The 144,179-nt window shown below is 39.3% G+C and overlaps 4 protein-coding genes across 5 annotated transcripts; 3 read left to right on the top strand and 1 right to left on the bottom strand.

Moving 5' to 3' along the window:
* Window positions 1–70,383: 70,383 nt before the first annotated feature.
* Window positions 70,384–78,196, top strand: LOC306773918 (ligand-dependent nuclear receptor corepressor-like protein; the record flags this gene model as incomplete). The annotated part of the gene is made up of 7 exons (XM_079263862.1): window positions 70,384–70,489; window positions 71,486–71,551; window positions 74,651–74,739; window positions 74,865–74,991; window positions 75,234–75,455; window positions 75,573–75,657; window positions 77,131–78,196. The coding sequence occupies exons 1-7, from the start codon at window positions 70,396–70,398 to the stop codon at window positions 78,194–78,196; spliced, it is 1,749 nt and encodes a 582-aa protein (XP_079119988.1). The 5' UTR covers window positions 70,384–70,395.
* A 5,090-nt stretch (window positions 78,197–83,286) lies between these two features.
* On the top strand, window positions 83,287–88,819 carry LOC306774441 (uncharacterized protein). Of its 2 annotated transcripts, none has more exons than XM_079264473.1 (2): window positions 83,287–87,972; window positions 88,079–88,819. In XM_079264473.1, coding segments are annotated over exons 1-2 (4,587 nt in total). In that variant the 5' UTR covers window positions 83,287–83,386; the 3' UTR covers window positions 88,080–88,819. The 2 variants fall into 2 exon arrangements, with proteins under 2 accessions (XP_079120599.1, XP_079120598.1); XM_079264472.1 differs by having other exon boundaries at window positions 83,287–87,989.
* A 2,350-nt stretch (window positions 88,820–91,169) lies between these two features.
* On the bottom strand, window positions 91,170–103,343 carry ncapg (non-SMC condensin I complex, subunit G; the record flags this gene model as incomplete). Its single annotated transcript, XM_079265031.1, has 22 exons — window positions 91,170–91,296; window positions 91,372–91,441; window positions 91,555–91,602; window positions 91,836–91,959; window positions 92,224–92,391; window positions 92,580–92,745; window positions 92,826–93,007; window positions 93,098–93,334; window positions 93,949–94,068; window positions 95,225–95,335; window positions 95,430–95,618; window positions 96,602–96,691; window positions 96,876–96,999; window positions 97,258–97,398; window positions 97,926–97,967; window positions 99,489–99,638; window positions 99,753–99,945; window positions 100,170–100,254; window positions 100,380–100,525; window positions 100,760–100,988; window positions 101,413–101,652; window positions 103,236–103,343. 22 exons carry the CDS (start codon window positions 103,341–103,343, stop codon window positions 91,170–91,172), a joined length of 3,090 nt encoding a protein of 1,029 aa, XP_079121157.1.
* Window positions 103,344–111,782: 8,439 nt separating this feature from the next.
* Window positions 111,783–142,663, top strand: fam184b (family with sequence similarity 184 member B). Its single transcript, XM_079261620.1, has 18 exons — window positions 111,783–111,938; window positions 119,008–119,196; window positions 121,336–122,007; window positions 122,560–122,695; window positions 124,585–124,736; window positions 124,860–125,405; window positions 128,919–129,026; window positions 129,141–129,439; window positions 131,488–131,632; window positions 131,828–131,947; window positions 132,194–132,326; window positions 132,642–132,772; window positions 133,127–133,242; window positions 134,871–135,230; window positions 135,356–135,470; window positions 138,591–138,698; window positions 141,559–141,956; window positions 142,055–142,663. The coding sequence occupies exons 1-18, from the start codon at window positions 111,789–111,791 to the stop codon at window positions 142,125–142,127; spliced, it is 3,951 nt and encodes a 1,316-aa protein (XP_079117746.1). The 5' UTR covers window positions 111,783–111,788; the 3' UTR covers window positions 142,128–142,663.
* Window positions 142,664–144,179: the final 1,516 nt, after the last annotated feature.

The following is a 144,179-nucleotide window of genomic DNA, read 5'->3' as shown; positions in this document are numbered from 1 at the left end:
GTTGTTGGATGACTTTGTGGGTAAAACATAAAGCATTTTGAAGTGACTATAGCCTTCAGCATGTGTTCAATCACTCAGTCATGTCAGACCTATATTTCCAGGTCAGGTCAGGTTGGGTCAGGAGCTGACTTGGAGGTATTTGCAGGTAAAGGGTCAACTTATGTATTATACAATGTGTTTGGCAGTCGTTGCAGATTAGCTCACCAATAGTCTCTCAAGACACCGGTAAGGAAGGTTTTGTTTTTGTTTTTTTTTAACAGCATATGGTTTATAAATAATGATTAAAAAACTCATCTAAAAATTAGTATAAACCTTAAATCAGCAATATCATGTGACATATTAAAATAGCTTCTTTTTTTCTGCCAAAAACTAAGTCTAATAGTGTGAGAAACAAAACGAAAGCTTCAACAGCAGCGTCTGCAGTCTGCCAATCTGCAGCACTGTGCAAACAAACAAAGCCAAAGAGGAAAAAACTGATTTTATTCAACAAACAACTGTTGCTGTCCGCTAATCAATTAAAAAGGTTATAAGGTCATGTGCAACAAAGCTGGAATCCAACATTCCACAGTGAGAAAGCTCCTGCAAAGCGGAAAACATTCAAAAGTTGCCAGTCTTTCAAGTTGTGGATATTTCAGCAAGTTCACCCCAAAGTCAGACCTTGTAATGGTCATAGAAATTAACGAGCACTACGTCTGAGACTGTACAGATCTCAGTTAGCATGTTGAGTTTTACATTTTATTACAGAGACTGAAGAAATCCTGGCTTATTGTTTGAAACCATTTTTCCATTAATTCTAATGGGAAAGTGTGTCCAAACTGTATATGTAAAAAAAAAAAAAAAAAAAAAAAGGATGATGTAGAAAGTTATATCCAGCTTTACCACTGACCATTTCACCTTTTCATAGAAAATATTAACTGTAACTTTCTCTATAAATTATTTTGTTACAACTGTGTGCATTTTATTTGTGTTATGTGTTGTTTAGTTTTGTTTAAGTATATTTATGTAACCATAAACCCCATGCCTTTCACTGCCAACCAGGGTTTGCGTGTGTCTATGAACTCATTAATGAAAGAAGAGTTGGCAAGAGACCGTCTCTTTAGCCTGAAAAGAGCAGCCGTGTCATTTCAGTACACAAAGATGCCTCTGAAAAAACAATGCAAGACCTCGAGAACAATTTCCTTTATGCAGAAGAGATATTTTGCGATTGAAGATGTTTGGTTATGATGTGCTGTACCACATTTGGTAAAAACCAAAACACAGGAGATTGGTACAAGTATCTCATATCAGGCACAACAGTGGAGGGATGATGATTGGGCTGTATTTTGCAGGCTGAGGACCTGGACACCTTGCAGACTTTGGACCAATCATGAACTTCCAGAAGGTCAAATGTGGAGCCATCCTCTGCAAGCCTAAGCCTGGAAGAATTTGAGTTGTGCGATGGGACAATGTTCCTAAACACAGCAACAATCCACAACAGAATTACTGGGACAGGACAGAATTGAGGCGTTGCCCAGACTTCAGCCTGATTCTAATGCTGTGGAGGAATCTTAAAGGTGGAGTTTGTAAGATTTTCAATATTTTCAAAATAAATTAACTAATAAAAAACTACAAACATAATTAGAAAGATTTTTGAACATGTAGGTTCAGTCTGTCCATATTTGATGCTTTATTAAATTACAAGTTTAATTAATGACAAATGACAAAAAGCACTTTTTTTTACTGGTAGGCAAACTAAGAAACTAAGAGCATACACAGAAAAACTACTTCAAGTTACTACAACTAATGTGGTTTTACAAGCTACTCAAAGATGGGATGTGCTTAATTTTTTAAGTATACTACTTCTGCTCTTACTTACCTTTTAGTAAATATACAACTACATTCTTTAGAATGTCATGTGTTACTAGGAGTATTTATGTTTCTGTATGTAACTTTAGGATCTGTCCAGGACCAGGCGAGTTCTCATCATTTCCTGACACATAAAACCTTGGCGTTTAAAGAAGGTTGTGTTCTTTATCTTCTGATTTTACAAGTTAAGGCCAGACATGAGCAGAGCTAAAACTTCATATCAGCTCATCAACTCCGGTCTTTGAGGGCCGACGTCCTGCAGGTATTGGATGTTTCCCTGCAGCACCACAGCTGATTCAAATGAATGGGTCATTTATAGACTCGTGCAGAACTTAAGTTACTGGACACATGTTTTATCTGAAACAGGTGTGCTGCAGTAGAGAAACATTCAATACGTCAACATTTTGTTTTGTATTACTAGCACAGGGGTAGGCAACTCCGGTCCTCCAGTGCCATAGTCATGCAAATGTTAGTTTTCCTGCTGCAACACACCGGATTCAAATCAATGGCTAATTAGCAGACTTGTGCAGAGTTTGATGTCAAGCTCCACACAAGTCTGCTGATTAGGTCTGATGTGTGCCAGGTGGGTTGCAGCAGAAAAACTTCTGATATTTGCAGGACTGTGGCACTGCAGGACCGGAGTTGCCTACCTCTGTACTAGCAGAAACAGTTTAAATGGAGCATCTTTCCCTTATCCTCCTGACTACCAGGAAAAAAAATGTGTAACTACAAATGTCGACTACGGAGGACATTGCTTAAACTTTTAAATATTGTGGTAAAATATAGTTATATTTATCTAAGAAACAATTTAATGTGTTTATAAGATATTTAATGAAAATTACAAAATACAAAATTTCAAGTATCAGCACAAAGAAAAGTATTATGCACTTTTGCTCCTCCCAAAAAACATGTTTGTTGCAATGGAGGCCATTTCTCTTAGAAAAAAAGAAAGTTCACAAAGCCCCACCCCCACAAATGAGGTACCACTTAAATGCACTAAATGTCCCCTTTAAAGACCAAAAGCTGTTAGTTCAGTAGCATTCAGGGAGATGAAAATATTTAGGTTTACAAAGGTCCTCCACAGAGGACAAATTGAACTACTGGTAGTCAGGAGGATATAAAACCTTAGTCCACTTAATGATGACACTAAACTATGTGATGTGACAACACCTTTAACCTGTAGGGAAAAAAGAAAATTAAAAAAGCACAAAGTAGGTTTTCACAAGGCTATTTTATTTTATTTTGATTTATGTAATAAAAGTGTAGAAAAATACACTTTACATGTTTATAACAGAGCTACCAGTATTTATTCAAATGTGACATTTCCCAAGGAAATGAGTGATATTTTGTGTATTATCAGGGGAAAAAAATCCTCTCCCTGCATTCTGCGCTACTTTGCCAAGAGATATTGTTAACCTCTGAAATGGAGCCAGGGCAAGTGATATCCAATCCACTCATTTTTCTCAGGCTGCTCATCTCGCTTTAGTTTTGCTTCCCGTCAGTCCTTATTTTCTAAAGCTCTATTCATTAAAGCTGTTAAAGAGCCTGTTTAACAGTGACCTAATTAATTTGCTAAACAATTAAGGGGTGTGGTGTGTGTGTGTGTGTGTGTTTATGCATGATTAATGACTTTATCAGTATGTCTATTTGTTTTCACATGTATGAGTGTCATGTGTCTGTTCTTAAAGCCTGTGTTTTATTTATAAATGCGTTTTTAACTTTATGAACCTGTTGTGATGTTGATGTGACCGAAACAAAGAAAAAGCCCTTACATTAGTCACAAACAATGATGACATAATATGTGGTGTGACACATCTTAGAAATCATTATTTTTCAGCAGCACCATGTAAATGACCAGTTTTGGCATCCTTTGAACATGAATAAAGGCATGTCAAGTATCAAGTCAAGCACTTCAGCCTGAGTTCTGATTGGAAAGTTTCAAAAGGGGCAAAAAGCAGAACGGTTATACATCAGAAAGGCTGACTGATCAGTTTGGAGCTCAAATAACCCATGAAAATCTAGACTAGCATTATAAATAAATAGGCAGAGGACAACAGTCTTTCATTTGTCCCTAGCTTTAGTGCTTTAATTAGACACACACACACACACACACACACACACACACACACACATATACGCATACCACCTTTGCTAGGTTATTTTACAAGGATTACGCTGGCAATTACATGGGGTACATTTACTGGCTGTTCCCACATTCCAGTGTCTCTTTTTCTTTTTTCGGTTACTCTTTCTTCTTGGTGCTTTCATTCTTTTACGAACTCTTTTGTCCTCGTACCTTTCATTGTCAGAAAGAGAAATTTATCTGAGTGGAGAATATGGGACTGCAGCTTTTCCTCCTATATTAACATTTCAATCACGCTTTTAGATCAGAGAAGGAAAATAAACTCAAGTGTGTTTGTGCCTTTTGCCCCCCCTGCACTGTATGCTGCATCTCTCCTTTCTCTCCCCCTCTCTCCAACTATTTCAGACCCATAAGAGCCGATTCAGTAAGTGAATGATAATCCCTGTAGGAGCAGGGAGCAGTCGCTTGGAGGGTCTTTGTAGTTTGGAAGGTAGATTAGCACGGTGGCTGTAGAGAGAACGGAGTTCTTTGTCTCACTAAAAGCCTGGGACTGGCCTATGAACTTCGGGGAACATTGCGTGTGCTTGTGTTTGCAAATGTTTATGTGAGCCTGTGAGGGAATCTAGGTATAGCAACTTGTAAATGCATCAACTTTAACTTAATAAGGGTAACAAAGGCTGGAACAGTAACTGGTTAAAATTAGCAAAACAACAACAGCAAAACAGGTTGGATAACTAGGCATGTAAACAATCAAGACTGGGTCAAAGGAGCATTTAGGCGATGCAGAGCATCTCAGGTGTAAAGCTGAGCAGAGGGTCATCAATCTGCCATAAAATGAGGTTGTGTATCTATCTAGTCAACCATCTATCTATCTTCAGTGCACTTCCCATAATGAGCCATAACATGAACATTTCCATTCCCACCTAACATCAAATGTCTTAACTCCCGTCAGGTCAGTTTTCAGACTCCAAGGAGTCTTCAGTTGCACAGCTATTGTCAATGATCTCTACAATAGTAAGAGATGTGTTTGCAGCGTGCCACCGAACTGAAATCATACCTCGGTACAAGCTGTTGTCAGTTGCCAGTCTTAATGTCTGGGATGGAAAGTGTTCAGTGGAGACATCTTGATCATTTTACAAGCAGCAACGTTTCAACAGCTGATCTGGAAAAACTGAAGAAGCTGAAAATGGTGAAATAGAGATCTTTAAGTAATTTACTCAAGTTTAAATACATTTGTTTCTAGATGAAGGTGAGGCTGTCAGAAGTGGTGTGAGAGAAAGTATGGCTGTGTTCGAACGTCCACATTATTTCCTAACCCCTCTACATGGAGAGGGGTTAGGAATGGAGCCGCATTATATCGCAGCCTATGTAGTGCAGTCATTCTGTTTGCAATTTAGACATGAAGCTGGTTATTTTTTCCTTGCCGCACATGTCATGACAACCAGTCACCAAAGCAACCACGGCATGTGTGAAGATGTCATTCCAAATCTAATCCAAACTTGTGTGAAAATATTTTGTTTCCTTATGTTGTATTTTATTCTTTGTTGCATATCTAATGGTCCATAGTTTTCTTTCAACTTGACTGATTGTTCATGTCCCCTGCACCACTGTGAGCTCCTGCCTATGATGCAGTGTGGTTTGGCTTGAACCGTCTAGCGACCATTGATATTTACTACTTTTCAAGATGCATTGAAGGTAATTTTGACTGGACTACTTTTTTCTCTCTGGAAGTTCACACACCCCCATACAGGGAACTATGTAGGGAATTGTGTAGCCATTTGGACACAACTTACGTCTGTAAAGTGTGTTATGTGTGCTTGAGTAGATACGTGTGTGTGTTAAGTCATTCAACATAGGGTGAGTGGATAATGAGTATAATTATGGTGCTGTAGGTCTGTTCTTTAGTGGTAAATAGCTGCTTATGGGATCAATAAAAACATGATTAATATCGCAAGATGGCACATTTTACAAAAAATGGTAAAACAAACAAAAAAAAAATGCTATTAATATCTGATAAATCACAAATGAACTGAAGATACTCTTCCAATAATCATAATTAAATATTTTGAATGACCGGTAGCTTATTAAAAAACAATTAATAAGTCATGTAATGAGTTGTTGAGCAGAACCTCATTGGCATTTGGATCTATTTAACTTGAGTCAGATGTGTTGGGGTTGGGAGGTCTGGATTTGATCTTGCATATGGTAATTCAGTTTCTGATGGCATGCACAGCCAACTCCCCAAAAGAATGAAGGGAACCCACAAGAAACATGCCATAGCCATAATAAATAGCTGAACAATATAAATATAAATAAAAATATAAATATTTTAACACCTAACCTCAAACACCGGGGCTAAAAGCCGGTGTTTGGTCCAGAATGGATTCATGTGAGCTTAAACATTTCAGTGTGATGTCCGATAACACAAGCTGTAAGTATCCAGGACTGAACATCAGCATCAGTGGCTGTCATGGCAACAAGTTACTGTCACTTTCACATAATGGAGTTGTCTCGATAAATATGCTGTTGTGTTTTTAGTCATTTGTTTACTTGTTTTGCATTTAATACTAAATACGCAGCAAACCAAGTGTCTGGGGACAACAGAATAAGTTTTGTTACCACTTTAACTCTATGGGAAAGGCAAATAGACCTGGTTGACGAGGAGAAGAGAGAGCGAGAAGTGGAAGCAGTGAATGTGAAAACACAGTATGAATATCATCCCTAAAAGTTCCTGTAAACCAAGACATGTTCAAATAAATACACTGCATATGACTTGACATGACATGAAGTAGTCTATGATGACTCTCATTCATCACACAGTCACACACACACACACACACACACACACACACACACACACACACACACACACACACACACACAGTTCCATTCCACCCTTTCCGTCAACAAACACAGATCCAGATTTAGAACCACAGAAAAATGCCAGCAATGAAACAATGTTATGAGAACAACCACCGCTGCCAAGTGACTTACTGCACTTCTCTAACTGCGCATGTGTGTGTGTGTGTGTGTTTGCCCCGGTGTATGAGATTACATGTGTGCATGTGAATCAGCGGTCATGCACACTTTCTCCATCAACTACAGAAAACATGTTCAGCCTCAAACGCGAGAGCAATAAGTCAACCAGAAGGAGCCTGCTCTGTGTACATTTTCTCACCACTCACATTTACAGACCGCTAAATAATTTGAAGACGCTCCTGGGAGTTGCCCATTAAAAATGAAGTGACCGTCAGGGTTCAAGTGCAGCTTTATTTTCACGGCCTGTTTGTCTGGTAAGTTGAGATGCAATTTGAGGTGAACTGAGACTGAGGAAGAAGTCATTACCTTTGCATATAGTTTAGATTTAGCTGTTGTTGGGAAATCAGCCTTTTCCTTGCCTCCAATCTGCTGTTATTCAAATTACTATTGAATTTATGAATCTGAAATGCAATTTTCCTGTGGTTTTAAGGCTATTGGCACCTTCAACCACTTGGACAGTTACATAGGGTGGAAAAAGTATGCATGGGAGTGTGTGAGAGAGAAAGGTATAGTACACAGGGGTATCGTTATATGAAGCTATCATCTGCTGCCACTTTAACACACACACACAGAAAACAGCTGTCTTTACAATAATGTGAGGAAATGAGTACAACTTATTCTGAGAAGCAAAAAGTATTATTTTCAGGGAAGTAGAGCATGAAACTATATTCTGTTATTTATGGAAAAAACTTTAACCTTTCAGTAAATTAAGCTCGCTTTGAAAACCTCAGCATGGGTATTGTTTCATTACACTGTGTTGCTTACATGGGAATACATTTCCAAAATTACAAGCTTGGCTTACTTTTGCTTTAACCACAGATTTAGGAACATACTTGCATTCTTGTGGCATTACATGATTAAGTTTATTTGTCAGAACTTTATGTTGATGTGTTGCTCCATAAAATGTGAAATCATACTGATCTATGGCATGTTGCAACATGTTAGAAATAACAAAACCTGACTGAGATACTGGTGCAAATAATTGTCTGTGAACTAAGATTTATGTTTTGTGTAACTTGAACAAATGAATTGGAAAATGGTTGTTTTGAGAGCGGGCCAGAAGATCATTCCCTCTCTGACTGGGTGACACGGTTAATGGCGTAATGTGGTTATATCATAAGCAGTAACAACGAAGCATATTGGCGGCTTACTAAAATAGTAATGTGAAAGCGAACACAAACATGTCATCAGCAAAAAGCAGAAACATCCATAGCAACATGCAAAACAACATGCTAACCCTACAGCCAGGATGGTCTTCTCACATGAAACAACAAACATTTGTTATATTCTAGGAACTTTTTACTAATGTAAATGCAGAATCAATGTTTTTTAGTAACAATGTGACTTTACTGCTCCACCAGTATCCTGGTTGTAAGTAAAGAGGAAGAAAAGGGCTTTTTCATTGCTCTCCTGCTTAAAGATGCCTGATTCAAATAAAGCAGATCTCCTCAAGTAGTAGTTTTCAGGTTCTGCACAAGACTTTTAAAGATGCATTATGTAACTTTCCTACCTTAAAACCAGTGATGGCATTGTTACTTGAAAAAAAAAATTAGTTACTCCTTACTATATTTGAAAAGCAGCATTACTACTTATTCCTTCATTGATCCATTTCTTAATTTGCCGTGTAGACACATGGAGCGTACAGCGTGCAGACACGAGCTGTCTGCAGGAAAATATACGTTTCAGTGTGAAATCCACAAACAGGAAAACAGCAGCTGTGATGAAGTCATGCAGTGCTTCTACAAGCTACTAAAAGCTACAAGAATTTTTGCAAGGCTTATCAACTACGTGTTCTTGTGTAAATTAGATGTTTTAACGCTTTCCTGGAAAAACTGCACCCTCTTCAGATCTAACTTCCAGCTCAGGTTTCTCTTGTGGGTTTTTACTGAGTGCACTGAAGTAAATCACAGTTGTTATAAAATATCATCTTTACGCCACTGGTATTTTCAGGTCTCTGATAGCAGAATCGATCAGACTGATCAGCTGATATAACAGAGAAAGGACTTTGTCCTTCCACTGATCTGTAAAGTCAGATAAAATAATTTCAATTTAAAATATTTCCACTCGACTGAGTTATAAGATGTCTTTTTTTTTTACTCTATAAAGTATAGAAATGGAGACACGGGCAGGTACCTCACGCAAATCAAGCTGTAGGGCAGCATTTCCAAGCAAGGACACACACACACACACACACACACACACACACACACACACACACACACACACACACACACACACACACAGCCAACACATGCAGGCTGCACTCAAACAGATCAGAATGTCACACACAGGGCAAACACAGCATGGGGAACACAGGAAAGCACATTCCTGCAGATAATAAAGTCACTTTGGTATTGAGATTTAATGTGTAATGCTTTACTTTGTTACACAAAAATAGTAATAGCTTACCTGTTACCCTCAACAGTACTTGAAACTCCAGACTTGTTTGATGTTACACCGTCATCTTTTATGTGCATTTCTGGAGCCTTGGCTGTCCAGCAGCATCCTGAGGATGAGAAGGATGACATTTAACATTTTATGAACAGCATCACACGCTAACTGATGGATATAAACGAACCTGTCAGAATGAGGTAGGGGAGTGGACCCAAATGCAAACACAGAGATGAGCAGAAGTAGAGTAGGTTCCTCAGATTTATTACTAAACAGGCAGTGAGGCTCAACTCAGGCTTAAACACAACTAAATGGAACAGCAAAGTAAAAACCAACCTTGAGGGGTGTAAATGCACAGAACCGAAACGAGACACAGGAGACACTGATGAAGTAAATTAACCCAGATGAACCTATGAATATGGAACGAAGCAAAACAGGAAAAACCCCAAAATAAAAGAGGAAACCAGAACTAAGGACACAGGAAAACAAAACCTCATGACAAAACGTCCATCTGGTTAGAGGACTGAATTAGAGGAAGAGAGAAAGACATAAGATCAGAGTCAAGACAAGACTGTCTTATACTGACTGGAGAGACCTTACAGTACAGGTAGGATTCAAGATGAATTAGCCATTGACAGGTGGCGTATCGCTGAGAAGATCTGCACAGTTCTGTAGTGCATCTTTAATCCTAGAACACGAAGGTTGGGTGATTTTCACTCATGCTACATTGATTTTCACAATGCTTTAGTGTTCTGGGGTTAGTGCGCCATGAATTTGGGAGAGGTGAGTGGGAACAGGGAAACTTCTAAAACCTCAAGGACTGGAACTGAAGAAGCCTGGATTAGAGGGTCAAAGCTGCTGTGGCTTTGATACATGTCTGAGTTGTAAGATGAGGCGGTCGCAGATCCCAACTGTCATGTGTTTGTGGTATGTATGAAACCAGCCAGTGGAGCACCGCGCTCAACGACCCAATCAGCTGATTTTTGAGATGTGTGTGAGAACACACATGCAGGCTCTTCTTACGAATGCTACAGAAGCAAAAGGGGTGGCAGCAAGAAGAATCACAAGCAAAGCAGGGTGACATTGCTGCTGGTGCGTTCAGGTTCAACTTTTCTTCGAGTTGTGGCTCAATACATTGTGTCAAATCAGTTATTAGTCAGTGAATAAACAATAAAAATCTGAAGGTTGAGTTGCTTATGCCTCTCAGCATCTGCTGTGCTTATAATAAAAAGATTCAGGGAATCTGGGGAAACCACTGTTTGATGTGCGTGACCTTTGAGCCCTCAGCCAGAACTGCACAAGGAAATGTTGAGAAAGCATGATCAATACAGCTGCACGGACTCTGAAATACTTTGGAAAACCATTTAGACTCAGCTGAGTCTTCTGATGCATCCAGACATGTAACCCAGAACTGTGTCATAAAAAAGATGAGCCATACTTCAACTCTCTGGAGAAAAACTGCAGAGCTCTGTGTGTACAAGTTCATCTCAGATGAAAAGAAAGACAGCAGAGATCTGATGAGTCCACACATCAGTTTCCTGTTGGAAATAAAACTGATGCCAGGTAATCAGATATTCACTCAATTATTCCAACAATTTAAGGAGTATTAAAGATAAAAAAAAAAAAAAGATAAAACTTCAAAAATTCAGAATAAATCTCCTAAAACTAAAGATTTATTTGGTTTATTTCAGAAAAATTTAACCAATCCAAACTGGATACATCTGTAAAAAGAAACTTAAACAAACCACATAGCATGTGTCTAAACTTACAATACTGTTCGACACGGGTGGAATACAATCATATGGTTGGCTGAAAGAAAAAGAAAAGAAGAATTAACAATAATTGAATTGTTAGACTGTTGAATATAACAATAAATATAACAATAAAAAACATTGACAATGGTATTTATTATCCTGCAACCTGAATTGGAATAAGCAATATAGAATAAGTATAGAATGAATGCATGTGTGTGTTTTATTTAGAATTATTCATTATTATTTTTATTATTACTATAACTGTCACTTTTAAAATATAGTTAATAATGTAAACTTGCATTGTACCGAATGTCAGACAATTTCCAGCAGTCAACATCTGTCTGCATCGTGTACCGCCTCAGTGCATTTCTAAATGACTGACCTCCCTACAAAGCTGCACTTGCGTACATCTTTTCTGTTTCTCTGACCAGGCAGCACAATGAGTCAGAAATAAATGAAATCGTCACAGCTAAGACTGCAATTTTACCAACAGGGACTAATTTACAAATGTCATCAGATTACAAGCATTTGGACAAAATCATTAAGTTTGCAGCAATGAGAAGTTTAAAGCAGTCGAGAGGTTCAGTGCAGCTTGTTGCTAATAAATACAGAGCGAAACATGATGGTGGGGAAATTTACTAATGACTAAATGTGGGAAACAGATATATCAGATCATATCAGTACAGAAGGTAGTGTTAGATTTGATATTATTTGAAAAATGCAGCTACTTAGTAAAAGTTAGATAGACATCGTCCAAATAAGTGCTTGTTATTTAGAGTCCATCTGAACCAGCAATAATTATCATTTACATTAAAATACTAACTTAATAAGTTACTTTGTGTTGGATCTTGGCTGCTTTCTGCTGCTGAGATTAATGATATAATCTCTGGTTGAGCTAATTCAGTTTACGATGAATGTTTTTTTGAATTGTGCTGCGATATAAAACCTGCTACACATGTACAGCAACTGTTGTAGGACAGAAATTACTTTCCATTGTAAATGATACTGAGCAGAAGCTGTGCAGATGTGTGGATCAACAAAAGGTTGTATTTTTTCTTTTCAATTATGTTAAACCTACTGACAAAACTATATATGTTCTGGAAAGGTCCGGAGTTGTCAGAGCAAGACATTTCCAGATTACATGTAATCAGATTAACCGTTGTTAAACTTCACAGAAACCAGAAACTTCAGTGAAGCAGATAATCTCTGTAAACGCTGTAAACTGGCAACAACATGAACTTAGTCTTTAGAGTTGATGAAATTATACTAAGTAAAAGTTTGAAATGAAATCTGACTCTTTCCTGCTTTTTACATCAACATATCCCTTTTTTCATGTCATAATTTACTTCCCCTCTTTGTCTTTCAGCCAACCGTATGATTGTCTCCACCCATGTTGCTCTTCTTTCTTTGTCTGTCCTTTGTCGGTGCTTCTTTTCATGCAGCCTGTTAAACCACCTGTTATTTACTCGCAAATCTTCTCTTAACTCTGCTATTTCCTGTTCACAGAGCTTTTGTTGCTGCTATGGATTTACCTCAATCTTCTGCATGGACATTAACTACTTTCCATTTATTTACTTTCCCACTCCTCTTTACTGTAGATTTTACTTAAACAGCTTTTGTATACTTATTTTACCTGTCGACCAGGGAGGGGGGGGGGTCCTTCTTTGAACCCTTTGTTGGATCTTGTCTGAACCACAGCCAGACATTTCATGTCTTTAAAAATTTGACTGTGTCCTTGTCCCTTTTCAAAGGTAATATTAATAATGGAGTGACTTTTAAATGAGCCTCTTGTTTATTTTTGACATTCCAACAACATGGTTCTGCTTGGTTTTATCCGAATCAAATTATGAAAAAATAAAGAATTTTAGTAGGTTTTTTTGTCCATTCATCATAATATAGTAATAGCACATGTCAAGCAGCTGCCAGGTATGTGGACCCTGGGGAAGAATATATAAATAGCTCATTATTCTAGGAAAATAAAAACAACATTTATTTTGTTACGATAATTTATTTTCGATGAGAGTAAAAAAAAACAAAAAACAAAAAGTACCGCACAGTTTTTATTACATTAAACATTTCTGTAACTGACCTTTGATTTTGTTACATGCTTCACCTTGAAATACAACTTTAGTTATTTATAATATCAGGCTAATTGTATTTATATTAACCTAACCAACACATTTTGTTGTCTGGCAATAAACTTATATACAAAGAAACTATGTTAATCTGTCATTCTCTGTCCAGGTTTCATGTTTTATCTTTTGTTTCTTTCTTTGTTTTGTGAATATGCATTCAATAAGAACCAAAAGGGTCTTTAAAAATATCAGTAGAGTAAATTTTTTGATGATTCTTCTGAGAAGGATGAGCTCAAAATATAGGTTTATAAGCAAAACCTTGCTTTGACCAATGAATGCATCTGTGCATTTTCTTTGGCAAAACACAGAATTATGAGGTGGATATATTAGCTGAACATTTAAATTTACTACATAATGCTGTAAAAGCTAAAATGTGGTGGTAGATCTTCACTGGGTAGTGTACAGTAGGCATGAGCGTTAAAAAAAACTTGGAATGCTCCTTTAAGTAGAAGTTTAATCATGAACAGTATTGGAAGCATGTTTAATTTAAAACATATCCATTTACTTCCATCATAAATCACTCCCTGTTTGAACAGCTTTGGAAAGCTGCTATTGTATGAATGACTTTAATAGCCTTACAACACATAATGATATTAATTCCTCCCTCGTGTAACATTCCCTCTGAAAAGTTGTTAAAACAGGCCAGTCTGTCCTCTTGACTTATAATTATTCACACAGGCAGGTGCTATTTGAATGAGAATGTAAATGGAGGAGTCATAAATCTAAAAGGAAAAAAAAATCTGAGCACATAGACGTTGACATGAAGCAAACATTCCCTGGTCTAAATTTCAGGTGGAAAGAACAAACCTCTGCGGCCTCAAAGGTTTCTTTGTCCTGCAAAGTTGTCTTTATTGTTTTAAGTTCTACATTTCCACGTCTGCATCAGCGGTAGAATGAACAGTTGTCCTTAGAAAGGCAGAAAGGATGTGACGCTCGGCTCTTTTGGTCAAGAATGGCGTCACTGAGGAATTTTGGGGATTCGTAGCAAAGAGCTTCTGCACACTCACACTCATACACATATAAAATCCAAGTGAGAAATTTCATTAGTGAAGATCTTGATAACTGAGTTCTGCAGGTATAATTTTACCTGAAGCAAAAGCTCAACTCCAACCAAAACCACAACCACAACTATTTCAAACATAACTACAAGCTTTGTGGCTTAAAGAGTTAACAGATGAGCCGATATTCAGACTTTGGAAGCATGTCTAACTGGAAGAACATCAGAGGCCTTGCACTTCTGTCTACAGTTTACACACAGGAGACCACCGCTGTTATCACAGATGGCCCTCAGACCTGTAAATTCTAACTTTGTGTGTGTTTGACAGCATGTGTGTTTCACATTTTAATGTATCTGAGAATATCAGGCTTTTTATGCCAGTTTCAGGTGTGTGTTCTGCTGGCATGTTTTTTAGAACTCCACACATTCATCCATGCATTTCTTAGCGATGAATTAAACACTGGGAGTAAGGTTTCCACCGTGCAGTACGAGCCAGAGATGGTAATCAGGGAACATGACGGGGATCTGCTCAGTGTCTGATCTGGACCAATCTGCTGTGTTTACACAGAGTTTTATGCTACAGCCCAGAGAAAGAAGAAGCAAAGAAAAAAATCTTTATCACATTCATCATATTCCTGCCAGATTCCTGCAGGACATGGGGTGATAGAGAAAACAGATCCAGAGAGGAGAGAAGTGCAGGCTGAGACGGATTTAAAAGGTTCAGAAATGAATAAACAAAAAAGAAGCTTGTGTTTATCTTGCATTTTCTTTTTTGCCTGATTGCCAGAACACCAAACTTGATGGATTTACAGAATAATCTTGCTTTCATCAAACTTCAATGTATTCAGCGGGTTTTTTTACATCCTCACATTCTCTAAGGTTTCATTTCAATAGTAAAACTCTGCAGCAAATGTAAATTTGCAAGTAGGGGTGTTCTTGGCTTTACATGAGTTAAAGTACAGATATAACATTAGAAAAAAATATTTTGTGGTAGAAGTCCTGTAAGATTTCGGCCAAAAGCCAGCTGGGATAGGCTCCAGCTTCCCCGCGAATCTGAACTGGATTAAGCGGTTTAGAAAATGAATGAATGAATGAAGTCCTGTTAGAAAGAAAGAATATTGCCAACATAATGAGGACTTTGTCAATTTTACTGTATATTTTATACACTATGTAATGATTGTTTTACAACAATAAAATTTAATTACAAAAAAATCTTGTTTATATTAAAAAATAACATTCTAGCCGTCCTTCCTGATTAGCCTATGCTCTGCATACATTTTCCTATCTTTTAATTTTGCCCACCAAAGTCAGAATTTTAAGAGTATCAGGCATCGTAATTTTTCAAATAGGAGAATTGATAAATAAAAGTGCTAAGTTTTCCTCTTAAAGCAATACTACATATGTTTCTGATTATACATCTTTATACTGACATAGTGAAAATAGGTGGCTGAAATGAGTTTCTTCTGCAGGGTAGCCAGGATCTCCCTTAGAAATAGGCTGAGAAGCTCAGTCATCTGGGAGGGGATCAGAATAGAGGTGCTGCTCCTCCGCATCGAGAGGAGCCACTTGAGGTGGCTAGGGCATCTGGATAGGATGCCTCCTGGACATCTCCCTGGTGAGATGTTCCGGGCACATGCCTGTGGAAGGAGATTATATGGTGGGATTATATCTTTCAGCTGGCCTGGGAACACCTCGGGATCCCCCTGGATGGATGGATGGATGGATGGGTGGATGGATGGATGGATATACTGCTAAACTTTCCTGGAGCTGCCTGTGCCCTGCAGCATCCTGAGGCTGAGAAACTGCACTTAGCTACTTTATGTTTCAGCCCAAAGCATCATGTGACAGCTGAATTTTGACTTTACAGCACAGAGTCACACAGCAGCAACTGGATATCAACACAGCTGTTTCAGACACGATTACTGTAGTAAAATTATTTGAATGTAGTACTCAGGAAAATGTTACCAGTTCAATCTCATCTGAAGGTATGTTCATTTATTTCCCTCATTACTCTCTCCGAAAGTCAAAGTTGAAAAGACTTATTAACAAAAAAAACTACCCCTCTTCCCTCCCTCCATGCACACACACCAGCTTTTCCAGTATTCACAATTTTCTGCTTCATGCTCCGTTTCAAACAGCAGCTGCGACTGTGTCCTGACAGATGCCTTCAGTACTCATTATTACATTATCCAGATGCTGAAAACATCAGCCATACTGTCACACAGGGTAAAAAATCCTTTTTCAAAGGGCCACACTGAAACCCCTTCAAACAGAGTGATGATGAATTGTACAAATAGAGATGACAGGGTATGCTTGTATGAAGTAGTTGTGTGTCAAACTTCAGCTCTTGTACAGTAATCTGTGATTAATATAACAACACAAAACCTGTTATCTCACCAACTCCAGTTGTTTTTTTTTTCCTTTTTACCCTTGCTCTTATTTTTTTGTGCAACACTCCAGAAGGAGAGGAGGAACTCCCTTTTGGCTGTTTAACATTATAAGCCTGATTCTTTCTGTCAGTTTATAACTTACAAGTTTGCCCTTTAAAGACACATTACAGACCTTTTGCAATTTTCCCCATCACACGCCTTCCACTGACAGCTAATTCGGCATCCATCTTATATCCTACCTGACTTGTTAGCTCTCTCCAGCCAGCAAATGACAATCTTACGATGACTCTTGTTTTGTCTCTTGTTCGCTTCTTGCGTTTCTTTGCTGAATTAGCAACGATGCGTTCAAAACTGCCAGTTTCTTATAATACAGTGAAGCGAAACTCTCCTGCACCGTCACACAGCGTCCCAGATGTAAAAGTTGTATAATGCCGTTTCTCAGCCTCGAGATGCTGCTGAGCAGCATCAGCTCTAGATATGCACATGATAAATGTCACTGTGTCATCAAACAAGTCCGTGACACAGAAATTTAAGGTCAGAAAGTTACGAAATGTGTCTTTAATATTGGAGTGATGGCTCTAAGTACATTTTAAAACACTGACACAGGTATGTCTCAGTCAACATATGGCCAGTTCATGTGAACTAGATTATTATATTTATACATAAAAACAAAAGTGCACATAACTGCAGACTATTTAACATTTGAACCATGTCACCCCCGTTATCAAGTACACTGTATTTGTGTTAAAGTGAGAACAAGTACAGTGTAAGAGTAACTGAAACTCAGAGTTGATGGAAACTGACAGGGAATATTAACATTTTTTGTAGAATGGAGAAAGTTTTAAGTAGAGGCGAGCTAACAATCCCCTTTCAACCTTGGCCTGAGGCAGAGTGTTCAGAACTTTGACAGGTACTACGTTTTTTTTGTGTGTGAAAATTTCATTAAACGTGAGACAGCTGGAAGATTAATAACCAAGCACAGTTGTTTTTTTTTTTTGTTTTTTTCTTAACTTGTTTGTGTGTGTTGCTCAAGCCACAGGTGTTCCTACTGGGCTGAAATAAACACAAAGTCATCCATCTTACACCAACCCTCCCACTCCTCTTCAAACCTTTTTTTTTTCCCATACTTAAGCTTGTGTTAGACTCTCCCCTCCCTTCATACCTGCGTCGGTGCTGTCCACCTTTTTCTGCCTCTTCTTCCTCTGCCTTCCTCCCCTCAAAGACCTGCGATCTTTGGAACATCTCTGACTTTAATCATCTGGTTTCCCCAACGTTGAATTTGACCTCAAGATACCCTTAGGAGGAGCTGAGAATATGCGTAGGCGTACAACCTCACAGCAGGCCGCTTCAGTTTTCACTGTAATGTCTTGCATACAGCAAGGTGAGGGAGTACACACACAAACACACACACACACACATACGCACAGACTTACATTCCAATGATCAAACACACTCTGCTACGTACAAGCATCCCAACAGGCGGTTAAAGAACCCTGCCAATGCCAGCAAACATGTCACGAAGCAGCTCCAGATGCAAACGACTGGATGTTACGGCTGTTACTGAGCTGCTGTCACTGAGGCGCAGGTTTTTATGAGGATAAATGATGGATGAATAAAACTACAATCCTTTGTCTAATAACCGTGATACACCTGATGAATTCAACTCTTGGCAGATGTTGATCCTTTGTTCATATTACAGCAGCAGGCCTCCAATAAGAAAGAGTCCAGTTTCCTAACTGGACTCTTCGTATTGGTTTGCCTGCAGTTCATGTGATCCATCATAAAAAATCAGAGGCTCCATGAACAGAAAATGGAACAAAGGAGGTTTTGACAAATCAGTTTTAAAAATGGAAGCAAAAAACATGTTTTTATTTTGTTGTTTGTTTTAGGGAAGGACTGACTTTATAGACTGGCAAGCCAAACACTGTACCAGCATAGAGTCTTGGGACCCACTTGCATCCATGGATTTCTAGAGTGGGACAAACAAGCATGGAGTAAACCAATCAGAAAAATGGCAAATGTGACGTCAGCAAAGCGGTAGCCTACAATGTCCAGAAGTATTCAGTAGAGTGAACGCAACAGAAGAAAATAAACACGGCGTGCAGTACAGAAGACATAAATGACCTGTGTTGTTTTTGCTGTAAAAACCTGAGACTACATGGCGTTATTGGCAACTCAGTGTAGCTATTTTAACCCAATCGTAAGTCAGAAACTAATATTTTGCAACGACTTGCAAAAAGAAACGAACTCCCGCACTTCCGTGGGCCATCTTGAATGTTTTGAAGACATGAGGCAAGAGGCAAGAGTCTCCTCAGATTTAAGACCAATGAAAATCACTGTGAAGGGGAGGGACTCCAGACTGAGTCGCTCTGTATTGAAGGACTCAGTCTGGCATGCTAGGCTACTGGCTTCATTAACTTGAAGTTAATTATCAAGTTACATAGAAAATACATACATAGTTACTTAGAAAATGTATTGATCAGATAGAAGATTATTGTGGCTACAAAGAAGATTTCTAAGGAAGGAGCTACATTCCTTCTTATTATTAGTAATTGGAAATCAGCTCTGCATTTAATCCCTCTTTGGATTACCTACGGAGCAGTGGACTACCATATTCTGGGAGAGATTAAGGGACGTGGTCACTGGTCCACAGTTGTCCACCACTGTTGGCACACCAGGCACTCAAACCCCAGATCTACAGAACCAAGCTGACATCTGTAACCACTAGACTACCACGTGTACATGAAATCAAATCAAATCAAACTTTATTTATAAAGCAACACCATGCTTTACATGATAAAATAAACTTATGTATATTGAAATAAAACAAGACACAACAAAGTCAACAACATAGGAATGTAAATAACAGAATCATTATCATCATCTCCCTCACATGCAGTCACACATCCATCTACAGACATGCTATCAGGACTGTTTCCTTCTATCAGCTGCATCCACTTGTCTTTTATTATTTCCTTTTCTAAAGATTTGCATCGGTGCCTTTCTATCTTTATCTGTTTCTATCTATCTATCTATCTATCTATCTATCTATCTATCTATCTATCTATCTATCTATCTATCTATCTATCTATCTATATATATATATATATAGATAGATATAAATATAGATAGATTTCTTTCACAGAAGGTTAAATTTTATGATTTTTAAAATCCCCACGGGCCAATATTCCCTCCTGACCTTATTTTCTAACCAGAGTTTAACAAAATTACACTTTTTCCCTACTCTTTCTATGATGATCCATAAATAAAAATAATACGTTCTTAGACAGAAGCTGTGGACCATACAAAATCTGACCCAGTGCTGTCGTTGACCCCCAGGCTTGAGACACATCTTCTATTCAGCAAGGATACCTGTGCTTTTCAGCTGGTGCACAGATGTGGCAAAGGAAGTCGGTATCCAGCATTAGGTAAATCACGCTGACACAAGTGGAGATGTGTAAACAAGAAAACCAGACAGGTAGTTCAGACAGTTTAAGATTTGGATAGTGAAAAAGAGGCTGCAACTCGATATTAGGGCACTTTCAGGAGCCGGCTGCAGGGTGAAACTGTGCTCCAACGGCTGCTAAAATAACGGTAAACTTAAAACTCTCCTGTGACAGTCAGCCAGGAGTTGAGAAGCCCCTAGGGAGATGTTTTATGGAGTTTGTGGGTTGTTGCTTTGTGGACCACAGACAGGCATGAATCTTCTGTCTGCTGTTATCGAGTAGACTGCAGTTATGTTGGGATCACTGAGAGGGTTGATTGAGATCTTAAGTTATAGCTGTGAAGAAACTGTTCTCCTGCAGGCACAGCTTTATGGGGTAACCAACTGAGCACAACATACCTGGACACACACTCACACACACACACACACACAAAGATGTATCTAACCTGAAGGCTTGTGGGGCTCCCTCAGTGATTCGATCCAGGTCATTAACAGGCTAATTATCGTTCTCGTTTTCCCCACTAAGACACATACAGTCACAAAAACACGCTATCACCCTTTGTTTGACCCTCCCAGTTCGGTTAGCAAATTTTTTCCTTCTTTTTACTCACTCAGCTCCTCTACATACCCACACACATGCACCTCTCCTGCCCTTCTGTCCAAATCCTACATTCCTCCGCAAAGTAACTAATTAGCTTGTTTAAAATCAGAGAAAGAGCCACACAGCTCACTTTAGTCTGTGGCACCAGTAGCGCCTTAGATTCAGATAACTGGAGTAGTGTGCTTTAAAAAAAGAGGATGTTTGAGAGATTATGATGACTATTGGCAAGAGTGGTCAGCACTGGATGACACTTCTTCATAGTGACATGGAAAAACAATGCTGTAGGGTTTAGCCGCAACACAACTGCTGTCAACTAAGCTCAGAAAAAGACCGGGAAAATGATGCGAAAAAGAAAGAAAAACGGGGAGAAAGTTTGAGACTGGGTCAACTTTGCACACCCTTGTCAGATGTCATTAGTGTACCAGTTTTCCCACTGTAGCCTCGTCGCCACAAACAGCTTGTCTGACACACAGAACAATGTACACGGGGCTTATTCGTCCTTGGGCACATCAGAAGGCATGTCAAACAGAAAGTCATAACATGACAAAAGAATATGTGTTACAGGTTGTCAGTGTATTGTTAGAGGAATTCTTCGCACTTCTCCAAGCCAACGGTATAAAAATAACAAATGTCTTTCCTGTAACTTTTGAAGAGTTTTCAGAGGTAGACTTACAATATATTTCAGAGAGAAGTAGCCGGTTTGAGCATCTCAATCAAGCACAATATCACTCTTGGCATGTATAGTATGCCTCATGACATACTATGACCACATGGCGTCAATTTTACACACTGGGTATTATTCTTTTGTTCCATTTGCCTCGGGGCTGGAAATGATGTCACACTCCAGTTAACCATGTTTCTCTTAGAAGTTTAAAATCCAATCGGATTTGGTCATTGTTGTTCTAACCGACTGCACCAGATATTATTGGTTATACAAGATGATAAGAAAGCATTACAAACTACTTTGTGCATGCGAACACTGTAGCAATGTATTTAACAATATGTGTGACTGATTTAATTAGATAAAGTGACAGCCGTGCAAATAAGCAGTTTATTACTGCACCTATCATCACTTTTTTTATGTGCAGGGCAGCCATGTTGGATTTTTAAGCTTTTTAAGATTTCCAAGTCAGATTCCAGGTTAAAAACTGTTCCAGGTCATTTTCTTTTAAAGCCAGACTATCTCCACCTTCACTGCCAGGTGAAGCCAGTCTGAAAATGGAGGTGTGCACAGTTCCGGTCCTTGAGGGCCACAATCCTGTAGGTTTTCCATCTATCCTTGTCCAACACACCTGACTCAAACTAATCAGTCATTGTGCAGAACGCCATTGGCTGTTGGATGCATTTGATGTAACAGGGATACATGGAAATCCAGCAGGACAGCAGCCCTCAGAGACCGACTTTGGAGACACCCTGTGCAAGAGCAATACCTCTGCAGGGATGCGATCCTTTAGAAGGAATAAGTGTGACATCAATGGACATGTTAATGGGTTATTTCCAAAGAGTGGCCAAAACACAGTAGACGCAATCACCAAAAACTGTCTCAAACACAAAGCAGGACAAGGCAGGTTTATTTATGTAGTGCATTTTAATACACAAAGCCAGTTCAATGTGCTTTACATAAGACAGAACATATATTGAGGAAAAAATTATGGCCAAGCAATTAAAAATAATGTTAAACATATACAGTATGTGAGATCATATAAAATATCTAGACTAAAATGACTTAAGGGAGACAATGCTGTCTTAGTAGATTCATGCATAGATGCATTGATTTTTTTGATTTTTTTTATTTCTGCATAAACTGTGAATTAAAACATAGAATCTGAAAAAATATGGATATTTGTGCAAACCAGTGTACCAACACTTCAACAAGAGAATATTTTGTTTTCATACACTGTCATGATGTGACGTTTCATGTGTTCATCTTAGTTCTGATTTCCTGTTTTAGTTTGTAGTTTTTCTTGTTTAGTTCCCTCATATCTGGTTTCCTGTTCATTAGTTCACCTGGTCTCGTTCCGTTCATTCACTTCACCTGTGTCTCATTTTGTTCCTGCGTATTTATACTCCTTGAGTTCTGTTCCTCATTGTTCCTCCTGTTTCTGCATACCATCAGGTTTTTTTTTTGGTTTTTTTTGGGATTAAAGAGCTTTTCTGCATTTGGGTCCTCACCTCCACCACACCGTGGCATACCCACATCAAATGAAATGAATATTTGTATGCTTAAAATAACATTTGAGCATACACTGATCTTATGTTTGAGGACAGATATTTTCCTGATAAAATAAATCAAAGAGAATAATCAGAAATTTGTTTAAAAAACAAACAAAAATGTACAATTATGAGCCTGCAAGAAACACCTGAAAGAACAAGTCAGAAACTCCTCACAGTTGACCTGCTTTAGACCTAAAAACAGCCAGCTTATAACGAAGAAATGTGATTAAATAAATTGAATAAATGTAGTCATAAATTAATATGGAAATTAATGCAGATGGAATGGACCAAAAAAAAGAGTATATAAATAAAAAATGGATGCATAACCGTAGACATTCAAAAACGAAGTTCAGATAACCAAATATAGACATAGATAATGTAAAACATTCATTAATTTATAATTATGACAACTTTGGTCCTTCAAAGAAAACCTAGCTGCTCATTTTGAAGCTAATATTAGGATCCTTATATAACCAGGGTGACATCGCATTGGTTTCCTGGACAAATCCTGCTTTGAAGAATGACCACATATGTAGAATTTTAGTTCTGATTTGCAGAATTTTACTTAAATGATGTACAATTAAATACCAGAAAGGATCTCTGTTAGTATTAATGGTCCTTAGTTTAGATGATCACTTTAAAAAATCCTCATCCATGACAAACAACAGCAACTATGTTGATTGTTTTTGCAACTCACGTAGCTCCCATAGAAAAAACAATGAAAAACTTGACACTTTTATGTAGCTTTTCACCACCCTCTAGCTCAGGATTGATCCAACTCAGGTGCAAGTGTCAGGAGTTTCCTGCTGTAACACACGTAACTCAGATCAATGGTTAATCAGCAGACTAGTGCGGAGGATAATAGTAAGCTCTGCACTAGCCTGCTAACTAAGTCAGATGTGGATCAGGTAGGAGAAAAACTCTTGCAGGACTACAACCAGACTGTTGCCCACCCCTGCAAGCTGCTGACAGTAATCCTTTTAGCTGTGTGACTTATCTTACCTTACCTTACCTTACCTTACCTTACCTTTCTCTTGAGAAGTCCTTGCTTACTCCATGAAACTGTCACTCATATTGATTATTTCTAACATGTTTGAAGCTTTATTTTGAGAAATCACACATGGAACACACATGCTGTTTCTCTGAACTTGAATAAATACACAAGGAACTGGTGTAACTTGACAAGTGCGGTAAGAAAATGAGTGTGTGGAGTGATTCTAACCTGCAAGCGCATGTTTCTCTGGAAATGAAATCCAGTATGAATAAGAAATCAAATTTTCCATGCTGCCTTTTCTTACTTGTACAGTTCTGAGACTGAAGCTGTTTTTATTTAAAACATTTTTTTTTCTTTGCTCCCCTGCTGTGGAGTCTCCGTGTACCATGGGGGTGGTAAGAGTTTCTCTCCAGTCAGTGCATGTGTGTGTCCCTCATGGCAGTTTGTTAACAAAAGCCATACTGACAGCATGTGTGACCCCATATTTATACGTACTGTGACACACACATTTGTTACTGGGTCACCAGTCAGAATATGGATGATGTGTTTTAGCAACAGAAACTGGTTATGTTCAGTGATAAATATGGCTGGTGGGGGACGTGTGTGTTGTGTTGCTGTGGGCAATTTGTTAGTGCTAAGTGGTCTTTTGTCGGGGGGGGGGGGGGGGGGGGGGTGAAGGATTCATCCTAAGCATAGCTGCTTTGTTCTCAGTGATTTTGTAGCAGTTATGCTGCTTTCTTTGAACAAAAGGACTCAGTTTGGCTGTGTGAAATCACATTGACATGCTCCAACATGTGTAACTTGGCACCGAGTATAAATCTGAAAACAGTTTTGGTGCTGCTGTTACAACTGACAAGTAAAACTCAAAGGAAAAAAGGTCACTTTTTATTTTTGTTTATTTAACACATGATAGTGTCTGAAAGCAGATTTAAAGAGTTGAATGTGGGTTGCTTATGATTTGACGATGCCGCAGAAAGACCAGACCTCAAACAAAGACAAGGAGATAGAGCCCTTGTGTGTTTCTCCCTAAATATATACATTTTCATCTATGATCATCTGTTATTATCATAATATCGTTTATGAAAACTAAAAAGTTGCCAGTCTTTCTCGCTACTTACCTTTGTCACCCTTTGTATCTTCTGCATGGGTGTTTGCAATTTGGGTTGTACAATGGTGTTATCATTAGCAACACTGCCTAATAGCATGAAGGTCCCTGGTTTGAACCTTGGCTGAGGGATTGTGCCAGGCCTTTTGTTACATGTTCTCTTCATGTTTGCATGGATTTGTTTCTGGGTACTCTGGTTTCCTTCCATCATCATTGGTGTTTCTAAGTTCTCCATCAGAGTGAATGATTGTTTGTCTCTGAGTGTTGGTCCTGCCATGGACTAACAACCTATCTAGGGTGAACCCTGCCTTTTGCCTGGTAAATGCTGAGATATGCTCCAGCTTCCCTGCAACTCTGAACGAGAAAAAGCAAGCATAGAAAATAAATGAATGGATGTTACCCTTTCCACTCATCTTATTCTTGCTCCTAAATGTGAATAAAAAAATCACAATAGAAACCTAGTAGATGCTGTGGTCAAACCAAAACCCATAATAATTTCTCCAACAATGCCTACAACACAGCCTTTACAGAAACATTTGTACAACTACTGTGATTACTACACAGAATCTGGAAACAGCTGGACAAATTTCATCAAAACAATGCTGCAGGCCCTGATTGCATCAGTCACAGAGTCCCAAAGCTTTGCTATCCAGCTGTCTGGAGTTCATCTTTAACCTGAGTCTGTTGCTGAGCCGTGGATTACATCTTGCCCAGTTTGGTAAGAGAGCTACTCCATCTGAACTAAACAACTCCAGACTAGCTGTTTTCATAACACAAACATTGAAGGAACCTGGTTCTGGCACACCTATAATGTTCAGTCCTATTTTTAATAGGTTATGTTAGCTTATGTAAATGTGCGTGAAGCCATCATCTATGATGTAGCATGCTCAGCTTCAGTGTATGGGGACCATTGTGATAATCATGCTTCTTGAATTTCCCATGACTTCATACCATCAACTCGTATCTGTTGAGTGATAAACTACTCAGTACGGTGTCAATGTGTCTGTTCTCACTTGAGATGCTGATTTTGTATCACAAAGACATATATTTGCACATATGGACAAAGAAATATGACCCAAAGCTACAGTCCAGAGGCCAAAGCTAGTGTGTATTTTTACCACAAAGTTATCAGTAAACTTAATTATGCCTTTTTAAAAATTACAGTCCATGGTGTAAATAAAATTTTGTCGTGTTTAGGTCAAAGGTGCAATGTGAGATTGGGTTAGTTATGGATAGCTATCCATTAGTAATAGTTAGGGTTAAGATTGTAAGTAAGTAAGTAAAGATTAGCCTCTTAACAGCAATTGGAAGTTAATATGATGCCTTTATTAGGATAGCTGTGAAAGCTGGTGTGTGTTTCTACGCGGAATAAATACTATAATGATATCCACACAAGACCTCCAGAGTACTAAATAGACACTAACTGTCATATAGGATACAAGAGAAACCACTCTTACCCACCCACAGACCTTCACTCTCCCATTCACCGTTCTATCCCCCCAGCCCCACCTTGCAGGTCTGCAGGCGTGACCATTAACAACACTCAGAGAGTCACTGTAGGCACACGGGAGGGGAGTGAGGGTGCTGGAAGGGTCATAGGGAGGAAGCGGGGCAGAGACACTAAGAACTACCATGGGAAGAATTCATTTAAGTCAGTCCTTACACACACACACATATACATTCACTCACATTAGATTTGCAGCCAGTGTGTTGCATGAATACAAGCCACCTTGCACCCACACCCAGCCAGGTCAGTGGTTGGATTGGTGACGGCAGACATCAGAGATTAGGCCCGGCTGCATGACGACACCCGAAGAGAAGCTGTGTTTTCTCTGCCAGGAGAGGGAGTGTTTGTGTTAAAGATGATTACATGGCTCTATTCATTATTAAACCAACGATCACAGATGCCAAAACACAACATTCAGATTTAATAACAAAAGAAAAAGAGCAAAAGACCCAGATCTCTCTTTCCTCTCTTGGTGATTTTTTGTGACTGTTTGCTGGCTTGGGTGGGAGTCTTCCCTCACTCATGACTCACCGATGAGCCTGTTTTTGACAAGCTGCTAGCCAGCAACATATCTGGAATTCAGTGCAGGGGTATTCCAGGCTCATGGATGAACTGTGGAGTGATAATTGCAACTTGGCATGTGCCAATGCTTGACAAACTTTATTTAGAGGTGAGGAAGTGATATGAGAATACTTTTATGACGGCTCACAGGAATTTCCCTTCCAGGTTTGTATGACCAATAGGAGGTTACAAGCTTCTACACCCTTGTTTCTTCCTTCCTGAAAGCAATCATGGACTGCAGATCTGACTCAGTGGACATGAAACCACCACTGTTTTCTAGAATATATGCAGAATATGTGCAGAGACACTGAGATGAGATTCCTCCACAGTCTTGGACTGAACTCCAAAATGATCCTCCAAGATGACAATACTCACCAACAAGTATATTTTCCTTGCTAATGTGGCACCTCTTTTAAGAAAATAAACAGACTTTCCCATGATATATGATTTAATGGCAGGATATAGAGTTAGAATAAAGAAATAATAAACCAAAAACAAGTTTCTTTACTTTCTGTGCTAACTTAATATATCCCACAACTCCCACAGTAATAAACAAACATACAGTGACCCCATCACTGCAGCAACATGTCTCGGGTGACTTTCAGAACCACCACAAATTATTGTTACAGGGGCGCATCGATAACACAATGGTTAGACATCATGCTGCATGGGTGCAAATGCCCCAAGCAGCACGAGCCTGTTTTGACTCCCAGATGGTTAGACCATTTGCATTACATCATTCCCTCTGCTCTCTTTCCACTATTTTCTGTCATACTCTACTGTCTCTATCAATAAATTTGTAAAACACTGAAAAGAAATTCCGTAAAAGAAAGAATCTCTGCTGGGTGTATAGTTCAGAGGATATCTCGCAGGGGAGTACCTTATTTTAAAAAAAAGGAAAAAAGGAGAGCTAAGAAAAAAAGCAGATATATTTTCACTTGTTATTAATTTTGTAAGTATTTCTTGACACTGAATATTGCCAATATTGCCTCCCAATCTTATTTAAAACTAAATAAAACAAACCTGCTACAAATTAATCTGTAGTATTTGGACATAAATTCTTTGGGAAATGCTTCGGCGCCGCACTCAGCCTTTTATACAGATGTGTAAAGTGTGTGTGGCTGGAGACAGTGGGCTTGCAGCGGCGTGGTGGTGGGTATTGTCTTTATTCGGTTTGAGGTTGATGCTCACTTTGTGGTTCTGGTCTCAGCTAAGTAGATGCAGACCTGTAGGACGGGAAAATATTCCTTCTTTCCAGTGTTGAGCAGCTGTGGGCACAGAGCCGCAAACTGAGAGCATACTTGTAATGTCTGCCTGCACAAGCACACACTCACACACACTCACACACACACACAAACTCACACACACACACACATTTCAGCCAGTAGAGATATGAATAAAAGTATGCTCAAACTGAAACAGATGAAAATATGTGGACACACACACACACACTTCAGAACACCCAACACGTTCAGAGACATCAGTCTGCAACCCCAAAATAGTGGTCAAACTCTCACACACACACACACACACACACTTCTGATATCACTTGAGTGTGTGACATTATCAGACTGCAAACATGGCTCCGGAGTACATCTGACAGCCACTCGTACATCCCAACCAATACTCAGTCATCAGTCTGACTTGTGTTGAGTCTGAAATAACGCAGACAAGGTGCTCTTTTTATGTTCTATTGCAGCTGCGTTTCTCATTAAATTGTGATTTATCCTACATATCTCTGCTATAGCTTTGCTTTTGGCAGACTGTGTGTCTGTATGGATGAGTGCATATTTGGTCATTGTGCTGTAGTAACTGAACAGCTGGCTGATAATCTGAGTTCATACACACATGAAATCCTCATCAGGTTTAAGCACATCAGGACTTACCGCGAATTACTCGGTTTTGTTGGTTTTTTTTTTTTTTTCTAAAGTTTACTTCATCTTTGATTGACTATTTCTTTTTCTAAGCAGAGTGAATATGTCCATTACCAGTGAAAAGTTCCCCAATTAATCAAATGGAAAAGCATGTGCAAACTTTTGACTGGCAGTGTGCTTTTCGTCTCGCACAGGATGATTTGTGTTCCATTCCTTTTCTTCAATTAAACACGGAGGCAGTCCAGGCTTGAAACAGTGAACCTCTGAGTGCAATGACAGTGTTTGATGTGCTTCACCTTCAGCATTTTGTGATTTTGCATGTGTGCAAATCTAATTTGCACACGTGCTCATAGGGTGATTGGGGTGAGAAGCTCGGTCATTTGAGAGGAGCTGCAGATGAGTTGACTTGAGCATCTGGTTAGGATGCCTTCTGAGCAGCTCCCTGGTGAGGTGTTATGGGTAGGTCCCTCAGGAGGTAGACCACGAGAAAAAACTGCTGGAGGGATTACATCTCTTGGCTGGCCTGGGAATGCCTTGGGATCCCCTGGATGAACTGCCAAATGTGCCCGGAGAGAGGGAAGTATGGGCTTCCCTGCTTAGGGCAGCAGCCTCCACGACTCGTTCACAATTGAACTGGAAATGGATTGATGAATGGACGGATGGATGGATTGATGAATGGACGGATGGCAAATCTGTTTTCAAAAAACTTTTGCTGACTGTGATGGCCAGACCAATGGCCACACATATAAAGGATCTAGCCTGGGCATTGGGGGGCAGGAGTGTGCACAGGTGGGAAGCCAGTGAGCAGGAAGTGCCACGGGCCCTTGGGAAGACCTCATCTTCAGAGGGGGAGATTAAAAGTTTAGTTTAGTTTCTTTAAATGTTTGTTCATTTTCTTTCCCATTTGTGAGTAGTTTGGGTTTACCTTTTGTTAGTAGTTTTGTTAAGAATAATTAAGCTAACAGTTAGGTTCTGTTTCTTTGTCTAGTTTGTTAGCATGTTTATTGTGTTACCCCCATATGTTTTGTAACTGGTCTGATCAGCCAGTATTTAAGTTCTCCTTTGTTTGTTGTTTGTCAGGTCAGTATGTTTTTTGTGTTATGTCGATTATGTTTCCTAATCTGTTAGTTTAGTTATTTTCAGACTTTGATTTAGGTTTTGCTTAGTTGACCTCTTTTAAAGGCCTAATTCATTTATATTGTTTGGGCAAATAAAACCCTTTTCTTTTGAAGCCACCTGTGTTCCTCTTCCTTCGCCAGCTTGGTCCCTCACACTGACCATCTTTGGTCCCCTAAGTTACAAATAATTCTGTTCTACAGCATAGCCTTAAGTGAGGGAATAGCTACGTTTCCATTCCAGTTTTTCACAAAATAGAAGTGATATTTGTAAAAATTTGACCAACTAAAATTTTGATTTTACCACTGAACAGTGAAGCAGTTTGCGTAAATTACGTCTGGCGGACGAGAGTTTGCGAAAATTGCGCCCTTATGCAAGGTGGTAGTGTAGCATCATGTCAGGGTTTTCTTCTTGCTGTGGAGAATTTGTCATGGCTTTTCAAAGTCTTTGTTCCTCATTTCTCTTGTAATTCATTGTAAAACTCAGTATTTTGTAGTTGTTTGCTCCACACCATACCATCTTCACCAGAAATAAACTGGTCACATGACCCCGTACGTCATGTCGGGGACATGTAAATGCAAAAAAAGGTTTTTCCATTACACCTTTGGAACATACTTCTATATCAAAACATCTAACACCTCATGAGAGCAGAAAAACTCTTTAGCAATATTCGAGAGGCTTTTCAAAATGTAGTGTTTTCAGTCAATATTTATTTCACTGGATATTTAGGTTTTGTGCAAATCTAGGGGTATTGGGAATGCAGGTAAAGTCAGATGAATATTTGTCAAGAGCAGGGAGCCAAGAGATGGATCAAGTGGATAAACAAGTGGATCTACAATGCTCATTCAGAGCTGGTGATTCAGCCAGTTGGTTGTAGCTAAGACCTGGTTTGGTTTTGCACACTCAAAGAACAGAGCCACATCATTATGCTCATTAAAATGACTTTGGAAGACATGCTTTTGCTTCCCTCCAATATATTCTGTCAAATTAACTTAAAGATCTGAAATCTCTCTTCACAAAAACAAGATGCAACATCTGGCTAATTATCCCTGCATTGTGATGTCCTCATATCACCAGTTTAATTTTAAAATACTATTTTAGGCAACAGCTGGTGTTTGTCTCTGGTAAGAAAACGTATTGCTAGGCTGTAGTTTTATATAACTAATAAAAAATGTTGAGATTGTTCTCCTTCCAAATATCAACACATGATTAAACAGCCTAAAATGAACTTTAATTGCAATACAAGAACATCTCTAATGGACAATACAGCAACTGCATGTCAAAGGAAAAGTTGTGGTGTAATTTAGCTTTACCTTCATTGTTTATGAACTTCAGTGATGTAAGTTTAAATTCTACTCCTAACCAGATTATGTTATTGCCCAAGCACAATCAGGAAACAAATTTTTGCTGTATTTTGTTTACCATCCATCCACGCATCTATCCATCCATCTATCCATTTTCTTAACTGCTTGTTCCAATTCAGGGTCTCGGAAAGCTGGAGCCTATCCCAGCAATCACTGGGCAAGAGGAAAGGTACACCCTGGACAGGTTCGCCAGGCCATCGCAGGGCGTGATTTGCTAACATTTAGGAAAATACAAGCAAATTACCAAGTTAAATAATTTTCATGAGGAGAAGTGTCATTGTAAAAAGAATGTATTTAATTTGTTAAATGAACACAGTTAGCCATACACTGAAAAAGAAGGAGGAAGAAGCGTTGTTGATTGTTTATTACCTACCAGTTACTCATGTTCCTTTCATAACCTCTTACTTGAAGTTTGGGCCTTGCTGAAGAAAATAGTTGTGAGTTAAATCAGCTCCAACATGTACCTGCTCATATTTTCATCTATGTGGTCATATAAGTTGTATCCCCCCCCCCCACCCCCCACCCCTAACCACAATCCCCACAGGGAGTGGGCCCACCGTTTCTGTTTGGGAATCACTGCTTTAGATGATCCTTGGAGCAATGTGCACATTTCACCAGTTTGTTTTATTTCACCAGTTTGTTTTATAAGCCCAGAATGTTAAATGGTGTTGATAAAAGGGATTAAATAAAAGGGACTGGTGTGAAGGATGGACTAGCTAGTACTAACACAGAAGCATGACAGGATTCAGTGAAGGCAGTGGGAAAGAAAATGAGTAAATGTTCTGTAATAACTGCAGAAAAGCTGACATGAGCAATGGAGAAACTCTTAACACAACATCTGTCCAACATACATAAAAGCAAGCAACTGTTTAAACTCCAGATCCAACAGTCTGAGAGAAAAACAGAAACTCATACCAACTATATCTCAGCAATGGCATTACAATACCATGAGGTGTTTCACTTTCCTCTGAGCTGTGCAACATCTGGAGGATGAACACACATCGAAGTTCAAACAGTGCAGCAAACTGAAGGAGTCCCGCTTTCCATCAGCTCCATCTCTGTCTGTCATCACTGAGCTCTGCAGTCAAGTGCAAAATATGAAACAAATCCTCACACTGGCATATCTCCCTGTTTCTGTTGTCAGATATTTGCCTAATCAAAAAGAAAAGAGAGAGAAAGAAATAGTGGATGTATCACGATCAGGGTTGCACAGTTGTATAAACAGTATAAACTGTCAAAAGCTGACATGAGCGCCATGCAACTATACAAGAGGTACAAGTCCCCTCTAAATATGTAAATGTATGCAGCATGGCTTACAAGCACAAATGTCCCTGAGAATAATGTAAAAGAAAATACACACTTTTCTGATTTTAGCTTCATCAAGTAAGTTTGCCAAATTTTTTTCAGGAAGTTTTAAATATAGTCTTATTTCATGAGATTACAAATAAAAATAGATAAATAAATTTATATCTATATGTATTTTAATTGTTTAAATAACTGAATACACACACACACACACACACACACACATGTATATATATATATATATATATATATATATATATATATATATATATATATATATATATATATATATATATATATATATATTTGTATCTTTATTTCTAAATAAATAATTATAAACATATAGTCCTATTTCATGAGCTTCTCCTTTCTTGAGATTTCATGTGTTTCTAACAATTTCTATTTTGACAGGATTAGTCTTACTTAGAGACCACATGTAATAAATAAATTACCTGCCTATATCTGATTTTTTTTCTGTAACTACGCAGTGTATAGTACAATCACATAAGGTAACCGAAGTCAGAAAATCAAGCAAAATTTACAGAAAAACCTTCCGGATATGACGTAGGCTAAGCGGCTGGTATAAAAGGAAGTCTCAACCAGTTGGCTACAAACAATAAAAAATTCTTACCGCACATTGAAATGCATGAAGGGATCCAACATTTGAAGCCATAGTTGCTCTTTTCTTTTTGCCTCTGTAGGTTATGGGCCAAAGTGGTCTTGCTGGTCGGGGACTCAGAAAGCTGTCAAAACACTCCAATGCTTCCTCCATTCTTTGCCTAAATGCCTAAATGGAAACAAATACCACTTAATCACGAATCAGATCACTTCCTATTTTCTGACCTAATCACAGAGATGTCCATTCACATAGGATTATTACATTACAAATTACCGACATGGCCAATTCACATGGGAATAATATCACAGACAATTTCTGCTATTATTACAAATTACATCTGGTTTCTCTGTGAAACTAATCCGATCAGGGTTAAAGTGTCAATTCTGTTCCCGTGAAGTAATAAAGACAATGACTTCGGAATTAAAATGAACATCTGAACTGTTTCACTGGTCTTAATCGCTAGTGTCATAATACGCTGCCTGAACTGTCTTTTCTGGTCGCATTCATCCACTCTGCCACAGCTGCAAATAGCACAGATAGTGAGCTTTAGGACAAGCCACAGGCGACGGTTTGTGACAACGTTCAGACAACAAGAAGCTTGCCAAAGAGTCATTAGCAAGCGGCAAATTTTTCAGCAAGTGTGAACAGACAGAAGTAGTTTCCCCTCTAAGAAAACTGCTCCTGGAAAGCAGAAGAAAAAGAAACACTTGACATGAATTCTGCACTGTCTGGTCAAATAAAAATGAACCTCAGGGAGAAACAATGCCTCCACAGGTAGTAGATGATACGCACATATGTTTGCGTCTGAATCTTTGTGTGTGTTAAGAACAACTCATTGGTGCTCCATGTGTGAATAATGGCTGGCGGATTTGTCGCGCGTGGAGCTGTCACATCATGCTGACACATCTCTGTGACAGCTCCCAGCGTAAGCAGCGCAGCTGGACCCTGACAGTGATAACTGGTGACAAGGGGAAGAGAAAAGCCTGAAAGGGTCGCACACTTGTAGATAGCAGCTGTGGGCCTGACTTTGTGGCTTCACAAAGTGCTTTGAGCAAAAAATTCTGACGATGCAATTGCACAAAATAAGAGAACTTTGTACATTTCCTCACTGCGTGGTCTGAAAACAAGTGGGTTTTCTTTTATGTTTTCAGTAAAGTCTGCAATTTATGAGATTCATTAAACCTTTGTCCCAGTTTAATGTGCTTGTGTTTGATTTTAGTCCATGTTTATGTGCACATAAGCACCTGGGTCTCTTTTCTCCAATGTTCCAGGCGAATCTGTTTCCTGCATCTCTGTGAAATGTCATCAATTCACTGTCCTAATAAAGAACTCCTCGGTTGTATTCAGCTTTTAAAAAATACCCGTAAAACACATGCACGCTATTTGAAAGCAGCGGCGTAAAACCACTCTGCAGGCTTTAGAAAAGGTCTCCCCTTCCAGGTTATGAAGCCAGATAGTCTCATTGTTCATCTTTACAGCTGTCAGTTAGCAGGCGAAGCTCAATGTGTCCGTCAGCCTTTTCTTTAATAGGGAACATAGCCTCTCTACACAGTCATCGATTTACCGCCCTCGCCTTCACTATCTCCACTTACACCTTGAGGTCTGATCAGCACAAGTTAGATAAAATTTGCCCCGGCCTGTCTGTGCATGTGTGTAATGAAAAACAAAGGAGATATTGGAAATCAAGAAATGCAACGGCACACAGTGTTTTGCCTTGTTGTGTGTACTCGTTCACTTCCACCTCGGCGCATTTGTGCTTCTGTATGCGTTCAAAGTGAAGCTGAAAATTGAGCAGCAGTATTGTATCCTGTGAACAAAAGAGGCCCATTTGTATAAATTTGGCTCACAGAGATTTGGCTTTCAAATGCGCCCCTGGTGAAGCAGATTTGATTACACGGGTATCTGTTGCTCTGCCTCAGTTGATAAAACAAGCCTCCATCAGCAGAAGAAGTCAACATGTCCCTCAACAAAACAGAACAGTCTTCGTAGCTAACTTTGTGCTGAAAGACGCCTCATCTTATTGAAGCTGTTTATGTTTTCGATGCTACATTTTTATGCAGATTTCAACAACAGCAAACACTTTTCTTTCTGCACTTCGATACTTTATTTTCCTTTATTCTCAAGCCAGCTGACTTTTTGGCTGTTTTCATCTTAAGCTGTTTTTTTTTCTGAATAATTGATATGCTAGTCTGAGAAACGTGACTTTATACAGTTTCAGGTAACATAAAGTATTTATAATTTACTTTCATTAAAGAAGACTTACCGTGGATTTCTTTATTTTTGTTATATGGTTATTGTATACCATGTTACAATGCTGAATGGCCGTAGTTTGTAATAATAACATAAATATATGTAAAAAGAAATCCTGATGAGCGTGAAAGTCCAGACTTCAGGCTCAGTTCAAGTTTTCCAGTATTTTTACTTCATGAAGAAATGATTTAATCGCACCAAGTGTGATTAAAGCAGTGCTTCCCAAACTGAGGGGGCAACTCTGCAAAAAAACATTTTGTGCTAAATATAGGCAAATCTGTGAGGTACCAAGTGGGCAAACAATGATGTATCAACAGACACTTCAACAACCAAACAAGCAAGAACAAGAGAATATGACAAAGTGTATCTTGTGCTGGTCTTGACCAGGTAATGATCAAATATTGGAGCATAAGTTGTACTTTTGTTCATAGTTTGGCTATGGCTTCTTATTTGTTCTCAAAATGTTGACACCTGCAAGATGTGTGTGTTGTGACAACTATATGCTGCTTCTAAACCAATGAAAGATTGACCTGAGACACAAAATGCAACCAAAAGTGGTAATCATGCAGCAGAAAGAACATTTGGAGTGTGTGAGAAACATGTGAGGGAGTTTACTCTTACTGCAATGAAGAAAACAAAGAAAGTTCATCGCAGGCTAAAAGCAACATGACCAGAACAACATGGTTCTGGGAGAAGTTTGCATTGGTGCATTTACACCTCCACACTCTAGTAGTTACACAGGAAATGAATATAAATAACTTTGCAGACAGGCCTTCCAGATAAAGTATATTAAGTGATGAACATCAAGTCACTTAATTTCATACTTTATCTGGGGTTTTTTTTGTTTGTTTTTTGTTATACCTGTGTTCAGTAAAATGTGTTCAGGGAATGATGTTATTTGTGTGTGTGTGTGTGTGTTTGTGTGTGTTTGTGGGGGGGGGGGTTGCTATCTGTCCACATGTGTGTGTATATGAGTGTGTGGAGAGAACTTGCGTCTTTATTGTTTTTAAATGTCTTGTGATTAACTGCTTGCTTTAATCTTTATGACTTGGTTTTATCTTGTAAAGCACTTTGTGTTGCATGAAAAGTGCTCAAGAAATAAAGAAAAAAAGTTTGATTTGATTTGGTATGATATAGTCAACTGCAACTTCTATGTAATTTTTCCTCTTCATAGATCATTTTCTGACTGAAGCGACTTAAACTCCAGAAAATATGGTTAAAACAGGTGGAGGGTATTAAGAGGAATCTAAACATGTTTTATATCTCGAAATATTAGTATCTGATGTTTTGAAGCCACTGGGAGACGTCTGTTCCTGAACACAGAGAAAAACCTGTTGATTTCTTTCTAAGTAAACTAGTCAACATGGGAGATTTGGTTTTACTAAAACACCATCCGTCTGGTCAAATGATCAACTTTCCTCATATAAAGTAGCATGCAGACTTTCCCAGACTTATAGAAGAAGAATTAAGACTTCCTTCTGGTGTTTTAACTATAATTAATGAAGTAGCAGCTGATTAACTTAAGACTATTTCACTGCTAAATTATATTACATTTCTTCATAGGTTTCATTGTAAGGCACTGCAGAAAAAGTTTAGAAACCATTGGATTAAATATTTTTTGGTGGAACATATAAAGCACAAAAAGTCAAAAGACAATACCTGAATTAAAATTGAAATTTCATGTCATTTTCTGAGCTGCTTAGTCCCATCAATGGTCTCAGGGAAGTTGGAGCCTCTCCCAGCAATCATTGGGCAATAGGCAGGGTACACCCTGGATAGGTTGCCAGTCCATCACTGGGCTGAAAATGAAATGCTTTCTGGAGATTCTGTTTAAATCATTTTCAAGTGAACAGTTGAGACTATCAAGCACCTCCTCCACTTTTCCATAACCGCAAACCTTTTAACTTTAGTTTATCCATCCATCTATTCTCATCCACTTATCAGTGGTCTGGCTGCGGATGCACAGATTCAAGAGAGACACCCAGATGTCCCTCTCCAGCAACAGTCTTTAACTTTTCCTGGAGGATCCACAGGCCTTTCAAGGTCAGAAGAGACAAATAATCCCTCCAGATCATAGTCAGTGAGTCTTACTTCTTCCAAGGGGAGGCATCCTAAACAGACGCCTAAACCAGTTGAATTCTTTCAATGTGGAGTTGCAACAACTCCATGCCAAGCTCCTTCTGGTTGTGTAAGCTCATCCTCTGTTCTCGCAGGCTGAGCTTGACCACGTTCCAAAGGAATCTAATTTCATCTGCTTGTATTGGCGACCTCATTCTTTCAGTCAATACCAAAATCTTGTGGGTGAGGATTGAAATTTAGTTTGAGAAGTAAATTGAATACTTTGTCTTAAGGCTCCTTTCTGTCATTGTCAGACTGGTGCAGCACTGGTTTAGTTTTACCAGGGAGAAAAAAAACAGGAGGTTCAAACAGTTGGCGAAACAGTTGCATAGGTGCACACACGGTGCTACAGTGGGATTCACGTTAGTTTATTTTGTTTCCATCTTCGGTGCAAACAGACACCTGGATGGAAAAATGCAGTCTGGTTGGGATTCATTGTGAGTGGTACAATTCTATTCATCGTGAGAGTTTGTAATTTTGCTGCTGGTGAAGGTGGGGCAAGCGTACTGGTATGTAGCTACTGCAGCTTTGACCTAAACAATAATGTTGATATATTAAGTTTAGAAGAAGGTTGAAGCAGAATTTACAGGATAAAAGGAAGCCAACTAAGTCAGTTGTCACATACCGTTTCAAGCTGGGATTGATGTGCCTTCATTGCAGCTTGGTCGGGTTTGTGAAAGGGAAGAGGCAGAACTGGGGGTCAAAGTTAATCGAGCTCTGATATGTCTCTGAACCGTCATGGGAGGTAGAATGGGGCTGTCTTGTGAGTGCTTTCACTCATCTAGTTCATGCATCAAGCTGGTAATGGTATGACGTATGCGCTGAGTGAACGTCACAGCTCTCCTGATTCCACAACAATGTAGTGATTTATGAGAAGACGCTCCAGCATGAGATGAATCCGGCTTGTTTGGTTTGTGAAAAGGCTTACAGAGGAGTTCATCATTTCAGTTCTATGGTGAAACCGATCTGTGAAAGGGGCTTATTCTGAAAATCATCATTAAATTAAATTCCACACGCAAACACAGAACCTTATACTTAATTCTATCTGCTGTGATATTCCGATGAGAAAAAAAACATAAAAAACAAAGTAAGCACAAGCGAAGGAGAAGGTAATTGTAATTTTTTTGCTCTTGTACTGAAGATCACAGACATGTTTTTTTATGTTGGTGATAATATGAAAACTACAGCAGAAATCGAAATGTTAACTTTGAGACATTGTGTTCCATCAAAAACAGGATGAAAGACACAGATGTGGAGTCTTTCTGACAGCTGCTTCACAATTTTTACCAATAACAGCCAAAAAATAATTCATTCATTAAAAAACTGAGCAAAAAAAAAAAGGTTCACCACAGAAATCAGCACTTCTTGATGCTAAAGTAAAAGTCTGAGTTGACCTTGTAGGATAAAAATCCCAGCAAGCAGCCCTGTGACTGATGATGACAAGATAAACATGCTTGGTTACTATCCTGCCCTAACATTCCTTCTTTAGTCTTGGAGACTCATCCAATGAGGGCTGCTTTTGCTCATAGCCATAGACTTGTCAGCAGTGATGCTCGTCAACATGAAGGTTGGGGTCAGTCTGACACTGAATTTGATGTTTTCTCACTGCAAAGCTTGAACTGTTGGAATGATCTCCTGTTCTGAGTGTGGCAGGGAGCACAGAGTGTGTTTTATCACTGCACAAAGTAATTTTTAAAGAAATTTGATTAAAGTTGCATATTAAAACATGCAGTGTCACACACTTTTATGACCATGCAGCATTGTTTTCCGATATCATTACAACATTCCAATACTAACTAAATAGCAACAATATGAAGCTAACAAAAAAAAAGCTTCCTTTGGGACATGTTCTGCCAAGTGCACACAATATATTTCCTGCTGGCACACTATGGTGCCAAGTTATCATCTCTCCAATATTTTTTAGAAATTAAAATGTTCAAACTTATAGATATAATTTTCCCTTTTTGGATAATGAATATGATTTTAATTGTCTATTTTCTTACTCAGAGGTTCCTCATCACGTGCTATTCTCTCCTCTATGGCTCCCATCATAGAGTGCACTCTTTCCCCACCACACTTTCTATCTGTGGTTGAAATGTAATACCTGTTATGGGAGTGCACTTACTGGCCAAGTGCTGGCCCCTCCAAACACACAATCTCACATGCTATCATATATCTGTTTAAACCCGCACAATTCTGCTCACAAGCAGGACTACAGAGAAGCATAGGCTACACACCCATCTGCAGCCTCTTTGGCATGAATCTCCAGTGGTTCTCCCATCCTTTTCATCCATCTACCTCTTTACGGTCAAACCTTACACATTCACGAGCTCAAACTTTTTCTCCATTTTTGGGTGTTGATAAAATCAGACATCAATGTACAAGAGACAGGCACATAATGTTTGATAAAGTTAAAAGGATATGTAACAGTAATCTATTTAGCCAATGTCTTTTATTGATATTTGGTCAGAAATTCCATACAAACTCAACCCAAGTGTGTGTGTGTGTGTGTGTGTGTGTGTGTGTGTGTGTGTGTGTGTGTGTGTGTGTGTGTGTGTGCACGTGCGTGTGTGTGTGCGTGTGCAAGTGTGATTATCTTGGCTTCTTAAGACCAAGTTCCATCATGTCTACCTGTTGATCCACCCCTTATTACACTAAAACGCCTAAAAACCCTCCCATGTACTACTGGCTTAGTGTACTGCTAAGACGAGCTACTTCACACACCCAGCTAGAATACCACTGCATGAGTGTGATTGTATCGCAGAAGGACAGAAACAGCAGTATCGCAGCCATGTTTATGTTGGCTCTGGTATTCTTCTTAAAGGTTGTAATCAAATACATCAAACACATAACTGCAGTGATTGAATCCAAACTGACACATATGGACAATGAGCTACATATAATTATATCTTCCGATTTGCTTTCAAAGGATGGGAAAGAGCTCTAGATGAGGAGGGAGTGAGATTTGAAGATGCTTTTTCACCCCCCTTGGTTTAAAATGACATCTTATTTTTGGCTTCTTAACAAGGCTGACATGATCCTAATGGATTAGGTTGACTATGTGAATGTGTGTGAGTACACCATTTGGGTGTCCCTGATTGCTTTCGGTAGAATTATTAACCTCTCTGGTTGGGAGCTGTAAATGAAATGTCAAACATCATATCAGTTAGGAAGAAGTTATCCTCTGTTTCCATCTATTACTACTGCAGTCTCTCTTTGACAGCAGAATATTAGAATTCATGTAGCGGGTGTATAACTAGCAATACTCACATGGTCTGAATAGCAATTAAATGACAATTTCTACAGAATCCTATCTTGGACTCAATAGATTGGTATGTAAATGAAGGTACATGAATCTCATCTGAAAGACCTCGACCTCACCTGGCTGGTCCACGCCGGGCTGTCAATCAGCAGCCTCATCAGCGGGATTGTACAAACTTTAGCTCCTCATATGCATCCCTCTGCATTGGGTCTGAAACCTGCATCTATCATTATCATACTCTGATGCTGCCATTACAGTATCTTTTCCCCTTTGTGGCTTCCCCTTCTGTCCTCTCGCCTGAGCAAAGAATGTGAAATTATTTTCCATACAGAGGAAAAAGGAAACGGAGATTTTCACACAGGGTGTGGAGCTGGAAGACAGCATACCTTTAGATACTGACACGGAGCTTTGTGCTCTCGATGCGGTCATGGCTATCATGTAAAGTAATCGTTTCCAGTGTGTGGCCAATCAGTGGAAAATCCGACTTCCTATTGTCCTTGATTTTTTAGGAAATCTTTGATTAGAGGTTGTTCTTTCCACATTTGACTGTTTGACCAGCAAAATCGCCTTCTGCTATCAGCTTCCCTGGCAGGTAGTGACAGAATAGCTACAAGACACTCTGACTAAAAATAAGTCCACAATGATGTAGAGCAATCCAATAAAATATATGTGAATTATACTAACATTTACCAGTTAACTTTCCATAATTCTTTTGAATTTCAAGTTGAAATCTTCAAATACCAAAAAGGTGCTAAAAATGCTACATAACTAGGCATCTTGCATGTGCACAGCTTTTTGCTCTTTTCTTTCACTCTCTGCTGTCTTTATAAATACTTACATTTCTGACTGTTGGGTTGGCCTCGTGGGTTTTCAAAAGCAAGAAGAAAAACCAGAAAAAAAACACAAGGATCACATTGCATTGTCCAAACAAAGGCATGCCAATCCATCTATACCACTTCAAAAATTTAATGGCATAAATTTACAGCTTATCATGCAATTCTGAGATAAAATTGCTACTGTGATAACTTTCCAGAGTTGTAAATTCAAGCCCCCTTGAGTGGAAGGTTATCATAAATCACTGTGCAGTGTTATTTGAACTGGACTTCAGGATTGTGTTTAATCTTCTTTCTGGCGTGTGCTGCTGTCAGTGTGGCTGCACAGTTCTTGGTGGTTGATTTAAAGCTGTCATAGAAGGAAATTGCACTTCATTTCTTGATATTTAGGATGAAGTTTTGCACTGGAAAGAGCTTTTAAAGGCACACAGTGTCAAAACTTTTGTGTTCCACAGTTTTCTGTAATGTTATTGGGTGTAGAAGTAAAATGATTGTATTTATTGTATTTTGGGTTGAGCTGCAGCTGCAGCCTCTGCACTTGTCTGACAGACAAAGCTGGACATAAAGTGAATCACAACAGTGGAGTAAGCGGACTTAGGTGAACAATGCTTGATACAAAGAGTCCAATAAAACTGTCACAAGCAGCACTTTACACATTAGCTCCACCACCAATCAGGTTTCTCTTTCACAGATCATGTCCACCCTATAGTTGCAACAATTTGCCCCTCTCCAAGCAGTCATCTTCATTTACAAATGAACCAAACAAGGAGGCTTAGGGCACATTTACATCAGCCTTTCTGATTCAAATACAAATCTGTTTGATTGGAAAGTCCACTTCGTTTGGGGAGCTGTGAATGCGCCAAATGAATTCTGATTCGGACCAAAGAAGCGAACTCGGTTGGCCTACAAACACAGGTCTCGGCCGGTTTCAAGTGGATCAAACACAGGAAGCGAACTACAAAAAAATTGTTGCAGAGTATTTCTGCAGTATACTTGCATAAGACAAAATTAAAAAAAAAAAAAAGAAAAAAAAAAAACAGCAATAGTTTTGTGTTCTGTTTAACTCCCAACAGAGTTTTCTTCTTCATGTCAGTCTTGTTCTCTCTTTTGCTTAATACTAGCGCAGCCCCACTTTTTGTATGAATCAGGACATATTATTGTAATGGTTTGGTGCGCTTGAGTGCAGCGTGAATGCAATCTCAGTCTGAATGGATACACCTCCCTACAATTGAGCCGAGTCCCCAATCAGACCAAGTCTAGCAAACTATCCTGATGTGAATGCACCGTTAATCACACTCCGGTGTGTGTGTGTGTGTGTGTGTGTGTGTGTGTGTGTGTGTGTGTGTGTGTGTGTGTGTGTGTGTGTGTGTGTATAGCATAGAAATGTCTAGCAATTAATCTCCCCAGTTAAGTAACATTGTCTGCCATAGATAACACACATTGTCACACACGATGAACACACAGTTTTAAAATATTTAGACATGCTGCATTTTAAGACACATGATTAAGAGCTTTATGTTTATACTGGTAAATCCTATGCAGTGCTCATTGCATTCATCATATTGTCATTACAACTTCACACTGGCATTCTGCAATGCTGGCTTGATGCATGGAAGCACACACAAGGTGGGCCCGTTTTGCCTCTGTGACTATCTCCTGTATCAGCTCAGAGTTGGATCAAGTTTCATCCCCCATTCCACTTTGGCCCTATCACAAATCTCTGTGGAGGGGTCTGTTTGTAAGCAGGTGAATGACAGACAGACCGAACAGGTAGAAACGTGCTACTGCACATGCAGTCTGTTTAAACAAGTTCAGGAGCAACAAGGGAATGGAGAATTTTGGTTCAGGCTCTGTGTAATAACTTCTTTGCAATCTTCTTGGTCTGAGATCAAATCAGGCTGTTTTCAGGACCAGTGTGAACAATCTTGATGACAACTCAGCTTTGGAATCCACGTGGCATGGATGCCTCTGGCAAAACAGTGGAAAAGACAAGAATCTTTTACATGAAGCTGTCTCTAAAGGTTCAGCATAGCATGTATATAAAGACACCTGACTATTGTTTTTCATCAGGGACAGTGTCTCTGGACAGGCAGACTGGGGTGGTGGTCCCACTTTTTAAGAAGGGGGACCAGATGGTGTGTACCACTTACAAGGGAATCACACTCCACAGCTTTCCCGGTAAGGTGTATTCGGGGTCCTGGAGAAGAGGGTCCGTCAGACAGTCGAATCTCGGATTAAGGAGGAGCAGTGTGGTTTTTGTCCTGGTCGCAGAACAGTGGACTAGCTCTATACCCTCTTTGGGGTCCTGGTGGAGGCATGGGAGTTTGCCCAACCAGTCTACATGTGCTTTGTGGACCTGGAGAAAGTGTTTGACCGTGTACCACGGGGGCTCCTGTGGGGAGTACTCAGGGAGTTGGGGTACCGGACCCCCTTGTACGAGCTGTCCTGTCCCTGTACGATAGGTGTCACAGCTTGGTTCGCATTGCCGGCAGAAAGTCGGATTCGTTTACAGTGAGGGTTGGACTCCACCATGGCTGCTCTTTATCACTGATTCTGTTAATAGCTTATATGGACAGAATTTCTAGGTGCAGCCGTGATGTTGAAGGGATCTGGTTTGATTGCCTCAAGATTGGGTCTCTGCTTTTTGCTAATGACGTGGTCCTGTTGGCTTCATCTGGCCATCGTAATCTACAGTTCTCGCTTGAGCAATAAGAATCAGCACCTCCAAATTTGAGACCATGGCCCTCAGCCAGAATAGGATGGATTGCGCTCTCTGGGTCGGGAGTGAGACCCTGCCTCAAGTGGAGCAGTTTAAATATCTCGGGGTCTGGTTCCTGAGTGAGGGAAGGATGGAGCGTGAGATCGACAGACGGATCGGTGCGGCCTCTGCAGTAATGCGGACTCTGCGCTGGTCTGTCGTGGTGAAGAAGGAGCTGAGCCAGATTGCAAAGTTCTCGATTTACCAGTCGATCTACGTTCCTACCCTCACTTATGGTCATGAGCTGTGGGTCGTGACAGAACAAGATCTCATATACAGGTGGCTAAAATGGGTTTCCTCCGCAAGGTGGCTGGGCTCTCCCTTAGAGATAGGGTGAGGAACTCGGTTATCTGGGAGGGACTCAGAGTGAAGCCGATGCCACATTGAGAGGAACCAGTTGAAGTGGCTCGGGCATCTGGTCAGGATGCCTCCAAGATGCCTCCCTGGTGAGGTGTTCCAGACACATCCAAGGAATTCAATTGGGTAAGGAACAATAAAAACTATTGCACCTTTATTTTTTATAGTTTCTTTCATTCTGTACTTTACTGAAGTGGACCAAGCAGCCTTGACAACGTCATGCATTTCCAACAACTGCTTGCTACAGACGATACTACAAACGGACCAAACAGTGTTGGTGTGAAAGAGCACTGAGACCAGTTTGAACTAAAGCCTTTGAATCAGCCATAAAGAGCCTGAAACAGATTTTTTATTCTAATAAAAGCCTCCAGTCTTTTGTGGAAGCCACTGCATGAAGTCGCCAACTCTTTTTGCTGCTGGATCCTCCACACAGGTTCTTTTGAGGGGTCAGCACATGTAACGATCATGTCTGATAATGGAGGCTTACATTCATATGTATTAGCACAGCTGAGCTGCCAGAGTCCCACCAGCACAGTTCTGAGTCGAGGATGGTGTGTCAGAGTTCACACTGAGATGTGCAACAGAGTTAAACAGACTGTAAAAAGAACTATAAGAACAGGACCAGAGTCATCTGGATTCATCTCAGCAGGCAGATTAAAGGCACATGTTTACACAAGACTTCAGTGCAGAGATTCTGCACATCTGCTCCTTCCTCCTGTGTGTGCGTAAGTATGTGCATACACGTATGGCATAAGAGTGTTCTTGTGTTTCTGAATGTGAAATCAGATTAAAGTTTGTCAAAAGGGTTGGTGGGGGTTGTTGCTGCAAATACTTGGCTACGGTCACTTTACCCTGAGGTATGTCAGAGTCTGTGCGTGTGTGTGCGTGTGTGTGTGTGTGTGTGTGTGTGTGTGTGTGTGTGTCTCTTGGTATAGGTAGTTTGAAGCTGAAGGCCTTGACTAACAGGTTTTTTAACCTGGGGACATATGTGTGAGAACTTTGCTGTATATTTGTGCAATTTGCAAGAAAGTGTGATGTGTGGGCTTAGGCCCACCTGCTGATGGCCCTGATAAGAACCTTTTGTGGCCAAGTTTCCTATTTCATCTACAGCATTCACTGGTTGGACACCACCACAACATAATTGGAACAACTGTAATTACATGTACATAACAAGATGTCAGGAGATTTATCTTCTTGAGTGCTCCCTGAGGGTTCTTGGCAAGTAAAATCAGTTTAGGTGACCTAATTATCTGTGAAACGATTTGTGTGTTCCTACAATTGAGTGTATACTCTTACTGATGAATACCAGTTTGAGATACAGCATTAGTGACAGCAAAGATAACAATAGCAGAGTAGAGACTTTGGATGTTTGCCCAGTTCTACATAGAGGTGATGGGGTTAACACCTTTTAGGTAGTCCTTTTTAAGCAATCACTGGAAAATTTGAGCAACAAATTACAGCCTAATGAAATGGAAAAGCATGTTCGTATGCGTGACTTTTACAGACTATTTTCACACTTTTTATCAACCATTGAATGGGAATACAAAAGCAAGCTGTGAACACCGTTTAGTGTTGAGAAAAAAAGTAAAAGTTGTGTTATGAAGGCAAGTAAATCAATCAATGTTGTCATACATGAATCTAAAGAACATTTTGTTTTATATACCAGCTGCCATTTCACATCCAGTGTAAAAACGTGCCAATTCACCTGTGCGATGATTCGCTATCCTTTTCACAGGGACAAGCTGATAGTGACCAACAAACAAACATATTTGCTGCCTTTCCATAGCCTACATATGTGAACATGTCAACAACAATAGAATCATGTAAAAATTACAGTACATTGTTTTTCAAGTCCAAAATGGACTGTGTGAAAAAACAAAGTAGGCTAACACCTTTTAAGCTATGTAGCAACCAGCTGCTAGCTTATCAACTAATCACCAGCTAATGTCACATATCCTGGCATGCCAGACTGATAGCTCTATATATTCAATACAAAACGACTCAGTCTGGAGTCCCTCCCCTTCAGGAGATTCGCATTGGTCTTCAATAAACCGTCCACTCTGATTGGTTGATCTAAGGAAACTTTTGCCTCTTGCCTTGCGTCACCATGCATTCTTCAAAACATTCAAGATAGCACACAGACATAGGAGTTTGTTTCTTTTTGCAAGTCGTTGCAAAATATTAGTTTCTGACTTACGATTATGTTCAAAAAGCAACACCGACTTATCATGTAGTCTCAGGTTTTTACAGCAAAAATGACACAGGTCATTTATGTCTTCTGTGCTGCACGCCATGTTTATTTTCTTCTGTTGTGTTCGCTCTACTGAACGCTTCCGGACATTGTAGGCTGACATTTTACTGATGGCACGGCCGCCTTTTTTCTGACTGGTTTACTCCGCGCTTGTTTGTCCCGCCCTAGAAATCTGTTGATGCGAGTGAGTCCCCAGACTCTCGCTGGTACAGCGAGAGAGTCTGGCTTGCTGGGCTAAATGTCACATGTTTTGGAATGATTCAGGTGTGTGCAAACACAAGCCAAGGAAGAAAAAGGAAGAAAAGGAAGAAAAGCACCGATAATGATATCGGAGAATAAACTATTGCTGTCAATCAATCTGGGACAGATTAAAAAAAACCATTATCAAACAATTTGGATTCCATCATTCTGCAGTGAGAAAGATTATTCACAATAATATTCAAGTTGATAGTCTGCAGTGGAGAAACAACAGCTCCACCTCAGACTCTAAATCAGCATGTTAAATGTTAAAACCATGATAGTACAAGTAAAAAAAAAAAAAAAAAGCAACAACAATATAAAACTAAGCTAGAATATCTTGTTGGACAGAGTTGCTTTTTCGAAATATATATATATAGATATAGATATATCTATATCTATATCTATATCTATATCTATATCTATATATATATATATATATATATATAGATAGATATATCTATATATATATATATGCCTAAATCTGATATATATATATATATCTCTATATATCCTCTATATATATATATATATATATATATATATATATATATATATATATATATATATATATGTATATATATATATATGTATATATACGTATATATATATATATATATATATATATATATATAAATATATATATATATATATATATATATATGAATATATATATGAATGAATGAAAAATACTTTATTAATCCCCAAAGGGAAATTATATATTTATATATATATATATATATATATATATATATATATATATATATATATATATATATATATATATATATATATATATATATATATATATAATATGTATGTATATATGTATATATTTTTTTTTTTTTCATTTTGTCTAAGTTTATGCTAAAATAACATGTAATGTGCTGTTCTGAGGTTGCACACTGCCTCGTCAAATCAATAAATCAATAACTTGATAGAGATATTGATCCTCCTTCAGCCTTCATTACAGTATACATTTCCTGTGGTATTATTTTAATAACTTTAGGAAACCTAACATTTATTCATTAATATTGGTTTTCATCTGTATCTTCTTTTATTATTCCCAACAACTTAAAAAGCATTCCCATCTTTTTTTAAACTTTAAGTTATTACCTTTAACCTACAGGAGAAGCTTTAACCTTTGAGCTGACATCTTAAACATGTTTATGTGTGTGTCTGCCGAAGTAAATGTCTTTTAACTTTAACAGCACATGTCAGTCAGGGGAGCCGGAACAAGCTTTTCAAGAAGGAAGCCTGTGTTCTCTGACAAAAGGATGAGAAAGACCAAGAAAGAGGCTGAGGCAGGTAGACAATGACAGACATGACCTCTGACAGTCATATTTTCAGGTTATTTGACATTTATATTTATAGATGCTGAAGCTGTGTCTACAGAAAACCCCAAACTGTGACATTCTGAAAACATTTCCCAGCACATCGAGCCAGTGTTTCGGGATAAAGTTACAGGAAATTTCCCCGCATGCTGAAAGTGAGGTTATGACACGCAAGAAATCAGAGCCAGTCAGTGCTGTAATTTGAACACAAACTTGCTCCAGTCATGTGCAAAGAAATGCTGCTGCATTTTTCCAGCGGGCAAAAATACAAACAATAAATCACATGCGATAAATTTAGTGGAAGTTTTATAATCTGTGTGTATTATTTGGAAATTTTCTGAGTGATAAAATGCATGTCCACGCCACAAATCCTTTTAATAATGGTTTTCATTCTTATAATTATGTGTGTTTGGTGTTATTGCACTGCCATCTGACATTTAGCAGTTCTACGGGTTAAAGACCTCAACAGTAATAAGAGGACAACACATGACTCTTGTTTTTTTTTTTTTACTCTGCTGTTCTAAATGTTAAATTTCTTGAGTAAAACCTAATTAGATGTCACAGTATAAACCGTTTCAATCTGAAGAACATGTTCTGGGTCAGACTCTTTATTCGTTCACTTATTTTCTTAATTGCTAACTGTAATTAGGCTGGCTGGGAAGCAAAAGTCTATCCCAGCAATCATTGGGTGAGAGGAGGGGTACACCCTGGACACCATCACATGACTGACTCTTTATGAAATGTTTAAATAATATATTAAAATCTATTTACAATTTTTCAAACAGTTCATTTATTTATTTATTTGTTTATCTATTTGTTTGTTTATTTTTATTCTAGCACATCCATATTCTGTATATTTTACATCATTGACTGTTTTATGCACTTAAGTACATCCTCTTTGTTTGTTCAATGTGTTATGCATATATATCCTGATGATGTAGACCCCAGGAAGAACAGCAAATACTACATCAGAAGCTAATGGGGATCTAAATAAACAAAAAAAACAAACGTGGGAAACAACAATGGAAGAAACTGAATACTGATGGATCAAGAGCTGTCTGGTAGATAACTTGCAGTAAACATCAAATTAGGTGGAAACTAACGTTAAAGTAATATATCACAAATATTAAATGGTTTGAAATTTAAAAAAAAAAAAAAAAAAAGAAAAAGACATTTTTAATTTGGTAAAAGTTTCACTATTGGTGGTAATAACTTTAAAAGAGTCCAGTCGTGAATAATGAGGAAAGAATTGGTTCTGATTTTCCCCACTGAGCAAAAAGACACACATCTCCAGGCAAACACTTTTGCACACATTCGCACACACAAAAGGAGTGCCAGTCTTGTAAAATCTGGTGTCTGAGTCAGCCTCGTAGAAAGTAGGTTTACAACTAGAGTATAGTCTACCCATACTCTGCAGATTTTATAAAGAAGGCCACTGTTCTCAGTGTTTTATGCTTTTATAAGACACACTTTGAGCGTTGAAATTTCAAACATTTTGTGAGGTCAAACTTTTCAAGCATTTGAAATTAGTTGAATTAATATTTTAAAACTCACCATGGAAACAAGCCTTGCTTCCAGTGACTAACCAGCAGAAACAAGTATTCTGGTGACATTGTAACTTCTCTCTACTCTATGGAACATTTTGTCATATTTCAATACATCATTGTGATTTCAACCCACCTTCTAAACATTTTCCACATTCCTGGACAAATCATTGATTTCACTTCAAGTTATTCCATTTGCCTAAATCTGATCTCCAAAGTGGTCATGTTGTAGCAGCAGCACGCTGTTACACATGCATGCCCTCTCCATGGGCAGTGGCTTTCAAATACAAGTGTGACACGAGCCTCTTGAAGTTAAGATTGTGACTTATTAAATGTGATGAGGACTCAATAAGAACTGAATCTGAATGGAGCAATAAGGTGGTTGATAACGTGACAGCAGAGAGTGGGAAGTTGTTATGCCACTCACAGGCATCCAAAACAAAAATCTAATAGCATATTTCTATTCTAGCATTGGAAATATTTTAAATGAGGTAAGTCAGTAAATTGTCGACATTTCAGTGTGCAAATACTACATGTTGCCATCAAAACCAATACTCTCCACTGGAAAGCTTTTTGAGTATAAACTAGATTTAGTGGGACTCATGAATGTAAGATTTAGCAAGTTCAAGGTGAAATGTGAGTTACTGCTCCTTCATTTTTCAGGTTGGGTTACATTTAATAACTTTGAGGTTGTCAGTTGGTTCATGTTAGGGACACATTTAGCCTCTACATAATGTGGTAGTCCTAAAGAATGTAAAAATGCACGTGTGTGTGTGTGTGTGTGTGTGTGCGCGCTAGTGTTTGTGTGAGTGCGTGTTGAATCGTGTATAAAGGGTCAGGAATTTTCCTCCCTTTGGGAAGATCTACCCACTAAGATCAAAGCAAACTTCCAAGACAAACTGTGGAGCGTCCACTGTTCCGGACACCGCCCGGAAAATCCCACTCACTGGAACACAGTCACCATGGGAACTAAGAGTTTTTGTGTGAATGTGTTTGAGTGTGTGGAAGTGTGTGTGTATGTAAAGCACGTAAGGGTGTGCTGAGACTCATTGAGACCTTTTATGTGGGTCACACATAGAAACCATTCAATGTCACACACTTGAACAAGTGCACACAGATACTGTCAAACTCTTTTTCACACAGAAAAACACACGCACACACACTCACAACCGTCCCACTTGCTGTCAGCGGTTCATCGGGCAGGCCCTGTGGATGACCAGCCTGCTATGGTATGTTGCTGCGGTGATTCTTGAACCTGGCCTGAGGTCACTTTTCAAGAGTAGTCAGCATTCAAAAGGTCATTTAGCGCCGCCCGATGGGTGGTGACACTTACTAGTTCCTGAACAAACAATGAGCGAAAGTGAAAAGGGTGAACAAGCCAAAGCCTTCTTTCGACTCAGATCATTTGGAGGAAATATTCACAAGAGAGCAATCCCGAACGCGAAGAAAAGGAAAAAGAGCAGAACCTTTTTGCTCTATAAATCTGTCATACTGCTGGGTTCAGTTATTATAGAAAAGCAGAGTTTGGAGGGGCAATTTATGCTCACTTAAGACCAAATACTTTACAATGTTCTATAATAATAAAACCTGACGGAAAATGTAGATAAATGGATATTAACCCTCATATTTCTTAGTTGCTGATTAATGATCTGATGAACAACCATAAGCAAGAGTTATTATTTATTCAATAACATCATGCCTCTGTGAAGCACAGTTTGTCCTCCTCATAAAAACAACACAATGGATCTTGTGTGTGAAGTGTTATTGCACTGAATAACTTTTTTATTGACCTTGGTGGCATGTCAAACAGTGTAAACATAATCTCCCATGAACTTATTAACAAACCACTTGTATAAAAGTATAAACCTCACATGCTGCCTAAGCCTAACAGAGCATTTTTCTTTCTTAAGATAACCACAGCTAGAGTAAAAGTCACCAAAAAAGCTAATGCAGACTTTATAGCATATTAAATCCTCATAAAAAGGATATTGGAAGAGCTTATAATAGTCTTATTTGACAGAAAAGATAGAATAGGCATACTTTTTGACTGTTTAGGTGGGAAACTTGTTGCCGTGTTAGTGCTGTTTGACAGCTCTTCACAAGAAATGGATTCATGAGCCAAATGCATCAAAAATTACACTAAAATTTACAACAAATAAAACAGTTTTCCATTTCCTATACCGTTTAGTCAAAGTCAGTGTTGCGGTGAAGCTGGAACCTATCCCTGCAATTAGCAATAAGGAGGAAGGGTCCACCTTAAACAGGTCCCCAGCCCCCCACAGGGCCAATAAAAAGGGAAAAACAATTATTTACAATTACACTCACTTCTAAAGCGAATTCAGAGTGACCATTACCCCAAAATGTTTAACTTTTCATTGCTCAGGGGTCCTTGACACATCTGGTTCCGCATGATCTACATCTTTCTGAAAAGAACTCAGATTAATTATTTTATGTAGTTGTCAAGACTTTTCAAGGCAATCAGCTATCATTATCTGTATTATTTAAAAGCAGCATCCTAAGGTATATGAACAAGCAAACTGAAGACATGTTTGCTCTTGAATAACAACAGTCATGATGCCATATTTAAACTCTTAACACCTGTATAGATATGTGAGAATGTCTTTCGTGGTTCATCATTGTAGGAGAAAGTAAACAGGCTGCTCAAAAGTTTCTACTACATGTCTTAAAGAGATGTTGCCATGACGACACATGCAGACTTATATGATCAAAAGTGCACTCAACAGGTTGGTGCTTCGGGTTTATGTATAAATCTGCATGAAGAGAAAAAGTATTTCAGACAGATCCTTTCATACACAGCATTAGTAGAGCAGTAATTTACGGTTCAAGTCAGAATAAGTGGGAACATTGCACTTTCTACATCTGTATGGGATTTAGTATGCTGCACTGTGCATTTCCTCCCCAAAGGTGAAATTGCAGACTTGCTTTAGCAACTACTTCCATGCAAGATGATGGTGTTTGAGATTTTTTTCTGCGAGTGAAACTAATGAATTAGAAAAAACAGGGTGTGTAGTGTTTGCAGATCTATAGGGAGCTCTGTCGGCCAAGGGTAACGGAACAGACAGGAAGCCCACCTTGAATTTCAACACGTATTCACGCTTCCAAATCAATAATCCCACTGCTAGTATGCACTGAAGTACTCAGAGGCATATGCACATACACATCAGAACACCTAAAAACACACAAACTGAGCCAGATTTTTCAACGGGGGATCTTTCATGTAAATACTTAAGGTCATGGATGATATAGCATTAAAGAGTTCAAAATAGAAAAATTGAATTGTTCTTTTTTTTTTTTTTTTTTTTTGACCTTTTACTCTATCAGCATCTAAAACACTCCTCTTTTTTATTTAAAGTCCGAGGTATACAGATTATATTTCAATAAATTCCAGATGAACATTAGTGGAACCACGTGTTTGCAGATATTATCAGTTCATCAGAACATGTTGAGGTTCTTCTGTTATCGCTTCCTGTTCGGGACAAAGAGCCTCCATCTCGGAGCTTTTGGAGAACTTTCCATCGCTGTACTGTAAGCACAACAGAAGGAATTAAATGTGAAGTCAAATGAGAGGGAAGAGTTTCCTGCTCATCAGAAACATTTTTTCCTGCTAATATTTTTTAAATCTGTAGATAAGAACTTTACATGTGTGTGTGGTAATGCCATCTTTTTAACTATTGTATATATTGCAACTTATGAGTCGTTACTTGTAAAGTCTCTCTGAGACTAAATCCATTCCATTTAGTAGATCTGCATCTTCTCCAAAGATGCTTTAGCTAGTAGACTCATCATAAGCTATAAAAGCTGCTTATGTTTAGGTTAAGTTAGTTATTTTGTGAAAGTCAGCATGACATTTGTGTTGTGTTTAAAGAAAAGAAAAAAATATGGGAAGTTAAGTTAATAAATCAGCTTTGTGCCCACATACTTAAAACCCGTGCAAACTGATTTAAAAATTATGTTAGCGGTGAAAAGGAACCGAAACATATATTTCCAAGCAGCTCTGGAGGAGGAAAATCTTCACTTTTACACTTTAAAGCATTGTTAAGCTTCATTATACTCTGTTATAGATGTATTTTGCAGCTATTTTGGATGCTGAAAAGACAAAAGCTATCAGAACTAGGTATTGTGCAACAATATTAAATTTGTTCTTGAGCAAATCTAACTTAATAACCATCATATTCTTTGTCAGGCAAAGTAAGAATAGAGTGAAGATGGAAAAAATAAAGTTCTGTCCTTGTATCATGTATTCTGTAGGTGAAATTAAAAGGATAAACGGCAGCTTTAGCCAAAATGACCACAGAATACAAAATCACTTCTCTGGAAGAATCAGCAAATCACAGCTCTGGTTGCCTGCAAATCCCAGTAAATCTTTCAGTCTGTCTGTCTGACTGACAGGCCTCCAGATACTCTGATACTGCACTGACTTGATGACTGTGCAAAAAGACAGGGACGGAAATGGTGAAGTCACACTGATCAGTAGGAAGAGCACATAAAGAAACAGGCAAGCATTTGCAGTTTACACTGAGGAGGTGGAAAATTTGAACGTGTCCAACACATTAATAGATTGGTTTTATGCATCCTGTGTATGTCTCAAATCAATAAAAGTAATCTAGTAATTTCATTTAGAGGAAAGTTATATTGAATTTGTTTGTATAATAATGTATAATGTATAATAATGTCTTAAAAATAAAGATTACCCACCAAGAAGAATTATTTCCTCTGACGTGTAAATTCATCAACAATTCATCATCTAGAATTAATTTCATTTTTCCGTTTGAAAACTACAAACAAATTGTAAAGTCATTTGTAAATTTGCTCCAAAACCAACATTAGAGGCATTTATATGAAATATAATTAGTTTTAGACTAATATGTGTGAACACTAATTGATTATATCTGTTGAAGTAAAAATGACTTTAAAAGAACAAAACATAACAAAAAAAATAACTTTTAACTCTTCATCAAGCTGCAAGCTGACTGAAACACTTGAAAATATATTTTTTTAAACCATAAAAAGTGTTATAATATCGGAGGACATTACAAGACGTTAAAACTCTGAGACTTTGTTTTAAAAAAACAAAGTTTATACAGTACTCAGATCGAACAGGCAATATGGTGGCGTGGAGGTTAACACTGCTGTCTCACAGTAAGAAGGTTGCTGGTTTGAGTCTCTGCTGGAGGGATTGAACAGAGGCTGTGTGGATTTGTTCTCCCTGTGTATGTTTGGGTTCTCTCCAGTACTCCGGCTTCCCTCCACCCATAAGACATGCATGTTAGGTTAACTGATAAAAGCGTCTGCCAAATGACTGTGGAATTATATCAGTTTTTCCTCATTATTATGATGAAGAATGATCACAGTGAAGTAGCTGCCTATAGCCTGATCTTTGATGATTGGCGTGGAGAACTCTACAATTTCACAGACCAGCATGCAGAGACATTTTGTATGTTCATTTAAGTGTACAGATCTGGTCATTTGCCCAATGAAACAGGCACAAAAATGAGAGAAAGATTTGCTGTAGGAGTGAACAGTTTAGGGTACAATTGCAGCGCAGTCTGTCATCCAATGACTCTTTGACAAAATAACTTGTGAAAATCATGTGGCGCTCAAACCCCTCCACTACGATAAGGCGGCAATCCACTTAAGAGTGGAGTCAGAATGGAGTGGGAGATTAGCAAGCAGACTGTGGCCACATCCACTGTGATGGAGTCTGTTGTGGTGAAATGAGAGCTCAGCTGAAAGGCAATCCTGTGTATCAACCCTCTGGTCTACGTTCCTTCCCTTACTGAAAGTCATGAGCTGGAAAGAAAAGTTGCCAAAAGGAGTTTCTTATGAAGGGTGTCAGCGATTTACTATCCAGGAAAGAATCAGAGTAACGTCGCTTTTCCTCTTCATCAAAATCAAACAGAGGTTTTTCAGCTATCAGGTCAATATGTCTTTAGGTCAGTTACCAGGGAAGGTGGTCCACGCATGTCTTACTCAGACAGGGGTCTACAATGTTTACGAATAATAATAATAATTTAAAAAAAAAAAAAATTTGATCACCTGCCCAACTAAATAAACCTAGTTGAGAGCCATGAAACAAGACACCCTAAACCCCAGTCCACGAGTTGTCCTGCAAGTTGTCCTTCAGTGACCACTCTGTCTTTTCCACCTCAGAAACTTTTGCAAGGAACTTTTGGATGGACTGGACACAATCTCACCACAGGGACCATAGTTGAATAAACTCCCAGGTATAAAATTTTACCCGCAGAAAGTCCCTTTTCAGGGCGTAGCTCTTTTACAAAAGATCAGAAACTTTTGCCCAGAGAGAAATTATCCCCAGGAAAGTTTTGTTTGAGAGAAAATTTACAGATCTAAACGTTCCAGGTGCCGTGGATGGATCCAATATGACAGTTTCAGCAGAAGATCAGGAATTATCTCATGACTCAAGTCAAAACCTAAATATTTCCATGTTATCTGCCGACTTGCCTGCGAGACTAAACTTGTTGGTTGTGTGTTTCTTTTTATTGTCCTAGTTGAGCCCATAAGTTACACGTTGGTGACAGAATGGACTGATGACTGATATATATATATATATATATATATATATATATATATATATATATATATATATATATGTATATGTATATGTATATACATTCAACTGAAAAGAGTGTGTTCCCTCCCACTGCGTTGCCAAGCCCGACACTGCCATATGATCACATGAAGCAGTTGTCTCTCTCCCTCTCACACACACACACACACACACACTGCACATAGATATGTAGTAAATGCAGGTATTCCAGAGTATTCACCACACTCACACATCCCCTCCCTTTTCCTCACTTCCTCAAATTCAAACTTATAAAAACAACTCACACGCACAAAAAAACGCACACACACATTCACACACAGACATGCCATCCTGCTTTCCTGCCGTCTTTGCTTGATCTCATGATGGTAAACTGAGAATCATGTATGTGTGAGGACATGGCCAATATTAGTCACCCTTGCATGCACACACACCATCAGTCAGCGCTGTCACTCACACACTCACTGACAGACATTTCCCACTTTATACGACGGCGGCATGTGCTTGGCACTGCGATGCAGACACCCACAACAATCACTCGCACATTTCCTGCATTGTTTTGCAGAATGTGAACACACACAGGGATATAAAAACGATATTATAAAAAAAAAACTCTGGCCCTCCTAAAGCAGCTCGTGATAGTCGCATTAGACTGAATTCTTGATCAAATCATATTTGTGTGGTTGTGGGAGGAGGGGAGTCCTGCTGTGTGGTCTGTTAAACTCAGCCAGAAACACACCAAACACTTAGAGCCAATCTCAAGCAATGAGTCTATCAACCACACACTCGCAATCAATTAGCTGAAACATCTCTGCGTGAATGAGTTTAGGTCTGTGTGTGTGTGTGTGTGTGAGAGAGAAAGTGGGTGTGTGTAAGTCATAACTGATTTAAACTGAGAAACTATACTTTCCCTCTTTCCCTCCCTGTGGTGTCTCATTGTTGGCCTGGAGTGAGGCAAAGTTTCTTTTGCCAGGTCTGGTGTTCCCACACAAGCACACATACATGCACACACAAAACACACACACACACACACACACACACACACACACACATACACACACAAGCATTTCAGAGTTATTACTGCTGAAAAGAGAATGGCACTGCACTATTGGCATGTGGGTTAGATTATCCAGGCCTTAAGAAATTTCTTCTCTTTCTGAGACAGAAAGGCAGAGAGAAAGAGCAAGTGGGGTTGAGTCTTACTAACACATATAGCAAAGAAAGAGAATAACTGAAGCTGCGTTTACATTACATTTTTTTCTTAAATAAAAGCAAAATTTGTAAGTTTTGACAAACAACAGTTGCGATTTGCAGGTGTTCTCACTGAACAGCCTCATGTCTCGTAAAATCTCATTCCTTTCACGAGATTTTCGATTTGCTGTGGAGAATTTGCAACAGCTTTTTTAAAAGCTTTTCTCTTTCATTTTCTTTTCTAAAACTCTAAAAATTTGCTGTTGTTTGTTCCTCACTGCGCCATCTTTACTGGAAATTAACTGGTCACAACCAAGCGGCAACCTCCGGCGGTTAAAAGTGAAGCCTATGCGGAAGTGCATTAAACTGCAGTTCCCCCTTCATCCACTAGGGGCTGCAAAACAGAGCAAATCCCCATAGACTCCCATGTTAAAAAGACCAACTTCACGGCAGAAATAATCATGTTTACAGCCTGGTTCAAAAATCCATTTTCGGTTTATAGGTCAGGTTTACCTTCATGACAACTGTGGGGGGAGTGGATTTTTTTCCAACTCGCCCGTTTAAAAGTAATTTAATCTTGAAATTCTCCATATTTAGAGGCATGTCCTTTTTATTGACAGGTACCGATCTCCTGCTTCAAGTAAGAAGAGTGTAGAACAACTGCGGTTTTTAGCCAGTTAACAACATGACTTAGCTTTAGCCCGCGTACCCCCGTTAGCTGGCTAGCTCCTTTTATTTCCAGGTTAGCTTGGTTAGCTTTTAGCTACAGAAAGCTCGGAGTTCACTCGATGTCAATCATCCGCCATGACGCTCATGGCTCCCCTCTCAGCTCCACCTCATATTTGTATTTTCTGGGCGAGACGACACGCATGATGCTGCCAACATGGCGACGGTAGGAACCGCCCACCAAGCTTCAATTCATACATCACAGAGGCTCCGTCCATCTCTTTATTTACAGTCTATGTTCACAACCCTCCACGTCACGTCTGGGGACACGTAAATGCGGAAGAAATGTTACCATTACACTTTTGCAATGTATTTCTATATCGAAATGTCTGAAAAACAACACCATGGGAGCATAAAAACCTTTTTTTCTAAATGTTGGTGTTTCCATTAGCGTTTTTTAATTGCAATATTTAGTGTTTGCCAAAGCCAGAAAGCAACGCTCTCGATTTACCAGTCGATCTACGTTCCTACCCTCACCGATGGTCCTGAGCTGTGGGTCGTGACCAAAATAACGAGATCTCATTTATAGACTGGCTGAGTTTCTTCCACAGGGTGCCCAGCATCTTGCTTAGAGATAGGGTGAGGAGCTCGGTCATCCGTAAGGGGCTCAGAGTAGAGTGGATGCTCTTCCGCATCGAGAGGAGCCAGTTGAGGTGGCTCAGGCATCTGGTCGGAATGCCTCCTGGACGCCTCCCTGGTGAGGTGTTCCGGGCACGTCCCTCCAGGAGGAGATCCCGGGGGAGACCCAGGACACGCTGGAGGGATTATATCTTTCGGCTGGCCTGGGAACGCCTTGGGATCCCCCTTGCAGAGTTGACAAATGTGGCTTGGGAGAGGGAAGTCTGGGCTTCCTTGCTTAGGCTGCTGCCCCCGCGACCCAACCTCGGAAAAGCGGTAGAAGATGGATGGATGGATTTAGTTTTGCGCAATTCTAGGTGTAAAGGACACACACCTTGAGAGCAGTGGTTTAGTATGTTCCAAAGTCAGTCGATACAGGGGGCCATAAAAAAAACTGATGTGAAAAGAATGACACATCAGAGAAAAATAATAAGGTCATGGACATATAAACAAGTTTTTTCAATAGAATCAAACTGTTTATTATTATGCTTATGCTTCCTGCTCTTTGTGTTTATGTAAATGTGTGTGTGAGTGTGTGTGTGTGTGTGTGTGTGTGTGAACATAGGGGACTTATATGAGGGGTACATGATGTATGACGACAAATGTTAAACTGCCTCTTTCCTCCACCCTCTCTTCCCCTCCATGTCTGTGATGACCTTCTTCTCTCCTGCAGCCTGGCCATATATCACTGGGAACGCCTATTCACTTGACATTAACACACGTGATGACTGACATCTGTTTCGGCTGGAAACGATATCTGTGTGTGCACCTACTTTGAGGTGCCATGTGGGCTGTTTTTGTGTGCTTTCCTCAGGTCAAAGGTGAGTGCTGCATCAGCGCACAAGGTGTCTTACTCTTCTGCAATGTCACTGTCTTGACAGGACCATCTGGGATTGTGGTGATTCTGCAGCAAACACAATGTTGCCTCATTGTGCCTCATAGACATTTGAATTCACCGAGGCATCTGTTGCTAGTGGTAACCACTCAGATCCAATGCAATTGCAGTTTAGCAATGTTACAGCCAAGGTGTGTCAACAAATCTGTGACAAACTTGTTTCATGTTGTCTTTGTCTCCCAAGCCTGTATAAAAGCTCAAAAAAATGGTTTGTCCCCAGGGTCTGAAAAATGACGGCATTATAGAATTATATTGCTTTATTTCTAATGGCCACTTCTACTTCCACTTCTACTTCCACTCCTACTTCTACTTCTCATGTAGGAGAAAATACAGTTATGTCTCATAAGACCTTTTTTTCCACTTGATATTTGCATGCTGCAGAACAGTACCTATCAGCTTCATTTTTATTTGATTTGATTTTTGTTTTTCCATCATACTATATGGTAGAACAGTTATGTATGATAGAAAAACACTACTATAACTTTAACTACTATAACACACTATACTATAACTGACTGCTACTTCAGCTGAGGTTCCAAACAAGCCAAGTCAGCTGGTCAGACAGAAGAGTCACAAGTAGGTATAAACACCAGCACCTGCATCAGAATCCACACACAAATATACTTATTTGATCTATGACGTGGCATTAAATTCCAACACACAATATTTAACACAAACCACACATCACCTGATAACCAAAATCTGCAACTTGTGAAATAGTATGTTCATGGAAATAGTTTAGCTATTTTGTCAATAATAACATATTTGCTGAAAATCAACAACCTGGTTTATAATGGTTTAAATTTTTAAATTTACAGGTGCATTCCACACATTTCTTTATGCATCCAATCTTATTTTGTTGAAAATCTCAGAGTTAGCTGTCCTGATGTGGGAAGTTATACATCCACAAGACAAGCTACATGTTGCTGCTGATCTTAGTTTATACTCCATGAGGAGAAAAGAATCGTTAACTTTTGACCAAATATGAATGTGGGATGAACAAATAATGGATCACTGTGAAAAGGGCTACATAAGTCTGACGTATTATTATACAGCAAGCAACTGCTCTCAGTCTTGGCTTGGTAGGACTGCTGCTTTTTCTATCTTTGAGGCTCCATTTATTTTCTATTTTTTTAAAAACACATGTACAGAACTAAAAGAAACTAAATTAATCAGATTTACAGGTATACAAGCATGAAATTATCAGCATAATGAAGATAAATGTAGACGTGGTATTCTGATTTCTCATAATCAAGATTGCTGTAATCGGATAAATCTTATCGCATTATGTTGTTCACATGATCACATAAACAATCTGATAATGTCAGAAATTAGATAATGATCAGCATTGGTGTGCAGTTAAACCGGTTTATTGTTCACTAATAGATTGTGATGATTTGATGTAGTTTCCAGCTCCTTTTCTCCTGCTGATATAAACTAGGCAGACTAACATGAATAGAAATTAGTGGACACAGAGATCCTGGCAGGTTTTGCTCCTATTTGCTTTTTATCAGCAAATCCCAGCTTGAACTGAAAACATCATACGGAAGTTTAATATCCATGTTACATATGCAGGCACATACACACACAACAAACACAACTACAGATTCATGCACTCACACGCAGGAAGACAGCTGTCGGGATTTATGGGTAATCATATAACTATTTCATTTCACTGCTGATGTAAATATCACACCTGTCAGAAAACCGTAGACTTACAAGGGAGGAGTGTTTGTCTTCTCATCTTTCTCCACAACAGCGTATGTTCTCATGTTCATGTTCTCAGAGGTGTGCAGAGAACCAGTATGTTCTCGTGTTGTACGCAGAGGAGTATCTGGCCTGCATCTCTAAGTCTTTTATCATCTTTGTAAATGAATCCACCCGCTGATGCTTTTTGAAACACATAATATATATTTTTAGTGAGATATACACACACCCAGGTGAGCAAAAATTAACGTGACATTTTATTTATACCCAGTAAATTGAAAAATATTTGAGATTTTTTTCCAAACCTGGAAGCATGTGTGTGTGTGTGTTTGTGAATAAAACAGGCAGAAAGGAGACATAGCTGTACTGGATTTATGTCGTATTCGTGCAGGATCTTGTACATTTAAGGAAAGTGAAGCTGGAAGAGTTTAAATCACAACGTGATTTACAGATATTGATTAAAAAACACAGAAAACATATTTGATTTAAACCTGAAAAACAGATCTTTAATAAAGGTTGAGGAAATGGGTCTCTCGCAGCTAAGAAGGAGCCTTGTAATTATTCTTTTGCAATAGTTTCCGTTTCTGTCAACTTATTTTAGTAAAATTGCACAAATACTTTTAAGTTGTATTTTATAATCCTCGGGGAACACTGTTACCATGTCATCCATTTTGCCAGATCAATTGAAGACACAGATCCCTGTGAAACATGTAGGTCATTATTAAGAGATCAGGCGGCGCAATGCTGGTAAATTTCAGGTTTTACTTTGATTTAATCTTAATTTAGGTTTACACAACCAGAACCATTCGGTGAACTGACTTAGAATAAACTTTGCAGCTGCTTGCCTTTTTTTTTTTTGCAGAGTACCAATAAAGGTTACATATTGAAGGTCTTTTCTGACATCATACAAAAAAAAAATATGTTTCAATTCAATTCAATTTTATTTATATAGCGTCAAATCACGGCAATGCCATCTCAAGACGCTTTACAGACAGAGGGGAAAACATAATGAAGGCCAATTCATAATAGCCTATATAAGGAAACCAACAGATTGAGTTGAGTCCAACTCAATCTCCCATCCTGAGCAAGCACACTGGCAACAGTGGGAAGGAAAAAACTCCCTTTTAACAGGAAGGAAACCTCCGGCAGAACCCGGCTCAAGGACAGGCAGCCATCTGCCTCTGCTGTGTGGGGGGAAGAGGACAGAAAGACAACAGACAACAGGAACTGCTACTCCCGGCCAGGGAGACCTGCTGAGACAGGAGACATACATGTTAATGATGCAACACTGTTATGGGGGGGGGGTAAAAGAAAGAGATAAAGAGAAAAAGAAAGAAGCTCAGTGTATCAGGAAATGTCCCTCAGCAGTCTAAACCTATAGCAGCATAACTAACAGATGCTAACCATCCCTAGCTATAGGACTTATCAAAAAGATAAGTCTTCAGCCTAGTCTTAAAGGTGGGGAGGGTGTCTGCTTCCCTAACACTAACTGGGAGCTTATTCCATAAGAGAGGGGCCTGATAACCAAAGGCTCTGCCTCCTGCTCGGCTCTTTGAGACTCTAGGAACCACAAGTAAGCCTGCAGTTTGCGAACGAAGTACTCTACTTGGTATATAAGGAACAATGAGGTCTTTGATATATAGTGGTGCCTGGTTGTGGAGGGCTTTATATGTAAGGAGAAGGATTTTAAATTCTATTCTAGATTCAACAGGCAGCCAATGAAGAGAGGCTAAAACTGGAGAAATATGATCTCTCCTGCTGGTTCTGGTCAGGACTCTGGCTGCAGAATTCTGGATCAGCTGAAGGCTTTTCAGGGCATATTTAGGACAGCCCAGTAATAGAGAGTTACAGTAATCTAGTCTCGAAGTAACAAAAGCGTGAACCAGTTTTTCTGCATCACTCCGAGACAGAATGTCCCTAATTTTGGCTATATTACGTAAATGAAAGAAGGCTGTTTTAGTAACCTGCTTAATATGTGGGCCAAAGGACAGGTCAGGGTCAAATATTACTCCAAGGTTTCTCACTGTAGCACTGGAAGCTAAAGTAATGCCATCCAGGTTCATTACAAAACCGGAAAATTTAGCTCTGAGTTTTTCAGATCCAACGAGAATTACTTCAGTCTTATCTGAGTTTAAGAGGAGAAAATTTCTAGACATCCAAGTCTTTATGTCTATGAGACAATTTTGTAGCCTATTGGGCTGATTTGTTTCATCTGGTTTAAAGGATAAGTATAGTTGAGTATCATCTGCATAACAATGAAAGTTTATTCCATGCTGTCCAATAATTTTGCCTAAAGGGAGCATATATAGCGTGAAGAGTATTGGTCCAAGTACAGAACCTTGAGGAACTCCATGACTTACTGTAGTTTGGGAGGAGGACTTGTCATTTACATGAACAAACTGAAGTCTATCAGATAAATATGATTTAAACCAGCTTAACGCTGTACCTGTAATTCCAATCACCTGTTCTAGTCTTTGTAACAGAATGTTATGATCGACTGTATCAAATGCAGCACTAAGATCAAGCAAGATAAGTACGGACACAAGTCCTTTGTCTGAGGCCATAAGAAGGTCATTAGTAACTTTCACCAATGCCGTCTCAGTGCTATGATGAGCTCTAAATCCTGACTTCTTATGTTTTTTTAGCTCTAAATCCTGACTTCTTATGTTTTGTGAGTCTAGGTTGTGTTTGGTCATTTTTGTTTAATGGAAAAACAGATATATCCAAACATGGAAAAAGTAGCACCTCACTGACACTGAGGTTATGATTAACTACAGTCCTTTTCTTAACCTTGAGGTCAAAGCTGCCATTGACTAAAACGTTAGTGTAGAACAGAAAGGCAGGTGGATAGGCTGGTAAACAGACGTATGGCACAATAAATACAGACAACTGAAGAAGCAGGCAGCAAGATCTAGACTGATACGTCTCACGGTAGTGTGCTTCTTTTTCTGGCTTTTTCTTCAGTTATTTGCAAGATGAAGGAGGACACTTGACCTTGCATGTGTTTTTAGTTGGGCTATTTCCTCTCACCCCCTCCCTTCACCTCCCTCCTCCTCCATCCCCAGGGCAAAGTCTGGCCCCGTGCACATCTACTTAAAATGACCCTCCACCTTCCAGCCCCCTGCACGGCGCACCTTCACCTCATCATTTGTGTGTATGGATGTGCTTGTGAGTGTGTGCGTGTGTGCTTGCATGTGCATTTATCTTCAAAGTCAAGTGCCTCATTGTGTGTTGAATTAATGATAATCCTTCGTAGTGCTGCAGTGCTGCTTAAGCCCCTCCAGCTGCTTTTTACCTTTTACCTCCAGAACAAGACACATCTCCCAGAGCCCCATCTTACCTAAAGACCGGCTCAGATGCACAGAAGACAGACAGCTCAGACACAGAGGGAGAGTGATGGGGGTCAGTTAAAACCAGTTGGACGGAGCAGAAGTTATGAAAGACTTCTTCAAATCGACAGCAGCTCGGTGTCTCCCAGCACAGCGGTGCAGCTCTCCTGGTCTCTGCATGCATGTCTACACACATCCAGCTCAAGTTAAACTCTTATTTCCACACTTCTTGACCTTTCTTCCTCATTTCTGTTTGTCTTTGCTACACATCGCTCAAGATTTTGACAATTTATCCCTCCATTCTGATGCGTAGAGTCTTGAAATGTGCAACCAGTCAAGCTGGAAGGTCTTGGAGGGCAAGGAAAATCTTACCTTACACACTTACCTCCCCACCACTCATTTAAATCCAGGTTAACACATGTCTTTACACATTCTCTTGCTCAACAACAAGTGTTTGAGAAGCTGAGGCGAATGTTCAAGATGGATTCTGCACACGTGAATGTAGCATCTTCATAATAATCCCAGTGGCTGCGTTCCAACCATAACACTAATCCGTAAGACCTCACACACACACACACACACACACACTGCACAGGAAGCACACGCACTCAAAAAACACTCGTCCAGGTAATCATTGCCATACTTATTTTCCTTTGCATTCGTATTTCTCTCTGCTTCACGTGGTTTAATAAAAACAACGGCAAGACGTTCAGAGTAGGTTATACAAATAATTTTGGTAAATCACATTTGAAACACCCTCTAAAAGCGTTGCAGGCATCTGTACCATGTCAGACATTAGGATTTATGGGGGGTTGCTGCCAAAATCACAATGAGATTTTGGACTTTCCCAAAGTCTGACTGGGCTGTGGTTTCACCCCAGTAAATGACTTGTTTTGGTTCATTCAACGTATAAATGATTTAACCCTTTAGATGCCAAAGTTTTTAAGGCATATTGTAAATGTGGAAAAAGTCCTGATTGTAAACCAAATTTTATGATGTCATTGCAAAATTACTTGCCTAATTTCATATTGTGGCATCACAGGTTGGCAGTTGTATTCCTCAACTTTCACATAGATATGAATATATATATTTATATATATATGTTTTTTTGTTTTTTTTTTAATGGGGTGGCGAGTTGTGTGGCAGGTGCTGATTATTGACAAATGTATCTGATTTTTGATGATGGAAAATAGTAACAGGTTTCAGCATTTTTTTCTGGAGACTTGATCTGGTGCAACATTGCTGCTTACAGTGTCAATACATTAAATCTGCTGTAAATACCCCTTAGTCCACCAACTGATGAAAAGTCTGAACTTTTCGACATAAAGCCTCACCGTCTTTTCCTAATTCATACAAGTCTTTCTTATCACACAAGATGACCCCCCCCCACAACTACATTGTACATGCTGCAGTGAGGTAAATCCAATCTGTTTCATAATTGAGAGGGGAAAAAAGCTACATATAACTCTACATTAAAAAAAAAAAAATCTTAAAAGTTGTAAACCCAGCATGCTGCCTTGTGTTTAGGACATGAAACAAGAATAGTGCAATGGGTAACATGCGTCACAATCAGTTCCAGGGCACACAGGGCGAGAGGAGTGAGCTCATACCGAGCAAGCATGCCCAGTCACTTTAATTGTTAGTGAGAACAATAAAACCTGACTAATACCAGCTAAATCCTGTTTATATTAAATATCTGAGGTGTTTCTTTTATGGCAGATGGAGAGCTGGTTCTAATCATCTTGCAAAGAGAAAAAGCATGGACTTGTGGAATGCACCTGTAAATTTAACAGACTTTAAAAGCCTCTTAACAAACATGTTCCACGCTGGATCACCGAAGTAAAAAGTGATACTATAGAAACAACTAATGTACAAGTTTAAAATGAGAAGAGGAGGAACAAATTCAGCTAAATAAGACGGATGATTGAGTTCTCATCTTGCTTTGGTAACTTTGGAGACATCCATTTTTATTAATGTATGAGAGTGATGATGTGTGTTAGCTTTTTTCTTTTTCTCTTCTGTTATCCTGTGGGTTTATTTAATGCATGGTGGTTTGTCAACAAAAATCTATTTCTGGCTGTTGCATTTGGACTTGTTGAAGCAGTAAAATGGAAGGAAATTAAAATGTGTAGCTACTGTTCTGTGCCCCTCCTCTGAAATGTATAACAAGATCCAGGTGTGGTCTGGCACAGTTATGTTATGCTCAGCCTCACACACACACACACACACACACACACACATCTGAGGAGCCATAACTGCAGTTAGGACTGTGTGTTAAAAGTTCCTCTGGGTTTTTGCAGAGGCTGCAGAGGGACCACCACATTGGGGCCAAGTTGTTGCTTATTTCCTGATCACTCATTGCAAAATGTTGTGACACCAAAAGTAGTCATTCAAACGCACACACACACAGATGCAGATTCCAGACGTTTGTGTGCCTAAAGTGCTCACACTCTCGACATTATGGTGACCCTGCACATAATCATCTCTGTCCCCATGGCGCAGTGGGCTGTATGCTGTTGGTCACGCTCTGGCTCAGAAATGCCGTCCAACAGACTGCCGTCTTTCATCACCATCTCCACGGCAACAGTGCCTTAAGTCACCGTGACAATGAATTCCACCTGGGCCTGTGGCACTTGCTGTCTTCACCGTGCTCAACATTTAATCACATGTGCCTATCTGTTCTGCAGCCCTTCACGGCTCATCACAACTGGATCTCAAATGTTCTCTCATCGGCCTCCCTCCTTCTGTCCCTCTCTCTGTCACTTCCACACTCTCTCTCTACTATTTTCTCATGGTCACTTACAGTCTTCAGGAGTTATTACACTGAGCTTCTTTGATCCATGATTTTATTAATGAATAATGAATTTTATTAATGAATACTTGTTTTGTTTTGGGGTTTTTGTTTTTGTTTTTTTTAATCTATTTTCATTTTCTGTGGCACGGATGATAAAAACTTTCCATATATTATTATGTAGCATATTTAACCTCTTCTCCCAGGATACTACAAGCACACTCTTAAATCCCCTTTTAAAGTTCATAATGTGTTTTGGTGCCGTGTATTCCTATTAGATTTATACATTATTATGATTTATACGGACATAATGACACACAGAGAAGCCAGCACTTTTGGCCTCAGTGGGAGTCGGGGGTTTGGCTTCTAAGTTGACAAGCATAGCAAAAATTCAGCTGTGCACCAATGTTAATTAAATAAAGTGTCAGATAATAGGATTCATGCTGACAGACATTATTCCATAAATTAAAACATTTAGCCCTGTAGTAATTTTAACATTTTAATCTACACAGGATTTACAGTTGTATGTCTGCTCTGAAAGAGCTCTGCTGCCCTCAGGTGGCTGCTTTTATCACTCGCTGGATGTACGGGTGGATAGGATCAAAATAAATCAAAAGGCTAACAAGTGAGCATTTTTAAACAAGAAACTTTGTCAACCATGCACCAGATCAGGGGTGCCCAAACTTTTTGTCTCCAAGCGCCAAACTGAAAATGATCCAGTGAGCCATGGGCCAAACATTGCAGCTTTAAGGATGAAAAACAAGTAAATGTATGAAGTTCATTTAATTATTGTTCAATAGCTAATACAGTGTATTTTTTCTATCTGGGCAAATAAAATGTTACATAAAAAATAAATATGGCAATAAAAACAATAAAGCCATAGTTAAAGGGGCAAGAAACAATAATTGCAGCCATGAAACTGCAACCAAGTGCACCACGTCAACAACAAGAAACGGTGCATGTTCCACAAGGCAAGTTGCTGATACTCAGTCGGATACATGAAGTTGATTTTAGGACATTACCAGTCTCTTCCATGTTAGGTTGCACTGGGCTCACTGACAAGGCGAGTATATCAGTGAGGGGAGAAAAAAAAAAAAAAAAAAAGCCTGTAGCACTTCATGCAAGGATCTGCATCCAACTGGACAGTCCACTAGCATCTTCCTACTATGTCCTCTACTGTTTAATTTTGTGCTTGTGTTGTTCTCCCTCATATGTAAGTCGCTTTGGATAAAAGCGTCTGCTAAATGACTGTAGAATAGAATAGAATAGGTGTGAGTTAATCAGGGTCCCTCTGAGTCTGGTGTCATTGAGGTTCATGACACTGAAAATGTTGACTTTCATCAAGCAATGTAGGGTATTAATATAAACAACGACTAGCGGGCCAAAAGCAAAGTGCTGGTGGGCCGATTTTAGCCCGCGAACCCCAAACCTGTTTTCTTCTAATTTATTAAATGTCAGTTCTTTGTTTGCTTGTTTGTTTGTTTCATAAAAGATAGGCAATATATACCAAGGTGTGTTACTTCAAATCCTTCAAAGTTTGTTTTTAATAGAAAAGATAAACTCTACTGTAAGACTGTATCTCTATGACTTCATCAAAGCACCATGTGATTCTGCATCACTGTGATATGAGACATGTAAAACTTACACAAGGGATCTTGTTCTAATAATATCTTATAAACATGATGCTTTCTACTTTCCCAGGACCTTTGGGGTTCCATGAAATTGTGCATTTTCTGATTAAAATTGTGGGAAATTTTGTTTTTAAAGTGGAATTGTATTCTACCTGCATGTGTTGGATTGATCTTCAATTGAAAAACAATAAAATGCAGTTAAGGAACAATTAATATGAAGCACATGACATTCAAGTTTGAAAAGGAAAAGGAGAACTTGGGACAAATGGCAGAAATTGAGCTGATGAAACCATAAAAACATCAGTCATAAAAACTAACTTACTTTGGAGGAGGAAAAGAAAGAAACTCCTAATTCTCTTCCAGTTTGTGACAGAAACTGAGATTTAATGGCATTTGTAAGAAATACTTTACAAAAATGTGAGAGGATGTTGTTCAACAGATCATGATACGTTATATGTATGCCTATAGATATCCTGGATTCGGTGAGAAGCCTGATAGATAGTGAAAAGCTAAGGGAAGACGACTTTTGCTCCCCCTGGTGGTGAGTTTTGGATCACACAGTTACTGTGCAGCAGCCCAGCCAGCTTCCTCCTCCTGAGGTTCAAACAGGGGGAGACAGAGGGGGGGAAGGACCGAGAATGGCGGCCGTGCAGTGCACCAAATGCACGGCAGAAAGGAAAGGGTTTCGGCGGGAACTTGATTCTTGGCGACACAGACTAATACACTGCGTTGGTATGAACTGCATCCTTTTGCTTATTTTTTTTATTTTATTTTTTTTTTTTTTACAAAATCTGTGGACTGAAAATACTTTTCCCCAAAGCAGAAGAATCGTTGTGGCATTCTGGGTTGTATTGCTAGCTGATGTTAGCTAGCTAACAAATAGCTAACGGGTAGCTCAAAGCATCATAGGAGGCGAACGGCACCGGCTAACAGCTAGATGCTAAAAGCTAAGTGCTAATAGCTGCGTGCTAACAGTTAGGTGCTAGCAGCTACGTGCTAGCTCGTTCGTGTTTACTCCCTTTGTTTGCCCCGTGAGCTAGCTGGCTCTTCACCGGTGTTTGTTTTTTACAACATTTTCATGTTACTAAAAAGACCTCATACATCCGTCAACAAGGCGTACCTTATCACTTGTCCACTGTAGTAACGATATTAGATCGCTTTGTTTACTGACACTTTTATTTATGATGGATTTGCTAATCGGAAGCTAAGCTAAGGGAAATGTCAGGCTGTCATTTTGGGGGAGGGTATTGTTGAAATCTTATAGAACCTACTGTCATGAGACATGAAAATATACGACAAAAGCGCTCACTTCAAGGGTCTATATTCACGGTTTGTCTGAGCTTTAGTTTTATTTTGACTGAAAATGCTATTCTATAGGTTCTAGCCTAGCTTTGCTAGAGTTAACTGTTCGTTGTGCAACGTTAGCCATCCAGATAAGATTAATATATATATATATATATATATATATATATATATATATATATATATATATATATATATATATATATATATAATATATTTAAAAAGTGAAAACCGTACGAAGCAGTGAAAGTGTTTTTTGTTTTGTAAGTTTACAGCCTATTGTAAATACACAGTTGTTAGGTGAAAATGTAGCCTAGCTTAGATTTATGAATACACAAACTGATGGAACAGACTGTACTAAAATGTCAAGCACGTCCAGTATCCTGTTGTTATCAGTACTGAAAGATTGTTCCTTTTGTCTTGCAGGATTTGAATGTATTCTGGAGGGAATTTATGGCCCAATGCTGCTGAAAGACCTCAATTTATTTGTTGGTGGGTTATTCTATGTGAATATTTGTAACATAATGATTTTGCAGTCATATAAACCAGTGAATTAATTTTTTAAAAACTAATTTATTTTAATACAGAAGTTGTACCAAATGTATGAAAGACGAAGTCTTTTTTTTTGTTCACTTGATGGTTGCCTTTTTTCCTCCCCCCAGAATTATTAATAACACTATGTGGGATTGAGCTAGTGCAGTCAGCATTTTGTCACAGTCCTTTTTCCTACTAGAAAGGAGTAAAGCTGTTTTTTTTCATTCACATATGAATGAGTAATCAAAGGATATTGTTATTCTCAGTTGAAATGTTGAGCAGATATTCACTCACCAAGTGGGCCATTTCACCACAGATATTTTTTGTCACCAAAGCATGAACAACAGAAATCTTATTAATGATAATAATTTCTTAGTTCTTTTTAGTGTTTCGGTCAACCTTGACAATGAACCAGCGAACACACCTGCCGGACAACGGTGTATTTTTTTCTGTGACATGTCAGTAATGATCATTAGATTTTTATGTAAAAAAAATATGTCCATGGTAACTCACTATATGTGTATTATTGACATAATTTTACACAGTTGCTGAGAAGAAAAGGGGCGGGCCAGTCTTAAAAAGGCCTTAGTCATTACAAGGGAAAAAAACAACTTTTCTGCTTATTCTTCAGTCCTGTGACCAAGGAACCTGCTGCATGAGTCCTGGATCCAAGTCTTGAAATTAATACTGTATGAAGATCTCACATGGAGCCAATTTGAACAAGGGTGAAATTTGAATGTATCATAATTTAAGCTTTTTCTAGATTTCACGTCTATATTCTCCAATCACAAACCTCAGTGGGAAGAAGATCAAAGTATAAACTGACTACTATTAGATAGTTTGGAAGAAAGGAAACAGAAATACAGGCAATTGACCCTAAATAAGTGTGCATGCCGATTTGGAGCTTAGTAAATGAAAGTATTAAGTTGTAAATAGGCCCCTTAGTGTAGCTAGTTCTTTAGCAAGCAGTCACATGTGTGACCGGCAGCTGGTGATGAGGGAAACCTCAATGTGTTGCATGGATGATACACTAGCCCACGGCTGCTTTCATCTGGCTTTACTTTAGTGTAAATAGATTAAACCCTTTTTTTTTTTTTTTTACTGGCCTTTGACACTTCCTTGACATTATTTTTGAACTGCTGGCTTCAATTGCATTGCACTAAAGAGAACAAAGGATGTAAAAGGCATAATTATATCGTTTATGTAACTTGCCCTTATATAATTTATACAAGTTACACAGGGTTGTACCAAATTGGAAAATAAAAACATGCTTCCATGGTTTATAAATCCATAATTTAGAGAGTTTAAGGTCTTTCAATTTTAATAGCAAGTGTATTGTTTTTGGTTTAACCAGCTCCATGAATCTGGGTATTAGACATTCAGTTGCCATCTTTTTTTGTTTGTTTTAGGATAAAAAGGTGTATCAATGGAGAAAACTTCATATCTAACTGTGTGCCTCACTGCTTGTTGTGTGGTTAAAATCTGTTTTTCCTTTTAAAGCTGGGGTAGGTAATCTTGCTCAGAGACATTTTTCTTTTTTACTCTGGGTTAAGGGGTTCCTTATCCTGACTTATTAGTCTGTACATTTTGTAATAATGAACAATAAGAAATATAGTTAGACCCCTCAGTTTGCTGTAAATCTGTAAAAACTCTGACCCATCAAAATGTTCAGGCTGAATTGAAGTTTTTCATTGATTATTTTTCATAAGCTTCTTCACAGCTGACAAAATCCAGGAAGGATTTCCCGACCCTGCTTGGTTTATTTGCCTCCTTTCACTAAACAGCCGAGAAAGAGAAAATAGTTGGTAGGAAAAGCTGCGAACTAGAAAAGCACTCAAAGAGCGCAAACCTTTGCCATGACCTATAAAAAATTCCTGGATCCAAACCGTGAAAGTGGCACCCCAAGACAGGGTGCTACTCTCCCCAACATAACCTACCAAAGCTTTAAGATGCCAGAATGTCTTAACTTGATGAATTCACAAAGGAAGTAATTTGTAGTTAAAAATAAAATGCTGTTAACTGTGGTTTACAGAATAATATACTGGTCATAGGAAATGTATCCACTCCTCCCCTAAAGATGTAAATAAAGTCATGGAAAGGATAATCCTTAATTATGTATGTCATGGACATTACTAATGAATATAAAAGCAAAAAGAAGTTTTTGTATTATTATTTCTGTTTTACAAAATGAAAATATTTTAGCAGAACTGTTATGGTGAACATGTTTTTTTTATCAACTGGAACTGTTTTGTGAGTAATGGCTGTTGAACTCAGAATTCACAACATCCTGTGTCTAGTACATCCACTGTTCATGTGGCTCATGTGAAGCAGTACACCCCGCAGTGCAGCTTTTCTCTTCAAGGCAACTCCTCAATCAGCTGATGGTTGAATGAGATACATTCAATCATACCAACACCACTGTAACCAATGTCACTGCATGAAACTTGCCATAAAACACTTCTTAGTGACTTTTGACATCTGTAGTGTTGTGGCTTTGGAACAAAAGTCCACATTTTTTATTGCTTGATTCCTTCTACAATGAAAAGCTTACCTCTCTGGCCACCACATCACCCATGTCATACTCCATTCAGCTCATGAGTTAGTTAAGGAATAATCTCACTGGGAGTGGTCAACAGAAATTTTGTCACCAGATTTGGGCAGAAGATACCACTCAATACACTGAGTGTATTGAGTACTAAATGTTGTCTGTGTGTAAATATATCATTTAGTGGTAACTAAATATTAATAGGCAGACTTAATGTTAATTGTGAAAGCAATATACACGCTGGCATGATAAGGGTATAAAACATTTTTTTCTTGCTGACCTTTATTGACCTCATGACTTGTTTGCTGCATCACATTTGGTCAAAATGAATATAAGTTACATTTTGTAATGTGCCCGTGATCCGCATTGGGTTTTCTTACAGAATTAATATAAAGGTGCAGTTTGGAAATTGTTAAGGTTTCCAAAATCTATGGTAAACTAAGAGTCTGTTTACTCCCTGACGTACCTTACACTATTAATGCCTGGGGAAAATATGTTATTTTGTCTTTCAGGCTGTGAACCTGAAGAAGTGGATGACTGGTCTCCGGAAGCGAGCCGCTCTCAGTGTTCATTCTGTAACCTCTCACTGGACAAACTCAGTGTAAGAATGGTTTTGGTCATGATGTCAGGGCTTTTACCTTGGAACTGCTCAGTCGTTCTTATTTCTAGGCAGTTGCGGCATATGTGTCAAAGGTTAATAAAGTAACTTGTCTCTCTTGCACGTAGGATCCAGTACTTGCAGCCATGTCGCCTTCCTCCTCCCCCTCTGATTTGTCTCCCTGTCAGGCCCCCATCATTTCTGATGGCAGCCAGTCGGCATACAGGTTCCTCCAAGCGGTGTTTCACAAGAAAGGTGTGTGTTTATTTTCATCACATGAATCATGCTTTACCACTTTTGAAAAATTTTAAGACATATTTGTTTTGTGTACATTCAGATGCAGCAGCCATAAATTTGTTTAAAAAGGAAGGGTTATGTTGCTGAATCAGCCAAAACAGCTGCTGCAGTTACCAGGGTTGTGCTGGATGAGAAAAGCTTTAAAAAAAAAAAGGATAATTCTTTTTAACTTCCATCTGTTTCTGTGCTCTTTTTGTTAGATGTGCCCACAGACTGTGATTCGAACATACCTCTGGTTGCCCAGGAGTTGATGAAGAAGATGATACGCGAGTTTGCTGTAGAGTATGCATCCAAGTGCTTGCTCCGCACCAATACAAATGGTGTAACAAGGTCATCGTCTCCATCATCAGAAACATCGGATGCCCCTCTGGACCTCACAGTGAGCCGAACACTGGAGGAGAAGGAGAGTAAACCTGAACCAGGTAGGAAACACGGTTGAATGAATATTTCAAGCTTTTCAGGTTTTCAGACTGTGGAATAGACACATTTTAAAAGAACCCAAAGCCCTGACATTATCAAATAAATTTGTCTTGTAACAGATGGCGTGATAGACCTCTCCAACCGGAATTTTTCCAACTCAGCAACTTCATCATCGTCATCATCATCTAGTCACAAAGCCTTGGGGTAAGAGTTTTGTTGTGCTTGCATTGCTTCTGGTTATGAATTAGAAATATTCAAATATGTAAAAAAAAAAGGTTTATGTAAAAGAAGCTGATTAACATTAGAGAAAAGTTGGGATTCCTCATAAATATAGTAACAATTGCCCTGATTTAAACCTTTTCATCTACATTCACTTGGACTAAAACATTGCATGAAAGGGAAATTTTGATTGCTAAAATAGCTGAACACAGCATCTTCTCTCTGGTCAATGTCGTGAGAAATATACAGTTGTGCTCATATGTATTCATACTCTTTCATCAAAGAAAAGGCTGAATTTACAACAGTCACTCAAATAACTGGAGACTTAAAAAAGGAACAATAACTACCAATTTGCAAAAATATAATTTAGTAATATAAGACACTGTTTTTTCATTTAATTGAGTTGAAGAAAGGAAAAAAAAAAACAAAAACAAATTGATCCTGGACAAATTAGAGCACTTTTCTGTTGAACAGTGGGACAAAATACCTGTCAACAGGTGCAGAAGTCTGACTGAGAGGAACAGAAAACACCTGACTGTAGCGGAAACATTAAAGGATTGTTTAACAAAATATTAGTGTGTGAGTGATGTAATATGTGATAAATTATCTTTTTTGCTTCAAAAAAAAATATTTCTATTGAACCAGAATTAGAAAATAATGTAATGATTTTCATAAAATTTTAATTTATTATTACTCTTGATAATTTCAGCGTATTTTACAGGCTGCTGTTTTTTTGTCCTTCTTTAATGAAAGGGTATGAATAAATATGAGCGCAATTGTAGGTAAGTCACTGTTGTGCATTTCTGTTACATTCGATAGTATTGCTTGATTTAGATCACGATAGTTGACATTTACTCTGCCTAATAAATAACCTGGCTTCAGTTATGAAAGGCATTAGTAACTGTAAGTCATGCTGGGAGCTAGTTTGTGTTCAGTGTTTTGGTTCTATGGGGTTGACTCTTTTATCTCTTGAGCGGTAACGTCACAGCAGAGTCCGTATTATTATATTTGCCAACAGTTCAGGATTGTAAAATGAAAACACTGCAGTATTTCGCAATGATTTTACTTCCGTTTTTTTACTGAACCATTTATGAGTTTGAATATTCAACCTTCAAGCATGTAGGAGTCTCACTGGATATCACAAAACTGCAGAGGTCGTATGTGGGCGCCAAAGTAACCCCAGCCATTCACAGACTGTCCCACCTGGACGTGAAGAGGCTTTGCCACACACAAAGAATGTGTGTGTGTGTGTGTGTGTGGCAGACACTCGACAGCAGTGTGTTTGAGGGCCCAGAAACAGACTGAAAACATACAAACATGAAACTAACAGTCGTAGTGATGTTACCACCACAAGGCATAAAGGAGTGGACCCCTGGGTCTGCACCCCCTCCCCTGTCCCCAATGCCAAAATCAACTCCCCTGCATCCTCACCCTGCTGTTTGGTCCTCCCATCCCTAGGAGGCAGCACAGGCAGAAGGAGTACACTGAGAGGAGCTGGGAGCTGTCCCAGGGCTTGCTGTCCAAGGCTTTGAAGGATATCCGTTCAGGGAGGCTGCAGGAGCAGCGTGCTGCTTTGCTCTATGGAATACCCCTTCAGACCCTGAGGCGAGGTTTGGACAGCTGGGCTGAGGGGAGGCAAGTGTTGCTGCGTCAGCTTACACCAGGAAGCAGAGATTTCAGGGATGAAGTGGCATCGCACAACATGATGTCATCGACATTAGGAGGTGAAGCCCGTCTTGTTCTGCAGAAGGTGGCAGCCTGGGCAGAGCGGGCGGAAATTGGAGGAGGCGCAGAGGAGAATGGAGACTTGAGTTTCACATCATCGGCTCTCACCTTCTGTCAGCCAAGCGGTTCACATAAGACCACCTCTTACTGTTTCTCCCAGCTCAGGGATTCTCTTCAACCCCCATCGAGCCCAACTTCTAGTCTGGAGTCTCCTACACCTCTGCGCATTCCTCAGGTCCGTTCCATGTCCGACTACAGCAGATCAGTCTCAGCTGAGAATATCAGCGTAGCCGAAAACCTACATCATCGTACCTCATTAACCGAGGGTACTGCCAGTGTGTCTACCGCATCTGCCAGACCTTCATCGCTCTTCAAACTCAGACCTCCATTCTTGGCACAAGGCTGTGTGGGCAGCACCAGCCAGTCACCTTACCGTCTGGGACCACGTGGATCTTCACTGGACGAGTCAGAAGAAGGGCTCAGTTCCCGGGACAAAGACAAACAACCTAGAAAGAAACGTGGGAGATACCGTCAGTATGACCACGAACTGATGGAGGAGGCAATCACCATGGTGATGGCTGGTCGCATGAGTGTCTCTAAGGCCCAAGGGGTTTATGGCGTGCCCCATAGCACACTGGAATACAAAGTCAAAGAGCGCACTGGAACACTGAAGAACCCTCCCAAGAAGAAATCCACTAACTTTTGTTTATTTAGTTCCAACACTTCTGGATCGGACGCCATGACCGATTCCACTAACTCAGGAAGTCTTGCCTCAGCTGCCGACACAAAGAGGTTCTAGACCACGGAACGCCTCGAAATTCCACAACACTTGAACACTTCACCTCTTACAAGATACCTGTTGTCTGGAGACACTTGTTAAAACACAACACATGCCTTTTCAAAATACGTGGATATTAATATTCAGGTCTTTTAACTGTTTGTCTGTAATGTGATAGTCATACTTTAAGCTGTATTTTTCTAACATAATCCTTGGCTGTTTTTAAAGCATCTTTTAAATGCGGCGTTTTTCAGAAAGCAGTGGGGCATGGCGCATCTTTTGTTTACAGGAGCTGCTAAACTCAGACTCTTATTGCTGAAAGCTAAACTTTCTTGAACAATGTAACTTAGATTATTTCACTAGCATTATGAATCCTGTCGTGAGCAAATCCCCCAACAGTACAACTCAAAATGAATTAAGATATTCAAAATCAAAGTGGAGACGTGTTAAAATTATTATTTATTTAAGAATAATTTTGGGTGATTACGGAGCTTCATTAATATGTGGCTGCACAGACCAAACAAATGTATCACCCATCTGCTTGTCATTTTCCAAGCTCCAATACTGATACAATACCGTACTGAATAAGGTTAGAATTAGCTCTGGCATTTTTTATTTACATGTCTTTCCCTCCACCTTTTAAAACCTCTGTCTTTGTTTGTTACAACAGAGAGCAGTTTATTTGCAGAGTGGTGGCTTTTTATAACCCAAAAATGAGCTGCAACACCGAGTGGACAGCTCAATTAGTGGTTTTAATCTTGTTAGGTGTTTTGTTGGCTCTGTGAGATAAAACAATAGCACTGGTGCCCATTAAGCCCCCTGGAACTATCTTGTCTTGGTTTTTATATGCTACACTGTTATAGGATTTTTCTTCATGGAGGAAAAACAGCAGTAATTGTTGTCTGAAAGACTTCTAAGGATCAGTTTTGAAAAACACAGATGCGGACCTCTTCGAGCTATGAATTAAAGTGTGACTCTCATATTTGCTAGCTGTTTAAATTATTAGGTTATTCAGGTTTGATTAAATTATTAAAGCTTCTCTAAAAGGGAGCACTGATGATTGTCATTTGCAGCTTTCTATCTCTCTGGGTAACTCACCCAGGCTATTAAAGTGACTTAGAGCCATTATGACAAATTAAAAACTCATAGCTATTGTTGGCGACCTCTATGAACACGGAGACTGTACATACTAAATGCTGTGGTGGCTCCATCTTTTGAGTATTTGCTCAAGAGATCAGCTTAAAAGCCATTTTGTGTCCACATATTTTTCCTTGTCTTTTTTTTTTTTTTTTTTGCAAGCTAGTCTGAACATTGTATTGAGTGTAGTTGGAATGCAAATGTGCAGCATGTTTCAAAATGTGCACTGATAAAGCTTGAGTAATGTCAATATGTATATGTACTGTTTGTAAAGGATGTTCTTTTATTATCACATATATTAACTAAATCTGCCACTGTAGCTGTATTACTGCTAACCTCATACGTAACTACTGCTAACCTCATACGTAACTGCTGCTTATACTTACTGGACTGTTTTTCTGACACAGAAATGCATAGCTTTGTGAGGAACTCATATCAGTCAAAGATGCAGTGAAGTGCATGACTCTAAAAGACAGATTACCTTTAGTTGCATGTATAAGTTTTATTGTTATTGATAGTTGATTGTGTCAACTACTGGAGGCTACAGTTGTCTAGGGTTTTAGTGAAATGTTGTTATTGTGACCATATGATGATCATTAGGGCTTACAGACTTTTTTTTTTTTTTTTAAATTTTGCAAAGTGCTAGATCTACATATTTGTCTGGGCCTGATTCCATTCATATAATGCTACTACCAAAGCAGCATTTCAGGGTGAGCCACACAAAGCTGCTTTGATTTGTTTTGCTGCTACGGCAGCTTGTCTCTTATATTCTCACACGCTCTAACCTCATTGTCACATATACCTCCGACTTTTTATCTGCCTGCACCCAGTGTCTGGTTTCAAATTAAGTCCTCGTTGTTAAAATACCAGATCTGCTCAAGCAAGACCTTGTATATGCCTGGAAACACTTTTAAGCTTTTAGTGTCAAGGAACGACACTAAATTTATTGCTAGCAAACCAGTTTCACAGAAAAAAATACACATTTAATCCCTAAATGGAGTCAAAAGGACATTTTGAATTTGATTTAGAAGAAAACCTGGAACATTATTAACTAAATCAACAACAAAAAGAAAAACTTTTCTATTTTTAAAGCTGTTTTCCAGGTGGGAAAATGTGGCATTTTAAGCTTTGTAACTGAGAGCTAAATAGATACTTCTGAATGTTTGTGTTTCTAATGGCACGTGTTGCCCCATGTCTCAGGCTACTCTTAACAAGCCCAAACCCTGCCTGAAAAATTAAAAAAAAAACTTTATTGTACAAGATTAATTGTTGACTTCAGTACACAGCGAGGAAATGCAGCTGGGTTTTAAGATAAAGCTTTTTTTTTTTTTTTTTTTTTTTTTTTTGACTGAACTACTGGCAAATCAATGAAGCAGCTTAATATAATTATATTTATGCATAAATCAATTATTGCACTATGATTTAAAAACATAAAATCCTGTTTTGTGTTGTTACTACATATTTATTTATTGTTCATTGTGCTTCAGAGCTGGAACTTTAGTTTGGTTGTTGTATGATTTAGTAATGAGGCACTTAATCCGGTATGACATGTGTGTTGCTAGACCTGCATGAATGCTTTTGAATATATGCTTTTATTATTTATGTAGTCCAGAAATAACAGTTTTAACTATTGTGGTTGTTTAGTGCTTATGTTGCTGTTAAATTATTTGAATTTCTTTTTTCTTTTTTCTTTTTTTAGAAAATATTTAAATTATCTTAAAAAGCTCCATATTAAATATTTGAATTTCCCTTTGGGGGTTAATAAACTATTTTTCATTTCATATTAGCACTACAGAATGTATAGTTACATTTGAGTTGAGTCCTCAAGAGGTCTCAACACAGAAAGTACTTCAATCACTGGAAAAATGTGTCGTATACTAAAATGACATGTTAACATTATTTAATCACTTGCATAATTCTACAGCTAGATGCTCGTTATGACCTGCTGACTGATTTACACAGTAAAGGGGTGTTTTTGAACTGTAAAGGTTGTTGGCAAAAGTGCTGTTGACAAAACATTTTCGTTTGAGCGTTTCTACAATCGTTCCTTCTGCTTTCCGCAGAATGTCATCATTTGGCTTCAGCTGCTTATCAATAAAACATTTCTCTAACTTGATTAGTTTCTTGTTGTGATTTTACTTGACATAAAGGTTTAGTTGACGATAATTCAGACAAGGACAGATTTTTATTATTTTGATATACTGGATGTTCTTACTAAGTGACCAGTCTGAACTGCTGGCAGCACAGTGTAGACTCTTGCTGTCATGATTGTGTGTAGAATATGGTCTGGCATCGTTATGTGCAAATAAAAAAAGACCTTCCCCCAGAAGTACGTAGTCTGGATTATAGCATACGTTGCTCCAAAACATGCAGCTTCGTTGGTTCTGCCATATGTGTTGAAGTTAACATGCACACCAGTCACATCTGTTAGTTTTGATGATTTCTTTTGTTTTTACTTGGAAGAATGCAATTCTTAGTACCACAGGGGATTTTTGTCTTAATTTGTCAAATCACATCCTTTTTCCATGATACCATAGAGTGCAGTTAGGGAAAAGTACACAATATTTAAAGCTTCAGTACTCCAAACTTGTATTTGTAAGTGATGGCAGAGTAATGCTGATCTTGCTAGAAAAGTGCAGTCGCACCCTTTCCCTGTAAGTAAGCCCCAGTGTTCTGTGTTGTAGCCCGGCAGCCACATGAATGTGTCGTCTGTAAGAAGTGCAGTAACTTTAAAATTTCACACCATTAAGGAAATATGTGCTCTGGCTAAAAATCATCTCATAAATATGGGGAAAAGCCAGGGAAAGATGATTTTCAGTATTTTTCAGCCCTGTCCTAGATGAAAGATATCTTTTAGGGTTAATAATGCACTGTGGATTATGTTGTACCCAAATTTGTTGCAGTTTAATGTTAAATCATCATATTTCTCACTTGTTTGACTGTTTGCTGAGAATTTCAGTGTGGTTTAATTTGTTTGTGTGTGTGTGTGGTTTTTCATTACACAACTTTAAAATGTTCTTGTTTCTTTTTTGCCAACTGATTTGAGAAATATTTTGTGGTTATTGATTTTAAAAGGGCCATTTCTTAACAAATAAGTTCAAAAATTCAATTAAATTAATGTTGTTTTGTATTGTAGTCATACAAGGTGCCAAATGAAGAGCAGGTGGAGGGCTATAGTTAACTAAACCTAGGCTAGGCTCAGTTTTAAGTTAAGCTTCCTAAATCCACTTTTTTTTTTTGCATTTTGCCTTTAGTTTCCAGCTGCCATCAGTTTCAGAAGAACTTGGAGATGTGGGACAGCGTGGGACTAAGTTTCACCAGAACTCTGCGCTGGAAGCTGTTCTAAGTTCTTTGTGTATAGCGCACCAATCTTTACTCTACCAAATCCTGAAGCTGGCCCACCAGGAAAAATTGCTGCCATTTGTTAATTACAAACATGTCAGTAAGACTGAATCCCTCTGCTGTCACTGTGGTGTAAGCACACAAGATACCTTTACACCTCATTCAGTCCCTTTTAATGAATATAAAGCCCATAACCACAGCAAGTGCTGCACTTCAACAATTTGCGATCGTCAAAGTCATTGCAGTACTGTGTACCATCCAGGAGATTCAAAGACTGGCTGTAGCCTCCATCATCATCCTTTCAGAAGCTGTAACAGTGAGGGCCATCGGGGCTACAGCTGTGGTTGTGTGCTAAGGCGCAGGATGGAAACTCTCAGCTCCAAGAGACTGTACTGCTTTTCCTGTCCAAGCCTTGTAGTGGGCCACAGAAACAACATGGCAACACGTCCAGTGTTATCCCAGTCCCCATCATGCACTCACTCCTCTAAACTATGTTGCAGACATAATGATGATCACTCTTGTTCCAGTTATCCAAACCCTACCTGTCTGAGACAAGTAAAGAATATAACAGATAGAGGGGCTGGAGATGGGGATCATTATTGTCCTGTCCTACAAAGGGAGCAGAGCCCTTCTCCTCCTCCTCTTTCCCCTATTCCCTCTGACATCAGTAAGAAAACTGATGAAAAACCACCGTCCCTCCTTCACCATAGGCAGGTGCAGGAATCTGACCAAATGGTTAAATGCACTTCTGTGAGTGGTAGCCACATTGTAGCAGATGTGGCTACAGCTACAGAAAATGAGCCGCAGTTTAAGACCCCAGAAAATATTCAGGCTGAAAAAAATCCTAGCGGGACTTTGCTGCAAGATGTTGTGGATCGCTTCAGTCAGAAGCTGGAGACAATCACATCAATAGACAGGGACCCTACTCCGTTTCAGACCGCCATCTGTGTTACTGAAATGGAGCAACCACAGTTTCCCTCAACCAGTAAGAGCCTGCAGTGTCCTGCTGATTCCCATCTGACTGAAATCATCACCACAGTGCTTCACACAGGCCATGCTAGCGACTACAGTCTCAGTGAGCTGTTTAACAAACACGATAACAAAGAGCCCAAGTCGCCCAATACCCGTTACCGCCGTCGTCAGGAAGTTCTGGTTGCTATAGCAACACCTGCTGATGATCCTTCTACAAGAAGGCAAACTTTACAGATTAAAAGAGAGCTTGCTAGGCTTGATCAGTCTTATAAGAGCAAAATGGGGCCTCCAACAAAAAAAGCCAGATTGAAAGATGGAAATGATTCTGTAACTACATCATGCATTTCACCAGATTCAGATCTAGTTAACGAGGTGTCTAAAAGAAAAACTGACATAAGTGTCAAACCTGTAGAGAACCATAAAGTTGTGGAGGAAACACTGAAAATGCTCTCAGGTGAAGGAAACTGTGAGGAAGTTGAAGAATTAAAAACCATTAGAACAGAAGAGCCGCAGGCTGTTAAAAGAGAGGAGAGTGAAAGGGATATAAATGAAAAAAAACTTACTTTGTCAAATAGGCAAACACAAAAACCTGAGTTACAGAGTACATATAGAACACAATGCTTAAAAGCTGTAAAGACACAGGTGATAACAGTGAATGCAACATCCACAAATCAGTATGGTAGATCTTGCAGAGAAGATTGTAAATGTAGTGGAGATAAGAGCCATGAAGAAACCGCATCAGTCCAGAATGTTGACACAGATAGCACAACTGCTAAATATCCCTATAATCCTGTTAAAAATGGACAAAAATGTCAGTCAGACCAGTCAAAGGGTGTAAGAAGATCCACAAGAAATATTGTCCCTCCACAGTGGATTTCTTCCTATGTCACAGAGCCCAGATTGTCCTTCCCTGCAAGTTTCTCTGACAGCATCTTTAGCAACATAGGACAACATGACAAGGCTTTGACATCTATCACTTTGGACTCATTTTCCAAAGATAAAGATGCTAGCAATGCCCGACATATTTCAAAAAATGGAACCCATCAGTTTTCAAATGAGCACACAAGAAAGCTTGCCAGTGAAACATCACCAAAAGAGCAATGTGAACCTGCTAACACAGAGATAAAAGATCCATATCAGAGTTTGCCCCAAACAGCAGTCAAAGAGGAGAGTTCAAAAAAACACAGCCCAGAAAAAAGAGCAGATATTGACAGGGCTTCGAGTAGAAGACTACGATCATCTTCAAGAAGACTAGAGGTTCCTAAGATGTCCAACAACGCATCGAATGAGGATGTCACTATCAAGCCCATCAGTGTTGAGAGCCCTTCCAGCTCCCAATTCCAATACACTAGTCCAATTAAACTCATGTTTGTATCGCCAGTAAAGGATAAAGAAGGCGTTAAATATAGTCTCAAATCTGCAGGTTCTGGTTGTAGTACACAAACAGAAGAACCTTTTGACCCCTATGAAGAGTCTTCATGGTCAGGAGAACCTCAGAAATACAAAAGCAACAGTAGAAAGTGTTCATCTCCAGTAAAATCTGTAATTTCCCAAAGTAAATCAGCTACTTCGTGCACAAAGTCTGCATCTTCGCTCATCAAATCGAAACCTTCGCCAACAAAGCCCCATTCCTCTCCAGCCAAGTCGACACCTTCACCGACCAAGTCGACACCTTCACCGACCAAGTTGGCTTCCTCGCCGACCAAGTCGACACCGTCACCGGCCAAGTCAAAACCCTCAACGGCCAAGTCGACACCCTCACCAGCCAAGTCAACACCCTCGTCGGGCAAGTCAATGCCCTCACCGGCCAAGTCGGCGCCCTCGTCGGGCAAGTCAACGACCTCACCGGCCAAGTCGACGCCCTCACCGGCCAAGTCAACACCCTCGTCGGGCAAGTCAATGCCCTCACCAGCCAAGTCAACACCCTCGTCGGGCAAGTCGACGCCCTCATCGGCCAAGTCAACTTCCACGCCGACGAAGTCCAAGCTTTCACCAGGCAAGTCAACATCTCCATCTATGGCTGTCTCTTCACCGCATAAAAATGGCTCCAGAAGTCCATTCAAGCGTATATCTGAACCTGATAGCCAACAGACGCCAGATGACTTGCCATTTCTCCATGAAACCAGTCCTTTAAAAAGAGGTCCAGGCCGCCCAAAAAAGCAGGGACCACAGTTAGAACAAAAAGTGAAGAGACCCATTGGTCGACCTCGTAAGCCAAAAGCTGTTGATGCTGCAACAGAGGCAAGAGCATTAAATGGGAAATGTATAGTGACATCAGATGTTGAGGACGCTGTAAACAAAAATCTCAAAATCACAGTAGTTTACGGACGTTCAAGGAGAAACAAACGAATGGTGTCTGAGAGTTTTGACAAGCTACATACAGATTTTAGTAATACTTTGCAAGGAGGTAATCATAAAGGTGATGTGGGCCTTCTCTTGCACCGTTCTAAGAAGGGCTTTGGTAGTATTAAAACTACCTCAGAAGAAATAAATTTAGCCAGCCCTGTGAAAGAGCCTACTCTGAAGTCAAGTAGTAACACCAAGAGTGCGAAACGGGATGAATCTGCACCCTCAAGGAAACCAGGAAGACCTGCGAAAGTTAAAATCTCTGGAATCTCTGTTACAGTCACTACAGTGTCACCACGGCAACGCAAAATTCTGATAAATATGGACAAAAAGCAATCACCTGAATCACATCTTCATAAGAAAGCACTCCAAATACCCGAGGTCAAATCTGCCCCCAAAGAGCCCCCAACAATCAGCTGTCAGTCAACAAGCAAAAGGATTCAAACTGAGGAGGGATTAGAAACAAACCAACATAAAGATGAACCGCTAAGTCAGTCTTTAGCAGTCCGACATTCGAAAAGAGTAAGAAAGCCCTCTATCCACTTCCTGCATGCTGTTGCTTCAAGTTTTAAATCATGCAGCCACAGTAAAACTCTTCTGCAGCGCTCTAAGAAGCTTCTGCTAACCAAGGAAAGCAATGAAAGGAGACTGGAGGAGCAACATAGTATAGAAATTTCAGAAGATAAAAGGCCGTTTTATGAACAAGACAGGGGGAGCATTCCTCAAAACCTGAACAAAGTAGCAGGGGTATCTATAGATTCAATCTTTAACCCAAAAGAAACTCTAAGGTGGTGGGCAGCATCAGCTCAGGAAAAGATACTGAACGAGGAGCTTGCCAGAAGAATACGACTCATTTCTGACACCTGGGTTACAGACACTGCTGAGACTCAAGATGGCAAAATTTCTCTCAATTCCACATTGGACATTAAAGGGAGCGGTTCATTAATTAGAAAGTCAAAAAGTTCATCTGTGGTCAGAGCGCTGTTTGACTGTTCACCGAACAAACCAAGGTCCTGTAGCATGCAGCAGGTTTGCTCCTGGTTTATGCAGACTACAGAGACACAATCTCTGGCCATTGTCAAGAAGGCAAGCTCCCGTAATCCTTATGAACTGATGCACTTCCCTCGCTCTGTTAATGCAAAAAGTGTTTGTCATAGTCCTCAGGCAGAACGACTCCGCAAACACATCAAGAAGTTTGCCAAAACTGTGCCGAAAAGCCCTCTGCAACATCAGCAAGCTCAACAGCAACTGAGAAAAAATAAAGTCAGGCGACAACTTTTTATCCCCATCTTTGCCATGCGTAAGCGCAGTCGGGGAGTTCTCTGGTGGAGATGCAGCTCATCTGGCAAATATAAGGCCACTTTGGTCAGAGCAAGATCAAGGTTCCTAACTCGGAAAGAAAGGAAGAGTTCTCAAAAGAAACAGAGAAACAAGAAGAAGAAAAAAGTAGCAATGGGTTGCTCAAAAAGACCTGAACTGACTGGACGACGGCCGAGTCGTAAAGGATTGCGCAGTTTGGTGAAAGATCAGCTCTCTGGCTATCTTAAAAGCAGTTCTGCCACTTGTTCTGTTAAACGAACTCAGGAACTCGATGCACACAAAGAGCAGAATCTCTGTTCCAAAGCCTGGAGTCCTGAGACTCTGAAAGAGTGCCGGGTGTTTCTGAGGAAGATCAACTCTCCGGACAACGAGTCTGCCGAAGAGGAGTGGGACTCCTGTACTGTGACACTGGATGATGGGTCACCTTCTGCATACCTCTTTCAAGGGAAGGAGAGGGAACTGGTAGGAGTGGTCAAAGCTGTGAAAAGTGAAAGAAAAAGGAGCACAAGTAACACAAGACAGAAGATGGGTTCTGTAGTGAAATCAGTGCAGAAGCAGGATGCGGTGCCAGCGGGGAGGCAGAGGAGTAAAAGAAGCCCTGTATCTACTGACCTACCACAACCACCACCAGCGAAAAAGTTGAGACAATCGCGAATGAAGGGCCTAACAGGACCGAAATGGTGCGACTTTGTGTTTGGTAATCACTTTGCTCCATTTCTTCAATTTTAAGAAAAATGTTCCAGGTTTTCCAAAAGTAACATGCAATTCTTTTCTATTTTCATGCAGAAAACCGAAAACTGAGGCCTCCCCTCCCTGGGAAAGGGACTGTGGTTTAACGTGGTGCCTTCAGACATTGAGCTGACCACTTGGACTGACCATCCCACTTAGGGTCAGTCTTTCACTCAGCAGTCATGTAGCAGTCTAACTTAAAAGCTTGATGTTGCACTATTTTTACCATTAATACATATTTACCTTTTTTTTTTTCTTGGTCAACTTGCTTTTGTCTTTCTAAAAGTGTAGAACTCATTTCCTCAAGGAGAGTTTGGGACAAGTGCTTGTAAAGTGAACTCTGTTAGAGTAGCTGTGTCGTAAGTAAGGACAACACTCTCCTGCATTATCAGCATGTGAACTGAACACACCTTGTGAAGGTCAACTAAGCTTCAGGAAAATCTGAATTTGGCCATTTTTCTGCTTTAAGTCACTCCTGCTCTAAAACCCACAGAATTGATCATTTTGAGATTTATTGTAAGTCTTTAACACCTTTGAAATTCTAAACAGGTTAACAATTTAGTCAATTTTATACATTTGGTGAAATAATACTAAAATTATATTTAATGTACTTTTAATCTGAGCCTTTTTTAAATTATTTTTTGCAACCTAGTACATATCTTTTAATGAAGGATTTGTTTAGCCCATTTTAAATCCTGTCCCCTTTGTGTGTGTGTGTGTGTGTGTGTGTGTGTGTGTGTGTGTGTGTGTGTGTGTGTGTGTGTAACTAAGTAGTGCACACCAGTAATTGACCACAAACCAATACTAAAACTAAATATTTTAATTAATTTTCTTTTAAAATATTATACATTTGCAAATCTTGGCTCCAAATATTGATGACTACATGTTCACAAAACAAAGGAGGTGTGTGTGTGTGTGTGTGTGTGTGTGTGTGTGTGAATAAAGAAAGTGGCATTATCTAGTTGTAGAAGAAAGATTCAGCTTTATTTTTTGGTTGGTGGGATCTGTCCGGTTTTTGCTCAGCGATCTGTACGTCATTTTCACCAATAGCATTTACTGTATATCGCTGCCAGATGTACCTCTTGCACTATTCCATTGGAGATTATTAGTCCCACTACAGTTTACTCCTTCTATGTTTTGCACATCATGTGTCCCACTACCAACCCCCCTACTTTAAATCTCAAATCTCTTTGGTGCAATACAAACCAGATGATTTATCATGATGTAGAAATTATTTTATTGCTGACAGACGAATGGATGTACATGAGAATCAGTGGCCAGGTGTGTAAACTTCATTTTTATTTCCACAGCCATGTTGTGAAGTTCTGAGATCTTAACCCATTAAGACCTAAGGCGCCTTGTAGGCTCAGGTATACTCTTATGTTGGTTAGAAGATGTTACTAGTTCTCCCACCTGGTTCTTTTTCCCCTTAGAGAAGCAGAAATTTAGCATTTATTTAAAATAAGAAGAGATCATATTAGCATTATTTAGTTTGTAAATGAAGGTGGATTGGATGTTTGTTTCATTGGAGTTTTTCCTTTTTCTTTTCTTTATCTGTATCCCTTTAAGTTGCAGAAGATGCCTACCTCCACTGGGGCTCTGCTAAGCTGACTGCTCCTTTTCTTATCAGCTGTGTAAGAAACAAGGCCAGCGAGTTCATTTAGAAACACTAATTTGGTTGTTTTCCTGCCATCTACTGCTGGTGGATCCAAAATATCCAAGTTTAGATCAGAAATGTACCCCGTTAGTAAGTATTGTGCCTGACTACCCTTGTATATATGTGTATCACTATGGTTGCCATGTAAACATGAGGGAGGTGGAGAGGCTCAGTCATGACAAAAATAACCATTGACCCTTTGTTGAAGAACCCGGTGCTAAAAAATCTGTTGTATATTTTCTTTATCATGTTTTTATACTGTCCATTACAGATGCAACTGAGGTGTGACTGGATCAATAAAAGTCTTTTCAACTAACTTGTGGTGATTATTCTCACACTAGAGATTTTGGTGGGAGTGGGATTTAAAACTATAACATTTTTATGAAATGACGGTGGTGCCGCAGACAAGTCACAGGTTTCAGTCCATTTTTGCATGAAAATTAAAGTTAAAGGGAAACAATAAATTAAAAGGTCATTATATGTTAAGCGGAACAGGAAATGTCTGAATCTTTGCATTCACCACCGCATGAGGCTGCAACTGAAAGACGCATGTCAGATGGCGCGCATCGGTTTGGAGGAACACGAGTTCCTTGACGCAGCAGCTTTAACTTGATTTCCATATTACAAAACTCCTGCTGGTTGGAAGCGTTGCAGTTCTACATTATGTAGACCATAAATTAATGATTTAAAAACATGATGTTTGCACTTTAAAGTGTCCAATCAGAGTTCTGATGACGTACAATCTCAGAATTAGTTTTCGTTGCAGAGTTTGCTCAATCTTTGTGCTTTCCAGCAAACTGGTCTGGTGTTCTTCCTGCAACACTGCATGGTTTCAGTATTCTTAATTAGGAAATCTAAAATAGCTTATTCCTCACGTTTTATTAGTGCCTTATGAAACTATACATTTTCATACAGCATGGTCTAAATGATCTTTGACCACTCCTTGTAGTGGTCTTCAATTTCCTTCACTTGTGTGTAACCTGACTGAAGTTTAATCCAGATTGTTGTGAAAGTTTTTCAACAGCTGGTGAGCTCATAAGATCATTTTTCAGACCTTGGAATACTGTTAAAGAAATTTGATCTTTGTGTAAATCAACCACATTATTGAAGACATTTTAAAGTGATTGCTCAGATGCATGATTTTTCTATCTTATGAGAAATTTAGGAATAATTAATGGCAACATCTCTGTAGTGGTTCTTTACCTCATGGCTTGGGATCAATCTGACAAGGATAGCCTATGAATCTGTTTAAATAAAATTCTAACTTCATTTCCCCTTTTAAAACATAACTTGTGAAGGAAAGATTACAGCTTTTTTACATGAAATATTTTTATTTAATGAGTGCAGAAGGCAGCAATTTACTGTGTATTTAAAAAAAAAATCCTCTGAAGGCAACTATTTGTTAATCGTGTTCAGGTGGGGAACTTGAACTAAAAGCAACAAAAAGAAAACAAATGTCCTTTTTTAATATTTTAGCTGTTGACAGGACTTTTATGACACATTGGCCTCCTGATTAATGAGGGGGTTCAGATCCAGTTTTGTCTTCTCCAGAGCTGCTGTCTTGGCCCTCCGCGTTGGACGCACCACAGGCGTCGACTCTGGAACATTTTCCCCATCACTGTAACCAAAACAGAAACACTGACTTTAGCTCTGGCTATCTAAATAAATGTCACATGTTTCCCTCTGAACTCACCTCTCTTCCGATGATTCTGCCCTCCTGCTTGGCTTTCTGCCCCCTTTGCCAGTACAGACTTTCCTTTGACCTGTGAAAACCAATACTCAGGTTACCTCCCAGTGCTGAGTCATCACCTTCATTGAGGCACACGACTACAGCTCTAAAAATAAGATGGCACTGAAAACACAGGACCTGCATTACCTCTTTTAGGTCTCTTGGCAGATTTTGATGGATCGTCTGTTGCAGCCTCTGCGTAGGGAAAAAAGGGAAAAAGCAGATAAAATTCATGCCTTCACTCCCCAGCCGATAAACACTGACCAGAACAAAGTGTGACATTAAATTCACTTCAATAAGAACCCTTAAAAAAAAAAAAAAAAAAGGGACAAATCTGTCTAAATGGGTCATTTTAATTCAGGCAAACTGTGTTGCAGGTGCACAGCAGGGTGTCGGCTGGCTTTTCAAGTCTATTTAAAGCTGCGTACCATCTGCATTAACATCCAGCGGTTGCAGCGCGCTCGCGCTGAGGAGCTCAGCTTGTTCTTTTGAGTCCAACAACTGGTGCATCATTTTCTCTAGAGCGCGGAGACAAACTCGATCTTTCACTACCTGCAAAGAGGGAAAGAGGAGTTATGCATGTGGCTTTTTTTTTTTTTTGTTGCCACCTGCAGCTGAAAGAAATCTCGTGTTTGACAAGTTTTTAATTGTTAAGTCACCAAAGTAAACAACTGTTGAGAAGGGAGCATAAATGTCCAAACAGTTCGGTGATGATTAAAACTTAATGATACAGTCTGATGTTAGCAAACTAAACTGAAAGTGGATATTTTACTGTAAACATTAAAGTTGCATGTTAGCATGCTGCACAGCAAGTACCTGTACCAGCTGCTGCAGCAGTGTTTGCAGGTCTTCCCTGACCGTCTCTTCCCTGCTGAGTTCCAGGTTACTAAGAGTCTTGGCATAGAGACGAACCTCAGGGGCTGTGGGGTCTTTCAGCATCTCCCCACACATACGCACTGCCAAGTAGTCATGAACACACACCTCCTGAGGACACAGACAAGTACAAAAACAAACTGTTCTGGTCTACTTTTAACATTTTAAACTTAAGCCATTTACAAAAACAGGCCCAAATAACTGACTTTTTGCTTTATTGAACTGCAGACTTAAATATAATGTATTTCTTTAGACAAGACAATAATAACAGGGTTTTGTTGACATCACATGCTTCCTACCTCTGTGTTGGTTGAAGGCTTAATAAGCGCACTTGGGCGGGTCAGCTCCACAAGTAGCTCAATCACATTGTTAATATCCACCTCGGCTAGCGGAGAGGTGGCCGGGGCATTTAGGAGAGTCCGAATAGTCGGTAGAAAACTCTCCTCCACAACTTCCTGGTGGACTCTGACGAACCCAAAAAACAACTTTCACACAGTTGTAATAAATAAATACAAACTAAAATACTCCAGATGCTTTTGTGAAACCTGCTCTCCCGGGCGTAGAGTTGGAAGAAGACGCCGAGGCAGTGTCGTAAACGGGTGTCATCTTCGGTAACGGGGTTGTACCACAGCAACACCAAACGAGAGAGCATCTTGGCACTAGAGATGCATCCTGTGTATATAAGTTTAGCCAGGCCCTCTGCTGCCTCTGTCCGCAGGTCAGACACCTGGAAATGTTTGACGCAGATATTCATTAGATGTTTCTTTCAAACCAGACACACACTGTAGGTTATAATCACAGAAACTATCAGGCTCACCTCACTGTCCAAGAACTCTGAAAGCATGACAAGTATACTCTGTGTGGTGTCTTCTGGGGCATCGCCTTTGTCTTCGGCCAATGCGATCTGGTCTTCCTGCTTCTCCGGTGACTGGGTGGGTTGGCTCATCTGGGTGGGAGCAGTTTCAGAGAGCAGCTGGAAGCTGAACAGCAGCAGCAGGTCAACGACGGCTCTCAGCGCACTGATACGGATCTTTATCTCATCCAGCTGAGCAATCTGGAAACACACAACAGAAAAACAATTGTTCAGCCAACACTGCAAGTTTATGTCACTGAATCAAGATTATTCCAGTTAACATTCCTTTTTGTTTATTGTTTATTTCAGAGGTCACACGTGACGCAAAAAAAATATATACAAGGGAACAATCTATGTTTGAAAAGGAGTAGGAAGAAGTGTAAAACTTATCGTACCCCTTTTTCTGATTGTCAATGTTGCACATCATATATTCACACTAACTACAGCATAAATCCACGTGTAAATACAGAATCACAGCTTCAGACATTAGACCATACATATTAGCCGAACCCCTTATAAGGCATACAAGATCTTAACTCACACATGATCACTCCAGACTACATTATCCACGACCATGCAATCCAAAACATAGCAACGAACAATACTCCATCATGTTTGTTATGATTATCATCTGTGCCTAAATACGACAACATAATCTGCCAAGCAAATCCATGTGCTACCTGCAAATGCATAGTAAGCCGACTGAAAATTTAAAAAAAATAAATAAATCTTTCAATTACAAATGAAACATTCTCCACACTGAACTATATAAACACATGCAAATAAGTTTTAGGGAAATGAAAAACGGAAATCACCTGTAGCAGCAGGACCAGGTGGGTTTTGGCCAGCTCCTTGCTGTGCAGCGTGCATGTTCCCAGACACACCACAGCCATGTTGCGCACAGCAGGGTGAGCATTTGCTATACTGGGTAGAATCTAGCAGAGATGGTAAGTGGTGATGTTAGCCAAAGCTTCCCTCTGCAACACCACAGGCGCATGTTAATAACCTAAAAATACCTTACTTCATTTGTACCAAAGCTTTCATGATATACCAGGATAAAAAGGCATCATATTAGAAACAGAAACATTGATTCAATTTAAAGATATCCATGAGCTTAGACCATAGTGTGTATGATTGAACACTTGAACACTTCAAACACATAATGATTGAAGTTTTTCACAATATTCTAATTTTCTGAGACACTGTATTTTGGGTTTTTAGTCATCTATAAACCACAATTATCAAAATTTTAAGGATTGAATGTTTGAAATGTGTCACTCTATGTGTAATGAATCTATAAAATATTTAGTTTTCACATTCTGAAATGAGTGACAAAAAATACTGAACTTTTCCCACAATATTCAATTTTCTGAGGTGTACCTGTAATGTCTAAGAAAAAAGGTATAAAAAAAAAAAACACACAATGTTTTATTCCACAATGGCAAGAAACAACAAACGTTTTCTAGTGATGCTTATCATCCAGATATTGCTCTGCCCACTTCTCTTCATGATTGTTGTTCTCCCACTGACAGTACATAACCATCATAACTATTCTTGCATTACCTAAACTTTCCTGTTAAGTAAGCTAAGTGTGAGCTTCTTCCTGCTTTCCAGGACCTGCAGTATTCTCATAAAGTCGACGGTCTTCCTCATCCTTCAACTGTTTAAGATGCGGCTAATATCTTTTTATAGCCCTCAACTACTTTTTGCAGGCATCTATGTGAGATCCTTCATGCTTTGGAGGAACTTGTGTTTCCTAAATGTTAGCAGAAATTCTGACCCTTCTTAGATGTCACAACTAAAGGCCACATCCCAAACATTATCTGTTTGCGTTTTATGTAAAATGTATCATTAAATGAATTGTAACAGCATATCTGAAACAAAGCTGCACTATTAACTTTCTATCCACCTGAAAACACCCCCCCAAACTTAGCATAAAAATAAATAGAAAAGGAATTAAGGAAACAAAGTCTTGTGAATATATTCAATTTAACCATAAACGGTTGCTCTAAAATACTGGTTTAAATATTAGAAATACTCCAGTACTACTTTAATATTATTAGTGGTCATTTAATGTGTTTCAGACTTTACCAGTGAGGACATCAAGGCGCTTATGGTTGGACCAATTCGGGTCTTGATGCTCATTTGCTTCAGCAGTTCAGCACACATTGTCAGACACCTCAACAGAGTCTCTGGGTCATTCTGGAGTGGGGGGAAAAAAAAAAAAAAAAAAAACTCAGTTAAAGACAAATTGCATTCAATAAGAAGTGATGTTTCCAGCATCATCCTTATGTACCTTCTCGGCGCAGACCTCCTTGTCTGCTGGCTGGTTGTTTTCTGCAATTTCCTGGATGATTTGGTTCTTGCGGCCCTCCAGGTTTGTGATGGAGTCCTTCAGCTCGGCTGCTTGGCCAAAATCCTGAGCTGTGATACAGTCCTCCAGAGTTTGTTTGGCTTCCAGGATACGAACCTTCACTTCTGCAAGCTGGATGGGAGGAGAGAGGAGGATAGAAACAGAAGAGGAGGGGTCATTTCTTTGATGGAAGCACACGAGAGCGCCGACCGCTGAGACGGACAACTGCGCCTCCGCTAACAGGAAAAAGAACAGCTGAGGTTCTGGGCAAGGTTACAAGCCTCTAGCGGCTACTTTGCCTTTACTCTGAGAAATGAAGCGATGGGAGATCAGGTGCACAGTATGGATAGACGCCATCATTTGGGACATAACTGACTTGTGTAACAGTGATTATGCTAGGACTGGAGCTAGCTGTGCTTACAGAAAGCTACAAAAACAGATCAGCAATCACTTAACAAGGTCTGTCTCTGAACAGGACTTCCAAAAAGAAAAAGAAAGTCACAGATGTTCACTGACAAAGGGAGAAGGAGAACAACTTGACAATGATGGGTTTAGTGAACATTTCATGCACCTTCCACTCCGCTAGCTGAAATGTGCATGTCTCCAAATATAAACCATCTGTCGGCTGGAGGTAGAGCAGGAGGAACAAAGAAGAAACAGAACTGAGACAAAAAAGGAACTATAATTAGAGCACAGAAATGTGCGGAAAATTCAAAAAGACCAGGAAGTGATTCATCTAAATTTAAGGTATTCAAATGCCAATATGAGAAAGTTATGTTGTTTTATATACACACACACACGCACAACATACAAGCTGCTTAAGTGGTCTTAACTTTACAGCTTCACACTACAAACGCAGTATTGTTGGAGTTTAAATGACGTGTTTGTGGAAGAAGCCTTTTATTTTTGACACAAGAGCTCTACAGACTCCTAAAACGCTGCTGAAAGTCATTTCTTCTCTTTGGCTTTTTAAAAAAATCTTATCATAGCTTTCATTGTGCAACCATAATCAATCTGATCCTTTTTATACTGATGTTTCATTCTTTATTTCAGTCTATATTTACAACAGATTTAGAGATTATGACTTAAACTGCACTTAATTTGGACTTGCTCACCTGGACTTGCTGCCTGCGGCTCTCGTTCTCGTCTACTGGCCGACTGGCCTCCGAGATGGGCTCCCTCACATCTGAGATGATTTCTGCCACCTGTGTAAAGAAATCTAGTTATGTCAAACATCCGTCTGAGCTGCAAGAGTAAAAAAAAAAAAAAAACCTGAGCTGAGACTTAAAACATATGATTAAGTGAAAGTGACCAAGAAGTCAGATTTATAAAAAAAAAGTTTAGGTCTAAATATATATATATATAAAATAAAAACAACAACAAACATACAGTTTGGATGCGTCTGTGGTCATCCGGGATAAGTGTGAGGAGTTTCTCAGTAAGCAGAGAGACCAGGGAAGAGGGGGTCTGTGGGAGCGCCAACATGTCCTGCAGAACAGCCAACACGCGCTTTCTACAAACAAATCAAAAAAGTTAAAATGAAAAAAAAAGAAAAAACACAAACTGATCATATTTGTAAAATTTTACAAAATCACTCAGTTATGCAACTTTACAACAGTTAACAGTATTTTTTTTCTTGCAATTAGGACCGAAATATTCATTAAAAAAATAAATAAATAAATAAAAAAAATTTGAAAAAACACTTTTCATACTGGCATAAGCCCTGCCCTACAAACCACCAAGTCTGTCAACAATCTCTCTCTTGTCTTACCTTCCACCCTCCTCGTTGGTATCGAGACAACTGATGAGACAGACAAGCTGACGTGAGATAAACTCTTTGGTCATGACAAGCTCCAGCTGGTTAAAATCAGCCCTCTGCTCTTCTGACAGCACAGGCACTGCCTTGAGATAGCTGCAACAGTTAAACAGCACAGTCAAAAAAAACAAGAAAAAGTATTTTCTAAATAGCAACATTAACTTAATTCAGGCGGTAATCAGGAACTGAAGTCTCAAGCTAGGAATATAAAACAATTGTATTGCATGAACCACTGCAGGTGGAGCGACACTCCTCCACAACTACCTTCAAATGTTGTACTTAAGGCCATGTTGGCAACTGGCGAGTCAGCTGGCAAACTTCAGCAGATTAATCATGGTTTATGCTTAGCAGAGAAATGTTAAATATGTCACTCAGTTAAACCAAATTTAACAAAGCATTTTATACTGTAGCATAAGCAGATACACAGCAAGTAGGAGGTGATCAGCTGAGCTGTGAGGATTCAACATATGGTTGAAGTCGTTTTACCCCATTTATCAACATGAAGTCCTTGTTACAGAAATGTCACTTTATTTTAACACAACAAAACAGGTTAAATATAAGCAAATAGTTAGTTGCCTTTAATTCAATCCAGTAAAGTTTGAGTTATCTGAACAGTTACATACAGGAAGAGCTCCTCTGAGAACACTGGACCTGCTTTCAGATACCTATGGTTACAATATGGTGATTATGGTCAACTTTTTGTCGTTAAATGAATCTGATTAGCACAAAATAACTACAACCACTTTAACTGCAAACAAGAAAAGTCCAGGATGGATCAACTACTTTCACCTTTATTAAAAACGCTTAAAATTTTTGCAATCAGAACTTTAATGACCCAAACTAGGGATGCACAGATCCACTTTTTGGGAGTTCCAATCCGATATCGATATCTGAAATTTGAATATCTGCCAATACCGATATTTGCTGATACCAAATCTGTTTATGTGAACATTATTGTGACTGTGGTTATTATTGCTGTTATAACTGTGTAAGATTTCATTAGGTTGTAATAAATGACCCATCCTTTCTGAAGTTACCTCACCAATACAAATATAATAACATTACAAATCTAACAATTTCAACAAGTTTTATTCTGATTTGGCACATTTTACCTAAATACAACTATATATGTGTGGTTTTGAAACAAAGATTTAACTTTTAGTGTAACAAAAAATGTCACATTTTAACATTTAAGGCATTTATTTATTTTAAAACATGTCCGAAGCATGTCATCAAACACATCAGCGCTTGACTAGTGTGGTATCAGCTATCAGTAGTGGTATCGGTACACTTTTATTAACACCAAGTTTGAGTACACAGCTTGGTAAACCAATAACGATATCAGCATTGGTGCATAACCCAAACATTATAACAGACTCATATTAATATGCCAACATTATTTCTGACCGACTCTGGGCATGTAGCTGGTTTCTAAAATTCTGAATGAAGCCACTAAAGTCAAACAACATCCCCATTTATTTTAGCAAGAGTGTGAAAAGGTAAATGTTTATAAAACTGAATTTAAGAGTAAAAAACAAAGAAGGAAAAAAGATTAAGGATTTCCTTCCTAATTGACTGTCAGTAGTCATTCTGGTAAAAACGTGCACAGCAAAGCAAAGGGAATAGACTTTTCTCGTACCACCAGCCAAAACTTCAGTTCATCTCACTTGCCCAAAGATTCTGCTGGACTCTTCACTAACAGAAGCAGGGGATTTGTTGCCATATGTTGGAAAAGTACAAATACAACCTCAGTGCTTGTATTTTTTTTTAAAAAAATTTTAAGGCTACATTTTCTATTAACTCTAACACTCAGAAACTCCTTTTTAGGATTTTAGACACATTATAAAAGCAAGACAACAGTAGAGCTTATTGTCCCTATGATGGTGTCACTCTCTTACAACACTTATATGAGCTTGTCAGCAGCGAATACAGCATTTAATTGTCCTTTCACGTTGCAAAGCATCAGGTTCAGCGTCACAGATCATGACTTTCTTACATGCGTCTAGCTGGTAAGATCCCAAACACCCAAAAATCATATAAAAATAGGGTACAGAAAGAAAACTACTTGGATTTTCCTTTAATAACTTCTTCTATAATACAAGTAACCACTAATCAGTAGCGTGGTCCCCAATTTATTCTGCATTAATAGTAAAATAAATAACAAGAAAATATCTTCATCTTCTTACCCACAGAGATAGTCAGCATATGTTGCAGCATCTGGTAACACTTGCTCCAACATTTCCTCCCCTTCATCTCCTTTACCCTTGATAAACTCACACAGTGCTCTCCAGTAAAGCACATTTTCGCAGGTTAAAGACTCCTCTGGGATCAGCTTCCTGTGTTTAAACAGAAATTAATCCATTGGAGAAAAACAAAATAATACAATCTTTCTGACATTTTATCATTATTTTGCAATAGTACGTTTTTAAAGACTTAAAGTATGAGTGTACCTGTTGTCGAGCTGTTCCCTGTTCTGCAGCAGTTCTTCAGAAGGTGTTCTTTTGAAAATGGCTTTCAGAGTGTTCATAGCAGTTTCTGCGCAGTTCTCCACATCCAGCCGATGAAGAAGATCGATAACGTTTCCATCCAAGCGAAGTAGCCAGGCAGGGATAAGACGACCACAAACAACCTCTCTCACAGCCTCTATACGACAGGAGTCAGAAACATCAATCACAAAACAAAAATACAAGTAACTCATGGAAGAAATAAATATTTTTATCAGACAAATCCAGGCACAGAGACCTTATTCACTGTGATGGACACATTCAAACCTTTTCCAAATTAATTGTTCTTAAATCGAAGCTTCAGTTCTTGCAAGTTCACATGCAAAATGCATCAGTGTAGCATTCACACCCACAAAACTTTACCTGAGGTATCGTTGAGACCCTGCTGCAACAGGCTAACTCTCTGTGCGATGGTGAGAGCTTTGATGTGCACCTTGTCAGAGAGAACCTTAATGAAAAGAAACACTCAAGTATTAGAGAACCAGGATTTGCAACATTTCACAATTATTGGGAATGTGTGCAGTTTTTTTTCTTTTTTTATTTAAAAACTTCATTGACTTCTCTCATGGCTACCTGATAGGCCAGCTTGCGGACATTCTCTTTGATGTCCCGAGTACGTTTGAGGACCTTAGGTAGAGTCCGAGGGGACATTGCGATGCAGGACAGAACAGCACGTCGCACCTCAGCATTGGTATCATTCTCCAGAATCAACATGTATGCTGAAAAGAAAAAGGAGAGGCTGAGCATCAAGCAGGCTAATGACAAAGGAAAGAAACGAAGACATTGAAGAATAAGCCTTTTAAATCATGAGAATCCATCTGAGCAGCATATACTTTGACAAGCATGAAGGTAGGTTTCTTTAAATTATAAGTATATTATGAAATGATGACCCCACAGATTAGGTTTTCAACAATTAAATTTTCTCAAAATGCTGATAAAAAAACAAAACAAACCATTGATGGTGGGACAGTCAGCGTCCTTTGGCTGCTGCAGGCGAGTCATGGCCAAAGCTGCCTGAATCCTCACATTAGGAAACTTGTCAGTGACTCGGATCAGCATGGCTTGGTGGATGCGATCAAACAGATCGTCATCAATCTGGGCGTTCTCTGCCATACTGCCCAGCAACTTGTTGATCAGCTGGCATACTCGGAAACGCACTGCATGACTGTTTGCTTTGTGAGACTGAAATGTAAGGGAGACATAAAATGCAAATGTCTCTGAGCAGACTTTGTTTTATACTTAATGTGTCAACTTACTTTAAATTTTAAAATATACCTTGTGAAAAAGAAAAAAGAAGACAGGGAGCACATAGGATGAAGAGACAATACAGAAAGAACTAGGACAAGCTTCAAAGGGAATGTGGGGAAAGGATAAAAAATACAGTACAGAAAGACAATACTGCAGGAGTAAAGTGCTGGACCGAAAAATAGATTTCAATTTAACAGAGAAAATAAATAAATACAATACAATGTTGTGACTATAACTCAGAGATCCTCAGATGAATTATGATTCTAATAGTCATGAAGTGGAAACTTTCCAAATAAATTGCCAGAACAGAAAAACGTTAAGGCAAGTTCACCTTACATGCACACAGCAATGTTTATACCTCCAACAGGAAGTTGAAAATGAAACTTAGAAAGGGATGATCTTCCTCAGCTTCGTCTTCCTCTTCTTCCTCTTGCTGCTGCTCTTCCACCTCTTCTGTTTTAGGTGGAGACTGGAAACTTGCGGCAAACTTTGCGACGAACTCAATTACATTCTCAACTGTCGGCTCTCTTTTGTAGACAATCATTGCATACTTCAGGTAGTGGACAAACTCGTCGTGGAAAAGGGTTTTGTCTTCGAGCTGATGGAGGAAATGGATTGTGAGACCAATCATATTTGACACAAGTTATAAACAAAGAGAAACAAAAGTTTAATAGTATTAAACTTTATTAGTATTAAACTTTAGCCTGGCAGTATTTAGTCACAATGAGATAACATGTCTCAGCTCTTAGTTTTTTGGGGGTATAAATATGTAGAAAAACAGCTTCCGTTTTGTACTGACCTTTATAAACATTTAATTAATCTATACATGTGGCTGTATTTCTCATGTTTTGTAACAGGTCATCGCTGGGAAGCTTTTTTTGTACAATGTTTAAAATTGGATTAATAAAAACAGAAAACAGTGTGTAAATCTAATCAGATCTAAGATATTTTCAGATTTAATGGAAAATATTAGCTCCGTTTGAATTTAATGGCTGCAACCAATTTAAAAAAAGTTGGAATAATTTGGACCTTCATCCTTGTACCCGGTAGGGGTGGGAAAATTGAATCGAAAAATCGAAAATCGGGATTTTTTTTTTTTTGCTTCACAATTTTAAAATTTTAAATTTTAAAATTTAAAAAAATAATAATTTTTTTAAAAATCCATTTTTAAAAAAAATAAAAATACATAAATTTTTTTTTTTTTTTTTGGTAATTTTTATTGATCTTTTAACTTATCATCTTGGGCATTATAGCAGCAGAGTCATGGTCTGGCTACTGTGTTGTTTTTCCCAATTGAAATGAAGAAAAATGATGAGAGAAAAAAATAAGTTTTATACTTTTTTTTTTTTTTTGCTTTTAATCTACAAAAATTAGCGATAGCGAAGAATTGTGAGAGTCGCAGTTTAAATCGAATCGGCACCCAAAAAAAATCGGAATTGAATCGAATCGGGACAAAAGCATATCGTCACAGCCCTAGTTCCCTGCACACAGTGATTCCTTCTTAATCTATAAATCTTTTAATGATTAATACTGTATATGGTGGTGGTTGGGTTGCAGTTTGTTCCAGCTGGACTGACCAGCTGCATCTTTACATTAGAAAGGTTCTGTCGCACTTAAACACTCCATTCATGTTACCAGCCTGTTGCAAATAAAACTAATAAAATAATGTTGAATGCTCAACTTTTTTCAGTTTTTGTGCAGTTGCCCACATTCCAAACTTTTTTTTAGATGTTTTTAATTTCAAAATTAGCTTTTATTTTTTCACAAAATGACAAAAATCTCAATTTCAACATTTTTTTACGCTCTACTGAGATTTAAAATGGATTGATGAGATTCTTAAATTGTTGTTTTTTTTGTTTGTTTGTTTGTTTGTTTGTTTTTAATTGAGCCACTATTTTGTTGTCATTAGGCTATAAAAATCTTTTTAATTTAGAATCTAAGAATCTCATTAAAATCAGTCATTTCCACCATGATAATTTATTTTTGCACTCTTAAAATTTGAGGAAAATAAAAACAATTTACAGCCCAACCCTACACTTATGAAACTAGAAATATGAGAAATTCTAGTGCAAGTCTGACTTAAAAAAAAAAAAAAAAAAAAAAAAAAAAAAAAAAAAAAGCTGATAAAGTAATAAAACACTGTATGGAAGTAGTGTTTCATTATGACCACATGGACTGTACCTTGTTGTAGCGGCTCTTCAGGCTCGCAACCAGCTTTGCCTTGTTGTTGTGGCCTCTTTGAGCTCGTTGAAACGCTTCCTTGATTTCAATTTCATTGTCCGCCGTCATCTTTTCTTCGTCCAAAAGCAAAGAATTGCATAAAATGTTTTAAAAAGTTACATCACTTTGGTCAGAATAACATGTTTTCCATCTATAACAGCGGCTGTCTGAAGCCTCCAGTGTGTCATTAAGTAACCACACCTCGGCCCAGCTCCCACCGAAGCAGAAAAACAACAAAACCATCTCCAGTTGTTCTTCACTAAGTTGCCTAAATATAATTTTCATAATAATTTCTCATATTACTGCAACAGTCTTCGTTTTATACCCAATAAGTTTTAAAGTTTACCTTTTCTTGTTTTCCTTTCGTCAAACTGCCGCCTGTTTTCAAATTCGACTTCTTCTTCTACGTTTACTTCTACTTCGGCGGTTTTATTTGAGGTAGGGAACATTACTGCCACCTACTGGACCGAATGGTTTGACCGCAAGCAATGATATGCACACAACAGTAAATAATTACAAATGTTTGCTACGCAGGTTACCTAGAACTAGTTGTTTGCCTGTTTTATTATGTTTTGGGTTAGCCCAAGGAAGTATAAACACATTTGTCATCTGATATTTTTTCCATTCTAAAATATATTGCCCCTTCTTCTTGACTTGTATGGTACCATAACTCTTACATACATTCCTTAAAAACTGTCCTTCTGTCCGCATGAGGATTCCTGAGGAATTGACACTTTCAAGTACTGAACTGTCAGAGGAAACTGTTTTATTTCATTGTTCTCCTTCACACTGACATAAATTATTTAAGCTTACCTAAACAAAATGCAAATGTCTGATGCTCTCTTTTAACTGTAACATTGCACTGCTGGACAAGGAATACTGAACCTTTAAGTTAATTTGTGATTTTTAAACAGTCTGTGAATTAACCTAATTTTACATTTAGCTGCTAACTGAAGACTGTCTTTAATTCTTTAGCTAAAAATGGCTTTTATTGACAATTTGATTCCAAGGATGACAGATATTTGGACAGTCAAAGCAAGTTTACAATCACACATACTTGGGTTTTGTAGTTTTATGTTCCCCATCAGATGTGGGAAATTTGAGTTGTGTTTCCCGCAGTCTTGCACGATGGATTTTGCCATCAAAGGATAGAATGTACTAATACCCAGTGACATTTCTCTCATTTCAACCTGCAAAGCCAATAATGGGGATCTTATGACGGAGCTGCTTCAAATTCAAAGTCTTGGGGCTTGATCTAAAATTAGTTTAGTCTGTGCTGCTTTGCTGTCAGATCCAGAGCTGAGCAAATGAGAACCACATAAAAAAGTAGCAGAGATCTTGTGTTTGCTGTACGGTAGCTGGCTATCAGACATAACACAGACTTTTTGTGGGTAATAAGACACAACCTGTTTAAAAATCTGTTTGTACGATGGATATTAACAGTTAATAAAATCATAATTTTCAACAGCTCTCGCTGTTATATTATCTCTTCACAACTGCAGACACAGAAAATTGAGCACCACACCTCAGAACTTTTGTAAGATGAAGCACACAATCAAAATATAAAATATTTTCAAGAGATGATTTTTTTCATTCTTTCTTGCTGTTTAGCTCCTGTGACAATATTGTGCAATTTGTCAAAAAAAATGTAAGAATGACACTTTTTTATCATGCTTTTTTACTTTTTTTTTTTTTTTTTTTTTTTTCATTATATAATAACATAAATAAAGAAGATCACACAAACCAGAACAACCAAAAAGTGCTGAAAAATGCAACATGTAACAAAATCAAAGGTCAGTTTGGGACCAATTTAAATCAAGCTGTTTCTATTTGTATCTAATCACTTTACCATATGTTACTATTCTTTTTGGATGAGCCCATTATATCTTTCTTCTGTAGACCCACATGCATAACAGCTGCCATATTTGCACCACTATTTTTACAATGGTGTCTCTGAATGAACAAAAAACTCAGTGAGAACGCTCTGAGCTTTAACACAGCAATACCAGCATTTTTTGACAGGTGCTGGACCACCATTCAGCATAAGAAATGCCTAAGAGGCACATAGGAAACAGTACACGTACACCATTTTCATGTACATGAAGTGCAATTATTCCTGCACGTAAAGCCAGTGAATCCACTCACAGTTGAAAACATGTTTATTTAAAAGAACTTTGGCCACTGACGGCCACCATCCATTCACAACCGTGCTTGGTATTTTAACTGATTTCCATTCCTATCTTTACCCTTCGATGTCTGCCCTTCTTTCACGCTGTGATGATGCAGTACGTTTGAGTTTAATGTTTAAACAACTGTAAAAACCTGTATAAGACAAAAAAGTTTTAAATCATATGTTTTTAGTCCTTAATAAATTCCTCCAACTTCAACAGTTTATTTTGTCAAGCACACATTAGAATGAAATTAAATGAAAAAGTAAACAAAATATTGTTGAAACACAGCATTGCCTCTCAGGTTTGGATCTTTTCTCCTTTGTGCTTCCTGTTTTTCTACCTCTTTTTTCTTTTTTTAACCTTTTTGTTAGTAGGTCCTAAACATTTAAAAAAATCTGCATTAACTGCACTGAAGAAGTACAGAGTTGATAGTTTTGGGAAAGTGCAGTGTAGATGCTGTTTGGATTTTTAATTATCTGTTGTGTTGAAATGTGTGAAAAAAATGTGTCAGTTAATGAGAAATTTGGACACTTAATGAGAATATATGATGAAACTGTATTGCAATAGATGTCTTTGTGGTTTTTGCATTGTCCCCAGCCACGTGTGCTTTCAGGTTTGTTCTTACATTCTGTCAATGAGATTGGGTCAAATGACACATTTCTTCATATCTCTGTGTGGTTTTTTTTTCTTTTTTATTATATCTGTGTGTGTTAATGATGATCAGCAGGTCCTGGTTCCAGAGGTGTGCCACTGGGGCTCCAACACATTTGCCAACAAAGTTGCCAGTTAGGATCATAATAAATTATTTAGTTCCATGCCACTTTTTTTTTTTTAATTAAATTCGGATGAAAAACATGAAAAGAAGTTTGTCTTGGTTTAGCTTTGGAAAATCAAGAGCACCAGTGGTTTGATTCCTAGCTTCCTATTTTCACATGACAAAGTGTCTGTAGGAATCTGTAGGAAGTCTGTAGGAAGTGTCTGTAATTTTGTAGGAATTAACTTCTGTGGTTGCGTCTAACATTAAACAAAAAAAAAAAAAGAAAGAAAAAGAAAAAAATCAATGGCATGGAACTGAGTGATATATTTAGGTCTAAACTGGCATCTTTGTCAACATATTGATGGATGACTAAACAGTGAATTGTTGTTCTTTTTGTTTAAGTTGATTATCTATTAAGTGTGAAGTAATCACATGACTCCACGTCAAAATCATTATTAATTCATCATGAGCAACAGGAACTGATGGTAGATTCTGCACTAATTAATGCATTAATTAATCATGAGAAAGTGATTTGTATCATTATTGTAGTAGATTGTATCGCATCGTGTAAGTGTTGCCAAGGGTAATTATCTCTAACTAATGTCTCACATGCAAGACATATGCTAAAGTGTGTATCCAGCAGTGTGTAGGATGTTGCATTGTCCAGAGTTGCAGCTGCCCAGACAGCTGTGTAGACAGGACAGCTCACCCGTGGGAAGGAAAGGAACAAGGTTCTCCTCAGGCTACAGGCCTCCTCATTTCATGACATCTATTTCTGGTAATCAATCTAAAACAGAGTCAAAACTGTGTGGATACTTCACACTATTAAAAGTAACTAGATTAAAAGTAAGGTAATAAAATAAAATAATGCACAAAATGCACTTCTGGGGTGGGCACAGGGCTCAGTGGGGTGCATGTAGGAGGAAGATCTAAGGAGGATGTCCGGCAGATATATAGGCATGAGGTTATGGATGGCCTTGAAGCAGAGAGGAGGAGTTTATACTGGATACGGTGGAATACTGGGAGTCAGTGGAGTTTCTGTAGGATTGGTGACTGGTTCTGAACCAGTTGAAGCTTATGGAAGAACTTTTGAGGAAGGCCAACGAAGAGGGAGTTGCAGTGATTTATACGGAAGGGAAAAAGAGGGAAGTTTGAAGTTGATTCGTGTTTTATTGGAGGTAAAATGCAGAGCGGGTATTTATGTGAGTTTCAAATGACAATGTAGTGTTGAGGATGACACTCGAACTCATAACCTGAGGGGAAGGAGAGACTGTGGAGCTGTCAGTGGTCATAAACTGTCAGCTTTGGATAATATAGATGTTGCTCTAATTGTCAGATAAACAGGAGGAGAGGGGGGGCAGAGGGTGGAGTTAGGTTTGCAGGAGAGGTGGAGCTGGGTGGAGGTGTATTGTCATACGAGATATTAATGTTGCTGTTGGATTAAAAGGAAAAATAAACTCTCCAAGAAGTGTCATGCCTGCAGGCAAAAACCATCTAGAGCTTCTGTAAAAAGATGATTGTTTAACATATCAAAATGATTCCAGGAAAGATTCCCCCCTCCTGCAGTTAATAATTAAACTACTCTGCATAGTGATAAAGTCTGGTTCAGTCTGTTGAACTCAAACACTTTACTGCTTCGCTTTAACAGTCTTTATGTGTGGCAGGTATCTCTCGGGGACACTCCTGGGACACCTACCTGGGAAAGCATACATGCACCAAGGGACCCCAGTCTCCTTGGTTCCTCTAACCCAGATTTGCTTGTTCTCTTCTGCCTGCAGAATTGTTTCAGCGTGTGACCCACAAAAGATCACACACTGACTGAATTATCCTCTGGGAGCATGTTTCAAGGTCCAAATATGCTAAAAGCAAATGTGGCTGCCGTTAGACCACATTCTATGCTAATACAGTTTCTATATTTAGTAGTAGTGTAGTCTTGGTCAAAGGTGGAGCATGGAGGCCGCTAGCCTGCTCCTGCCTGCATCTGTGTGTGTCCCATGTGGTCATTGACAATGCACACTAATTTATGACCCCAATACCGAAGATTGTGACACAACTTAAAATGGAAGCAAAGTGACGTGCACATCTCACAAACCAAAATTTTATTCACAACATAAAATAAATGTATCAAATGTTGAGAATGAGACACTTTGATCTGCTCATTTAGAGGTTGATGGGAGCATCATGGTAAAAACTTTGGGATGAGGGGAGCTGGAAAAGTAAATGTACTAAAACAAAAGAGCTGAAGTAACTTATTATTATTATTTTTTACATGCAACAGATCAGTTACATGGTTAAATATGAAAAAAGCATATTGGAGATATGTAAAGACATGTAAAGTAAAGTAAAGAGGTTCAGTAATCTGCAAAAATCTGCAAATTTCTTTTATTTTTTTAATAGATTAAATTTTTTAAAGTGTATATACTCACACATCACAAAACTGCTATTTGAACTCACAAACAAGACAGCAACAGTTATGACAGCACCTAACAATATAAAATAAAACTCACAGCCTGTATCAACATTTCAAAAGTACCTTTTTACACTAGGCTAGCATATGAGAAAAATACATTCCAGCATTAAAAAAATAAATTTCCGGTTAAAACAAGTCAGAATATTGAATTAATATGACAATTAATTAATAAAATTAATGAACATCAAAGAAAATATTCATTTCAATAAAGTTTCTATGAGATTAGATTTAAGCTAGTCCACTCTTCTGTAGCAAGAAGTAAACCTGTCTGTACCGCTGTGTTACTATTGGAGGATTATCGTTACTCCGCTGAAACTAGCTTGTAAAATTAGTTTTTTTATGAAAGAAAAATGTGAGGGATTAAGATGAAAACTTTCTGGTAAAAAAAAACCCAATGCTGCTTCCATTAAAATGCCGTTATGTAAATTTTAAATATTTTTCCAAAAACATGCAATCGCCAGGCGTTGCCACATCAATTAGTTCCCAGATCCTTCTTAGATTTTTACCCTTGGTAGAAATATAAAATGGCAAATAGCAACTGGCACCTCTAAAGAAAAGCTCCATTAGTGCTGACATCCACAAGTTGAAGAGCAACATGCTTCATCTCAACAATCTTTTTCAGGGAAACCAGCAAACCAATGTTGAACCACATACTGCATCTTTTCCAACAGAAGGGCTTTAAGAGAGCAGAGTCCAGGAGCTCAACTTGCTGTCAGTCCAGATCTTTCACTCACTGAGATTAACTATGTTCCTCCAGAATGTCTCACTTTAAACATTTGACCTTTTCTCCAGAAAGAGAATAATAATCTGTTAATCTATAAGATTTGCAAATCATGCTATGGAAGCTGAGAGCGGACATGATTGATAGTTTTTTTTTTAAAGCATTATCTCAAAAGTCAGGATAATGGATTAATTTATCCTGGTATTATAATAATTTCCATCCATCCATTTTCTTAACTGCTTGTTCTAATTAAGGGTTGCAGAGAACATTTTTATCATTTTAAAATATTATAATATAACCGTAATGTCTTTCTTTGCCACATAAAGCAAACAAATAACAAATGCTAGCTTCCAAGTAATGCAGATGGTTTTGTACAGTTGCAATAATTATTATGATTTGCAAGCACACCTCATCTATCATGTACATAAAAACAGAACTTGGAACTTCTTACATTGTGGCGTTATCTTAAAAAACAGCAGATTTCTCTTTTTTCTTGTTACCAAATTAAAACAAACTTAGCTATTTACATACAATGGCATCGACAATATCAATAAAGTAAATAGTTGCAGGAATGGGTGCTCTGCTCTTAGCTTTCTGTTTTTAGTTTAGAATTTGCATAGTGTGTGAACATTTTTGTAGCTGAGATTTAATAAATGGTCTTTTAAAAAAAACAAGAAAACTTTGGTCTGATGAACACCAGAATAAAACTGGGACAATATGGTTATTTTATGAAAGTCATAAAAACAGGAAAAACAGAACATAAAAAAAAATCTTGGAAAGAAACTTCACCAAAACGTTAGCATTTTATTAAAAGTACATTTCTTGGAAAAACATTTAAAATCACGCTAAACAGACAACATCACAGCCTTTCAGGAAAAACGGGATCAAGCAGAAAAACGTTTTAGAAAAAAAATATGAAAAAGAATATTTTACAAAAACAAAACAAGCAAAATATGAAACGAAAATGAAAAGGTAAATAATTTGTTTAAAAAAAACAACAGTAAAACAACAAAAAAGACAACTTTAGAAAATTTTATATCAAAAACAAAATAAAAGAATAACACCCCCACCCAACTAAAATACAAAAAAGAGAAATGCTAAATAAAATATTTGAGAAAAAACAAACTCTTAAAAATTGAACTACGGTTGTGGTGGAGGTACGGACCCAAATGCAGGAACGGGAGCCAGGGATGCAGAATAAAGATGGTTTAATAAGAAAACAAACAAACAAACAAAAAACAAAAAAAAACCAGGGAAAACAGGGTCAATCAGACAACAAAACACGCACACACAATGGACCAGCAACTGACCAAAACCAAGGGGTATTAACCGAATAAGACACAGGTGAAATGGATGAAACTAACAGACCAGGTGAATCTGACAAACAGGAACAAAGGCTATCCAAGGACAAAAGAAACTAAACCAGGAACTCAGAACTAAACATACAAAACACACATCATGACAGTTTTCAGTTTGGCTGTATTTTATCCTTTTTTACTTTTCTGTTTATATTTTCTAATACCACACATCCTGAATCTCCAGTAACTTATTTATTTGTCTGTTTATTCTAATGTTTTTTTTTGTTTTTTTTTTATGTTTCTGGATTTCTTGTTGGTTTTGGTCTTAATGTTTCCCTGTTCTGACCATCACTCAGAAAATGCTTCACATACAGACGGATTTCTAGTTGCCTGAAGCCACTGCTTCAGTGAAAGTGCCCACTGTGCATGTGTGTGTTTTTATGAAGATCCCGCTGGCCCCCAGAGACCCCGCTCCCCCTGCCTCCCCCCCCCCCCCCCCCCCCCCCCCCCCCCCCCGCGCGCGCTGATCGCCATTGATACGGCAGCGCCGGTAGGGGCGGGGCGGCACTGCAGCAGTGCGCCTCTCGAGCTGTCTCCTCTCCGGTAATGTTCCATAGATACTCACACCCCTCTCCGCCCCTGCTGCGAGACAGGTGGTTGGACTCTATGCTTTCATTCCGGAGCGCTCCATATTAGAATAACACACACACACACACACACACACACAATCAGAGGGGGAAAAAAAATCTGTTGACAGCAGGAGAGGGTCGGTTGGCGCGAGCGCGTCCCCGATGGACTTCCAGCGTGTGACCTCGGCGATCACCGGGCGGACAGCAGGAGAGGAGGGGGGGCAGCAGCAGGAACGCACGAGGAGAGCCCCGCCGATCTACTACCAAATGTTTTGCAACCAATTCCTGGAGATGCTGTTCGCGCGAGCGCGTCCACCGACAGAGGAATGAGATGCGCGAGTAGGAATTTGTCACGATTTGGGTGGGAATCTTCATCTGAGGGGCGGCAGGATCAGTTCTGACAATCTTGGGAAGTTCCCTTGGGGGGGGTGGGTGGGGGGTGGTGGAGGCGGCAGGGTGGATTTCATTATGGCTTCAGGCGCCGGTAAGGCTGCACAGCCCCCCGGGCAGGGCTCCGCCGTGAACGGGACTGCGGCAGAGTTCTCCAACATCGAGCAGGAGCTGTATGACTACCAGATGCACAGCAAGATGTGCAAGAAGATCGCTCAGCTCACCAAGGTAAGAGCTGCCACTGGCACCGGGTGGTGGTGGGGGGGGCGCTCCGCCGGATGCCACTCGGTTGGGCTGACTATGATCTGATGGCTGCCTCAGTTACAGTATCTGTCATGAAACATCCGGTTGATACTCACCAGCATCATTCATCACAGCCAGAAATGCTTATGGACAGGAGAGAAAGCAGCTCTATGCTGCCAGGGGATAACAACTAAACACCACATAAGCCTTCTAAAAAAAATGTGCTTTGTTGATGTCAAATCAGCTTATTCCTTGGAATAATGACTGAAAGGAAAAAAAAACCCAAACTTTGATCAGCTTCTCCTGTCTTCGTGACTGACTGTAATCTGACATGCTGTAGATTAGTGAGGGCTTTAGGTGTAGGCTGCAGATCTCCAGCGAGCTGAGAGCCAAACAAACAAGCAGGCAATCAAGGCTGATGTTGCTGATCAGATCATTTATGGATCAGCTTCTCTAACCGATCACAGGTTATTTAAGCTATATGCTTCACATTTCATTCAGTTGGACCCCAAAATGACTAATAAACAACAACAAAAAGGAATCAAGAAACAGAAAATAACAAGATGAAAAGAAGCAGCTCCCACAGTGTCCAGCTCTGACCACCAAACTGCTGGTTGCCTCTTTGCCATTAAAATTAATGCAATTTTAAATGCTGTTTTATCTTCCTCCATGTTTATGTATCAGGATGCAGGCAGCTTGACGGCTGCAGCAGCTCTATCTGCTCCAGCTTCTCATATGTTGAGCCTCGCTATGTGGGGATTCTCCTCCTCTGTGCTTCACAATAGTGCTTACAGAAGCAGGGCATGACCCGCTGCTTGTTGAGCTATGACAATTACTGATGACGGTGCACTTCCTTTACGGGTACACCTCTGTGTATGCCTCAAAGTGCATGTGTGTGTCTCCAGGAATATGCGTGTGTGTCGTTTACAGGGTTCTTGCACAAGCGAAGCAAAAGATGACACAGAGGAGAGGTCAGCACTTGTGTCCGGGTTTGTTAGAGGTGTTTGTGCCGACCCCTTGTCCTTCAACCCGGGCCCTCCTCTCCATCAGTCCTCCTCCTTAAAGGTGGAGTATGTAAGATTTTCAATATTTTCAAAATAAATTAACTAAAAGAAAAAAAACTACAATCATAATTAGACTGGACAGACAGGAACATGTAGGTTCCAGTCTGTCCATATTTAATGTGTTATTAAATTACAAGTTTAACTAATGACAAAGACCCTTCTTAAAGTAAAAAAAAAAAAGTGCTTTTTGTCATTTGTCATTAATCTAATTAAATTAAACTATCTAATTATGATTGTAGTTATTTTATTAGTTAATTTATTTTGAAAATATTGAAACTCTTACATACTCCACCTTTAAGGAGTCTGGATTTGTTTTCTCTCTCTCTCTCTCCCCTGAAAGTTAATGCCACGCCATGCCAAACCTTGTTCAGCTCTGATGACTGCAGTAAAAAATAAAACTAAAAATAAAAAACCCTGAAAGCGCTGCTGAAATCTAAGAATCATCAAATCTGGTATTTGGTGTAAGCGTTTCCTCCGAGCTTCGGGATGCTCGGCTCGTGACACATGGTTTATTTGAGTGTTTTGGGGCAGGGTGTAGAGTGGAGAGGAAGTGGGAAATGGGTCAGCTGTGGTAACCTTATATATTTTATAACCTCAGTTAGTTGTGCACGAACACACACATGCACTTATCCTCAGCGAACCTCCTCAAGTCTGCCCATCCCTTACGCTTTCTATCACCCATCCTCTTATGCTTCACTAGAACAACTCCCCCCCTTTCCCCCCCACTCCTCCTCCACCTCCGTCCCTGCCCTCCCCCTTTCCTCGCCGTCCCGGCTGAATGGGTGCTGCTAAAGATAAACCAGTTGGAGTGTGTTTACACGGCGGAGCAAGCCAATGGGAAGAAAGCGGGAGCTGACCATGGCAGGCCAGCTGTTGTGAATGTTCACATAAGCTTGCGCGTGAACAGGCATGCGCACCCTCACATGAATACAAAAAGAAGAGTATAGTCTCCTTGACAGGGGCTCGCGGAGATCAGCGGTGGCATATTAAAAGTGTGAGCTTATACAAAAACACCCACACAGCTTTAATTCTATCTTTGGATTTCCTGTGCTTACCACGTGCACTGTCACAGTGTTCCCTGCTTTGTAATCCAGCACGCTCAGTACCCTCTTTGACATGTGTGGAGGTATGTGTGTGTGTGTGTGTGTGTGTGTGTGTCTTTGCCAAACCTCTTCTCTGTGCAGCAACCAGTCTACATCTCACTCCTTCTTCACCTGCTCTGAACAGATCATTCATTTCATGCCTTGCTGACTGTGAAGTTATTGTCAGTAAGCAAGCGCAGCGGCTTGTGAGGCGACATGAATAACAGTATCGAGCTGCAGGATCGATACGAGAATCTGGAGTCCGGGTTTACAGTAAGAAGCGGCCCCTCTCTGACCAGGCTGCTGTGCAGCGTGCCTGCAGATATACACCTAAAATAACAACCAAATAAAAGTGGGATAAATGTTCAGATATGGTTCTTAAAAAGTAAGAATATTGATCAAATAATGTACATTGATGGATAAATCCTCAGTTTGATGTTAGATAAAGTTTGGACAATGATATTAAATGTCTTAATTTTATAGATGAATACATATTCTGCATTATTAAAGCCAAAAGTCAGCCCGGTTTATTTATAGGTATTTATTTAGGATATTTACATTTGGTGTGACAAACATGATGCAGCATCTATTATAAAAATCTTAGAAAACCCTAAATAATTAGGATAAAATGATTGAATAATAATCTAAATCAACCAGTCAGGACTTGTAAGAGAAAAGAAGATCAGTCGCTTCAAATAAAAGCCAGAATAAAACCAAATAAATGTGCTAAATATATTTGTTCAGTTCAGCAGCAGGAACAAAGATGTTTTTTATAGTTCTGTGTTCTTCGCCGTGAGACTAAAAACCAGAGGGAGTGTAGCGACGTTAAAGATAAAGATCAACATTCTCCTCTGAACCAAAGTGGCACTGTAATAATAGTCATAAAATAAAAATGTAAGATGGCAAAAAAGATGACAAAGAAATGGGATTTGAAAGCAGTAAGTGGGAAGAGTTCGTGTCCAGGACTGGTCATGATTCACAAACACTGTTAGACTTCTGGGATAACTGGTTGGTTTTAATGTAAATGCTGCAAGAACAAAAAAAAAAAGTCTAATTCTTGGTTTCCTAAACTTCGACTTCAAACATCCGTGACTTCAGCAGAGCAGGTGAGTCAAAACCCACTGTAGGGATCCACCTCAAATGTCTCTTTTACCCACAATTCCACATTTTATTCCACATGCTGGGTGAAGGAAGTGGTCTAGTCTGTTTAGTCCCCATAATAATAATCCAATAATCCAAGTGAAGTTCAGACAACACTGAGAAGCATCTGAAGAACAATCCAAATCATATTTCAGTCCATTTCCAAATGATGCTTGGATCTGATTGGCAAATCGGAGATTAATAACCCTGTGATGTACCTGTCCAGGTGTTCCTTGCCTCACACCTACATATTCCTGGAACAGGCTCCTGCTTTCCCGCAACACAGAATTAAACTAAACAGAATAGAAAATGGATTTGAGTAAAGGAATAAAAAAATATCAGTCTAGAAATAACATAAATTTGGTCATGGTGGGTTGGTGGTTAGAACCAACACAGGAAAAAGGTTCCTGATTCAAACCTCAGCTGGTTTCTTTCTGTGTGGAGTGTGCATGTTCTCCACAGGGTTCTCCTCCAGTCCAAAAACATGCCGCTTGCCTGATAGCAGCTGGGATCTGATCCCCCAACCCCTGCACTGGAACAGGAGTAGTGAAAGGATGAATGGATTTGGTCATGCAGTGTGTGAATAGTCGGAGTCATGCAGGAAACATTTCACTTTGTAAAAATGAGTCTGGAATAACGTCTGGCTGTATCCATGAACTGGACACACACGATAAAGAGGCAGTGAAGTGGTTTATTCCTATGAGTTACCGTTTAACATCACATTTTTACTCTAGACATTGAAGAAGAAGATGCCATTTTATTTGATTTATAACTGTAGTGGGAGTAAACATAGATCAGTGAAGAACTAACACCTGACAGAGGCTTAAATGGGTGAGTAGCCTCCTTTTGATTCATACTTCCTAAAGATCACATGATGGCTGCAGTGATGTTACCTGATAATGAATTATTAACTGTAAAATCTTAGATTAATCTTTTTTTTAATCCTTAAATTTGAGTAATTTATTGATGAATAATGAAGGAAAGCATCCAATATTACAAAACAGTGTGTTAAGTAGTCCCAAATCAAGTCAAAACTTACATTTGCATCCCACATTATAACTTATTTAGATCTTCTCATGTCATATCTGGCAGTGAGCAGAGATTTCTGGTCTGAAGATGTTTTTGTGGCTTGGTCTACGGTCTTTGTTCAAATGAAGGAATATCTGGAGGCTGTTTTGCTTTGTAGATGCTCTGCTCTTGAGAAGGATCTTTAACCTTTTAAAATGATGACATCCTTGTGCAAGAAGTGATCTTTGATGTTTGGAGTCTGCCTGCTGCCTCCAACCTTCAGTTCAAAATTACAATTAATGTCGTCAAAGTTATTACATTTTGGTATTTAATTATTGCTCATAAAAATAACTGTAATTAAGCATTTAACTGTGTTAATGTCCAACTGATAATGTAATTATTTACTCTTCTATAGACAAACAGGCATATATTAAAAATAAAAAAAGGGAATAAAATGGATGTATGTTTATGTTACTTTGCATTTTAAATAATGCAAAGTATTATTTAAAATCCAGGCATCATTTTCATTTGGTTTAACTAGTGCAAAACAGCATGGAAATATGTTTTAACCCTGCTGTTTCAAACACAATAGTTAAACAGCCATGAAGACAGGTATATCAAATCATTTACTGATAATTGTAAGAGCTTCTTCGTGGAAAAGGGGACAAGAAGGATCAGCTCATGTCAGTGGCTGCACTCCCTGCTGCTTCTGCAAATAAAAAGAGAACAGATCTCAGCCTGCTTTGGAAATCTCCTGGAAACCAAGCTGTCCCTGAACAGTGCAGGCAGCATGCTAATGAACCCACTTTAAGATTGAGACATTCAACCATCACAGATGGGGTGTAATGGTCAGGTGGGCTTCACAATCCCTTAGGGTCCCGACGTCCAGGTGGAAACTGCTCGTCTGAATCATTACCAGGTTTTAGAAGAATCTACATTAAGCCGTGCATGTTTGTCTTCCTTTCCGTCCTTTCAAAGCGGCTGATGAACCCCTCACACACAGCCCTCTCAGAGCTTGCCCTAATTTCAGTGCACCCTTCATTCCTCTGTGTCATGAGTCACAGTTAGCGAGCCAAAGTTCATGCAGCGTGACGTGATTGAATGGCCGGCGTGACAAACTGAACATGTTTGTCAGGATTCCAAGAGAAGGATCAATAAGAGGAGATGGATTGTATATAAAAAAAAAAAGTCAGATTATTTGAGATTGATCGTGTTAAGGCAGTGTCAATGTGTGGAAAAAGGAGGGTTTGTAACATACCCGCACACACACACACACACATGGGGAATGTCCAGCAGTGCTGTGCCAGCTGTGTGCTGCAGACAGAGAGGCGTCTGGATAAAATATGAGCCCATGTATCTCCTGCGTAAACCTGTGTGTGCATGCACGAAGACACACACGGCCACTGGAAGTGGGTAAGTGAGACGTCAGGGTCACCAGGACCAGATGATGGCACTGTCAACATGGCGTAGAGGTTAAAGTGAGTAGTGGGGGTAAACAGACCATATTTCATACAGTATGCCAGTCATACACTATAATAGGGAAGGGGGAGAGACACGGCGTGCATGTGAGCAGGCGTCACTGCCTAAAGATGGACTGAACCACCACATCTTTCTAAGGTTACAGCAGATCAACATAGTTTGTTACGTTACTTATAACCTTTACTATCTATGATTTTGTATTGATGAGTTTCTACATCAGAACCACTTTCATATTTGTCATTTTAATGGTACTGGCTCAAAATATTGGATGTGTTTATGGGCTTGTGTTGGTATTGGTTGCTGTTGTGATGTAACTCTCTTGAATAGTTTTAAAGAAATAAAAATAAATGAGTTAACAAGCCTAAAGAGACAAATACATTGTAGGTCTAACAGGGAATCCTAAATACTTCCTAACATGCTTCGAATTATTATTATTATTATTATTATTATTATTATTATTATTATTATTATTATTTCTCACATGGTTATACAAAAGGTAAAGCAAGACTTTACAGTACAAAAAAACAAAAAAAACAAACAGGGCACCATGCTCGAAAAGGAGCAGAAAAAAGAACATTTCTTGTAATATCTGCCCCTTTTTTTTAAAGAAAACATAAAGCACCAATAAATGGTTATTGATTTTCTTAGCGATACTCAATGAAAGAATAAGCCAAACAAAGCAGACTGAATATAGATCATGTCACACGGTGATAAACAAGTATAAAGTAATGCCTGGTTTGGTCCCTCATCAGGAATTTGGACCCCCATTCGAGCGTTTAGCACGATTTAAAATTAGTGACACAACCCATTTCCTAAATCTAACATGGCAGTTTGGTGCAACAGAGGTGGTAAAAACAGCAGAGATAAACACTGCATTTGCTGTTTGCTTAAAATTGGTCACACATAGTAGCACTGACCAAGTTTTCTGTGAACATGGAACACCCAGCCCTGCAGGTTGAAATAAAAAAAACAGATTAAAAACAGATACTTTATGTGTTTACAATGTGAATTATTTATACATAAATTGGATGAAAGCAGATGTGTGTTTATTGCCTGTTATTGTTAATATTTGCTAACCAGGTCAGTGGAATACACATGTAGCTCATTAAACATCCCCTATTGTGATTTGCAAGAAGAATTCTACAAGAATTATTCATGCTTTATATGTACAACTTGTATAAATTGACATCATAAAGGCCATTCAAATATAAAATAACATGTTTTCTTTAAAGGAGAGCACAGTTTCTTCTTCATTGTCTGTTTTTTTTTTCCTCTCTCCAGGTGATTTACTCTCTGAACATGAAGAATGAGGAGCAGGAAGCAGCCCTGCAGGCCTTGAGCCATGCTCACCACGACGAGTTGCACCGCATCCTGATGGAGACGTGTCACGAAGGGGAGGGCTCTGCATTAAGGACACGTCTCCTTGAGCTGCAGGAATCTCTAGATGAGCAGCAGCGAGTTGGAGCCCAGGTGTGTGCGTGTGTGAGTGGTGGCATATAATGTGATGTGTAAACTCCCAGCTGTCATGATCATGATCCACAACAGTTTCCAAGTTTCAAGCACCATGATAGTACCTATGTAGTATGACAGTATTTATAAACAGCATACCTGTTTTTCTTTACATGCTTGTTTTATTCCAGTTAATGTCACTGGACAAACAATCACCCACACTCACAAAATCAAATACAATATCAAAGCTTTCAAAACAGGCACAGACACATAATGTGATCAGAGATGGAATAACTCTTGCTTATAAGACTCAGAAAGCCTCAACGCTCCACATAAACCTCTTTATGTTTCTTTTTAAAGGTGGAGTATGTAAGATTTTCAATATTTTCAAAATAAATTAACTAATAAAATAACTACAATCATAATTAGCAAGTTTTTGAACATGTAGGTTCCAGTCTGTCCATATTTGATGCGTTATTAAATTACAAGTTTAATTAATGACAAATGACAAAAAGCATGGTATGCAAACATTTAAGAAGGGTCTTTGTCATTAATTAAACTTGTAATTTAATAACACATCAAATATGGACCGACTGGAACCTACATGTTTAAAAAAAACAAAAAACTATCTAATTATGATTGTAGTTATTTTTTATTCATTCATTCATTCATTCATTCATTTTCTGAACCGCTTATTCCAATTCAGGGTCGCGGGGAAGCTGGAGCCTATCCCAGCTGGCTTTGGGCGACAGGCAGGGTACACCCTGGACAGCTCGCCAGTCCATCGCAGGGCCATAGTTATTTTTTAGTTAATTTTTTTTTTTTTTAAATATTGAAAATCTTACATACTCCACCTTTAAAGCATAAATGTGTATAAATACAGTCAAGTTTCCAGTAAAGCTGCTTTCATTCACATATTTTTCTCTTTCTTTTGTCAGACAGCTGAAAGCATCAGAGACTGAGAAATAAATAATAATAATAAATGTCAGCTTGCAGTTGCACGAAGCGTTTCCTTACTGAAGTTCTGTTCTAATAAAATCCTGATTTTAGAACCACAGCAAAGTCTAGTAGCTTAAAGATCATTTATTTGCAGCAGTTTTTCAGTGAAACTTACATGTACAATGATCTTCCACGGAGAACGTTTGAAAGGAGGAGAAAGTCTTGTACTTTTTATTGTACAGCATTGTTCTACATTCATCAGTCAACAGCTTGATTCCTTCCTTATGCATGTCTCCAGGGATCACGATGGGGGTCCATTCAAGTGGAGAGGTAAAACTAGATTGACTTAGCTGTTATGCGCCCCCAGATGGCAGAAACTTTTATTATATCAGCTCGTACTCTTCATTTGTAAATAAAAAATACTTTTATTTTCCAGAAAATCCACCATCAAACTTAATTTTGAGACATTTTTTTAAACTGATCTGGGCGTTGTACTAAAGTGGTTTCTTATGCGTTGGGCTTTTCAACATCTGTTATGATGAATAACCATGGCAACAGAGGAGTTTCTTACCAGCAAGATCCACTGATTAAGATCTCCAAAACCAGATTAATGAGAAAAAAAACAGCAAATTCCACACAAGCTGAAGAGGAAAGCAAGAGGATGTGGGGCAGGAGTAAGGCAGAGAGGGAAACTTCTTCCAGCTGGTCTAATGGGAAATATGGATTACCTCGACACAGAACAAATATAGAGAGTGCAGTATTGTGTGTTTCACACAGGTATGGCTACAGTAACACATCCCTGAGTCTAACTCAGGGCTGGTCTTCCTTCCATGAGGCCTGCAGCCCTGCAGGTTTTGATGTCTCCCTCCTCTGGCACACATGACTCAAATGAATGAGTCATTGTGCAGAACTTGTTAGGTTGTTGAATCCAAAGATTGAGTCAGGCATGTTGGAGCACAGAAAAATGCTAAGTATTGATTGAACGTCACAACACTGTAATACATTTGACCATTTATGGTCTAATTTCTGGTCTTTTTCAAAGTTTACACTCAGTGTTTACACTTTTTGGATGATGTAGGAAAAGACGTTTGCATGTTTCTCTACAAACGTAGATGAACTTTGAGATGTTGCAATGTTAGAATAATGTGTTTTAATCGTTGCCTTGTAAGAAAGCTGTAAGTTCAGCGTGGAGTTCATCCTGTTATCCTCTGTGCTCTTCAGGTTCAGGCAGATTTTGAATGCTTCCGCATGCTGGCAGAGGAGAGGGAGCGTGAGACCGAAGCAGAGCTGAGGAAAGAGTTTGAGGAGAAGCTCCAAGCTGCAGAGAAAGAGCTCCAGGAGGCCAAAAGTCAGATTAGCACTACCCAGGAGGAGAGCCTGAGACTGAGCGCAGAACTGGAGAAAGCCGGGGAACAGATCCAGGATCTGAGCACCAAATGTGAGGAGCTTCAGAAAGCAGCTGATGACGAGAAAGAGAAGAAAGAGGAGAGGCAGAGAGAGGATGAGGAGAAAGAAAAACAGGAGCAGGAGAGAAGAACTGAAAAGCACGAGGACTTGGAGAGATTGAACGCCCTCCAGGAGGAGCTGAAGGCGCTGAAGGAGGAGCGGGACAGAGCGGAGGAGGAGAAGCGGCAGGCGGTGAAAGAGGAGCGGGAGCAGTGGGAACAGAAGGTGAACGATCTGAACAAAGAGAAGGAGCAAACGAGGAAGAAAATCGAGGCGGAATGGAGGGAGGAGCGGCAAAGGTGGGAGGAGAGGGAGGAGGAGGAGAAGAAGGGGATGCACAGCGCTCTGAGGGAGAGAGTGAAACTGGCTGAAGCCGAGGTGGAAAGTCACCTGGAGAAGCTGGCGGAGAGCAAGAGAAACACGGTGAAGCTGCAAGAGAGGATACAGGTACACACATGTGTTTTCCCCCCATCCTCAAACTGGAGTCCAGAGCTGTAAGACGGGAGGTGAAATGTTGCAGCTTCCTCTTCTTAATACCCCCAGCTAATGATTGTGTTGATGGGAAAAGGAGGAGCGAGGCAAAGCGGGGGGGGGGGGGGGGGGGGGGGGGTCATGCTTGTCTAACCACAGGCTGCCCTCTCTTAGTGCTATTCCCTCTGCCAAATATCTGCTAATGAGTAGTTTGAGCAGGATAGATTGGCTGCACCGCTACCATTACCACCTCACGCATGAGCATTGAGAAGCCCTGGGAGAGCTGGCATGGAGCTGACATAAGCCCTAACAGCAGACCATTAAAGGCTCACTGCTGGGCAAGACAGCTCCCTGACTCACCACATTTCATCCCTCATGTTTTCCTTCCGCACCGCCTGCTTCTCCGACTTGCATCCCTTCTTTCCCTTCTCATAATCTGTGTTATGTTTGCCACTGGCTTCTCTTTTTCTTTATACATTCTTGTTTGTTTTTTTTTGTTTTTTTTTTTACGCCTCCCTGTCCCCCCAGGACCTGGAAGAGGAGCTGGAGCTGGATCGGAAGCGCGTGTCTGAGGCTGAAGGCGTGGTTAAACGGGCGGAGGAGGAGTTAGCGGTCGCCAAGGAGAGACTGCTGCTGCAGGAGGACGAGCTGCAGAGCAAAGCAGGTAGTCCTTTCATTGTGACGCTCACACACCTGTCTGCAGCAGGTAGCTGCCAGGAAATGTCAACGCAGCTGAAGCCAGTGCAGTTTCCTCATCCATTCAGACTAATTAAGTTTTCCCCTCATTCCACAGTAATAAAAACAGATAACTTAACACACTCGCATAATATATCCTCCAAAAAGGCAAACAGCTTCATCAAGTTGTCATTACGCCCAGTCAGCTAAAAAGCCGTGATAGTTATAAAGTGCATGAGAAGGGATTTTGTTTTAGGTCCTTCCCCATTAGAGCTGCAAACCGTGAAGCTTCAGTAACTCTGTTGCTTTTGCTCCAATTCTTCCTGTTTTCATTGTTTTTCTTTTTTTTTTTTTTTCCTGCAGCAAAAACACCCAGAAGGTCTATAAAAACACTGTCATGATATATTCCCAATTTCCTTCCACTACTTAGATCCCAAACTCAGACTGAAGTTGATGTTTTTATGATTCATATAATTTTCTTTAAAATGTTTTGTCAGCATTTTCTAAAAAATACTCATCTTTTAGTCAGAAAGTGCAGAAGTAGTTCAGTCAAAAGCGACTCAGAATCTTCCAGATGATCTTAAAGAAATTAAGTTTGTATCTCATGACCGGTTGCATAGTTTCAGATGGATTTCAGCTGGTACACTGTTTGAGATAATAACTTACTGGATTCTCATGATTGCATCTTGATTATGATGTAGTGCTTAGTACAGAAAAGCAGTGGAGAGAAAAAAATCTGTACTTTAAATGCATTTTATCTGTATTAAGTAAATTAATTAAACATTATTATCTTCACAAATCTTTATTTGCCTTATGATAAAATCAGCATAAACTTTTGTTTTTTTTTCTGGATGAAAAATCAGAAGACATGCAGAAGAACTGAAAAGCATAAAGTGATATATGCACAGTGACGTCTCATCTAATTGAGATCAATAACCCTTCAAAGGCATTATAAGCGTATGATAGGATTAACCGGAGAGTCTACTATACACCAAATTGATTACTTGTCTTTAATGTTCCCAAACACTTACCTTGTTGGGAGTCTGGCCACAGGTAGATGGAACGGATCAGTCTTCACTCAGTTTCATTGAAAATAACATGTTGAAAGTGGCTCAAACTGTCAAGACACTGCACAGCACCTCAGCAAACTGGCCTGTTCACAAAGTTACCTGTCAAGTAAGAAGAAATTAAAAGATAATTATTGCCCTGTCTATAAACAATGAGTCTCTGTCCCTTTCTGTTTTGTTTAAATGCTAATATTAACAGTTGCTTGTTGTTTGTTTAAGAGATTAAAAAACCCAAAATTTGAAAAAACAAATGAAAAAACACCCGTCAGATTGCCTAACAGGGATATACAACTTTAAACAAAACACTGGCAGAGCTTAATGAACTTATATATTTCTTAATCAAATGAAAAAAAAAAAAAAAAAAAACTGCTGGTGAGAATTTTATTTCGATATGAAGCCATATTCACCAGGCTATGTGGTGCAGTGAATGTAGCGTCATTAAAAGTGACAGAAATCTCCTGCAAATCTAAACTACTGACTGAGATGTTCTTAAACCTGGAAGTCCCAAACAAAAGTGCTGGGATTATTATTATTATTACATTTTCCTTATAGGTGCCTTTCTAGACACTCAAGCTCACCGTTTAAAAACATGGTGCAAAATAAAATAAAAATATTTCTTATATTCTGTCTTTTTCTTAGTCAACAGATTCTAGGATTTCAGATTCCCTCGATCTGCTTTGACCTCAACTTTTTTTTTTTTTTTCATTTTAGGTGAAAACATAACTGATCAGTTACCTTGTTTGTGTGTTGTGATTTGGCATTTGTGTTTGCTTTCATCCCTGTGTTTTATCATCTGGTGTGTGTCCGTCAGAAGAGCTCCTGAATCGTGGGGGCTGTGAGGTGTGTGTTTGCGCTGAAATAGAGGAGCTGAGGAGCCAGGTGAGTCGTCTGCAGAGCAGGAACAGGGAGCTGGAGCTGCAGAGCAGCGGCAGAAACAGTGACCACGCCCGGCAGATACGCCAGGTAACACACACACACACCCACACACACACACACACACACACACCAGATAAACAAGTTCAGAATGGAGAAAAAATGATTTGTATGTTTGATAAAACCTGGGTGAATACTGTGTTCCCCTCGCAGCACGCTGAAGCTCTGTCCAGTTTGCGTTCAGAGATGGTGAGAGCCCAGACCGAGGAGCTGCGGCGCATCCAAAAGCACGCAGACGATGAGAGGGATAAACTCCAGAAGGAGATGGAAAAAGAGAAGGAGAGTCTGCAGAAGGAGAGGGAGCAAGAAAAGGAACGTTTTGAAAAGGACAGAAACAGAATGCGCCGAGAAAAAGACGAAGAGAAGCAAGTACTGCAGAAAGAAGCGGAGGAGCTGAAGGAACGTCTGCGGCGTGAAAAAGAGGAGGAGGTGGACCGCCTTCGCAAAGAACTGGAGGTGGAGAGGGTCCGAGTTCGGTCCCAGTTGGACAAGAGCATTGAACAGGTCGAGGCGGAGAGAGCCAACGTGCAGCAGAAGCTGGAGGAGGAGAAGAGGAGGCTGGTGGAGAAAGCTGAGGAGGACAGGAGGCGGCTGAAGGAGCAGGTGCGGAAGGCGATAGAGGAGGTGATGAGGAGGCATGCGGCTGAGTTAAACAGCATCCAGGAAGCGCTGAGCTCAGAGAGGAAGACCAACCAAGAGGTCAGCCTCCGTCTGCACACCCACACACAGGAAGGGGTTTACTATGCTGCATACTTTCAGAAGAACAATTTTTATCATCTGAAATGATAAAAAGCTAAAAAAAAAAAAAAAACATGACTAGTTTACATAAAAATACAATTAATTTTAGCTTTCGTCACTTTCGCGTCAGGAATCTTCTTCACATTTTTTCCAACCTAGGAACATCTTGCGAGGCTGCTTGTTGTCGCAGGCTAAGTTGTTGCGTCAGACTGGACGAATAGCTTACTTCTCTCCCCCAGTTTAGCAAAAAAATGGAAATACAGTAAGTGTTTGACCTTTTCAATGATTTTCTATTCATTTTTACCATCATGTAGTTGGTATTTTTACATTAGATCAGCAGAATAGTGAGCTACAACATACGTCTCAGCTGTAGGGCATGCGATGACCTGCAGCAATGTGGAGGACTTATCAAATGCAAAAGTGATTATGTTTAAAAAAAAAAAAAAAAGATTTAGAAGAAAAAATTTTTGACTTTGAGTTAATGACAAAACTTTACTCTATTGTAGTCCCCTTCTGGGTATCTCTTACCTGATCCCTCCCATCCAGATATCTGATGATTCTCCAAACTGGGAGCGCCCTCACCACCATCTGCTGCATGGAACAAGCTGGCTACTCTTTTGTAATTCTCAAACCAATCTTAAAAAAAGGGGGAAAAAGGTAAAAGACAGAAAAATTTTGTCAAATGAAAAAACGAATTTTTTCTCTTTTATACGGCATTAAACCATTTAAATTGAATATTAACATATCAGGTGTTTTTTTTAGATTAAAATAAATGGTTTTTTTTTTTTACACAAATAAGACTTCAGAGTGTAATAAATAAGAACACAGCAAACTAATGTGACTTTTTTTAAGAATATTAAAAATAGCTTTCTGTTCAGCGTTTCTGCTGAATAATAAAGGATTAATTATTACTTTCAGCTTCAGTCAGACTTTGAATGTCATCGTATGGGGTGCAGGAACAAACTGCTACTAATAATAATGTTTCCTCTCATGCTTCAGAGCAGCTACCTCCGCTGTCTGAGTGTGTGGTGACGATCATTTGTGCTTTTGTTAAAATTATGACATTCAGCTAATCACACACAGAAATCAGGCTTGTTCAGCCGAATCAAACCTGGATGAAAGTCGACTCTTAACGTTTCTCAGGTTTTACATATCAGGACATAATAATAATAATAAAAAAGGGATCAAACTCAAAAATAGAAGCTATTTATCAACTTTCTCAAGTCTAAGAATCTCTCCTACTCCTCCAGATATTTAAGGGACCTCCAGAGGTGTCCTAAGTGGTTCGTGAGTTTCCTGTAGAGGCGAGTAGAGCGGGTATAATCTACATTACTGATTTAATGAGGGATGTTGGTTTAGCAGTAATCAAAAGAAATTTTTTTTACATTTTTTAAAGAATTAAATCATGGCACATTTCTTTTTGAATGATTGCTGATATATATGTTGTTTAATTTGGTTGATTTATTGTCAAAAGATACACTCCCATTGTCCTTCTAAAGGTTCATTGAGACGTTTCTCTAAGATACTTACATAATTCCTAGATAAACGGTTCATTCAGTGGACTTAGAGGTGACACCATATGGATTCAGTTTGAGGCATTTTGAGCTGTCGTAACCACGCTCTGAGACTGACTCGTTTAAGTGCAGCTTTTAGTAAGGAATCTTTTTATTCACAAGTCAACTCTTTTGCAGCATGCTTAGGAGTAATTCTAAGAAATTTGATGAATATGGCTCAAGGTCTTTTCCAGGTCTTTAGGTGAGGTAAATTCAACCTCAACAAAAAAAAAAAAACAGCACTTCAGGCCGGTTCCACCACAACCTTTCAATCAGGTCGCGGTCTGGACTTGTGTGCTTATAGGATCATTGGCCTGTTACATAACCGGGCTCAACCAGCGCTGTCAGTCCGGTGGCCTCGCTTTTGTCTCTGGAATACTTTGGCATACAGATGAGTTTACGGTCTATTCGATGGCTGCAAGATGCCCAGTAACTACAAAAGACAAGGCCAGAAAAAGACATCACCTTGCCACCACCGAACTGCTGATAGTTGGTTTGAGGCATTTGAGCCGACATGCTGTGTTTGCACCACGACCAAACGTCACAGTTTTCAAAAATACGTCTTTTTGATTGTTCTGATGCAACTTTGCAAACCTAGACTTCCTGCCATGTTCTTTTTGTTCAGAACATCTCTCGTGGCAGTCTTTATACAGCTGTACTGTCCATCAGTCCATTAGTCCATCTGTCAATCAGTCCATCTGTCCATCAGTCCATCTGTCCATCTGTCCATCTGTCCATCAGTCCATTGGTCCATTGGTCCATCCATCCGTCCATCCATCCATCCATCCATCCATCAATCCATTCATCCATCCATTCATCCGTCCATCCATCCATCCATCCATCAATCCATTCATCCATCCATTCATCCATCCATTCATCCATTCATCCGTCCATCTATCCATCCATCCATCATCCGTCCATCCATCCGTCCATCCATCCATTGTTTTAACCTCTTAGTCTAATTCAGGGTCTGAAGCTGGAGCCTATCCCAGCAATCATTGGGCAAGAGGCAGGGTGCACACTGGACAGGTTGCCAGTCCATCACACAGAAAGACAAACAGCCATTCACGCCCACAATAACTCCTACGGACAATTTAGAGAAGCCATTTAACTTAACATGCGTGCCTTATGACAGTTGTACTGTCATGAACTTTGGTGTTAAACGGAGGCCTGGAGAGTCTGAGATGTAGCTTTAGTGGGTTCTCTGATAATTATTTGATTTTGGGAAGAACTCCAAACTGTTTGAAAATGACCTCCTAACCTCTCCCACATGTATGGGCAACAGCAGTTGCTGGTGGCGCTTAAGGTGCTCATGTACTTTAGATTAGCAGCACCTGGTTGGGACTTACTTTCTGAGGTAACAAATATGGGGGTTTTCACACACTTCTTCTGCATTTTCCTTTAATTCTGTCAGATAAATCGTGGCATGGTGTATTATTCTGAGTTCATTATCAAAGGTCATTTCTAATTACGTTCCTACAAGTAAAACAACAGACTATGTGAGTTTTTATATGTAAACCTGACCAGCAGCCTTTTACTAAAAATATTCATAGAGAATTACAGCTATTTAAAAGACGGAAAAGTTTAAGAGAATTGGCAAGAAACCATCACTGTACTGCATAAATGTTTCCTCTGTTATCATCATGGTTCTCTCGTGACCCCTGAGGGCTTTCCCACCCACACATTGTGCTATGAGCATGATTAATGGATAAATCTTGCGCTCAGTGTAAATGTATAATTAAAAGAGATTTGATCATATAAATGCTTGACCTTTCAGCCTTGTCGTGACGCGAGCATGATTTGCACTGTGTATTTATTAGGCTGATTACTAGGATCATGTCAGAATAGCAGGGTCAAGTTAAAATGAAAAGATTAATTGCTGCTGTAGTCGTGTTTTTATGAGGGGAAATATTTTTTTAAGGTGTGCGCACGTTTGGAAGAAGAGAGGAGAGCTGCGGCGGCGTTACGTAATGGGCTGGAGAAGGAGAGAGACGACCTGAGGACAAAGCTGAAGGATGCCACCACTGAGGTCAGAAGTGACGGAGTGTGTCTTATTACTTCATAAATATGGAAGCATCCATAAACAATCTGCTCTGACATCCTCCAGCTATGACGAGATAGGGAAATGTTTCTTTGCTTTCAGATTTCTCGGCTGGAGGAAGCGATCCAGCAGAATGGAAAGAAAGAAAAGGCGGCCTCCGAAGCTTCTCCCTCGTGCGGCCCTCAGTGCTCTCGTCTGGAGGAGGAGCTTCATCAGGCCCATGGTCGACTGGCTCGGGTTCAAGAGGAGGCAGAGAGGCAGCGTGACAGACAGCAAAAAGAGATCGCGTCCCTGAGGGCCGACAAGCATCGACTGGAGGAGAAAGTCCTGGAGCAGAGCCGGAAGAACACGGAGAAGAGCCTTCTAGAGCAGAGCCAGCGGCACACAGAGGACCGGATCAGGTAGCGCCCCAAAGAGGAGCTACAAGACCTGCTTTAATAATCTCCCTTTGAGCTTAGCTTCAGTGATCAGAGTTATGGCTTTACAGATGTGAAATTTGTTTCATCAGAGCAGTGACATGCCCAGACATTAGTTGGCATAATAAATATATGTGAGTAATGACGCATCATCAGTACATGCAGCTCTGTGCAAAAGTCTTGAGCCAAACTCTACGTCTTTATATTTTACTTTCAAGAAGTCATACTTTATTGTAATTGTTTAAAATGGCTTTAAGTAATGTTTGCAATACATATTTGCAATATTAGCAATATTCTTCCAGGCTTTCTGGAGATCTTCAAATGTTTTTCTTAAAAAATTTGCATTTATTTATTTTTTTGCTCATTTTCTTTCCAGTCACTGTAAGTGATCGTTTTCCGAGGAGTTTGTCTTTTGTGAGGCACTTCACACTGAGCTATGACTCATTCAAACATAAAAAGGCACCTAATGTAAGAGATGAACCAGTGCTGTGTCTACACTTAACAGAAAACTTAGCGAAGATCCCATTTTAAACCTTTAGGCCGTTTGTTGCTTGCAGCCTGTCTCAAGGACACACAGTTTGATGATACAGTATTCTTACAACAAGTTCATCCGCAAAAACCTGGCCTATCTAAGCACTGTTTGTCATGTTTACTTCAATTTTTTGAAGACACTGGGGAAGCAGAAGACAAAAGCATAGATTGAATTTATTTATTTTTATTCATATTCTCATTCTCAGTCCTGCAGTTCTATATCTGTGTTATTCTTGAACTTTGTGCAGTATTTCCTTGTAGTTTTTAAGACACTGTAGAAATAACAAAAACATTTAATAGCAGATGAGCAGTATCTAAAGGTCTTGGCACCAACCTGAGCGATGCATCCGAACCTTTCGTCCACAGGTGTCAGACTCCAGTCCTGGAGGGCCGGTATCCTGGTTTTTGTTGTCACCATGCTCCAACACACCTGACCGAAATGAATAAATAGGTTGACAAGATGCTGCTGGATCCATTTGATTTGAATCAGTTGTGTTGGTAGAAGGAAACAACAAAACCCTGCTGGATACCAGCCCTCCAGGACTGGAGTTTGACACCCCTGCTTTAGTCGATCCATCTTCTGTTCACTGAAGCCTTATCCAGGAAGGGTGGCTGTCCAGAAGTCATCTTTAAGAAAGGGAAACAGGAAGAAAGGACAGAAGTATGTCAAATGAAACATGACACTGGACTGAAAACCAGTGGGAAAAAAATGCCTTATGTCGTTTTAAAAATACATCATTGAAGTAAAGAAAGGCAGCCAACATCCAAAAGAAACGTTTGAAATAACATTTAAGAAACCTGGAGGTCTGTTCCTGAAGATTGCTGAAAGAAATGACAGGAAATTGTGTTTAATGACCAAAGCTGTACAAACTGTTTTTTTATATTTCTGTTTGCCTGTTTCAATAAATGGCTGCGCTTGTTTTTCTGTTTTCTTGGCAATATATAAAGAAATGAGGGATGGCTCAAGACTTTTTCATGGTTCTTTAATTGAAAATCAGTATCATGGTTCAAACAGACATTAGCTGTTGTAGAAAATCCATTTTACTCTCCTGTGCCTCTGAATTATTCTGTATAGTTTGCCTTCATTGATCATTATGCATTGACTGTATGTAGTACACACAGCAAAAAGAGCCATTTACATTTTAAATTATGAAATATTAATGAGTTTAATTACCCTAATATATCTTCATTTTTAACACTGTTGCATAAGAGATTAAAAAAAAGCCTGTTTGCTTTGGAAAAAAAAACTTAAATTTCTTTTATCTGTTTATATGCTAATAGCAAGATGTAGTGTTTCTATGTTTTCTGCAATCAAGTTGTTAATAAGTAGTCAAGCTGCAACCGTGCACATTAAGCCAAAATTAATAGTTCTCTTTAACAATGCGGAACACAGGAAAACAAGAGCAATGATCAGGCAGCAGGAGTGTAGCAGGAAGAAATAAATAGTCATTTTGCATGTAGGTTAACTCTGTCTCACTCCTCGTTCTGCTACGTCCCCCCAGGGCAGAGTGTGAGGAGCGGCTCAGAGCGGAGTTCAGGATAGAGATGAATGCTGCCGTTGCTGAGAGTGAACAGAGGTGGGCAGGACGGGAACAGGAGATGCAGACTCAGATAAATGAGCTGCAGGATCAGCTGTCTGAGCTGCAGGTGAGCCTTCCACTAAAAGTGCAAATATATATAAAATCTCAATTTTTTATTTTTTTATTTTTTTACAAAAAGTTCCATCAGAAGTCTGCTTTCGTTATTTCAGGTGCACATGTTTGCTAATTCGCGGTAGCATCATCTGCACTAAATCAGTTCTGAACTTTCAAATCTTTTGCTCTCCATTTGCCACCAATAAAGGTGGAGAAAAAGAAAGCGGGACAGGGAGACGATTGCCATGGCAACCCTGAAATTGACAGGTTGCGAAAGGAGGTTCAAGACACCAAGGAGATAAATAGGAAACTGAGGGATCTGCTGCAGGTACACACACAAACACCACGCGCTTTAAAAAAACCATATGTTGGCTACTTCGTGGATTTTCTCTGTGATGAATAATTTAGCAGCTTTGATGAAAGCTTTCCAGTGAAGAGCCAACGTAATGTTTTTTCTTTGAGTGTTCGGCTCCAGAGATGCATGCATTTAGGACACGATGCTGTGGGCTTAAAGAATGCAGCTGGTGCAAAAAAAAAAAAAAAAAAAGACAAAATGTGTCCCATTGTGTTGAAGGAGCCCCAAGCCCAGTCTTCAGCTGAAGAGAGACACAGTCACGCCGTGGCTCTGCAGGCATTGGAGAGGCAAGCAAAAGAAGATCTGCTGTCTGAGAGGAACAGGCTTCAGACAATGCACCACCTGGAGCTCGGTAACACACACACACACACACACGCGCACATGCACATAAACATAAACACACCACAGCACAAGGACACGGAGGAAAAAATCTGAAAAACAGCTGCATGAACAAAATGAGAGAGCACACACACACACACACACACACACACACACTCACTCACTCGCACAGAGCGATATACACTTTGAGATTACAAATTCAACACTGAAGTCACTATTGCTATGGATACACTTCACCATGGCAACAGCAGAGTGGTACCTGTAACAGTTTTGTTTGTGGTTTTGCGTGTGTGTGTGTGTGTGTGTGTGTGTGTGTGTGTGATATCAGATAAGCAGCGTGCAGAGTTGACCCAGCAGCACACCGAGTGGAGCAGACAGATGACCCAAAGACACATGCAGCAGATAGAAGACCTACAGGCCCAACTACAAGCACACACACAGATGATGGCTCTGCAACAGGTGACACACTTGCTGCAACAACCACAGCGCAGAGTATTAATCCCTGTGTGTGCACAGACGCGAGGACTTTATTTATCCGCGTTTTCTGTCCCGTACTCTGCTGATTTAATCTGCTTCTGTTTGCACATAAAAGCAAAGCCCTGCAGTAGAGATATGACATCATTTTTCATATCAATGAAATCCTCTGAGGCTGTGGAGTTAAGCCAGCACTACTACGATGTGTAGCAGAACTAAACCACATTAAAGGTTGAAATCTTAACTTTGATAGAAATATTGACCATAAAAATCCCCCTTTATCCCTTTTATCTGTTTGGTTTTGTGTGTGTGTGTGTGTGTGTGTGTGTGTGTGTAAAGGACCTGAAGCAGCAGAACCAATATCAGGTGTTTGAGCGGCAGCTGGACGAGAGTCGCTGTGCTGTCCTGGAGCTTCAGAGGGAAAATGCAACACTGAAGAAACAGCTAAAAGAACGGTAGGTAGAGTCATCTGTTACTCTGTTAAGGTGCAGCTATTAATTCATTTATTATTTTTGACTCATGTAGTGACATTTTTTACTTGAGAAATGTGAGGCAACTTTGAATCTATTGTTTTACACCCTTGTGCAAATTAATCTGATCAAAGCATTTCTTTTACCTGTTTTTCTTATCAGTCGTACCACGTACTACAGTGTTGGATCTCTATTCCCAGTAATCGCTATAATAAATTACAACTTGTATATTAAAGTTTTGGTGAAAAAGGCCATACCGGACATGGTTAAGGCATTCCCCTATGATTCTAGCAACTTTCAACAGGACCGCGCAGCCTGCCAGACCCCTACACAAAGCGAAGGATTTTATGACGAGAAACAAGTTACAGGTTCTTGGAATGGCCTGGAAATTCACCGGACTTAAATCCTATTGAGAATGTTTCTTCTGTCATAAAACATAGACTCAGAAAAATGGAACACCCTACGAAAACTAATTCACGTTTGGTATTGAGACCCAGAAATCCAGGAAAGCTGTCAAAACCTAGTTGATTTTGTGCCAAATCGGGTCCGGAAAGTATGAAAGGTCAAGAGTGGACATACTTCCAATTGAAATGTAAAACAAAAGTAGAAATTCAGCTTAAAAAAAGGTTATATTTCAATTATTTCATGATTTTTCAGTTTTTTTTTCTCTCTTGACTGGATAATTTGCACAAGGGTGTATCTTTGAGGTTATTGAGGTATGAAGTTTAATCTGACACTGGAGAAGGGGGAAAAAGTCCAGCTGTCAGACATGAAGTGCCTTAAAGTGCAGTACCTTTAATGTCCACTAGGCGATGGCCTCTCCAGCTCCCTTTAAAACAATTTCAGTTTCTATGAAGACATATTTAATCCATTAATTTGAATAATAAATGCAACATGATTCTTCTCTGCTCTTAGTGTTTTGTTTTCCTTGAAGACCTGTGCATGATAAGACAGAAAGAGTTAGACTGTGTGTGGATAACTGCTCTCTTGTTGTTTGCTCCAATTAAACAACTGAAATTCCTGCATGATTTCCATGATGATGTTATCATTCCTATTTTTGGCAGTTTTTGACCAAGCTGTTGTACACTAATGTATATGTATGTGCATATGTGCATGTGCATGTGACTTGATAAGTCACGTGCACATGCATTTTCACCAAAAATCTGACAATCTCAAAAGCGCCTGTAATTTAAACCTTGCTGCAGATGAGGGTTACTCAGTCCGGTCCTATGAGAGCCGGAATCCAGCAGGTTTTCAGTGCATTCCTGCTTCAACACATTTGAATCTAATTAAATGAATTTAACACTTTTGATGATCTGCACAATAACTGATTAATTTGAGTCTGGTGTTGGAGCAGGGACACATGGAAAAACTGCTGGATTCTGGCTTTCATAGGGCTGGATTAAGTAATCCTGCTGTAGTCCTACAACTGAGCTATGCAGCAAGTAAGAAATGGCTGACAAGTCTCAATAGCAATAGAGGCTGCAGTTTGAGGGTCATATCCACAGTCTCAAGATCCAATTTTTCAATTTCACTTACCAGTATATCACTTTTCATTTGTTCCACTAATGCATAGTCAGCTTTTATCATTTCAAGTTGCTGCTTCTTTTCAGGTCAGTGCAGAAAAATCCTGAAACTGAAGAAAAAGAAGAGGAAGAGAGTGCCGAGCTGAGGAAAAAGAGAGATGCACAGCTGGAGGAAGAAGCACAACGTCTGAAGGAGGAGGTAGAAAAACTGAGGGTGGAAATGGAGAAACTGGAGGAGTCACAGAAACACTGGGAGGAGAAGAAAGACGATGACCTGAAAGAAGAAGAAGTCGATGAAGAGAAAAAGAAGGAGCGAGAGGAGGAGAAGAGGAGAGAGGAAGTGGAGGAGATCAAGAGGGAGCACAAGAAGGAGATGCAGAGTTTGGTGTCTGAGTACAGCAGCGCCCAGAATCACCTGCAAGCTCGAATAGTGGCTCTGGAGAACGAGTGAGTAGAGGACAGACACAGCACACACACACAGAAAGTTGAAAATGAAAACACTGAGGCCGACCGAGCATCAGGTGTTGGTGTGTGAGAAAAGGTGTGTGTTTGTGTATTTGATTTAACTGCAGACTGCGTGAGCGGGAGGAACGGTGCAGGAGGAGGGAACCCCGATGTGACGACCTGCAGCTGGGGAGACTCCAGGAGAGACTGACAGAGAGAGACCAGCTTATTAAACGCTTAGTGGTGGGAACACACACATGCACACAACAAACCTATTTTCTCTTTGAACGCTTCTTTTATTCCATCATATTAAATATTATATGTTGCTGTATTAAGGGACAAAGCTGATGGCACTCTATGTTATTTTCATCAAACCCCATAAAACTCCCCAAAAACATCAGTGAGTAGATTTAATTAGGTTTATTATGTGCTCATTATCTGTCCCATGATACTCCAATGTTGCCCTAAAACTACTAAGGAGCACCTAAACTCAAGCTCACATCTTTCTTCTGCCAGAGCGTTTTTGCCGTTTTGGTTGTGGGAATGTTCCCCAAAAGTTTGTTTCCCTCTTGGTTTAATTCATCGGGGATATTTTGTGGTTCCCTGAACATTCTCCAATGTTCTCCTAACATTGAGAATGTGGGAACCTTCTGGCAACCTTTGCAGAACTTTGCAGTTTGCTTGTACTTCATTAAAAAATAGCTTCTGGCGTTAACATAAACTTTAATTGCTTATTTAGAAGAACAAAAGATTCGTCTCAAAGAGCTTATACGTAGAATATATTGTCCTGGATTTTTCTTGCTGACAGGAAAACAGCCTGCATGGTTCTATACTTACCCCATTTAATACTTTAGCATTAAAATGCATAAGTATAGCATTAAATCTGATCGAATTAACTCTTACAAATTCACTGGATGGTTCTGCCCTCTACTTATGGTATGGCATCTTGATGCCGACACCTCATAAGGTTCTGTGTGACTTCTAGTTATGCTTCTTTCAGGTTTATTTCTCTTTAGTGATCATTTTCAAAGAAATAATTTACTGTAATCCTAAATTTCCCCACTGGGGATGAATAAAGTATCTATCTATCTATCTATCTATCTATCTATCTATCTATCTATCTATCTATCTATCTATCTATCTATCTATCTATCTATCTATTAATAATAACTAATTATTGACTAATTATTAACTATTATTGGTCCTTGGGACCATTACAGCTGATAACAGAGCGAGAGAGAGCGAGAGAGAGAGAGAGAGAGAGAGAGAGAGAGAGAGAGAGAGAGAGAGAGAGACTCATTCGAAATGTACTGCAGTTTTCCTGAATCATGTGTTGTGGGACAAAAAACAAAGAGTCTGGATGAGTTAGTAAAAGATTAGAAAAGGTTTATTAGAATAAGACAAGTAAATAACAAGTGAATACAAGTAGAACATGCCAGTCTGCAGTTGCAACCAGAGAAATTATTCAGACGTCCGTATCTGAGCTCTGACCACGAGGTTAGAGAAGAACATCCTTGGACATCCCGGCTCCTGGAATGTGATAGAAAGTGTCCCATCCTTGGGATAACAGTATGGTTCTTAATAACCTGTCACAGATTATCATCGTCCTCCTGACCAGATTAATTTCCAGGGTCAGGTCGCCACAAACCAGCAATGTAGAGTTGTAAATTCAGATAGCACAACCAGAACTCACACACTGATGTGGAGCACAAGATTAATGACGCTGAGCATGTATAAAGAGAGATACCAGAAAGAGCAGAATGTAATAGGAGATATAAAATGTGACATTTCCTCCAGAAAAGAATTCCCATTTTGCTTCTGTTAAGCATCAACCACACCTCGCCACCTCAGACTTGATTATACAAACCTCAGTTTATCCATTAGGCCGTTTCACACAGGCCATTCAGGCAGAATGTGACTGTGTTTTTGATGAATCATGAGTGAAAGTTTGGAGACATCATGGACTACGTCTGTAAACAAGCCGGAATCATGGAACACATCGCTACTGTCAGCAACTCAGTTGTTATTGACCGGATTCTGATGAGCGGCTTGATGTGTGTAAGCACATGTCGTTGCAGTCCTTAGGAATACCACAGCTTAATGACCATGTCTGTTTTGTTTTCATGCCAGTAAGGTGTTACTGGCACATGAGTAGGGCTACTTCCTGAACCAGGCAGCTTTTGCTGCTAAGCCTCCATCCATAAAAGTCCACTGTTCTGATTGGCTTGCTTCTGGAAGCCTACGTAGGGACAGTGCCCAGCGCCCGTTGAACATAGCATAGAAAGAACGTGTTTTTACAAAGTTTGCTTCCTTACTTGAAACTTTATCAGTGTTTATGTGTGCATATTTATTTTTATCCGTAGAAAAAGCAAACTATGTTCTCTGTAAGGATATTAATTGTTGCATTGGGTGATTCTTACTTCATTACTCTAAACAAAAGCAATGTTGTTAATATTAAGTTATAATATTAAATCTCGTCTTGCTTGTCATAATAGGTGCAAATGGGAAGAAATACACCACAGAAATCATTTTCCAGCTAATATACTGTCTCAACAATGCCTGCAAACTGCAGTACCTTTATTCCTTTTTATAGCTTCTCCGACACTGTAAAGCAACTACATGCACACGTATGTGCAATATGACATAGCTTAAAGCTGATAAATAATCAGGATGCATAATTGTAAAGACTCATATTTTTATTTTTCTTTGAATAATGTTTACATTTGAGCAATTAATAATCCTGCATTCAATCCATCCATCCATCCATCCATTACATCCATCCGTCCATCCTGCTTAATTTATTTTAAGGAATTATCCTGCAACAGTGAAGCCAATCACATATTTTCCATTAATAGAATAGGTTTGATCATAAATCCCAGAACTGTTTGAAGTTTCCATGCGTCTGAATTCTTCCACATCTTGTAGTGAATGACATGTAACTGCAACGTCCTCTATTTTATTTCCTTCTGGGACGTTTGTTGCAGAGCTTCTGCTTTATGACTAGTCTCTTATCTAAAGGGAATATCTTCCCCCCTAAACATGATATAGACAATGAACACACCTATGTGGCAATCAAAGCTTCCATCTGTAGATAGAGGCAAAGACTCCAGATGGTCCATTCTTGAAACATTTGGACACAACTTACACAGCCTCACTAGTCATCTGTGTTCATACGTGTAGAAATAAATAGCTTTTTTTTTTTTTTTTAAAAAAAGTCCTCTAATAGACTTTTTTTGTGTGCACCATATGTGTGACATGATGCAGCATTGCAATCAAGTGCACCCTCCAGACACAACACAAATAAAACACCACCAATTGTGAATAAGGCCAGTGAAAGTCCTTCCTCATCCTCCTTCCCTGCAGGAAGAGAGGCATCAGCTGCAGCTCCACCCTCCTGTTGCCGGGGACAACAGCACCCTCAGGCTCAGTGACAGCAAGTCCCGCCCCGGGAGTGTCACGCCAACCATGAGGGTGAGTTTGTCAGTTCGGGTCATACGAATATTTTTTGCATCAAATGCGCCTTCTTTCAGGCTGACATCTTTGTGTGTGACACAAGCTCACCCACTCCACACATCTCCACTCTGTTGTTAGGACACGCCACCTCCATCACACTGCTTTTATTTCCATTACATCTGGTCAGTAAAGATAAAGACCTGTCCATTAGGGTTTTACTGGTGGTCCCTCAAATACAGAATATAACTTGCAGATGTTGAGACAGTAAATGAGAAGGCTGATAACCTTATTTGTGTTTATGTTTCTGAGACAGCTGCAGCCAGAGGAGTTATGTGTTCAAGTTGTCTGTCTCTTAGTCAGGGCCGGATTAAAATGCACAGGCCCCTGGGCCCAGAGTGTTCCAGGGGCCCCGTTCCGCACCATAACATTGTAAAAATTGTGAAATGACATTTCTAGCATCTCTCAGCCAGTGGTACCAGTAGCAATACACTAGATACTGTGGTGTAACTATCTTTTATATATGTTTTTTTCATCCACACCCACTGGAGGCCCCACATGGGCATCCAATGGGTGTGGGCCCCTGGGCCCGTGCCCATAATGCCCATTGGATGATCCGGCCTCGCTCTTTGTACATCCAGAAATCTGATCCAGTGTGATCTAAGGAAATCATTTGGGCAGAAAAGTTCACTTGGGCTCAATGAAGAAGGTGTTTGGATTTGATGGTTAAAATATACTGTGTCCTCACAAAAATAAAGAAATAAATAAAATGGCTTGATTTTGCTGAAATACCACAGCTTGTGATCCGTGTTGACGTGAAGATGAATATCTGAGCTGGAATGTTATGTTTACAAGCAGTAGCTCATTGTCCTGTGGTACAGCCTAAAGATTGCAGATAGATCAAGCTGTGGTGGAGATCAAAGTTCAGATTACTGAGACAGAGAGGGAAAAAAGCACATGTGGAGTAATTAACCAATCAAACATGTTCTGTTTAGTCGAGCTTTATTTATTTAGTGCCACAACAAAGTCATCGCATGGTGCTTTTACAGACACAGTCCAATTCAATACAATTCATCACAGTCCCATTAGAATCCACTTCCAATAAACCCATTATATGGTCCACACTAGTCCAGTTGGGAAATTAATATTTCATAAAAAATAATTTTCTTTCTGAGGAAACAGCTTGCATTAAGTTTTTGCTTCCATCAGTCTCCTTTGCATCATATGCAAAAGGATGTTGAGCTAAAGTGGAAAACAAAATATTTAGATATTTAAATATTTCTTTTTTTATTTTTTGAATAAATTAAAAACAAATAAATTAATTCATTAATTAAAAAAAAAAACTCGCTTTGAACAAGAAGGAAAACCTCCAACAGAACCAGACTCAGGAAGGTGGTAACCTCAACAAGTTTGGAGGGCAGAGGACAAGAAAGACGGGTCAACAGAACCATAACTGATGGAATAAAAGAAAAGAGCAGGGGTTGCATGTAAAGGTTGCAGGATGGTAGATCTCTGGACTTGGGCACCCCTGTTTTAACCTAATGGTGTCCTGAACCCAAACTGGGAGCTGGTTCCATGAGAGGGACCTGATATAGCGGAAGGTTCTGCATCCCGTTTTTATTTTTAGAAACTGAAGAAGCTGCAAATAAAACTGCAGTCTGAGAGCAATGTCCTCTGTTGGGAAGATAAGACTTTTTAGATGGAGGTCGGTTTAATAAGCGAGTTGAAGAATTTTTTTGTCCTATCCTGGATTTTACAGAGAACTAATGAGGAGAAGCTAAAATTAGAGAAATACTTTCTTACCTGCTAAATTTCAGCAGAACCCTGAACGGATCAGGTGATGTTCTGCTCTTTTGGTCCACTGAAAACCCCCAAAGTTCTGGTTGGGCTCATAAGGATGACCTCCACTGAATGGATCCTCTCAATATAACATATACAACCATATGGAGATTATTCTGGCTGTTGAGTGTGTATGAAAAAAAAAACCTAAACATTGATCTAATAATAAAACTCGTAACTTTTTCTCTGCTTTATAAAAAGTGTAACCAGCAGTGATGGATATAATGTTCCATTAAGTGTTTTTACACCTTTAGTTTTATTACTGTATCACATTACAAATAGTTATTAGTCCTTTTAGGGCTAAAACATTCAGTGTTTGTGGCATCACAGGTTTTAGTTTTTAATTTGCTACAGAAGTGCCAGTTTTCTGATTGACAGTTGTGCTCTTATGTATTCATCCCCTTTCATTAAAGAAAAGGCTGAATTTACAACAGTCACTCAGTTACCTGGAGACTTAAAAAAGGAACAATAACTACAAATTTGCAAAAATATAATTTAGTAATATAAGACACTGTTTTTTCATTTAATTGAGTTGAAGAAAAAAAAAAAACAAATAAAAAATTGGTCCTGGACAAATTAGAGCACTTTTCTGTTGAACAGTGGGACAAAATACCTGTCAACAGGTGCAGAAGTCTGACTGAGAGGAACAGAAAACACCTGACTGTAGCGGAAACATTAAAGGATTGTTCAACTAAATATTAGTTTATGACTGATGTAATATGTAATAAATTATTTTACTTGTTTGCTTTTATTAAAAAAAAAAAAAAAAAAAAATTCTATTGAACCAGAATTAGAAAATAATGTAAATATTTTATAAAATCTTTATTTATTATTACTTTAGTCAATTTCAGCTTATTTTACTGGCAGCTGTTTTTTTTTCCTTCTTTAATCAAAGGGTATGAATAAATATGAGCACAATTGTATGTCATCACTAAAAAAAAAAAAAAAAAGAAGAAAGATCCTGACAGGAGGATGATGGACGTGCTTCTTTCATGCTGGTTTTTAAACATCTCTTCCCTGCGTGTGTTTAATCATCTGACAGAGGAAGCCTGCGGAGTCTCCTCCTCGTGTCACCAGCACCCCCAGCACTGCTGCCTATGACAGGAGCATCTTCCTTCCCCAGTCCTCCTCCTTGTCTTCCTCCACCTCCTCAGTCCATCAGCGCTCTTCCTCGACCCTCCCCCACCCGTCCACCTCCCATCCTCACACCTCCCCCCACTACTCCACCTCCTCTCTTCCACATAAGCACACCTCCCTCTCCCTAAGCCAACATTCCTCCCCCTCCGTCCCTCGCTCCACCAGATCCAGGACCTCCTGCATCCCTCCCACGCCGGCACCGACTGCTCCGCTTCCCGTCTGCCCTTCACCTCAGACGGGCATCCGATACGTGTCCCCCTCCTGCCAGGAGCCACATGCATACTTGCAGGCCCAATCAATCAGGTATGGACAATTTAATATCAGATAAAAAAAAACAAACAAAAAAAAAACACTCCAAATATTTGTTGTCCATCATTACTGTTTTTTTCTGTGTTTTGCAGGGGCCCATACCTGGAACAGAGGGGGATTGAAGGGCTGAAGCAGGAGTGGTTTACCAAATACTTCTCCTTCTGAGCACAAGCACACAGGACACACACAAAGCAGCTGCAAATACATCTCATTTACAGCTCATTGCTTACATTACTTCCCACACAAAAAACACACACACACACACACACACACACTCCTAAAGCACACATACAGACATCAACAGATTCATGGGCTCATCACCAGCAAGGCCATCTCAAACATTGCCTCAAAGCTCAACCAAAAAGTGCTTCTCAACACATGCCTGACCTCTTCTCAGAACATAACGCCTGCCTGATCTTGTCTGTATAATTTCAGATGTTCCCACATCCCTTTTGTAAAAGGCGGTCTTCCTTTTTTAATGCAACTTTTGCTCTGATCTCATCACTTATTCCAGGCTTTTTTCTTTTCTTTTTTTTTTTTTAAAATATAAACAGTGTAACTTTGAGAATGGAAGTGTTCAACATATTCAGTCAAGATCCACATCATAATGGACACATGCGACTCATCGTACCAAAATTAAGCTTGTTTCGATGCAAAAATGTATAATAATGTTAAGGAAATTGAATAAACATATTTTGTTTTTCTAAGTGTTTCTTTTTCCCATTTATGGGTCTTTGAGGGGAAGGGATGGACTTCTCTTCAGACCTAAATACAGAGTACTTATTCAGTTAAAGTGTGTGTAGCTCTACTGCTTCACTGTCATGCTCAAGTTTCCACAAGGACAAACACACCAGCGCTGGCTTTCCACATTTGACTGTCATTAATATGGAGAAATCATTTAAATGTAATAGTTTAATGTAAATTTACTCTAGAAAGAGAAACTGTATTCTGATCAAGCACACAGTTAGGAATTTGTCTAATTAAATCCTGATAAATCAATTTGTTGCACATAGAGTAATTGATATGGTTTATTCTGATGGGTGAATATTTTACAGACTCCTCTCTATTATCAGTCCATTCAGATTTGAGACTTTGTGAGCAGGTAAACAAATGTTTAATGTCTTTGTTTGCATATCAACATGCTGAAAACTCTCATTTACTTGTTCTCATTTTTAATAATCACATGTAGGATTTGATTTTGAGTTGCAATTCAACATGTGGAGAAATTGCATGTCATTGAAGCATGTATTCATATACTCCACCCCCACCCTAACTTATTGATCATTATCTTTAAGCAATGAAATTGTTCCTAGGTTAACTGTTTAGCTAGCTGATTAGTCTGAAAAAATTATCTCTGTTACCAAGACAACAACTTAGCAATAAGTTGTAAACATATGAAGCACAGGCAAAAGAGCAGGTGTTGCTAAGCAACAGGACAGTTAAACAGTCATCTGGACTGAACCAATAGAGTGATGTGGAAAATGTTTAATAGTGATAACACAGTTCCCTGTCCATTGTATTACATAACATTGATCCCGTCGTGTATATTACAGATTAATCATTAATCTTCTTTGCACATTGGACGTGAACAGACTTAAAACAGTCTGAGTGTGAGCTTCCTCACACTTCGTGCGCTCAATGCTCACATATTACTGAAACACGGGGCAGGTCTGCAGCACCTCTGTGGCAGAGCTGTACTGGAGGACGTTGTCATAGAAACAAGTTAGCTCCTCTCGTGTGTTCTTGGCACTCCTCCCTCCTGTTCCCCGGTACTTCATGGAAAGCAGCTTTGAGCACAGGTAGTGGAGCCACAGCACATTAGTACGGGGGTGGTAGCTGCTCCAGTTGTTTCTGTTGTTTAAAGAGAGAATCAATACGTCACTACTTCATGCTAAATTACCGCTGTGATGAACAAAACCATTTGTGGGACAACTCATCACGTACACCAGAGCAAAACTGATATTTTGGGGATCACCGCCTTGTTTTTAAAATTTTTTTATTATTATTATTTTAAAAATACACAGGTGCCATTGATCAGTGTTTTTCAACCTTTTTTCAGCCATGGTCCACTTTTTTTTTTACTGAAAAAAATTCCAAGGCACAGCATAAACCAAAAATGTTTTTATTTAAAAAAAAAAAAAAAAAAGCCTATATTAATGATTTAAAGTCCATCTTGCGAAAGTGTCTTTAATAGAAATCAGATAAACACAAGAAAAA

The sequence above is a fragment of the Telmatherina bonti genome, assembly GCF_933228915.1.
Source record: "Telmatherina bonti genome assembly, chromosome: 3".
NCBI classification, from domain to species: Eukaryota; Metazoa; Chordata; class Actinopteri; order Atheriniformes; family Telmatherinidae; genus Telmatherina; species Telmatherina bonti.
The sequence above is the reverse complement of the archived record's forward strand: the minus strand, read 5'-3'. Positions and strand labels throughout refer to the sequence as shown.

Coding starts and splice junctions, on each gene's coding strand:
- LOC306774441 (XM_079264472.1), top strand. CDS start 83,387: ATGGTTAAATGCACTTCTGTGAGTGGTAGCCACATTGTAGCAGATGTG. Junction 87,990..88,078: donor ATGGTGCGACTTTGTGTTTG/GTAATCACTTTG, acceptor ATTTTCATGCAG/AAAACCGAAAACTGAGGCCT.
- fam184b (XM_079261620.1), top strand. CDS start 111,789: ATGGCTTCAGGCGCCGGTAAGGCTGCACAGCCCCCCGGGCAGGGCTCC. Junction 131,633..131,827: donor ATCAGCTGTCTGAGCTGCAG/GTGAGCCTTCCA, acceptor CCACCAATAAAG/GTGGAGAAAAAGAAAGCGGG. Junction 132,327..132,641: donor AATGCACCACCTGGAGCTCG/GTAACACACACA, acceptor GTGTGATATCAG/ATAAGCAGCGTGCAGAGTTG.